This window comes from Budorcas taxicolor, chromosome 22 (assembly GCF_023091745.1).
Source record: "Budorcas taxicolor isolate Tak-1 chromosome 22, Takin1.1, whole genome shotgun sequence".
Lineage (NCBI taxonomy): Eukaryota > Metazoa > Chordata > Mammalia > Artiodactyla > Bovidae > Budorcas > Budorcas taxicolor.
The window spans coordinates 42,464,257-42,567,011 of record NC_068931.1 but is presented as its reverse complement, the minus strand read 5'-3'; the positions used below and the strand labels follow the sequence as shown (position 1 = coordinate 42,567,011).

General features: G+C 46.6%; 2 protein-coding genes across 3 annotated transcripts; both read right to left on the bottom strand.

The window, feature by feature from the left end:
• Positions 1 to 10,189: 10,189 nt before the first annotated feature.
• TXNDC2 (thioredoxin domain containing 2) lies at positions 10,190 to 12,085 on the bottom strand. Its single transcript, XM_052660593.1, has one exon. The coding sequence runs from the start codon at positions 12,083 to 12,085 to the stop codon at positions 10,190 to 10,192; it is 1,896 nt and encodes a 631-aa protein (XP_052516553.1).
• Positions 12,086 to 15,516: 3,431 nt separating this feature from the next.
• On the bottom strand, positions 15,517 to 96,548 carry RAB31 (RAB31, member RAS oncogene family). 2 transcript variants are annotated; one of them, XM_052660277.1, is made up of 7 exons: positions 96,414 to 96,548; positions 66,081 to 66,160; positions 61,322 to 61,403; positions 46,944 to 47,015; positions 45,928 to 46,034; positions 26,027 to 26,136; positions 15,517 to 19,041 (listed from the first exon to the last, which is right to left on the bottom strand). In XM_052660277.1, the coding sequence occupies exons 1-7, from the start codon at positions 96,450 to 96,452 to the stop codon at positions 18,944 to 18,946; spliced, it is 588 nt and encodes a 195-aa protein (XP_052516237.1). In that variant the 5' UTR covers positions 96,453 to 96,548; the 3' UTR covers positions 15,517 to 18,943. The 2 variants fall into 2 exon arrangements, with proteins under 2 accessions (XP_052516237.1, XP_052516238.1); XM_052660278.1 differs by lacking the exon at positions 46,944 to 47,015.
• Positions 96,549 to 102,755: the final 6,207 nt, after the last annotated feature.

Here is a 102,755-nt window from a genome sequence, read left to right as displayed (position 1 = left end):
CATACATATACAGAGAAATCAACCAAACTTGAATAAAATTAAATTTTTTAAACAATTAAAATCTTCTTGTCAAAAAAATATTCATAGATCATCTTTCATGTGGGACCTGTGATATTGACCATCCTCTTGGTTCAGAAAACTAGCAGAGGAGCTAAATAAAAAGAGAAATATAATAAAACATACAGTTGTATTTTGCATGCAATGGTTTGTGGGTTATGAAAAAATACTCAACATGTCCATTCTACCTGACCCTATGATGAACGAAAATAATTAAAAGATGTGTATGAATAATATTCTTATAACTGGACAGAGTACAAACTTCTTAGACCATTAAAGAAAGCATCATGCTAGAAATGCTTATTTCAGGTGCAATAACACATATGCAGAGTACATCATGAGAAACGCTGGGCTGGAAGAAGCACAAGCTGGAATCAAGATTGCCGGGAGAAATATCAATAACCTCAGATATGCAGATGACACCACCCTTATGGCAGAAAGTGAAGAGGAACTAAAAAGCCTCTTGACGAAAGTGAAAGAGGAGAGTGAAAAAGTTGGCTTAAAGCTCAACATTCAGAAAACTTAGATCATGGCATCTGGTCCCATCACTTCATGGGAAATAGATGGGGAAACAGTGGAAACAGTGTCAGGCTGTATTTTGGGGGGCTCCAAAATCACTGCAGATGGTGACTGCAGCCATGAAATTAAGGGATGCTTATTCCTTGGAAGAAAAGTTATGACCAACCTAGATAACATTTTGAAAAGCAGAGATTTTACTTTGCCAACAAAGGTCCGTCTAGTCAAGGCTATGGTTTTTCCAGTGGTCATGTATAGACTGTGAAAAAAGCTGAGCGCCAAAGAATTGATGCTTTTGAACTGTGGTGTTGGAGAAGACTCCTGAGAGTCCTTTGGACTGCAAGGAGATCCAACCAGTCCATTCTGAAGGAGATCAGCCCTGGGTGTTCCTTGGAAGGAATGATGCTAAAGCTGAAACTCCAGTACTTTGGCCACCTGATGCAAAGAGCTGACTCATTGGGAAAGACTCTGATGCTGGGAGGAATTGGGGGCAGGAGGAGAAGGGGACGACAGAGGATGAGATGGCTGGATGGCATCACCGACTTGATGGACATGAGTTTGAGTGAACTCCGGGAGTTGGTGATGGACAGGGAGGCCTGGCGTGCTGCGATTCATGGGATCGCAAAGAGTGGGACACGACTGAGCGACCGAACTGGACTGAACTGAACACATTGATCCTCAGTGTATCCTAACACCAACCTCTCATTGCTGTTTTATGTTTATGCACCTATTGCAAAACAGTGAAATTATTTTATTCATTAGTATATTAGTTACCTGGAGAAGGAAATGGCAACCCACTCCAGTACTCTTGCCTAGAGAATTCCGTGGACAGAGGAGCCTGGTGGGCTGCTGTCCATGGGGTCGCACAGAGTTGGACATGACTGAAGTGACTTAGCATGCATGCATGCACTAGAGAAGGAAATGGCAACCCACTCCAGTATTCTTGCCGGAGAATCCCAGGGACAGAGGAGCCTGGTGGGCTGCCGTCTATGGGGTCACACAGAGTGGACACAACTGAAGCAACTTTGCAGCAGCATATTAGTTTCCTGTGGCCTCTGTAACAAATAACCACTAAGTATTGCTTAAAACAACAGATACTTATTCTCCCAGAGCTCTGGAGGCCAGAAGTCCAAAGACAAGGTGTGAACAGGGCTGCAACCCCTCTGGAGATACTAGAGAAGAATCTGTTCTTTAATCCTTTCCCTTTCTAGGGGTTGCTGGCAGTCCTTAGCTGGTCCCCATATTCACATGGCCTTCTCCTGTGCACGTGTGCGTGTCTCTGTGTGAATGTGTGTGTTGAGTCACCTTCTACCTCTCTTGGATAACTCCACTCTGAAGACCTCTAAGATTCACCCAGATAATTATGGATTATCTTCTCATTTCAAGACCCTTAATTTAATCACAATCTGCAAAGACCCTTTTTCCAAATAAGGTAACATTTACAGGTTCCTGGGGTTAGGATCTAATATCTTTTGGAGCCACCATTTAGTCCATTACTGTGCGTACTAACAAATTTCACATCAACTTCAGAATTTGATTAAAATCATCTCTGACAAATAACCCAACATAGAGAAATGTAATAACAGGAAAAGGTATAATTACTATTCATTGAAAACATAAAAGACATTTAATCAACCGATTGTTTTATATGATGTGAAAACTATTTCCCTGTCTCTAATTCTCTTATAAAAATAACTGAGGCATTGTGAAAAGTAACATTTACCTAAGTTATGTGTAAATTCACCAGTGATTACCAAACAAATCTAGGTGTCTCTCTCTTTTTTAAATAATAGGGTTGAGAATTATCAGAAGTTGAAGTACACAGAATACCCAAGGCCGCCTCAGACCCAGCTCAGTTCCTTCCCCCACACATTAGCAAACTTTGTATCGTCTTTCATTAGGCATGGCAAACCCCATTACAGTATTAAACGTATTGTATTTCAGAAGGAGTTTTTGGCCACCCAGGCTATTGCCTAGTTTAGAGTCAGATTGGTAAATACACTCTAGTTACAGCCATCCAGTTTCCCACATTTTCATAAGCAATACAAGTCTAGATTTCTGGTGTAGCCCAATGATTTATTTAAGAAATCATGAGTGTGTTGCAGGGCTTCCTCGGTGGCTCAGCTGTAAAGAATCCGCCTGCAACGCAGGAGACACAGGTTCAGTCTCTGGGTGGAGAAGATCCCTCGGAGGAGGAAGTGGCAGCCTTGCCTGGGAAATCCCATGGACAGAGGGGCCACGGAGTAGCAAAGAGTCAGACAAGACTGAGCGCCTACACAACAAAGGTATTAAAAGAGCAGCATCAGATTTTGTCTGTCCTGACTATGGCCTTGAAGCCAGAATGACCCAGCTCTGCACTGTACCTCTGCCCCACTTGTCGCTGCTTGACCACCGCCTCTGTTTCTCATCCTTTCCCTTGTCATCTCCCCTGAGCTCATCTTATTCCCATGTCCAGTAACCAGGTTCCATATTATACCCACAGATCACCCCTGTGGCTTTGGCACCTTCTGCAGACCCCTCCCAAGTTCCTGGGTCTCATCTTCACTGCTTCATTTTCTTCTTGTTGACATCCTCTGCTGCCAGAAATGAGAGGAACCTTACTCACCCTTGACCTGCATGCAGGAAGTCTCCATGCCCCTGCTGGTCAGCTCAACTTTTCCCTCCTACAGAGCAGACGTTTGGATGTATTACACTTGAAGTGGTGCAAAGACCTGTAATCTCCATCTGGGAGATAAACAAGGGTTATCAGGATCTCACATTTAACCAAGTCAGTGAGGCGTAGGAAAGTCCTAAGAATTACAGATCAATTTATTAATTTTAATTGGAAACAGAGGAGTTTTCAGTGTCCTATGAACCTCTAAACAGCTTTCCCAGAGGAGAACCTATGATTTCAAAGAATTCATTGTATTCAAAACAGTTTCTTGACTGGCTCTGAATAGAGCTCGTTTCTGACATATGCACCCATCTTTCTGCCTTCAACCCAAATATCAACAATAAACATGTGTAGTGACTGAACCATATATAATAAATCTTGACCCTTTTTTGTAAAGCCTGTAAGGAAAGAATTAGTACCATGGGTGAGGCTTAAAGAGGAGAAATGCTGGCAGCTGTTATCCAGTGTGCAGAACTCCTGATTTTATTTTAGCATCTTTACATCTAAATGCATATATGAAAGTAACAATCCAAAATGAAGTGAGGTTATTGTTCAGATTTGTAAATGCTTTTTAAAAAAAAAATCTCAGATTCAAAAACAAAGTTTATTTGAAAGTAATCACCTTTATCATAGGAGTGATTTTGAGCTCAGAGGGAGAGATGAAATTATTTAAGGAGATGAACATAGGAAGGAGAGCCCCCAAAAGCCACTGATGTAGAATTGGATCACTAAGAGGCTTCTCCGATTCCAGTTACTTGGCTGTCCGTGAGAGCGTAACAACACACCACGGCCTGGCCCTCCTTAACTGGCATGATTTAAAGGAAATCTCCTTAAAACCTTCTCTGGGAGGTGACTGGCTTCATCTGCCATTTCTAAGAATCGTTAGCTGGCTGGTGACTTCCTCCAAGCCATCTTAATGTCCGTGAAAGATATTGATCTGTGAGTCATCAGAGCCGCATTTAGCTTTGCCTTTCAAGCTGCCCTCCTGTCCACCCTCCTCAAACCCCACCAATAAGTGGTCTCTGGAGGCCAGAGGCCCCCGGATGTTTAGTGAAGACAATCAAGACCACGGACACACTCAATGCCAGAGCGACCCTGCTCCTCTCCCATCTTCCCAGGCCACATCTCACTCTTGCTTGAAATCACCATCTTAACCTAAAAGAAGCCGACTCGACGTTCGAGCTTAAAAGCACCGAAATTCCTACCGATAGGCAACAGAAAAATCACATTTTCTCCCGGTTTTAACAATTCACCTTCTTTCGTTTCAATCACTGCCTCTCCTTATCAACCTTAACCTCATTTTCACCACTTACTATGTTTTCATATATTCAAATCAATCATTTTTTTCTGCTCTAGAATCTGAAAATCTTGATATTCCTGGACCGTGAAGCTTTACCTGGCTCCTTGCTACACTGGTCCTTATATTCATCATTGCCGTGGCTGACTCTTTTTCACCATAGTTATAAAGGAGCTCCTGATTAAAGTGCCACTATTATTTTGAATTTGCAGCCACCTTCTTCTCCTTGTACTTTTTATTTTGTTTTTTAGTCAACTTCTATCTCCATGGAAAGTACCATTTCATAATTACTTTGCAAGATCTTAAAAACCTGCCCCAAATCACAATGGGATTCTCTAAGCAACAATCTACCAACATCTTTTACGTATTTACTGAGTATAATTTATTTGAAACATTTGAACATTTCTGCCTCAAAGAGACAGACATGTTAAGCATCCGAGGAACAGGATGAATCCTCTATGAATTCAACCTCTGTGTGGATCCCCACCATGAAATTAAATTGTTCACACTTGGAGAAAAATGCATTGCTAAAGCATCACTTTCAAAAGCAGACCCCCAAATTCTCTCACCCTGTTCGTATCCTTTGCATCTTTCTGAGTGCCTAGCTCATAAGCATTTCCTACTCTCTTTGGATTTGTGTTCCGTGTGCTGTCTTTCATGAAACTCGAGTGTTCTAATTTGTCTTTTGAATAAAGCATAGAGTTTATTTATTTTTAAGGCCTATAGTTACAGGGGAAATCCGATTGGATGTACAACTGAATCTAATTTCTCAAGAACAGATGCCTGGACATCTGGGTGTTTAGCAGCTCTGCATGTGGTTTTATGACCCGTGGTTTGAGAAATGCTGGTTTAACCTGGTCCTGACCACCCTGAGTTCACTCCCTTCCCTCCTGCAGGGGGAGCAGAAGGGGATCTGACACCGCCTCCCCCTGGCCAGCCTGCTTGAGGGTAAGAGGTCAGCGCAGGCCTTCCGCCCTGCGGTATGGGAGCTTGGTGATGGGCCCTCCCAACCCCCGATGCTTCTCTCAAGGTGGGGGAATCGTCTGGAGCAATGGACACTGACTGGCCTCACTGCACCTGTGGCCTCAGCATCCTGGTCTTTCGATCTGTGCTTCAAGGCCTGCATTCCAGGGGGACCACAGACCGCTTGGCACCATGCCCTCCCAGGCCTTTGGAGAAGCCCCCGCTGGCACTGCTGGGCTGACTCCATGGGGCCCTGAGGCAGAGTTTCTTAGGACACCCCCTTCCCTGATTGGCAGTGTCCAGATGTGAGCTCCTACATCTCCCTGGAAATGACCTTTTTTTTTTTTCTGAGACGCAGCCCAGAGGCCAGACCCTGAGCCTCAGCTGGAGCTGCTAAGGGTTAGATTATGTCCTCCCCCAAATCCACATATTGAATTCCCAGCCCCCGTACCTCATAAAATGACTGTGTTTGGAGATAAGCTCTTCAAAGACTTGATTAAACTAAAATGAAGCTGTTAGGGTAGGCCCTAGTCCAATCTGACTGGTGTCATAAGAGGAGGAGGTTTGGGCACACTGATGCCAGGCCTGTGCATGAAGACAAAACAGTGACAAGGAACCATCTCAGACTTCCGGCCCCCAAGGCTGTGAGAGAGACGTGTCTGTTTAATCCCACAGTGTGTAGAATTGTGTCCCGGCAGATGGGTGCACAGGCTCAGGTTCACAAAGGGTCTGCACCCTTGTTATCCTGCTGTGTCTCAAGGCTTTGCAGCATCTTAACTCTTGGCAGCTGGTGAGTGGCTGTTTTCCTGCATCCCAGTGAACTCTGCTATCAAAGTCTTGGTGACTTCTGCTTGTATTTTCCTATCAGTAAAAAATGTCCGTGTTTATCACCCATTTGTTCTTACTCTAATATAAACTGTGTCTTTGGCTTACTTTTCTGTTGGGGTGCTCCATTTTTCTTACTGATTTGCTAGAGTACTGTTTAGAATAAAAACATTGAATTTTATGTCATATATTTGGCAAATATTTTTTCAGTTTTTGTTTCTTATTGTGTTTCTAATTTGGCATGAGAATGTTTAAATGTTTTACATGTTCAGAAGTCTTTAATTGCACTTGTATTTGAAAAATTCTTTTCCTGTACATGAATCAGATGGGTGGAAGATTTAACTAAATCTTCTTCAATTTTCAAATGATTTCATGTTTTATTTTTTGATTTTCAATCCAATTTTTATTTATTTGGTATCTGGCATGGGAATAAGGATGCCAACTGATTTTTTTCCCAAAGATCTACATTTTGCTATACAATTAAAAATATAATAATCTAGTCATCGTCCTTTGAACTGAAATATTTTCTTTTTCCTATATTACTATTTATACACCAAATTCTGATTTTTGGTTATTATTATGATTCATTGCTGTCTTTTCTTCCTTCCTCAATACTACTATTGGTATCGCCACACTTGTACACAATGACTATACTAATTATATGTATATTCAGTTCAGTTTAGCCGCTCAGTCGTGTCCAACTCTTTGCGACCCCATGAACTGCAGCACACCCAGGCCTCCCTGTCCATCACCAACTCCCGGAGTTCACTCAAACTCACATCCATCGAGTCGGTGATGCCATCCAGCCATCTCATCCTCTGTCGTCCCCTTCTCCTCCTGCCCCAATCCCTCCCAGCATCAGAGTCTTTTCCAATGAGTCAACTTTTCGCATGAGGTGGCCAAAGTACTGGAGTTTCAGCATTAGCATCAGTCCTTCCAAAGAACACCCAGGACATATTAGTATTATATTAGTATAATTATCGGAGAAGGCAATGGCAACCCACTCCAGTACTCTTGCCTGGAAAATCCCACGGATGGAGGAGCCTGGTAGGCTGCAGTCCATGGGGTTTCTAAGAGTCGGACACAACTGAGTGACTTCACTTTCACTTTTCACTTTCATGCATTGGAGAAGGCAATGGCACCCCACTTCAGTACTCTTTCCTGGAGAATCCCAGGGAGTGGGGAGCCTGGTGGGCTGCCATCTATAGGGTTGCACAGAGTCAGACACGACTGAAGCGACTTAGCAGCAGCAGCAGCAGCACTATAATTATACTATATACTAATTATGGGGCAAATTTCTCTGCATTACTTCTCGTTTTAGACTTTTTCCTGTCTGTTCCTATCTATGATTTTTAAGTATGTTTTTCAAGTTCTCCCAATGACTCATTGAAATGTTGCTTGGGAATTATAGTCTACTAATTAAGTGGAAAGAATCAATATCTTGTCTCACTTCATTTAGACCTACTTGTTGACTATGTCTTCAAACTTCTAGATTTAGTCTTAATCATTCTGACCATTCTAGTTAGGACTGTTGCCAGGTATTTTATTTTTTCATCACTATGTTCCCATGAAGATTCCCAATCATTTATCACTGAATCAAAAGGACACTATTGACTTCTGGATATTCTCTGAATACCACCATTTTGTCAAGTTCTCTTATCAACTCAAACAGATTTTCCATTGATTCTTACAAAGACTCTAGTTAAATTTATCATCATTCACAGCCAAGACGATTATCTGGAATCATGCTCCTAATTAGAAGTGTGTCTTATTTCTCCTTCATGCTAAATAAAGATTAGAGGTGACAACAGCTGCTTGGCTCATTTTTTATAGTACATGATTCTTAGTTAGCAAAACAGAGTGTCCATATTTGAGTCTTCTGAGTAGAGAACATGACTCTGTCCTGGCCACTGTCTGATTATTGTCTGGTCAAGAGAATGGTGCTGAGGTAGGTGGTTTGAGGAGCATGGACCAATTCTCTTATGGTGTAGATTTCCTCCGTGGATCAAACTAGACCCTCAAGAGCCACCCATTTGCTCCCAGTGTCTCAGGCCCCCAGAATTGTCTTCCCAGAGCTGTGTACCCTTCCCTTAACTACATGTATACACATGAAATATATGTATATGTGTGTGTGTGTATGTATGTATGTATGTATGTGCTCAGCTGTATCTGACTCTTTGTGACCCCATGGACTATAGCCTATCAGGTTTCTCTGTCCATGAGATTTCCCAGGCAAGAATATTAGAGTGGGTTGCCATTTCCTCTTCTAGGGGATCTCCCTGACTCAGGAACAGTACCTGCATCTCCTGTGTCTCCTACATTGGCCAGTGGATTCTTTCCCACCGAGCCACCTGGGAAGCCCATACGAGTACTTACATATGCATATACGTACATACACACATAGTCTGAGACGCCTGAGAGCAGGTGTTGGAAACCCAGTCACCAGAACGACAAAGCAGGAACTTGTTACTACGGTGCTGATGTCATAATGGCAGCAAGGGTCACACTAACTGAAATTTGAATCATAAAGCTCTTGGTAGCAGCAAACCACAAGTTTCACGTTGTCTCAGATTGTGTGAGCATGGGTCAGTAGAAAGAGGTCCGAACTTAAAATCTGGAACCATGGCCTCCATCTCAGCTCTGACACCAATGAACCCTTTAGAGGTTTACAGAGCCTGTGAAATTCCCTGATGTCGCCGTAGCACTTCCTGAACATGAAGGAGGTTAGATACGTGACTCTTTCAAATTCTTTACTTCCAAAAATATCTTATCAGAAATCCCAAAGGTTCATGAACATCAGAAAAGAAATTCCCACTTATCATTAAATCATGTCCCTCTACAGAAGAATATTTTTGGTGTCAGTTCTAGGAAGTCTTGTAGGTCTTCATAGAATCATTTAACTTCAGCTTCTTCAGCATTAGAGACTGGGGCATAGACTTGTTACTGTGATGTTGAATGGTTTGCCTTGGAAATGAACCAAAATCACTGTCACTTTTGAGACTGCAATCAAGAACTGCATTTTGGACTCTTGTTGACTATAAGGGCTGCTCCATTCTTTCTCAGGGATTCTTGCCTACAGTAGTAGATATAGTGGTCATCTGAATTAAATTATCCCATTCCTGTCCATTTTAGTTCACTGATTCCTAAAATGTTGATGTTCACTCTTGCCATCTCCTGTTTGACTCATTTGAAAGACCCTGATGCTGGGAAAGATCGAGGGCAGGAGAAGAAGGGGGCGACAGAGGACGAGATGGTTGGATGGCATCACTAACTCAATGGACATGAGTTTGAGCAAACTCTGGAAGATAGTGAAGGAAGGGAAAGCTGGCATGCTGCAGTTCACAGGGTGGCAAAGAGTTGGACACAACTTAGCTATTGAACAACAACAACAAAAGAATTATCTAAATTTCCAATGTTGCCACTAGGACTAAATGAGTGAGTGAAAGAAAAGTTTTCAAGAGTGAGTGAAAAATAAAAAATCAAGATTAAAAAAATAGGGGATAGGGACTTCCTTGATGGTCCACCAGTTAAGACTTTGGGTTTCCAATCCAAGGGGTACAGGTTTAATCCTTAGTTGGGGAACTAAGATCCCACATGCCATGTAGTGCGGCCAAAAAAAAAAAAGGTGGGGCGAGGTAGGACAGCCGGACTTCCCATCTAAATCAGAGGAAATGATATTATAATTTCACACCCGTTCCATCAACAAGAACATGGGCACAACAGGCATTAGGGCTTTTCAGAAAGGGTAGAGTTAATGTTCCTGATTTACAAGTGTGTGCCACTTGCACACACTTTCGTCACCCCTCATCTTTTTTCATATATAAGAAAATCAGAAGCTATGAATAGTCGACTATTTCTAACACTTTTGGAACACGTGATCACTTTAATTCTGTAATGAGTGTCTCAAGTTTTTCGTGCAGGGCACCAGAAAACTGGCCCACCTTTTCTTCTTTTCTATAAAACTGAAAGGTTGGAACGCAATCGACCTTGCACTCTCTCACCAGTTCCTCACACTTGTCGGCATCCACTTCCAGGAACACCACATCCTCGTGCTTCAGGGACAGGGCCTGGAAGAAGGACTTGATGGTCTTGCAGGGCTGGCACCACGTGGCCGAGAAGTCCACGGCCACCAGCTGCTCCCCAGCCTCCTTTAGCGCCACCTTGAAGTCGTCTTTGCTCAGGATCACCTTCACCAGGTTGTCATCCAGGAGCTCTGTGTCTTCCTCTGACTGCAGGCTATTACCTTCTGGGGGCCAGACTGTGTCCTCTAAGGACCTGGTGGTCTCACCCTCCTTGAGTAGAATGGCTTTAGTTGAGGACTTGGGGGTCTCACCCTCCTTGGGCAGAATGGTTTCGGCTGAGGACTTGGGGGTCTCACCCTCCTTGGGCAGAATGGTTTCGGCTGAGGACTTGGGGATCTCACCCTCCTTGGGCAGAATGGTTTCGGCTGAGGACTTGGGGGTCTCACCCTCCTTGGGCAGAATGGTTTCGGCTGAGGACTTGGGGGTCTCACCCTCCTTGGGCAGAATGGTTTCGGCTGAGGACTTGGGGGTCTCACCTTCCTTGAGTAGAACAGTTTTGGTTGAGGACTTGGGAGCCTGACCTTCCTTGGGCAGAATGGTTTCGGCTGAGGACTTGGGGATCTCACCCGCCTTGGGCAGAACAGTTTCCGCTGAGGACTTGGGAGTCTCACCCTCCTTGGGCAGGATGGTTTTGGCTGAGGACTTTGGGGTGTCACCCTGCTTGGACAGAATGGCTTTGGTTGTGAACTTGTGGGTTTTGCTCTTCTTGGGCAAACTGAATTTTGCTGGAAAATTGGGGGCATTGCCCTGCTTGGGTGAGATGCTTTTTTCTGAAGAAGTGGGGATGTCCACCTGCTTGTGCAGGGTAGTTTTGAGTGGGAACTTGGGGGAGTCAGCCTGCTGTGATGGAATGATTTTGCCTGGGAAACTGGGGGAGTCGGTCTGCTTGGGTGGGGGGATTTGGTTTGGGGAGTTAGGGGAGTCAGCCTGTTTGAGTGAGATGATCTTGGCTGGGAACTTGGGGGAGTCAGCCTGCCGTGATGGATTGATCTTGGCTGGGAAATTGGGGGAGTTAGCCGGCCATGATAGAATGAATTTGGCTGGGGAGTTGAAAATGTCACCCTCTTTTGTTGAGATGGCTTTTTCTGAGAATTTGGAGGCATTCTGATTGGGCAGAATGGTTTGGATTGGGGAGATGGGGGCATCAGCCTCCTCGGGCAAAATGATTTTGGCTGAGGGCTTGGGGGTGTCGCCCTGCTTGGGTGAGGTGGTTTTTTCTGAAGAATTGCGGTTGTTGGCCTGCTTGTGCAGGGTGGTTTTACTGGGGGGATTAAGAATGTCACCCTCTTTTGGTGGGATGTTTTTTTCTGGGAAATTGGGAATGTCACTCTGCTTTGGTGAAATGGTTTGGGTTGAGGAATTGAGGGTGGCACCCTGCTTGGGCAAGATGTTCTTCTGGGGGGAATCGAGAATTTCCCTCTCTTTTGATAGGATGGTTTTTTGTGGGAAACTGGGAGTGTCAGCCTGCTCGGACGGGATGGCTTTTGCTGAGGAATTGAGAAAGTCCCCCTGCTTAGGCAGGACAACTTGGGCTGAAGAGCTGGGGGTGTCACCGCTCTGCTCAGGTGGGAGTGTGTGCACGGCCTGCAGGGCTTCGGATGCCCCCACATGTGTACGTTGAACATTGCTGACCTCATGGACAAAGGCCTCCAGGGGGTGTGCTGGGACCTGGAGAGTCACATGGCTGGGCATAACCTGTAATAATGGACTTTCTGAAGAAAAAGATAAAAATAAAACTATCAGAGAAGAAACAAAAGCATTCTGATCATCTACTCCAAGGAAGATGGGCAGGTGTCCTTCTTAAAGCGCGGAAAGTAGTCTTCTAACTGATACATTCATTTGCATACTCATATTCCACACAAGACCAAGCAGCCTCTGATTACACGTAATCTTCACCTAGGCTTTTTTCCCTTTAACTACAAACTTCTCTGCTTAGCTTGACACTGCAGCTGACCCTCTAAGCACACAGGTCCCCAAAGCAGCCCCCTTCCCTCCTCCTGACCTTTATCCTCACCTTCATTTGTTTCTCCTTGGTTGTCTGACCTCATTTCTGGTTCCTCCAGGACCCCAGCTTCATCACTTTCCATTTCCAGTTCCTGGTCTCTACCCACCCCTACTTCACAGGTGCCTCATGGCACCAGCAAGGCCATCCTCTTCTACCTTCTCCAACCAAACATCATATGTCAAGTAACAACCTGTACTGGGGTGGAGCCTACAGCCGGCCTGCCCTCTCTGTTTTCACAAGTGTCCCATTTGAGAGTTTCATGACACTCTGGGTTTGGGGGCTGCTCTATGTGTGGGGCCATGCCCAGTCCCTGAAATGAATTCACAGGCATTATTTCCTACAACAAACCACTGAGGTAAGTCCCATTGTGATCTCCACCTTACAAGTGAGAAAACTCAGCCTTGGAGAAGTTATGGGACCAACTCAAGGTCACAGAGCTCATCTGTGGGGCAAGTTCTGAGCCCACACTCCTGATACTGGGCTGGGCGGCCTGCCAGGGAGATGACTTGAAACCACCTTTCCTACCCCCTTCCTCCAGGTCCTCCCCAGCCACAGCCTTCTCTTTATGACTTGGCCACCACAACCATCTACTAAGGTTTCCTCTGTGATCTCCTGGAACTGTGGTGCTGGAGAAGACTCTTGAGAGTCCCTGGGACCGCAAGGAGATCAAAATAGTCAATCTAAAAGGAAAACAACTCTGAATAGTCACTGGAAGGACAGATGCTGAAGCTGAAGCTCCAATACTTTGGCCACCTGATGCAAAGAGCCAACTCATTGGAAAAGACCCTGATGCTTGGAAAGACTGAATGCAGAAGGAGAAGGCAGCAACAGAGGATAAGATGTTTGGATGGCATCACTCATTCAATGGACATGACTTTGAGTAAACTCCAGGAGATAGTGAAGGACAGGGAAGCCTGGTGTGCTGCAGTTGGGGTCGAAAAGATTTGGACACAACTGAATGACTAAACAACAAGGTTTCCTCTCAACTGCATCACCCTCTTCTGCAGAGTCCTACCTGCTGGTCAGATGTCTGGTTTGGGTGCTGGGAAGGGAGATTACGACGTGGAGGAGTTCCCTAACTGAGAAGAGGCAGTAGTGAGAACATGGTCCCCCATCCATGTGACAGAGAATCCTGGCCTCCCCTCTCCAGGCAGAAGCCCCAGCAAGGACCCAGGTTGGATGTGTTCAGAGGAGAGCTGGAAGCGAAGGAGCATCTGCCTCCCACACGCCCTGGAAGGCTAGGAAATGGCACAGCCATGTGGGCTCCATGTGCCCATGGCAGCAGGGGTCATAGGCAGATTGCTGGGCCAGGGAGGTCCTCACATCCCAAGTGGGGCTGTGTTCTTCTAACCAGGAGAAGCTCAAGAACAAAGAAGCCACAGTGCAGGGGGATTTGCAGTGAGAGGCAAGGACCAGGGGCACAGGCTTGACCAGTGGGTGACAGCATGGGCCCCAGCCCCAGACAGCCTCCTCCATCCTTAACAGTTCCCAGTTCCAGGACCAGGCCAGACCAACCGCCTCACCTGGGAACTGGCAAGAGGCAGGGGGCTCAGGAACAGCAAGTCCGTACAGCCCTGTGTACCCACAACCAGCCAGAGTTCGCACAGCCCTGTGTACCTACATATTATGGAGAAAGGGCAGGAATTGAAGACAGAGCTGTCACCAGAGTAAAACCATGTTCCTTAGGCTGAAATCCCCCAGGAGCATGGTGTCTATAATTAATCAATATATTAATATGTAATTAATCATTAATAATACCACACTGCATATTTGAACATTGCTAAGAGAGTAGATCTTAAAAGTTCTCATCACAAGAAAGAGAAATTTTAACTATGTGTGGTGACGGATGTTAATTAGACTTACATGGTGATCATTTCACAAGATACACAAACAGAATCATTACGTTGTATATTTGAAACTAATATGTGTTAATTATATCTCCATTAAAGAAATTTTTTTAAAATCTTAATTGAAAATTAAATCTTTAATTGAAAATTTAAAAATCCATTAAAAAAAAATCTTAATTGAAAAAGGAAAAAAATAACAGAAGCTGACATTTGGCTCCTCCTCTCCTCCTAGTCTGGGCTTCCCTGGTGGCTCAGTGGTAAAGAATCCGCCTGCCAATGCAGGAGATGTGGGTTCGATCCCTGGTCCAGGAACATCCCCAGGAGAAGAAATGACAGCCCACTCCATATTCTTGCCCTAGGAAGTCCCATGGACAGAGGAGCCTAGTGGGCTACATCCAAGGAGTTACAAAAGAGTCAGACACAATTTAATGACTAAACAACAGCTCTTCCTAGTGTATGGTTTTACACGACTTACTAACTTCCTGGGCCTCAATTTCCTCATTTGTAGAATGGATGCAATCGTGGTATCCGCCTGATAAAGGGGTTGTGCAAACAGAAGGTCATGTGATATAAAACACCTGGTGCAGCAGCTGGGGCAAAGCAGGTCACTATACTCGAGCGTCTTGTTTATGAGCATCGGCTCTGTGCCAGGACTGAAAGAGGTGTTCTCTGTCGAGTGAAACCCGTGCAGCCCACTCAGCAGACCCCTAGGGTGGTGGGATTTGTGTACACACGGCCCCGCTGGTTGCCCCCAGAGCCCCCACGGACAGTTCCTCAGGAATATGGTGGCTATCATACCTTGCGGGACACGTTGGGGGCAGGGGTTTTGGGAACTCAGAATCTTGCTTGGCTTTTCTGACAGCAATCTGGTGCATCGATCACAGAGCCTACAGCAGAGCCAAGGATCAACTGATGAGCCAACAGCAGGATTTCTGCAACAGGACGTGCAGACATTGCCCCTCTCCTTGGTGGGATGAATAACTACAAAGAACATCACATCCGCTCAACTCTGATTTTACAGCCAGAGGAGTCTGTATCAAACTTCAGAAAAAGTCCCTTCTGAGGCTTTTGAGATTCCAGAATTGTGGGTAAGGGTGCACTTGAATTACACTCTGCATCTTATATACGAGGAAACTGAAGCTTAGAGACATTGGCCTTCCAACCCCTCCTCCCATTGCCAGCAACTGACTTAAAAAATTGCGATTATTCAACCCAACGTTATAGTAAGAAAAAGACAAACTTCATAAAACTTAAAATATTTATTAGTATGAATCAGTGTGCGTTAAACCAAAAATAACAGATACAATTGGACAACGTGGAAGGCAGTGCTTTACTACAGAATACAAGGTGGACAGGTAGGTCCTAAGGTCTGCAGCGGCGTCTTCTATACGTGAGAACTGGGTCCAGCCCAGACAGAGGCCCCTTATGAAAACACGAGGGAGGGGGCAGTGTACACAGTTAAGTGTTGACACCGGATCTCTGGGTCTGGTTTTAGTAACGAAGGTTAAACCAGAACCTAACGGGGTTGAATGTGGCTCAGAGCCCTTTCTTTCACTCACTATTCAAGTTGTGATGAGCGTCACAGAGTAGAGAGACGCAGGGCCCTGAGGGGAGCCTCTTGGGCCATCACAGGTCACGTTCCTCAACCTCAGGGGACACATCTCGGTCACCTGAGCCCCCCGGGTCCTCCACGGGGTCCAGCCCTTTGCTTGGCTAAAGGCTGGCTTCAGCTCTCCGGGATTCTCTGGTCTGCAAGAAAGTCCCCTATACACCGGCCCCCACCATAAAGACAGCAGCTCAATTACGAGTGCGCAGTGTTGGCACAATTCCACTGCTACCTGGGGGAATTCTCATGGGGAGACAATCCCCCTGAGAGCCCATGCCCGTTTTCCACGATTGAGCCAGGAGCCACACTCAGCCAGGGGAATGGATCACATGTCGCTGTAACAAATCTGAAGTTGTATTTACACACGTGTGCATGCGTACCACACGGGAGAGAAAGGAAAACAGAAGAGCACATTCGGGGAAACTGGGCAAAGGACGCTGCTGGACAACTTGGAACAACACTAACGTCCAGGCCTTTACATCACATCACACGGTTATGGTTCCGAGATTAGAACAGTCAGAAAGTAATCTCAAGGCAAAATAAAGGGAGATAAGCAAGGCTCCTGTGGACAAGGCTCGAGCCTCCATCTTCAGAAAAGACCCCACGTTCCTGCGAATGTCTTTGTGCCCGAGGGCCGTCTTCTCTTTCCACAACTGCTCCAAGAGTGACTACAGGCATGTGGCCAGCCAATGCCTTGAAAAGTTAAGGCTGCACAGAAAAGCAAACGAGTGGCTCCCAACCACGTGGGCTTCTGAAACTAAGCCACAGGCTCACAGGTGGGTAACCTGCCTTGCGTGGTTAAGACCAGCTCTTTTATGCAAGATGGGAGCACTGAACAGCCAGCCCAAAGTTGCAAACTCCTCCAGGCCATGCACCTCCTTAGCTAGGCAATCGTATCTAGAGACAAGCTCTGGTCCTTGGGGACTGCCAGATGATGAAAGATTCCAAAATAAGCCTGCATGCCACCTGGAACGAGGTCACTTGAATGTGCAACCCACATTTTTTTTAAACTTTGTTAAGAGGCAAGATAATGGCTCAGCCTGCAAGCAGAATCACGGAGCCCATAATGTTGACAAGATGCACAAAATCCTTAAAACCCTGCAAAGTATACCAAGGTGTCCAAGTTCCAATTTGCCAACAGTTTTAGGGGAACCTGTCTGGAGCTTAATCTCTTGAACCAAAAATAAGTGTTTTCAGCTCCATGTCCTAAGATTGTCATATGATTCTCGCAAGCTGAGAAAAGTGGTAAGAGCATCAAATTGACAACATATTCTCAAGCTGAAAAAAACCGAAGTCTGAGATTTCAAACTGTTTTCTTCATTGCAGCCCATGTGAAGAATTGTGAATGAGGCCCTGATCTCGTAAGGACTCTCACTTTTTTTGACAGCAAACTCAGTATCCCCAACCATCAAGGGCTGGTGGGACCAGCATGGAAGGCTCAAGAATGGCTCACACTAAGTTACAGGGAGTTCAAGGTCTTTCATCGGCTCATGATCTCTTTCTTGATTTTTACACTGTAGGTCTTCAGTGAATGTTTGTTGAGCCTTGAAGGTACCAACTGGCCTTGTTACCACACTACCTGGTCAGCCACATCTCACCCCACAAAAGGCACCAATGTGGATCTCCTCCATCCTGAGCCTTCCTAGGAAAACAACCGCTTCTCAATCCCAGGTTTTTATGAAAATTAAAAAACAGGATGTGCACTTTCAATAGGGACAGTTTTCTTCCCTTCCCTTCCACTGGATTCAGACATCTTTAATTCACTGGGATTCCCAGGTGGCTCAGTGGTAAAGGATCTGCCTGCCAATGCAGGAGACATAAGAGACGCTGGTTTGATCCCTGGGTTGGGAAGATCCCCTGGAGGAGGAAATGGCAACCCAGTCCAGTATTCTTGCCTGAAGAATCCCAAGGACGGAGAAGCCTGGCAGGCTACCGTTCACGGGGTCATAAAGAGTCAGATACGACTAAGCATAAAACAATTCATTGAGCTGACAGGGAGTCTGAAAAGGGAAGGTTCATCGGAGCCCGTTCCAGCTAACAGGCATTCTTGGGGTAGACTTCTGTTCAATCCTAATACCCACCCCACCAAAGCTTGGTCTTTTCTTAAAGACCCTCTGATTTCGTAGTTTTGGGTGGGGCAGGGAGGAGGGGCAGGCAGGGGGGCAGGCATCTAGAATCTTACTGTGCCAGTACTTCCGGCTGGCTTTCCTATAATCAATTATTCATTGATATTGTTTAATATGAGAAGTTTGCCCTACAATTTAGATTCAAACATCATCTGGGTAATTTGCTTCCGGGATATGGCACTATGTCACACTCTCTTAGTAAAATCACACTGTGTGAGAAACTTCCCTAAGAGAGTGGGGATTTATTACCCTGCAGGTCATGCAAACCAGGTGGTCTCTGGAATAATATTTATATCCTGCATTTGTCACTGCTTACACGGTAATGACTCCAAATGATTTCCAACACCAGGCCTCCAACTCCCAGCACAACGTGAAATACTGTAGTCGGCGGGTTCAGTTGGTTTATATGACCAAGGCTTAGAAAAATGTTCATGGAATTAAAGTCAGAGATGTAGACAACAGTTCCTGATACATCTTCCTCCACTTTCATAACAAGCTCGAGTTCTACCGTAGATGGTCCAGTTACACCTCACTGAAAGGAAAGTTAAGGGAACCTTTCACCAAAGGTTGGTGGAGTAACTAAGGCAATAGCGCTGAAGAAGTTCCTGACATTTGATTAGAAACACAGGAAATCAGAGTGGAACACCACTTTAGAATCTCACACACATAAGCCAGTAAGACTTTTGTACAAATTTAAGAATATTTTAAGGCTTTTAACAAAAAAACTCAACTATACTTAATACCTAAAATCCATTCCCTCTGAGTGAATTTCACACACCAAAGGCCCTTCTGTGGCAGGGTGACAGGTTTTCCCAGAGTTTCCCAGAATCCTTTTCCAGGGACATTTCCTGCCCTGTTCTCTGCGGGGCTCTGAGCCAGGGGCCAGACTACCGAGGCGGGAGGCCCCGAGGAAGCACCTAGGGAGGGAGCTCCGGCCTCTTCAAGTACAGGGGACCCTGCCCCGGGTCAGCAGCACCGCCGGCCGGCCTGCGAGGTTGGCTTCACCAGTTTGATGGATCCACTGTTTCCGTTTTCATGGGGGTCTAGGGGTGGAATCTGGCGACCTGCAAGGAAGGGAGGCCAAGGGTGAGTTCTTGTTCCCAGCTGACCCCGTGTGCAGATGGGGGCCTGCTCCCGCTCCCCGACGTCATGTGTACAACCTGCAGGCTGCAACCAGGTAGAGGGGCTACCTCTCCCAGTGTCCCCCCACCATGCCACCCTCCCGGCCTGGGCTGTGTGACATCAAACATAGAAAGTAAAGGAAAGGTAAAACCAGCTTTCTGCATCCGCCTTCTCCACACAGGCTTCAGCACACTGCTCGCTCCCAGCCTTCCCCCATCCGCCCACTGGAACGACTGCCTCTCAGTTTCAACAGCAACAGTGAGGCCTCTGCTTCTTAAAATAGACCTGGCTGGGGAACTGCGATGGTCCCAGCAACACTGCGTTTTAACACTGGGTTTCCATCCCTCATCCTGCCAACGCACTCAGCATTAACGGGAAAGCCTTTAGAGACATTCTTCTCAGGAAACAGTATCTTAATGCCATAAACAAGCAGAGCAAAATGTTAGCCGCTCAGTCATGTCTGACTGCTTGTGACCCCATAGACTGTAGCCCACCAGGCTCCTCTGTCCATGGGATTCTCCAGGCAAGAATACTGGAGTGGGTTGCCATTCCATTCTCCAGGGTAACTTCCTGACCTAGGGATCAAACCTGAGTCTCCTGCATTGGCAGGCGGATTCTTTACTGCTGAGCCACCAGGGAAGTACTGCAATACTCTTATGATTTCTTAAATCATAAAACTGTGGTGCTGGAGAAGATTCTTGAAAGTCCCTTGGACAACAAGGAGACCAAACCAGTCAACCCTAAAGGAAATCAACCTTGAACATTCATTGGAAGGACTGATGCTGAAGCTCCAATACTTTGGTCACTTGAGCTGACTCATTGAAAAAGACCCTGATGCTTGAAAAGATTGAAGGCAGGAGGAGAAGGGGGTAGCAGTGGATGAGATGGTTGGATGGCATTACCAATTCAATGGACATGAGTCTGAGGAAACTCCAGAAGATAGTGAAGGAAGGGAAGCCTGGTGTGCTGCAGTCTACGGGGTTGGAAAGAGTCAGACTTGACTTAGCAACTGAACAACAACAATGAGGCAAGCCCCTTAAAGAGAGCGGGAAGCCACCAGCACTGTGGAAACACACCGAGAACTCAGATCCTGTGGTCTGAGTTACCTGGAACTTACTGAAAGCTTAAACATACTTACACAAAAGAAGAGTTCCAGAGAATGCCATAGCATTCGGTACCAAGGTGATCACCTTGGAACACTGTTGAATCAGTATTAATTACATGGGCACAGAATAGGGCAAACACACACACACACATCTGAAAAGGCTCTGGGCATCCGAGCATGTCTGTGCTGTTACTAAATGTCCTCTGAGAACAGTCTCCAAACAGGTCCTCTGGAGGATAAATCCCACAGCTGGGTGTTTATTTTAATAAAGTTTGGATTGTGCAAGATTCTGCTCAGGAAAAGTTAAAAGATTTTTTTTTTTTTTTTGAGTTCTGTCTTCCTGAAAGTTGACAGCCCAGAGAAAAAGCAGGTTTTGTAAATGATTCCTCAAGAACTCAAAGTTATGGGAGAAAACCAATTCCAAGCCTGTAAACTATAAATTGTGGTGGCTCTGGACTGGGCCTGTGATGCTTTTACACACAACAAAAATAAAATAGCACACTCAGCGGCAGCTGTCCTGGGGACCGGCCGCTTCCTGCACAGGCCTGGCATCTTCTTCCTGCCAAGCTGCTGTCTGAGTACTTCCCTCTCTCACCCCGGCCCCAGGATCTACCAGGCTCCGCTTTGGTTGGATGGGTGGTAGAGGCGCTGGGACCTGCCTGTCACTTCCATTTCTCAATTCTGATTTTCTGAATTATCCAGAGAAGTAGACTGACTATGCTTACCTGCTTCCCTGGTGGCTCAGATGGTAAAGAATCTGCCTGCAAGAAAGAATCAGCAGACCCGGGTTCAATCCCTGAGTCAGGAAGATCCCCTGGAGAAGGGAATGGTAACCCACTCCAGTATATTCTTTCTTGGAGAATCCCATGGACAGAGGAGCCTGGTGGGCTGCAGTCCATGGGGTCACAAAGAGTCGGACACAGTTGAGTGACTAACACACTAACAAACTGACTGTGTCTAGTAGGACTCAGCAGCATTTGCTCTTAATCACAATCTCCCAGTCTCTCTATTTGGGGCAGAGGGGTCCTCTCTGACCCACTGCAGAGCTCACGATCAGGTGGCCCTGCCCCAGGAATACAGAATGGGGCTGGTGCCACGCTTGTGACACCTGAGGTCATCCTCTGAACTCTGCTTTTGCTGCCATCAAGAAGACAACATTGGGACTGCGAGATAACCTGGAACATGACCGTCTAGACCTAGGAAGGCACTAATGCTCTGTGCAGGATGACCATAGCATAGGATTCAGGAAGTGGATTCAGCCAGGATGCTGGCAGGAAATCCTGGTCAGGGATAATGAGAGTGCCATGGAGAGAAGTAGAAAATAGGGAGGGAAGGAGGACTGCAGGAAGATACCTGGCAGATGTGACAACTGATCGGAGGCGGGAGGATGAGAGAGGGAGGAGGAAAACTGAAGTTCAAGGCCAGGAGCCATGGGAATGGTGGTGCCCCAGCAAAGAAGGAAGTAAGGGGCGAGATCACCATTGACCTTGAATCCAAAACACCAAAGATCTTCAACATGGAGGGGCTTACGTTCCTTTAAAATCATCAGGCTTCCTTGCTATTCAAAGGCACCATTTCCCTTTTTAAAAAAATTAGTAGACTATATTTGCGGGAGGGCCAGTTTTAGGTTTACAAAAAAATCAGGCATGAAGTTCAGAGAGTTTTCATCCACTCCTCCCCCTCATCCCCAATGTCCTCTAACACCTGTAATGTGTGAGGACCATTTATTACAACCGATGAGCCACTGCTGATCATTAAGTGAAGAAATAAGAAAACAACTCAGGGGACTCCCCTGGTGGTCCAGTGGTTAAGAATCCGCCAGCAAACACAGGGGGACACAGGTCCGAGCCCTGGTCCAGGAAGAGCCCACAAGCTGCAGACCAACTAATCCCACAGGCTGAGACTACTGAAGCCCACGTGCTGCAACTGCGGAAGCCGGTGCTCCACAGCAAGAGGAACCAGCGCCATGGGACGCCAGAGCGCCGAAACGAAAAGCAGCTCCCCAACGCTGGAGCTCGAGAAAAGCCCACACTAAGCAACAAAGACCCTGCACAGCCAAAACAGATAAATCCTTCAAAAAAACAGCAAATCAATACAAAATGGGCCAAAGTTGATCAGACAGTTCACCAGAGGAGACACAAGGATTGTGAATAAGCACACGAACAGGCACTCAACACTGTCGGTCATCAGGAGATGGATGTCAAAACCACAAGGAGAGACCATCACAGTCCCATCCGAATGGTTGAAATTTAACAACTGATCGTCCCACCTGCTGGCAAGGAGCTGGAGCTACTGGAGCTCTGCGGGATTAGGGGTGGGAATGAAAAATGCTAAAACCACTTGGGGACACAGGCTGGGGCACCCTTAGAATATGGACTATTGCCTATGAGAGGAGCCAGCCACACTCCTTCTAGGTGTTTATCCACACAGAAACTTGTGCGTGAAATCTCATCACAGCCTTGCCTGTAATCACTAAAACCTGAAAACCACCCAAATGTGTAGGTGAATGGATTAACAAATTTTTACTCATGCTACGGAATGCCATGGGAGACTCTTAGGTGTACCTTGGACAGCAAGGAGATCAAACCAGTCAATCCTCAAGGAAATCAGTCCTGAATATTCATTGGAAGGACTGATGCTGAAGCTGAAGCTCCAGTACTTTGGCCACCTGATGTGAAGAGTTGACTCTTTGGAAAAGACCTTGATGCTGGTAAAGACTGAGGGCAGGAAAAGGGGGCCACAGAGGATGAGGTAATTGGATGGCATCACCAACTCAATGGACATGAGTCTGAGCAAACTCCTGGAGATAGGGGAGGGCAGAGGAGTCTGGTGCGCTGCAATTCATGGGGTCACAAGGAGTCAGACACAAATTAGCAACTGAACACAAACCTGGATCAGGACAAATAACCTAATTGCTCGAATAAAGAAACTGCATGGAGGGAACCTACTGTGAAGGAGAGGCTTAAAAGGCACACCAGGTAATTTTATCACTACACATGGAGCTTATTTGCATCCTGACCCAAACATACTGTTAAATGCAAACAAATCATTTCTGATAATTATAAGCTGCTGAAAATTTGAACATCACATGTTCAATGTCATTTATAATGATAATAGCATTATGACGATGAATGCCACCATGTAATTGCTTTGTAAAAAAAAAAGTTACATACTGAAAATATTTACAGATGAAATGATGTTCTGGATTGCCTTCAAAATAATACAGGTGTGGGGGGAGGGGCAGGCTGGGGGAAGTGTGGGGTAGGGATGAAGGCAGCTTGGTTATGAGTATGGTCTGCCCTATATATCTGCAGGTTCTGTATCCTTGGATCCAACTTACCTCAGACTGAAAATATTCAAAAAAAAAAAAAATTCCAGAAAGTTCCAAAAAGCAAAACTTGAGTTTGCCACACTGGCAACTATTTGAATAGCATTTACACTGTATTTACAACTGCATAGCATTGTTATGGTCTTAGGTATTATTTGCAATCTAGAGATGATTTAAAGTATATGGGAGGATGTGCGTAGCTTATACACACAAATACAATGCCCTTTAATACAAGGGATTGAGCATCTTCGGATTTGGTGTCAGTGGTCCCGGAAGCAATCCTCCAAGGGCACCAAGTGATGACCATACCTGATGTTCATTACATTCTTCAGTTTACTGGTGTATATGTTTACATTTTTCCATAACAAAGTCTTTTTTTTAAGTCCCCTGCAATCTCACCACCATGAAACCACTGTTAACATTTTAAGATGTGTGTTCCCTTTGACTCTTTGCCCAAAAGAATATATTTACAATTACATAGTCTACATGCTTAGTCTCAGTCATATCTGACTCTTTTCGACCCCATGGACTGCAGCCCTCCGGGGTCCTCTGTCCATGAGGATTCTCCAGGCAAGAATACTAGAATTGGTTACCATGCCCTCCTCCAGGGGATCTTCCCAACTCAGGGATTGAACCCAAGTCTCCCTCATTGCAGGAGGATTATTTACAGTCTGAGCCACCAGGGAATGTAGTCTATGGTTCACATTTTATAAAATCAGGATATTATACAAAGTGTTCTGTAATTTCTGTTTCACACACAACAATTTATCTTTTTATGTCAGTAAAGACAGATTTACATCCTTGTTTTTAATCACTAGTTTATACTGGTGTTCCAGGATTATTAAAAAATCATTTCCCAAGTTTTGGGCAGTTGAGTCATTTCCTGTTTTTCACCAGAAGCTGCCATCTGCAATAAGAAGCGGGCAGACTGGAGGCTCAGATCATGGGTTCTGGAGTCCTGCTCCCAGGACTGACCCCCTGTGACCGAGAGTAAGTTGCAAACCTCTCCACACCTCAATGTCTTCATGTAAAGCAGGGACGATAACCGAGACGACTTCATAAGATTAAACAGGGCATTAATGAGCTAGTAAACATTGAAGCAATTATTTATTTCAGACGTAATTACCCAGTATAAGAAAAACGCCTGAAAAATCCCATGGACAGAGGAGCCTGGAGGGCTACAGTCCAAAGGGTCACAAAGAGTCAGACACGACTGAGCGACTAAGTACCTCATAAGCAAAACATTTGTTTTTCCTAAATGAAGTAGACCACCAGGCTCTCAGGAATTCCTTATGCAAAGTCCCCATCACTTTGAGCCATAAAGACCTCATATAAAAAAAGAAAAAAAAAAAGAAAGGGACTTTCCTAGCAGCCCAGTGGTTAAGACTCTGTGGGGGGACTGTGGTGGGGGTGGGGGAGGGGCAGTTTCAATTCCTAGTTGAGAAGCTAAAATCCCACATGCCACATGGAAGGGAAAAGAAAAAAGACTTCATATGCATGAAGAGATTTATACTGGCTGAGCCGTGCAAAGGAATATCTTTCGAATTAAGAGACTAATGCTTGGATTTAGGCTTGTTTCCTTCTGTGAAGTCTTTACGTCATTTTTTATTGAAAACATGACTTTGCATAAACCTTGGGAGGTCTCCTAGCTCTTGAAGAAAACCCAGGGTGAATTTCAGGTACACAGAGCTGCACTGATGCTGGGAGACAGCTCTGGAAAATACGGGGAGCTGCACAGGAACAGGGTGACAAATACACATGACTGTATATAACGTAGATAAACAACAAGGACCTACTGTATAGCCCAGGGAACTCTACTCAATATCTTGTAATAGCCTATAAGGGAAAACAATCTAAAAATGAATACATACATATATATAATACACATATAGACACACACACACATGTATAACTGAATGACTCTGCTGTACACCTGAAACTAACATGACATTGTAAATCAACTATACTCTAATTTTAAAAAAAGATCAGAAATGAGGAAAATCTTTTCACGTCGACTCTTGACCCACAGGTCTCATAGGAGGGAGACACTGTTTCTTGTTGATGATCACCAGACACAAAAAATGACTACAAGCTTCTCTTGTCTCCTTTGCCCAGAGTCATTCAGCTTCATGGGTGACTTTGGTTTTCCATATCTTTCTCACTCTTTTTTTTTCCTCCCCTCAACATACAAACATAAAACGCTATAGAATATGTAATTCTGTAAGTAAAATAAGTTTTATTTTGCAACGGAGTTACTTCATTCTGAGTCGTGAAACAGACTGGACAGGTGAAAGCACAGACTCTTGGAGACAGAACAGCGAGGGGTCGTGTGGGTCTGCAGGAACCTGGGCAAGGCTGCAGAGTTTAGTGTCTGTGGCACCAGATAAATTAACTCAGAAGAAACACTCTGCTCCAGAGCTCCGTGGCTTTTATCCTCTGAGCCCCAGAAGCATAAAGATGAAAACTACGCTGAAAACACAAACCAGATACTTACTGATTCCTTGAAAGAGCTCTTCGATATTAATTGCGTTCTTTGCACTTGTCTCAACCACGACAGCACCAATGGACTCCGCATACTCCTTGGCATCCTTCAAGGGCACTTCCCTGGAAAAGAGGGCAGACCAGCAGAGGTGAATGCCCGTCTGTACAGAATAAATAACCCTGCAGAGCAAAGAAACAGCTCACGTGCAAATAGCTCCCTCGTGGGCCTGCAGAATAACAACTCGGTCACCCAGTAAGTATTAGAAATGTGGGTGAAGCTTTTTCAAGCTTGAAACCCAGTCTCTGGCATCCATGGAGACAGGACATGTGTGTATAAGCTACTGTCCCTGGTCCCACCAAAGGAGAGAATTCCAGAACAGTAGGAAAGGCATTACAAGTGAGGCCAGCTTTCCGAGTTAGTTAGGATTGGTTCCAAATTTTTTTCCCATAATAATGACTCAATGTTTTTTAAAAATTGCACATGTGCACACACTCGCATATGTGCTTTTCTAACACTTTTTGTATATTGCCTTTCACAAATCAGAGAAAATACATGACGTGATCTGGAAGACTGGCAATGAACACATTTACAGTTCCAACGGTGAATTTGAACTTTGTCCTTTAAAAGGCTGTTACTGCAAAGGTTTAGGACATGAACTCAGTCCAGATGAATAATCTAAAAAAACATTTATTGATGTACTTTCTCAGGTGAAGATACTGCAGCAGACTGAAAGATTAAAAAAGACACAGTTCCTACTCTCCAGAAGTTTATTCATTGATTCAACCAATATTTAGAGAGAACAGTTGTATGCCAGCCCTTTCTTGTAGGCAGTCCCTGCCTTATGGAACACACACCTGAGAGCAAAGAAACACACACCTAGGGACACACTAAGCCACACTATTATAATGTCTGCAACACGGAGATAACAAGTAAGTGCTCAGGAGTAGAGGGTAGAGAGCCGAGCGTTTGATCCACGGAACCCAGGCAGGTGCCATAGAGGCGGCCACTGAAGTGTGGCCACCAGGGGCAGTGAGAACATGGACCAGAGCCTGACAAAGGCCCCCCCAGGTGGGGCACGCCCTCACCCCTCACGTGGTGTGGGACCCACTGCCACGTGGACACCTGAGCCAAGTCAGCTGGACTCTAAACTTGCCTTATCATTCTTATCAAGGACACCCCAGGCAAAATGACCCTTTTGAATCTACCCTCTTCCTCATTTCTGACAGACAAGCCCCCAGGCCTCTCAGTTATTTTAAAAAAATGAATAAATAAAAGTCTTCAGTCTTTCTGGTGGCGATGAGTTTTACAGATGAAATATCCCAGAAGAGGGCTTTTTTCCTAGGTTCAGTTTGGCAAGTTACTGTACTTTTTTTTTCCTTTTTCTTCCTGGAGGTCTTTATCAAATCAAAGCTCAAAGGATGGGGCTCCTCCCTGCCCTAAGATGGAGCAGAGAAGATTGTGTGTGCTCACAGGTGTTGGGGGGGGAGCTCCTCTGGCCACCGTGGAAACTGCGGAGAACCCTCCCCTCAAGGGAGGGAAGGTCAGTTCAGGCTTCAGTGTGTCCTTCTCCGGGGACCAAGAGGAATAGAATACCATCTGCCAGGATTACGGTAAGAACAAAGTCACTCATGACAAAATCCAAATCACCCACCCTGAGAAAGACAGGAAGCCTTCGAGAAGTGCTGATGCTGTCACAGCTGACAACGCTGGGCCCTGCAAAGTGGAGAGAGGACAAGCGTGTCCACCGATTTCCCCCAGGTTTAGAAACAGGTCTCGTTAAACAGATGACCTGCCAAGGTGACACGGTACTCGGGCGGAGGCAGGGCCAGCCCAGCAGGTTCTGCTTACACTGCTCCCATCCAACCACCCAATAGGAACCCACATTCCTGAGGCTGTTTCTTCGGTCTTTACAGACAAAGAAATATCCCCAGAGAGCAGCATGGTGCAGGCAGGCTGGGGGCAGGAGCCAAGTGTAGCTTGTTCTAAAGAATAGGTTCCTGCCCTAGGAGCCTGGGGGGCCAGGGGTGTCCCTCTCCCTTGTCAGTGAACTGAGATTAGCATCAGAAATGAGCTGGACTGCAGGACACCCAATGGGTGTGCGAGAACTGTTTTGGGGACAAACAGTGCAGCTACAATCTGAAAGGAGACCCTGGGAAGGGAAGCGTGTGCTGCCCCGGGCCTCCAGCAGATATGTGACCAACCGGTGGCCTTGGGAAGCAGTCAGAGGTCATGCACAACCCGGGGAGGGGGCTGGAGGGCACCTCGGAGACAGGCCTTCTGTGATCACCCTCACAGAAGACCATGGCATCCATAACTTTCCTTCAGTTCTTTCAACAAATATTTACCGAGTGTCTGCCACAGGCTGGGTGCTTTGTTAGGTTTTCAATAGGTAAATTGAAGCAAGTCCACCCAAGCCAAGGCTTAAGCACACAGCAGGTCGACTTTGATGGGAAAGAGTACTTTTAGACTTTCAACATGAAGTTACATCCAGGAAGGCAGGACTTCCAGAAATGCTGTGCCTCAACCAGGTTCCCGTGGGTGCCTCTGACTGGTCCTCCAGCTCTTGCAGTCATCACCCTCAGGCCCACCGAGGGGATCAACACACAAATCCACCAAATGTTCCTGTGAACAGAATTCCTCCATGTTGTCTAACCTGTAAAACCCAGCACCTCAGCAGGAGTTAGAGGCTTCCTGCCTTAGACCTCCCTGTTCATGTCCAGGCAACAGCCATTCTGGGTGTTTGTGGAGCTCAAGTCTGTCTCTGGGCCCCTGCTCTCATCCACCCCTCCGCATCCCCCTGACGACTGTCCACACGAGGCCTCCTAGAGAGTGCAGCACAGCACCCCCTCCTTGAGAGCCCAGAGCCCTGGTGAGACTTGTCACCTGAATGGGCTGTGGATTCTTGCGATCAGGACCATGGTTTGTTTGGGGGAGGCTTCCCTGGTGGCTCAGATAAGAAATCGCCCTGCAATGCAGGAGACCCAGGTTCGATCCCAGGGTCAGGAAGATTCCATGGAGAAGGGAATGGCAACACACTCCAGTATCCTTGCCTGGAGAATCCCATGGCCAGAGGAGCCTGGCAGGCTACAGTCCATGGAGTCACAAAGAATCAGACATGACTGAGTGACAGAGAACACACACAGGAATCCTAACAGGGCCAGGCACCTATGAGGCAATCAGTCAGCACCTGCTGAATGGCAGGGTGACCGTCACCGCGAGTGGCCTTCAGCAGAGAGGAGAACTCAGGTAGAGGGTCCAAGCAGACTTCAGGGGAAGTATGGGGAGTGTGGACAGGGAGGGGGCGAAGATTCACCCAGCCAGGAGGGGGACTTAGGGCTGAAAAACACACGCATCTCCCCCAGCCCCAAGCTCCAACAGTCCTCAGAGGTCACATTGAAGGGAGGTCCATGCACCCCCATCCAGGCAGAGGCCATGGGTTCTGGGAGGCTCCCCACGGGGGAGGAGGGCGGGGACCCACATTCCTGTGGCTGCAGACTTCTCCACAGGCCAGGCTGCCCAACGAGGGTCCTTGTTTTGTTATTGGCGGGTGTAACCCGGCAACGCAGCAGCTGACTCATTCCAGTCTCAGGCTATTTAATTCCCCGAGAGCCTCCTTCACAGATGGCAGGGGGAGAGGGAGGAAGGGACCCCAAGAAGGCACTCCAGGGATCCCTCCCGTGAGGAGGGGAGTCCAGTCCACAGGCCGAGGCAGACCAGCACTCCGCCCTCGGGTGCCGTTCCTGACAGCAGGGAGCGGTGACCTCCATGGGCCTCCTGTGCAGAAGTGCAATGCTCTGGCCTTGAACTCTCGTTCACAATGTGTGAACAGCAATCACGTCAGAAAGGCAGCCCAGCCTGCCGCTCGCAGGAGTAAGATTTTCTCCTTCAGTGGCCAGCCTCTTCATGTCTCCCTCACTCAGGTCTCAGCCCCCTTTGCTGCCAGATGGCATCAACACTTTTCCATTTTAAATATAAGTTGATATCATAAAGCGCTCAAAACAGTACCTGGCACATAGATAAGATAGACCAAAGTTTCCAGAATAAATCTTTACAGAGATGGTACCACTTTCTTAGCAAATGTCCCAAAGATTGAGGAAATGAATCAAGTGGAGGAAACAGGCAAAGAGAAGGCTCAAAATACCTCCGAGCCCGAGGAGGTTTATCTGACTCATGCCCCTTGTTTAATCACCCAGAAAGGCTCCCAGGCAAGGCGTCACTACTCCACAGAAGAACAGGGAACCCAGGCTACAGCATTAAATACACTTGTTGGTGTTGTTCAGTCACTCGGTCGTGTCCAACTCTTTTCGAACCTGTGGACTGCAGCATGCCAGGCCTCGCTGTCCATCACTAACTCCTGGAGCCTGTTCAAACTTATGTCCATTGAATCGGTGAAGCCATCCAATCATCTTATCCTCTTTTGTCCCCTTCTCCTGCTGCCCTCAATCTTTCCCAGCATCAGGGTCTTTTCCAGTGAGTCAGTTTTTCCCATCAGGTGGCCAAAATACTGGATACACTAACTTTCATAAATCACTCCAAGAGTAAAATTACATCATAAAGTTCTTTCTCCATGAGGAAAATCTGACATTAATTCAGAGTAACTTTTATTCAGAGATGGAACACAATGTTTTATAAGCCACAGATACTTCTTGTTCTATGAAATTCTCGTGCTTGTTCTCTGCACACTTTGGTTTGGATTGTTTGGATTTTTCTTATTTGTAAGTGCTCTTTGCATATTAAGGAACCTAGCCTTTTGTAATATATTTTTCTGCGTTTCTTTCAACTTACCATTTGTATTTAGATGTTGTCTATAGTATTTTTGCCATACAGAAGTTTTTATATAATCAGACTTACTGGTCATTTTCTTCTATGTCTTCTGAGTTTTGTATCATTATTAAATAGTTCATTCCAAGGTTATTTTTAAAGATTCAACTGCTTTCTCTAACTTTTATGGTTTTGTTACTTTGCACTTAAATCCTTGATCCATTTTGAATTTATTTTCTCTCATTTTTTCCTAATTATCCCCAAACCACGTACTTAACTTACCCCCTTTTTGCACTTATTTAAATATCACCTTTGCTGCTGCTGCTGCTGCTAAGTCGCTTCAGTCATGTCCGACTCTGTGCGACCCCATAGACGGCAGCCCACCAGGCTCCCCCGGCCCTGGTATTCTCCAGGCAAGAACACTGGAGGGGGTTGCCATTTCCTTCTCCAGTGCATGAAAGTGAAAAGTGAAAGTCAGGTTCTTTATCATATACTAAATATCCCTACATATTTCACCCTATGTCTTAGATTCTGTGGTCTGCTCATTGATTTTTCTGTCCGTGACATGCTATACTGTTTTATTACTCAATCATTAAACTATATTTTAATATATGCTGAGATCAGTCCTTCCAATACTATTTTTGCCTGTTTATCTTTCTAGGTGAATTTTAGGATCATTTTGTAAAACCCTTTCTAAAAACGTTACTTTAAATTATTTGAGGCAATTTACCTGGAATCTCAGTGAATTCATGATTTAATTTAGAACAAACTGACATATCTACAATAGTACTTAGTTTTCCTATCCAAGGAAAAAGCAGCTTTTTTATCCTACCTAGAATTGTAACATTTATCTATATAGGTCTAGCTCAATTCTTACTAAATTTATTTCTAGGAATTAACAATATTTCAAATTTTAAAAATGATACACACAGGAAAAAAGTCTATTACTCAGATTTACACTGCTATTTAAAGAGGGTTTTCACTTCAACTTGATTTCCTAATTGATTATTTATTGTATATAAGTGAAGGATAGTTCTTCAGTAGATAATCTTAGTTTTCCTAATCCTGCTTGCAATGAAAGAAATGTACATGAAAATGAGGATCAAATTATTCACACATCAGACTGGTCAAGATGAAATGATTACTATCTGCAGTGTTAGTGTGTGGAGAGAGAGGAAGGCTCAAACTCCGCAGGCAGGGTCACATGTGATTCCAAAGAGTTCGTGGGTAACTGCAGAACAACCCAACCACATCTTCTAAGACGTTTTCAGGTATCTTAGAGAAGTGCACAAAAGTCTCCATTCTCCCAGAAGAGTAAACACGTATGTCAAAAAACAAAACACTTTGATGCTAAAAACAAAGAAGTGAAGTGACAGACATCCAAGGTTCCTGCTCTTCTCCTGTCTCATGACAATAGTCACGAAGCTTCTCTAGATGTCTTCAGAGGATGCCACCGGGCATCCTGAAGGGCATCAGGGTGTGTTCTACAGACCTTCGATCCCATGATAATTTGGGGCTTATTAGAAATGAAGACCCCTGTGTCCAGACCTACTGAACACATGTTTAGAGGGCTCATCTCAGAAATGGGCATTGTAGCAACTTCTGAATATCTTCTTACACTTTTGATAGCTTGAGAACAACTCTCGTAGAAGGTAGACTATAAGATACTGAGTTTGATATTTTTGCAATCTATGGGATTCATAATCCCACACTATGAAGTCCAGAGTTTGCATATCTATATTAAGATGATGACTGTATACCCAGGACATAATAAAGTATACATTTATCAGACACCATTTTACAAGTGATAGAAGAATAATGGCCTCTTGAGCTATTATAAAGAGCTAGTGGTTCTGGTGTGTTCTAGTGTGGACATTATATTTATAAAATACCATTCCAGCCCTGAGCAAGCATTTGATATTCTGCCAACCACCTGGGATAAGACAGCTACCATTTCACTGAAAAATATCTGCCCTGTAAGTTTACTCTCTCCTTCAACCATAGCCCCCTTCCAAGGTCAAGCTTATACCACCGACTCAGCTGGCCATGAGGACACAACACGGCACCATGAGTGGGAGAGGCCGTTGACTGTCTGCTGGCATTACTTTTTGCCAAAACCTCCCACATGTTTAAGGCATTCTAGCCAAAAGCAATGGAAATCGCAACATCCCATCAAGACCCAGCAGAGGCAGGTTGCAGGCTGTTTGCAAAGGCTGTCCTGTGCACTGAAGTGGTCTCCGTCTCTCCAGCTCCCTGGAGCAACCACTGAAATGAATAATCAAGGCTTACTATGCTCCTGCAAGCTCGTACTTTATCTAAATATCCAAGATATTTGTGTCACACCCAGAAAGGCAACCATTTTAGCAATAGGTGAAGCCGCAAAATCTCTGTTCAACATGGCAGTACTTTTAGATTCTCAGATTGGCTTATCTGTAAGGTGGAACTAAAACTTAAATGAACTTAAAAAAAAAAAAGAATTACTACCTTTGCAATAAATATCTGATTGGACAATAACTCTTTTTAATGATTCTAAGCACTTACAGTTAAAGCACTTGGCATGTGTACCCTGGGAAGGATTTCTGCTCCCAGGGGGCCAAGCCTGCTTGTTACTATGTGTCTGTAAATGCTATCCACCGGGCCACATTCCTGGTGTCAAGTTCAAACAAGCAGTGTCAGGTTCCTGCCACAGATTTAGATGGCCTGTTTTCTCATGGAAATGACACAATTTGAATTGAATGAGGACTGAGCAGAAAACACAGGGTCTCAAGGGGGAGGCCTGGCCGTTTCCTCCGCCTCCTAGCCTCCTATCCTCCTAACACACCTTCTCCAGACAGAAACATAGGCTAGTCCCAAGGGGCCAGAGAAACCACTGGAAAAGATCATTAGCTTGAAATTCTCTATCAAATCGGTTACCGTTTATTTTCTCTCGGTAATTCAGAAATCACTGCTTCTCCTGGACCCTATTCTTACTTCTTAAGAGATGAACAAAACATGAACATTGGCTCTGGGACAGATGCTGTTGTTGTTCAGCCGCTAAGTCATGTCCAACTCTTCACGACCCCATGGACTGTACACACCAGGCTTCCCTGTCCTTTACTATCTCCCAGAGTTTGCTCAGACTCATGTCCATTAAGTTGATGATGCCATCCAACCATCTCATCCTGTCACCCCCTTCTCCTCCTGCCCTCAATCTTCCAGCATCAGGGTCTTTTTCAATGAGTTTGTTCTTCCCATCAAGTGGCCAGGGTATTGGAGCTTCAGTTTCAGCATCAGTCCTTCTAATCAACATTGAGGGTGGATTTCCTTTAGGATTAACTGGTTTGATCTCCTTGCAATCCAAGGGACTGGATTAACTGGTTTGATCTCCTTGCAATCCAAGGGACTCCAACATCCAGTTCTCCAACATCAAGTTCAAAAGCATCAATTCTTCGGTGCTCAGCCTTCTTCATGGTACAACTCGCACATCCGTACACGACTGCTGAAAAAACCATAGCTTTGACTAGACAGACCTTAGTTGGCAAAGTGATGTCTGGGACAGATACCAGGGTTTGAAGCTGGGTCCCACACCTTCTCAGCCACAGGACCCAGGTAAGTTCCTCAATCTGCGTCTCTGTTTCCTTATTGGTCAGTTGGGAGAATGACGGTAACTGTCACAGGCAGGGCTGTGAAGATTAAGATAAACTACTCATAACAGTCTCTGGCACACAGTAAGCATTCAGCTCAGGTTGACAGTGATGACTCAGGCCACTATCTAAGTGTACAGTACTTAAGTAAATATCGTGCCATTTGAAAGTAACCACTGACACAGCTATAATTCTTCACAGAAGTTACATTTTCAACTCTGAAAGGTCTGGGCAATATGTAAAGTGAAAGACGAAAGACTAGTATATTCTAAGAAAATCTCCAGGAACAAAAGCTTATCTCTCTGCTTACTTGTGTGTTAGTTGCTGACTTTTAAAAAATCTCTCCCTCACCCCCTAAAGAAGGTTAGAAAGAGTACTGTGGTTTTGGATTAGAGTCAGAGGCATCAGTATAAACTTATGTTTATCTTAATATAGATACAAATGAATGATTATAGAAATAATTATAGATACATGTGAGTGTATATTCACATTAGCATCCATACACATATTTCCTGGCTCTGTTTACCTAGACTCAACAACATTCCAGTAGCATTGAGCACAGTCATCCCAGATCTTGGTTTTTAAATACCCTTTTCCAGTAGAAGCGACAAGAGCTGCTTGGAGAAATGGCTGAGTCTAGAGCTGTATCCTAAAACAAACAAGATGAGTCTGGAACATCTCCTTGTGCCAAAAAGTAAGGAAGTGCTAAAGAACCAAAATTACGGGAATTTGTTAAAGGAACACAGAAGCAACAGAAAGGGCTCCCAGTGGCCAAAGCTGGAGCAATTTGAGCAATAAGTGAAAGTGAAAGTGAAGTCCCTCAGTCGTGTCTGACTCTTTGGGACCTGTGGACTGTAGCCCACCAAGCTCCTCTATCCATGGGATTCTCCAGGCAAGAATACTCGAGTGAGTTGCCACTTCCTTCTCCAGGGGATCTTCCCGACCCAGGGATCGAACCCAGGTCTCCCACATTGCAGGCAGACACTTTAACCTCTGCACCACCAGGGAAGCCTGAGCAACAAGTTAAGTAACACAATAGTGCACTATAACTTAAACTTATAAATATCTGTGAGTCCATACTGATACAGATAAATAACTAAATACAAAAATCAGGGAGGGAAGACGAATTTCACCTGCAGAAGAATTACAAATAACTTATATTGGGACTCCTCCCTCAAGGAAGTGGGGCACAATCAGCGCCCCTCAAGTGTGGGCTGTGCCCAGGGACCGCCTTCCAAAGAGCGGGGGAGGGTAACTTCACAGCCACCATCTCGGCCAGGAGGTCAAGGTCCACCTCACCAGGGATGTTATCATGTTGATAACACAAACCCTTGCTTAACTGGTAATAAAGTCACGAAAAGAGCACTTTACTTCTGTGGTCTTCTTCCCCTAAACACACGCCCACCCCCAGTCCAATCACAAGAAACACAGCAGACAGGCCCCCAAAGGAGAGACAGTCTCCAAACTACCTGACCAGCACTAAGAACTGTCAAGGTCATCAAAAACAAAGGAAGTCTGGGAACCTGTCCCAGCCCGAAGATCCTACAGAGCCCTGGCAACTGGATGTTATACAGTGTTCTGGATGGGATCCCAGAATAAAAAAGGGATATGAGGGGGAAGGAGTGAAATCTCAGTAATGTACGGACTTTAGTTAATAATAAAGTATCAATACAATCAATAAAGTTAATAAAAGTATCAGAAATGAAGAATCAATAACTAAGGAATATAGGTGTGAAAAGAAGAGAAGCGAAAAGGAAAGATATAAGCATCTGAATGCAGAGTTCCAAAGAACAGCAAGGAGAGATAAGAAAGCCTTCCTCAGTGATCAGTGCAAAGAAATAGAGGAAAACAATAGAATGGGAAAGACGAGAGATCTCTTCAAGAAAAGCAGAAATACCAAGGGAAGATTTCACGCTAAGATGGGCTCAATAAAGGACAGAAACGGTATGGACCTAACAGAAACAGAAGATACTAAGAAGAGGTGGCAAGAATACAAGGAAGAACTGTACAAAAAAGACACGACCCAGATAATCACGATGGCGTGATCACTCACCTAGAGCCAGACATCCTGGAATGTGAAGTCAAGTGGGCCTTAGAAAGCATCACTATGAACAAAGCAAGTAGAGGCGATGGAATTCCAGTTGAGCTGTTTCAAATCCTGAAAGATGATGCTGTGAAAGTGCTGCACTCAATATGCCAGCAAATTTGGAAAACTCAGCAGTGGCCACAGGACTGGAAAAGGTCAGTTTTCATTCCAATCCCAAAGAAAGGCAATGCCAAAGAATGCTCAAACTACTGCACAATTGCACTCATCTCACACGCTAGTAAAGTAATGCTCAAAATTCTCCAAGCCAGGCTTCAGCAATATGTGAACCGTGAACTTCCTGATGTTCAAGCTGGATTTAGAAAAGGCAGAGGAACCAGAGATCAAATGGCCAACATCTGCTGGATCATCAAAAAAGCAAGAGAGTTCCAGAAAAAGACCTATTTCTGCTTTATTGACTATGTCAAAGCCTTTGACTGCATGGATCACACTAAAGTGTGGAAAATTCTTCAAGAGATGGGAATACCAGGCCACCTGACCTGCCTCTTGAGAAACCTGTATGCAGGTCGGGAAGCAACACTTAGAACTGGACATGGAACAATAGACTGGTTCCAAATGGGAAAAGGAGTACGTCAAGGCTGTATATTGTCACCCTGCTTATTTACCTTATACGCAGAGTACATCATGAGAAATGCTGGGCTGGAGGAAGCACAAGGTGGAATCAAGATTGCCAGGAGAAATATCAATAACCTCAGATATGCAGATGACACCACCTTTATGGCAGAAAGTGAAGAAGTACTAAAGAGCGTCTTGATGAAAGTGAAAGAGGAGAGTAAAAAAGTTGGTTTAAAGCTCAACATTCAGAAAACAAAGATCATGGCATCCAGTCCCATCACTTCATGGGAAATAGATGCGGAAACAGTGGAAACAGTAAAAAATAAACAGACTTTATTTCTTGGGGCTCCAAAATCACTGCAGATGGTGACTGCAGCCATGAAATTAAAAGACCCTTGCTCCTTGGAAGAAAAGTTATGACCAATCTAGACAGCATATTAAAAAGCAGAGACATTACTTTGCCAACAAAGGTCCATCTAGTCAAGCCTACGGTTTTTCTGATAGTCATGTATGGATGTGAGAGTTGGACTATAAAGAAAGCTGAGCGCCGAAGAATTGATGCTTTTGAACTGTGGTGCTGGAGAAGACTCTTGAGAGTCCCTTGGACTGCAAGGAGATCCAACCAGTCCATCCTAAAGGAGATCAGTCCTGGGTGTTCATTGGAAGGACTGATGTTGAAGCTGAAACTCCAATACTTTGGCCACTTGATGCAAAGAACTGACTCATTTGAAAAGACTCTGATGCTGGGAAAGATTGAAGGCAGGAGGAGAAGGGGATGACAGAGGATGAGATGGTTGGATGGCATTACCAACTCAATGGACATGAGTTTGGGTAAACTCCGGGAGTTGGTGATGGACAGGGAGGCCTGGTGTGCTGTGGTCCATGGGGTCACAGAATCGGACACGACTGAGCGACTGAACTGAACTGACAGGTTGCTCAATTGGGACAAATATACCACAGTAATCATTGTAAGATGTTAAAAGTAGGGGAAACGGGGCTTTCCTGGTGGCACAGTGGATAAGAATCCACCTGCCAATGCAGGGGACACTGGTTTGAGCCCTGGTCTGGGAAGATCCCACATGCTGTGGGGCAACTAAGCCCCTGTGCCACAACCACTGAGCCTGTGATCTGCAACAAAAGAAGCCACTGCTTTTAGAAGCCCTTGCACCACACCTAGAGAGTAACCCCTGCTCTCTACAACAAGAGAAAGTCCGCACGCAGCAAGGAAGATCCAGTGCAGTCATAAATAAACAAAGATTTTTTTTACCTAGGGAAAACTAGATGTGGGGTATATGAGAACTGCATGCTAACTCTGCAACTTTTCTATAAATATAAGACTATTCTAAAATAAAGTTTATTTAGGCTTCCCTGGTGACTCAGATGGTAAAGAATCTGCCTGCAACGGGCAGACCAGAGTTTGATCCTTGGATCAGGAAGATCCCCTGAAGACAAGTTAATCGCAACCCACTCCAGTATTCTTGCCTGGAGAATTCCATGGACAGGGGAGTCTGGAGGGATACAGTCCAGGGAGTGGCAAATAGTTAGACACAACTGAACACACACACTACTAAGTTTAAAATTAGCTATAAAAATAAACACTCCCCAATACACACATGGAGATTTGGGCCCCAACTCTCTCCTAATCTCCAGCAGACCAGAACACACAAACCCACAGTCACACCATACACTCTCATGAAACCTTCTCTGTGGCCACCAAGTATCGGTTACAGAGATTCCAGGCCATATCAGAGGTCCAAGACCGTTTATCAAGACTCACGATAAGGCTGTGATAATTAAATCAGAGGAGTATAGGTGTGACGATGACTAAGCAGGCTGGTGAAACAGAACCGAGAGCTCTAGAAACAGACCTGTGCACCAGGGCACGTGACATAGGACTGAGCTGGAGAGATTGCAGAGGGGAGAGAACGGACTTTACAACCAGCAGTGCTGAGACACATGGATGTCTACATAGGAGAACCTAGGCAGCGTATACAAAATCGAGGCCAAGTGACTTAAGGACATACAGGAAAACAAAACTGCAAAGCTTTTCAAAGCTAATCAACACAGGGAATATCTTCTTGATCTTAGGGGTGTGGAAAGATTTCTTAAATGACTCATCCTCCCTCCACCCTCCATGCCAAAAAAGATACAAAGGAAAAAAATTGATTAATTCTCTTGGTAGGAACTATAGACTTCTGATGTAAAAATATAAAGACAGTGAAAATATAAGACATAAATTTGAAGAAGATATTTCAGCATATACTATCAAAGATAGATAACAGATAGATAGATAGATAAATGTTGTTCAGCCACTCACTCATGTCCGACTCTTTGTGACCCCATGGACTGTAGCCCCCCAGGCTCCTCTGTCCATGGGATTCTCCAGACAAGAAAACTGAAGTGGGTTGCCATTCCATTCTCCAGGGGATCTTCCCAACCCATGAATGGAACACTTGTCTTCTGATTGGTGGGTGGATTCTTCTGAGCCACCACATGCTATGAAAAGTAAGATTAAGGCAAACATCCCAACAGAAATGAATGGCAAAGACTTGAACAGGCTCCATCCACACAAGGAGAAATCTCAATGGCCAATGGCTGGTAACTGGGGAAAAGCAAACTGAAATTCTTATCAGCTCTCTCTCCTCACCCTGGCGTCTTACAGCACGAAGAGCAGAAAGCACTGGGTGTCTCCTGCACAGCCTGTATCCCCTTTGGAGAACCTTGGTGTCACCTCGGTAAAACTGAGCTCATGACTCAGCAATTAGGCTCTCACACACTTGAGCCTAGAGGAATGCTTACACTCGGCACTAAGAGATGCACAAGAATATTCAAGAAGCACTGTTCATAGTAACAACAAGGCAGAAATCACGCAAATACCCACCACTGCAGGATGGGGAGATAAGCTGTGTTACACTCAGTTCAAACAGAACCGTGTGCTGGAAACAGGCAAAGTACAGTTAACTTTCGTCAGGAATCTCCCAGGGTGAGAGACAAGACATCATCTAAGACACATAGGTTATTTCATTTGTGCAAAGTTCAAAAGCAGGCAAGCCTGAGCCTATTGTTTAGAAAGGCAAACATGGGTGGCAAAGTACAAAGGAAAAAAGCGATGGCTATCGCAGAAGTCAACAGCAGAGACTTGTGTGGGGAGGGAAGGGGCTGTGATTGGAGAGGGAGGCGCACTCGTAGGTTCAGAGCTGTTCATTTTGTTCTTTAAAATTCACATGATTCTTTAAGATACACGTAAATGTTTTACAGACTCTTCATTAAGTCGCCGCTGTTGTTCACTCTCTAAGTCGTGTTGGACTCTGCAACCCCAGGGACTGCAGCACGCCAGGCTTCCATGTCCTTCACTATCTCTTGGAGTTTGTTCAAACTCATGTCCATTGAGTCTGTGATGCCATCCAATGTCTCCTCCTCTGCCGCCCCCTCCTCCTGTCTCTTCATTAAGAGTACTTTATAACTGAAATGGAAAGCAATCCCAGATCATTGTCTGGGGAGGACAAGCATCAGTTCCTTCCTCCTGCTTGGATGAGGGATGCAGGCTCGGTCCCGACACAGCACAGAAAATCATGCATGTCAGGGCTCAGAGCACACACTGTAACAGGGCAGACTCTACACCTCCTTATTTCACGTAAGGAAAATGCTGGGTGCATTGATTTCATTCACTCATTTCAGTTCAGTTCAGTCACTCAGTCGTGTCCGACTCCTTGCGACCCCATGAATCGCAGCAAGCCAGGCCTCCCTGTCCATCACCAACTCCCGGAGTTCACCCAAACCCATGTCCATCGAGTTGGTGATGCCATCCAACCATCTCATCCTCTGTCATCCCCTTCTCCTGCCCTCAATTTTTCCCAGCAGCAGGGTCTTTTCAAATGAGTCAGCTCTTCGCATCAGGTGGCCAAAGTATTGGAGTTTCAGCTTCAACATCAGTCCTTCCAATGAACACCCAGGACTGATCTCCTTTAGGATGGACTGGTTGGATCTCCTTGCAGTCCAAGGGACTCTCAAGAGTCTTTTCCAACACCACAGTTCAAAAGCATCAATTCTTTGGCACTCAGCTTTCTTTATAGTCCAACTCTTACATCCATACATGACCACTGGAAAAACCATAGCCTTGACTAGACAGACCTTTACTTGTTTGTTTATATTGCGCCTCAAGGCTTGCAGGAGCTTAGTTCCTCAACCAGGGATTGAACCCGGGGCAGTGAAAATTCAGTCTTCACTAATGGACTGCCAGGGAATTCCCTGGGTGGGTTTTAAAACTTGCAGCATATTTCCACATCTTGTACAGTAGTGGTCTTTGACATTCACTGGCTTTTATGCTTTTCAATATTTGAAATAAATTGGATTTTTATCACCCAACATCTAAAGTTCTATCATTTGGTCTGTATAAATTTAAAGAAACACTCAGACCATTTTTGGCCCACTGTGAAGACTAGAATAAGCTTTAAAGTCACATGTAAGAAGTGAAAGCAATTTGTGTATTCTTAGTCAAAAATACATATTTCCAAATATATTTCTCATCTGTTAAAGCCCTTGACTTTCTCCCCAAACTTGAAACCACTGGTGCCTGGTGACTTCTGATGGGGCTGGTGTGTGTTTTGGGCAGCTGCACAATGGGGCCGAGCCTGCACCATCCAGGCGTCAGCCCAGGCCCTCGGTCTGGCTGTTACACAGGAGACTGCAGCAACCTTAGTGGCCCCCATGCCTGCCCTGAGGCTGCCAGGTAAGCTCCCCGGCTTTAGTTATTGGTGACATCGCGAAGCTCTACATTGAGAAGAAGCTGAGGCCACAGAGGCTCAGGAGAAGACAGAGTCATGATTGATGGACGATGGAGCCCTGGGTATGAGAGACACAAGCAAGCGGCAGGACCCCAGGGGATTGCCACCCCGGCCACGCACATCAACCCAAACACTCCACACACTTGTAAGCTGTTTACAGACTGTCCACGTACCACCCACCATCTTCTCCCCATTCCCAAGCGCAGACCTGTCAAAGGCCCTCCCACATGCACGCCTCTGTCCACTGTCTTCCCTTCCTGGAATCGCCTCCTAGCCGGCTCCTCCTGAACAGCCCAGTGTGTGACACGTGGTATCCACAAGCCTTCCCCATTACCTCCGTGACTGTGGGCTTCCCTGTTCCCGAATCCCTTTGTCCTCCTTGCACCCGAACGTGGAACTTTATTAATACAGTTTTTATTGCTCACTAGGCACCTTCTTGCTCTCCACCCTGTGGTCCCCTTGGCTCCCCAAACAAAGGAAAGAGCTCTAAGGAGACACTTTCTTCTCTTTCCTTGTACTTCCCATAGTGCCTCCAGTGGGCTGAGTCGAGTCAGGGAGTTAATCCCATTTCAATTCCAGGGCACTTTCAAACTATGCCAGGCATAGCTCGGCACAAGGATTAAGAGGCTTACACAACCAACCAAAGTCTGTTAGATGAGCCTGCTTCCCCCTACACACACACACACACACACACACACACACACACACACACACACACACCCCAAATCTATACATGCTCCTTCTCCAACCCCCAGTGAAAACCAGACTGTAGTCTCTGGCAATTACAGAAGAAGCCAAGTACTTTGGATTAAAGTAAAAGAAGGTCAAGCTCTAAATAAGGTCTCGAGTGTAGATACTTGGCTAATGCCCCAGAAAAGTCGTACCAGCAGGCGGAATCTGGAGCAGCTGGACTGGTTGACCAAGAACTCGACTCTACTGCCATGGACGGGAATCAACAGCAGGTGCCCGCTAGGTTCACAGGCCTATCACTTTCCAGACTATTTCTGTCTAGAGGGAGAAAGTTTATCCTTTGGGCAAGGACCAGTCCACCAGGCTTCCCCCTCCAGGTTTTCCTAAATGGGAGTATTTATATAGCTCTCCTGTCATTCTTCTGTACAGCATGTGTGTGTGTGTGGTGGGGCGGTGGAGGGGGGGAGCAGAGGGAGTGGTTAAATTCATTCTTTGGCTCAGTGTGTTTACAAAGCTTTAGTTCATCGTATACAACATATATAATATGCATGCATGTATGTGCACATATACATATCCACACACACACCAGTGCCTAAGATTTACTTAATTTTTTTCAATCTAAATCCAGTTTTTGTGAACTGAAATTTTTACTGGAGTAGCTGTGGATTCACACAGAGTTACAAGAAATAATACCAAGAGTCCTTGTACAAGTTGCCCTGTTTTCCCAAATGGCACCCTTTTGCAAAACTATAAGATCACCCAGAATCCTGATACCCACACTCCATCTCATATTCCCCTGGTTTTACTGGTGCTCCTCTGTGTGAGTTAAGTTCTACACAATTTTATTACCGTGTGGGTTTGTGTGTCCCCCCTGTATAGAGAGGTGACATTTCTAGCATCACAAGGATGTCCATGCTGCCCTTCCTCCCCCGGCCCCCCATGCATCATCCTGACCATAACCACTAATCCCTCTCTGTTTCAAAAATGGCTTCACTCCCCAAACATTATACAAGCAGAATCATACACCATGAAACCCTTGGCACTGGCTTTACTCACTCAGCTGTATTTCCCTGCAGGTTCGTGCAGGTGGCTTGCATCTGTTCTGTCTCTTTACATTGCTGAGTGGTATTCCACAGTGTGACACGCCTGCTGTGTCCACTGAAGGACAGCCGGACTGATTCTGCCACTGACAAGGCTTCTGTGAACACTCATGCGCTGGTTTTCTGTGAAGCCACATTTTCATTTCTCTGGGATAAATGCCCCAAGAGTGTGATTGCTAAACACACAATAATTTCACGCTTGGTTTTAAAAGAAACTGCCCAACTGTCTTCTAGAGTTTTATATTCATGTAAATCATGTACCGATCACATCCTCTTCCTTGGCCACAAATGTCATGATGTGGGGCAATCCTTCTACGGCAATTTAGAAACAGATAGAGCATCGGGCCAGGATCTTTCTAGAGACCAAAAATGGAACAAACCAAATACCAGAGCTAAAGGCACCTCTAATTTTTCACCATGTGGATACCAGTGAAAACTGAAAGTGTTAGTCACTTAGTCATGCCCAACTGTCTGTGAGCCCATGGACTATAAACCACCAGGCTCCTCTGTCCATGGAATTCTCCAGACAAGAATACTGGAACAGATTGCCCCGTCCTCCTCCAGGGGATCTTCCCGACCCAGGGATCGAATCCGAGCCTCCTGCATTGCAGGTGGATTCTTTACTGTCTGAGCCATGAGTATCTTGCAACAAATTCCACTCTTTCGTGAAACTAATTTCAACTGGGTTTCAATTCCCTGTAATAAAGAGACCTAATTCCATTCACGTTTAAATCATTTTCTGCTTAAACTGTCACCCATCAGTGTTCCCACGATCTTCAAGGCTTAGTTCACTCAAAGGCATACCTTTACCACAATCCGTGGTGTCAGCTGACAGCAGAGGCCTTCTCTCAGCAGAGCCCACCTCCATCTGCCCACCCCATCTCCTTCCAACAACAGAAGTGAAAGCTATTCGGCTGGGAATTCTAGATGATCAGGTTGTCTCAGGGTTACAGTAAAGAAGGCAGAGATCTAAACTAAGTCTAGAGAGTTTAAAGATTTGTACCCTGAAAAATAAACAGTTAAGTGGTGGTTATGGGTGTGATTACAAACCAGCCTGATGCAATGTGATATAAAGCTTTTGAAATCCCAAAGAAACAGAGCAACCTGGCAGAGACTACCTTCAGGGTTTCCACAAGGTCTGTTCTCATTATTCATCACGCTTTGGTTTCATCATGTTTGGATTAGCAAAACCTGAAGCGTGGGTCGTGGTCTTTACGAAAATTAAGTACTCGCATTGCTGAGAATTAAATTAACCAGGGGAGGGAGACAATGCAAATTCACCGTTTCCTTTTTTATTTCAGTTTTATTTAGTAAAAATTGTTTGCTTATCAGGCTAGATAAAGCCACCATCACAGCTCTCATCTACGTAGTCTGGGTTCCTACAAACCTTCCTCCAGCAGAAGAAGTTCAATATCCAAATAACGTTAATTTTAAACTACAGCCTTGACTTAACGTGAGTAAGATGAAGCTACAGGACTGAAACAATGTTGTTCATGATTTTTCAGAAAAGAAAAAACATATGTGTATATACACACATACACAAACACACACACACGCTTTAGGGTCCTATTTTCTTATCTGCTCTTTACTCACAATGACTGCCTAGAAACAGCCAAGGCAGACACTCAACTCTCTCTGGGGGAAGCCCAAGTGTTCACACATGAGGCACCAAATTCAGATCTTGGAACAAAACAGTGAGCTCATACTGACCCAGCCACATCCTTTAAAGTCTAGAAAGAAAACGAACAGGACGTTATGGAAAACGTGAAGAATTCTAACATTCCTTCTCTTATGAAAATGTTACTAAAACAGTAATGGTGGTAACAATGACAAAAACAACCGAAAAGTTAACAATAAACAACAAGGGAATTCCCTGGTGGTCCATAGGTTAGGACCCTGAGCTTCCACTGCTAGGTCCAGGTTCCATCCCTGGTTGGGGAACTAAGATCCTGCAAGCCTCTTGGTGAGGCCAAGTAAAATAAATTTATTTATTTATTTAAAAAAATAATGAAACCATTTAGACCAAAGACATGTAGAGTCAGGAGTGTAACTGTGCTCTGTACAGGAGACTTGATGGTAATATTCATGAGTGAGTGCTCCCTCATATTTGCATTTCCAAATTATTTCCCCTCAATTCTACTCTGTTTGAATAAATAACATCTTAACAACCACAAGTGGATGACATGGGTTAAATGATGACAGAACAGACTTAACCACATGGGTATGACAGCGTTTCAAGCACAGACATTCAAGGGGAGGACATGAGCCCCACATACATCTTTTAAATTCCTCTCACCTGATGTCTGAGAGATCACACTTGTTCCCAGCGATGGCCATCACGATGTTTTCTGGACCATGTTCTTTCAGCTCTTTCACCCATTTCTTCAAGGTATGAAATGAATCCTAAACCAAAAGTGTAGTCAACCTTGGGAAAGACCCATCAACGTAATATCTCAACCACATAGAAATACAAACCCAATATAACCCATTGAAGAAAAATATTTTCAGGGGGCACACACACACAGATGAACATACTACCCCAATCTTGGCACAAAATTTAGTATTCGCTAAGTTTTACTCACATAGGCTGTAAAAGGCTCCTTTTCTAAAACATAAACTTGATGTAGTTAAGATAATCATATTGGTAATTTCCTTCTACAAATAACATTAATTTTAAGTTACAGCCCTGCCTTAACATGAATAAGATGAAGCTACAGGACTGAAACAATGTTGTTCATGATTTATCAGAAATGAAAAAACAGATATATATATATTTTTTTTTTCGCAAAAGAGTTGGACATGACTTAGTGACTAAACAACAACAATAACCAAAGATGCAAAACTGAAAAATACTTTTCCTTTTCTTAAAAAAATTGAACATTCTGGAGAACAGTATCAGCAGGCATGACCTTACCCCTATGAACACACAATCAATTTTAAAAATGAATGATGACTGTTGTTTAATTTAGCAAATAGATTTGAAAGGCTTTGCTACATGTTGCTGTTGTTTAGTCGCTCAGTTGTGTCTGACTCTTTGTGACCCTATGGACTGTGGCCCACCAGACTCTTCTGTCCATGGGATTCTCCAGGTAAGAATACCTGTGTGGGTTCCCAACTCTTTCTCCACTTGCTACATATAGACAAGATAAACTCAGCATTTAGTGTTCATTCCCAGCAACCACTGTTGCACCGTGCTATGCAACCTCATCCCAGGCTCCAGGCAGGACTCAGGCAGTGAAGTCCCTGCTTTGGTCTTTCTAGAACAGAGAGAGGCCATAGATGGCACCAAAGTTCTAAAGGGGGTGTTCCTACCTGCTTGGTAATGTCGTACACTATGACAGCTGCCGCAGATCCACGATAGTACATGGGGGCCAGTGAGTGAAACTGATGAGGAACAAGGCACAGTTTTAGGCCAAGGTGAGCATATTTTATACCATCCCACATTACCATAAAATTATCCTCCTACATCAGCCCCATAGGATCCCTGGATTCCTCCCCTAGGACTTCCCCAGGACTCAGATAATACATTTTCCTCCACCACAGCTCATACCCTTGTGATTTACAGACCATGAAACTCACTCTTGGGCCTGGCCAAAAGTAAACGTTATTATCAGTGTGGCTATCCTAGGAATTTTCTTTTCTTTACTGCTCTTTGTTTATCTTATATGATGGACCAGGACAATCTCATTAGGATGATACAACAATAAGATGTCTACTAAGGACACAGATCACACAGTCTGGGGCCAGCCTCTAGAGAGGAACACCTCAGCTGGGGCACCTCGGCCTCTGCCCTCGGGGTGGGCAATTCCTGCAAATTCTCAACAAACGGTGAAAGAGATGTGCTTCCCTCCAAATGTGAACAGAGCAATCAGCGCTGGTCAGAACCACTGACCCCCAAGAACCACTTTTCCCCAGGTAGGATGGATACTTATCGTGGGGACACACACAGATTTTATGTCTATTTTGAAGAATATACCTTTAAACATATTTGAACATATCTGAAGAATACATCACAGAGGGGTTTTGAAAGACAATGAGAAAAAGATAACAGCTCAATTGAAAAATGAACAAAGGATATAGATAGATAGATAGATGAATCACAGAGGAAGAGTTATAAAGTGCCAATAACTATTTTTAAACATGTTCAATGATAATAAAAGAAATGAAAACAAAAGCAATGATGGACTATTAATTGATTAAGTATTAAAAAGTCATCATAACTGGAGTTGGTGTGGCTTTTGGGAGGGAGGCAATCACTCATCCACAGGAATGTATTTAAAGATGTGACCACCGAGAGACTTCCCTGGTGCAGTGGCTAAGACTTCACCGTCCCAATTCAGGGGGCCTGGATTCGAGCCCTGGTCAGGGAACTACATCCCGCATGCCACAACCAGGGACCCAGCACACCACAATGAAAATCCTGTAACCTATAACTAAGACCCAGTGCAGCCAAGTAAATGAATAAATAAATAAATATTTAAAGGAGAAAAAAATAAAAAGAACTGCTTACAGAAAGTCAGACAGAGAAAGACAAGCATCTTATGATATCACTTATATGTGGAATCTAGAAAAACAACCTAAATGAACTTCTTTACAAAACATAAACTGACTCACTGACATAGAAAACAAACTTACGGTTACCAAAGAGGAAAGCTAGGAGGAATGAATTAGGAGTTTTGGATTAACATACACACACCGTGCACGCAGGCTAAGTTGCTTCAGTCATGTCTGACTCTGTGACCCTATGGACTGTAGCTTGCCAGGGTCCTCCTGTCTATGTGATTCTCCAGGCAAGAATACTGGAGTGGGTCACCATGTCCTCCTCCAGGGGTTTTTCCCAACTCAGAGATCAAACCCGCATCTCTTGTGTCTCCTGCGTTGGCAGATGGATTCTTTACCACTAGCGCCACCTGGGAAGCCCCATATACACACTACTATATATAAAACAGTAGATTCAGAGGGATATGTGCTTGCTAAGTCGCTTCAGTCACGTCCGACTCTTTGCGACCTTGTGGATCACAGTCTGCCAGGTTCCTCTGTCCATGGGATTTTCCAGCAAGAATACTGGAGTGGGCTGCCATCTCCTACTCCAAGGGATCTTCCCAACCCAGGGATCAAACCCATGTCTCTTATATGGATTTATATATATGTATCAAAGTCACTTTGCTGTACACCTGAAAGTAACATAGCACTGTAAATCTCCAATAGGAAATACAAATCAAAATTAAAATAATAATAAAAGCGGCCATATTTACTAGAGAGTCAAGGTGGGAGGGAGCAGGGAGGGGAGGAAGGACAGACACTTTCCCGTCAAACAATAAAACCATCATTTGTTTACTTCCTGTGCAATGCTTTTCACTGAACCAACACTGGCCAAGTTGAAATGATCCTATCTGGAAACTGGATGTATGTCCCCCCGCCCCGAGGTTCCCCTCTACTGCAGGATGCTAGCACGGCCTCACCAGAGTGTACAAGGAAGCAGGCCCCCATCCCAGCCTCTGGGCCTTGGGCGAGTCTCCACTCCATGAGAAGCTTCCCGGCACCCGTGTGGTTTTCAGAAGGGTGCACGTGTTACATGGAGCTCAGGATGGACACAGGAGTTCCCAGCAGGAGGGCCCTGGCCACTGGCCCTGACTCACTGAGGACAGAGCTTTCCATCAGCACTGACTACCCCGCTCTGGACTGTCCTTGTCAGCCCTCAAACATCTATTTTTAGTCCATTTTTTGGCAACCCACTCCAGATGCAGAAACCAAAATCAGAATTCCTGCCATAAAGGAGGAAAAAGCCATGTGTTTGCTAGACATTCCTGCTTTGCTAATGGAAAGGAATAAAGTGTCCCTGCAGCCCAATTACATAAAATGCCCATTTTTCCAAAACAGCCTCCATCTAATAAAAGTCCACTTAAACACTTGAAGTAAGAGAGGCAGTACCAAACATACATCTCGAAAATCGAGACACTCGCGAACTCAGACACAAACGGTGGATCTTCTAAAATAGTTCTCAGCAGTAACGCCATGAAGTGAATCTGGAACAGTCACTGGTCTATAGGTCTCATGAATTATTGATCAGAGCTTTCTATATAATGCATTACTTGCTCTTTCCTTCCTCCAAATGGAATCATTTTGAAATAAACCCGGGGGTGAAGCCACTTCAACTTTATTGCCGGGGACTTCGGGGTTTTAATGAGCTAAAGTTCGAGTCTCAGTTCTAAAACCCAATAACGCATTGACCAAAGGATGTTTGTGGAGGACAGAAAGATAAATCACGTCTCACCTACAATGTGTATACTTCCCCCACACATATAAAACAAAAGCACCACAAACAGCCTCAGTATTCAGCATGACATCATTCCATTTCCATGAGGTCGGAATTAAGACTGATGAAACACTTGAGTAAAAGATTCTTCTAGAAACAAAGTGCACAATCACAGGAGGTTGACAAAACTTATCAAAACAACTCACCTTGAAAGGTTATTTGAAAATCAGCACAATAGAGGCCAATTTGAAATCCCTTCCTCCCTAACTATATCTAGAATGCCACATTAAAGAGTTCAGATAACTTTCAGGTGACATTTAATCGTTTAGAGGAAGTACAGGGCACTGCGAACAGACAATGTGTTTGCTCAAAAGAAATGACTGTTTATGTCCGTGTGTGTGTGTGACTGTGTTGTAATTGCCGGATGTCTACAGGGTGAGGGCAAGGAATTGCCCTCCTCTGAGCGTCTTAGACCCTCAGCTTTCACAGGTGCAAAGTGCCACCCACTTCCAGCAAGCGACCAGCAGAGGGATACATGGGCATGGCCTTTCTGGAAAGCATCTGGACAATGTATTTACAAAGGCTTACCTACAAGTCCACTGGCAGAGGAATGGATTAAGAAAATGTGGTATATATGTGGGCTTCCCAAGCGGCACTAGTGGTAAAGAATCCACCAGCCAGTGCAGGAGACTAAGGGATGAAGGTTCAATCCCTGGGGTACACAATGAAATATTACTCAGCTATTAAAAAAAGAACAAAATAATATCAGTTGCAGCAACATGGATGGACCCAGAGATTATCATACTGAGCAAAGTCAGACACAGAAAGACAAATACCATATGATATCACTTATATGTGGCATCTAATTCTTTAAAAAGATACAAATGAACTTACTTACAAGACAGACTTATAGATATCGATAACAAACTTACAGTTACCAAAGAGTAAATGTGAGGGAGAGGGATAAATCAGAAGCTTGGGATAAACACACGCACATTACTATAGATAAAATAGATAACCAACAAGGACCTACTGTATAACACAGGGAAGAGTATTCAGTATTCTGTGATGAGTAAGCTACATGAGGAAAGAATCTAAAAACGAATGAATATATGTATAACTAAATCATGTTGCGATACATCTAACACTAACACTACATTGTAAATCAACGACTCCAGTAAAATTAAAATTAAAAAAAAGTCTTGAAACATTTGTACACTTTGACTCAATAGTTTCACTTCTGAAGGGGATGATCAGAGGTGGCCTCAAAGAAACCATAAATGGTTGGTTTAATAGCTGGAATACTGGGCAGCAATTAAACTCAAGTTTCCGAAAAATATTAAATGGCATAGAAAGCAAGATGGCTCAGTATTTCCCAAGGGCAGTGTCCTGCAGAACATTATGCCCTCGAAGTGCTTTTTGGAGAGAAAGCTTTCTTGGCCAAGTAAGTTTCAGGAATCACTACATACTAAAACTTTCGAACCATGTGTTGGAGAAGATTCTTGAGAGTCCCTTGGACAGCAAGGAGATCAAATCAGTCAATCCTAAAGGAAACCAACCATGAATATTCATTGGAAGGACCGAAGCTTCAATTCTTTGGCCACCTGATGTGAAGAGCTGATTCATTGGAAAAGACCCTGATGCTGGGAAAGACTGAGGGCAGGAGGAGAAGGGGACAACAGAGGATGAGATGGTTGGATGGTATCACCGACTCAATGGATGTGAGTCTGAGCAAACTCTGGGAGACAGTGAAGGACAGGGAAGCCTGGCGTGCTGCAGTCCATGGGGCTGCAAAGAGTCGGACACAGCTTAGCAACTGAACAACAACATATTATAATGCTTCCCTGGAGTTCACAAAGTATTATTGGTACAAGAAAGGCTCTGAAATTTTCTATAATAAAGAAACTTATTTATTTATTTTGCTTTCACTCAGGATTCTTTATTTTCTACCTTTTTTCAAGTAATATTTCTTAACATCTAGGGACCTAGTGAGTGTCTTGAGAACCCACTTTAGCGGCATAGGGTGAAGAGATCTCGACTCAAGACAGGGTGCTGACCTGCATCTGGCTCAGTACCAGTCTGGGTTGGGGTGGGCAGGAGTGGGTGGTGACAGCTAAGGTTTTTCCAGCTCTGTGAGGACACTCATGGTCAAGGTCAGACAGACTCTGGATGGAACTCTGGCCCTGCTCTTGCCTCACGTGCAACACAAAGCTCCCTTCATCCCATTCCACAGCATCCTGTGTGTGCACGCACACACCGTCAGCACACAGTGGAAAGTACCATTCCAGGAAACCCAGTCCTTTAGACCACCCAGTCAACTTCAGGCAAAATTCCTTACACGCAGGTCTGTGGCATCATAAATTCCATAGCAGCAATGTTCTGCATGTCAAGAAGGAGCAGTGATGGAAAATACATGAAGTTTCCTAAAAAGGACCAACCCCAGCTGGGCTCTGCCTCCCGGGTGCAAGTTACCCCAGCCGAGGGCACTGGCATCAGGCCCACGAGCTGCAGAGCTTGGTTGTCTGAGGATCTCGGAGAACGCTGGTCCCTTGTGTGATGCTTTCGCATAGTCCCGGGGCCAGTGCTGGTCTGTCCTGGGCGTGGGGGTGGGGCAGCACACAAGCAGAAATCCTCAGCCTCCCCCAGGACGCCAGGGCAGTGGGCAGTCTAGGGCAGAAGCCAGAACATGTCCTGAGGTCCCTCAGGATTCAAACAAAGGGGGAAGAGGGGGAAGAGCATTCCTGACATTCCCGACATTCCCAGCTGGCAGAAGCTGAATGGAAAAACCATCACTGAATGCACCTTCTGTGCCATTCAGAAGAAGGTTTCTGAGTTTTACACAGACCCTCTCTCTCCACAGAAAGCAGAGGCCTATTTAATATGCCTACTCAGATGTCCTAAAAACCCAATAATAAATACATAAAGTTGAATAGAAAAACCTATCAAAATGGCTATTCTGAATAATGCCATTACAGGCAAACCCATCACTTGTTTTCACGTTTCCTGAAAGAACTCTTTTAAAATGTTAACTGTATACATTATGTTTGCAATGAAAGGGGATTTTTTTTCCCCTTTACTTTCTTTTTTCTTTTAAAGTTCCAATGCCAAAGGATTTGCTCAGCATTCAGGAATCACATCCACAGAGCTCACCCCTCCTCCATTCACACCTTTTCTCAGCTACCGACTCCACCCAGAACCTTCCGTAACCCCCCTGTTTGGGCAGCAGCAGGAACTCAACAAACTTTCAGCAATGAAAGAGCCAATAACCCTGTGTGGATGGGCAGGCTAGATGGTGGTGGTGGTTGTGGGGGGCGGGTGTGTGTCCCATTGTACAGATGAGAAAACCAAGGCTCAGGATGATCAAGCAAACTGCCCACAGACACACAGCTCTTAAAAGTCCGTAAATGTAGGTCTTCTGACCCCAAATTCCACTCTTTTTCCACTATCAGTTTCGTCTCTGAAATGAAGCATCACTTTCAGAGGTGTAATGAAGATGCGGGCTGGCACTAACTTTACTCATTCATTCAACACCCATCTACTGGACATCTGGTACATGACAGGGCCGTTCTAAGTGATGGCGACAGAGGGTCAGCAGGTAGAACAATAGTGCTCCAAGCTATCCACAGCTTCATCCTTACAGCACAGGGTGGCCAGAGGTGGGCAGCTGGTCCTGGGAAGGGAGGTTACGCCGAGCTACCAGCTGGGGGCAGTGGCATCATGCAGGGTCTTCCATATGCGTCCTCTCAGATGGAAGAGGGAGGCGGGGGAGTCAGAGAAGCTGGAAGATGCTCTGCTTTGAAGATGGATGAATGGGCCACAAGGCGAAGACTGTGGACTGACTCTTCTCAGAGCCTCCAAAAACGAACCCGCAGGCCCACGCTCCAGACCTGGGAGGCTGTGCACCCAGGCTGTTAGAAGGCACTACATGTGCGTTACAACAGCCACAGGAAACAGAGACAGTGAAGACGCTGACAAATCCCTGTCCTTCAGAAGCACTCACTCTCCTCAGAGTGGACGGAGGAGGTGGCTCCTTCAGAGGGGCCGCTCTGAAGATAAAGTTCCCGCTCAGAGGCCACACCTTTGTCCCCATAACAGGACCTGCAGGGGCTTCTCCAAGCTACACGAAGTCTGTGTGTCTAACTTCCTTGTCAGGAGCTACATGTATTGCTTGTATTTTAACCAGACATATGAAATCAGCTGCGTAAAAGGAAAAGAGGGAAAGCAGGGGAGGAGAGAAGGCCGACCAGGTAAAGGGCATCTCAGGTTCTTTTTCTTTTCCTTGAATAGACGAACTTTAATATGTTCTAAATCTACTTTCCGTTTGCCTGGTGTCCAATGAAGCATTTCACTGATGCCTTCTCAGTGTATACAATTAAAATTAGAATTAGAAAATTTAATGACTGTTGATATTTTATCTAATTATTCTTCCATGTTTGCCACCTCACCATCTCAGGTTCTTAACAAGCACAACCCCAGCCGGGCCCCAAAGTCCTGCCTCCCGCCCCACCACCTGGGTTCTCTGCCCCAGGTCCCCTGAGAGTCACAGGAGGAGACTGGCCTTTAGCCAAGAGGTGCAGACCCTGCCTCACAATGAGAAGGCTCTTATGGCATCAGGTGGATGCCTGCTAAGTCGCTTCAGTCGTGTCTGACTCTTTTCGACCCCATGGACTGTAGCCTACCAGGCTCCTCTGTGCATGGGATTCTCCAGGCAAGAATAGTAGAGTGGGTTGCCATGCCCTCCTCCAGGGGATCTTCGTGACCCATGGATTGAACCCGCATCTCTTAAGTCTCCTGCATTGGCAGGTGGGTTCTTTACCACTAGCGCCACCTGGGAAGACCTTATGGCATCACATCCCAGGCTAAAGACACAGAAAAAGCCCTAGGAACCAAGAGTCTTCATCCAGAGGAGCCGCATTGGTCCCCAGGAGGGGGAGATGCTCTCTGGGGAGCAGAGGGTCTGTCCTGGTGGGGAGGATGCCAGAGGAAGGGGCTGGGTCCCTTCAGGCCAGCTCAGGGTTGAGACCCCCCCAGCCCACCACTGCTCCTGAGTCCCCATTCCCCGTCCCCTCCCCCTTCCCAGCATTCCCATCCCACCCACCGAGGACAGAGACTTTGCAGTGTTTCCTGAAGGACTTACTGGATTTATTTTTTCAGTACACGGACGTGCCTTTCCTCTTTGTCTCCTGTCGGCAACATTCTGACACCCAGCAGGACAATTCTGCACGTAAAATCTTATTTTCCTAAATGACGCCAACACCCCCACACAGAACAAACCCTGGGAGCCAGGTCGGTGAGCATCTGCCCCAGCCCAAACACCACTGTCACACTCTTTTCCTCGGTTTCTGTCGCCGGGTCTCTGCCCTTCTGGGTGACTTTTCACTGAAAAGTGACTCTTGAGGCTCCCAAGCCCCATCGACAGCCGCTGCTCTCATTTAAGAGCACATCTGCAGGCCTCTGAGCCATCAGCTTCACACACAACCTTCACCCACTTTTCTTTTCTAAGAGCCTTCTTGGGGGCGGGGCGATGGAGGGAGGGCATGGTTCCCTAATTCAGACCTCAGTCCACACTGTGGAAGCACTGTTCTCTAAGAAGGGGCGTTGCATGGACCCTACCTCCTCCCACTGAAGGCAGACCCCCCCACCATGGAAGTCTGTGAGGAGGTGCCGAGGGTGAAGCCCCCCTCCCTCCAGCAGCGCTGTGTAGGCTCGGTGCTGGGAGCTGGGAGCTGGCCTCTCTCTCCAGGGGCTGTAGGGCGAGCCGGGGAGAAAACAAAGATCAGCTCTTTCAGAGCCTGTAAGAGGCCTCTTTCTTCAAGGACCCATGAAGGTCAAACTTTCCTCTGACTTTAGCCACAGCCTATGAATAGTGAACCACTTTCCTGACCACGAACTCCAGGGCCCTAAGAAAGAAGGAAAGGAAGCAGAAGTTTCTTTTGATGTTTGTAAAGAGCCTGAACTTGACCTTGAACTTGTTGTCTTCAATTCTCTTTTCCTTCCCAAGGACCCATTCTGACCCAATATTGAGGCCACGGCTTTCTCAGCTGCACCCTAACATCTATGATCCCATTATCTAAGCTTCCAAGTTATGGGAGATGGGAGGAGCTGAGCCCAAGGAGGGAAATGAGGGGGCTTGCCAGGTGGCTCAGCAGTAAAGAACCCACATCTCAGCAATGCAGGAGACTCAGGTTCTGTCTCCAGGTGGGGAAGATCCCTGAGAGAAGAGAAGGGCTACCACTCCAGTATTCTTGCCTGGAGAATCCCATGGACAGAGTAGCCTGGCGGGCTATAGTCCATGGGGTCACAAAGAGTAGGACACGACTTAGCAACTAAACGACAAGCCAACTAGGAAAGACAGACAACTACAACGATGACTCTAACCAAATGAAACAAAACAATAAGATGATGTTCATTTTTTTTCCAGGTTAGATTCTTAAAATAATGCTGCTCTGATGGATCACACCAGGAAAAGGAAGTCTGACATTTTTCCAGGATGCTGACATTTTTAATGGAGTTATTCTATGGATGGTGACTGTGTTTTAAAGCAGGCACAGAAAGATTTGGAAGTATACATCTAGAAAGGTAAAGCTTCGTCTCACATTGTGATATTCAGTAGCAGTGAGGATACATTGGTCCCCAGCTGAAATGGAAGAACAAAGGAGGAAATCAGAGGAAACTCGGAAGAAAGGAACGAGTTGGCACCCTGGCACAGAAGTCTCATCCCCCTCACAAATCCTGACAATAGGAGCTGGGACGACAGAGCTCGGCAGATAATTTCCCTTCTCTCCCCAGGGCTCTCTCTGAGCTCCAGTCCCTGAGAGCATCCCTCTAGAGGCTCTGCTGATCTACCGCTGCCCCTCCTCACCCGTCATCAGGAAGCAGAAACCAACAGGACAACCCCTGCGAACAGGACAGGAGGGACAACCCAGAAGCCACCTCTGAGCTCCGACAGGGCACTCTTCTCTCGCAACAACGCCCCTGCGGAGCAGCATAGTCAATGCACAAATCTCAAAAACGGTAAGCTTTTAACAGACTGGATTCAACAATCAACTGGAAATGGTTACATTTTTTAACTTTTTTTTTTTTTTTTTTACAGAGGCACTACTTGATGGATTACCATTTGGCACTGAAAGAATTGGAAGGTGCCCATCATATAGGGCTGAACTAAAAGCAAAAGACAACATGTCAAGAATGAATGCACTCTATCCACAGACAAAACTCTAGGTGGAAAAGATACATGCACCCTTTTGTTCACAGCATCACTATTCACAACAGCCAAGACATGGTAACAACCTAAGTGTCCGTCAACAGAGGAACAGATAAAGAAAATGCGGTACTTACATACTGTGGGATATTACTCAGCCATAAAAAAAGAATGAAACAATGCCACTTGCAGCTATGTGGATGAACCTAGAGATTATTACACTAAGTGAAGTAAGTCAGACAGAGAAAGACAAATATCATATGATATCACTTATATGTGAAATCTAAAACATGACACAAATAAGCTTATCTATGAAACAGACTCACAGACACAGAGCACAGACTTGTAGTTACCAAGAGGGACAGAGGGCTGACGATGGATGATGGACTGGGAGTCTGGGATTAGCAGATGCAAGCTATTTCACACAGGATGGATAAACAAGGTCCTACTGTACAGCACAGGGAACTACATTCAATATCCTATGATAAACCATAATGGAAAAGAATACGGAAAGAATATCTATGTGTGTGTATAACTGAGCCACTTTGCTACACAGCAGAAATTAGCACAACATTGTAAATCAACTACACTTCAATAAAATTTACAACAAACAAAAAAGAATGAACGCACTCTTCTACAGGAACAGGAGACCAGGATCAGTGCTCACAGGGAAAATTCATCCTTGGAGGGTACGAATCTGCGCCACATCTAGTGTAGACTCAGCACCACAGTAAGTAGGACATTGACAGGAGTGCTGTGTGTGCCAGGCAGACTCAGACATGGTCCAGTTTTGAGGAGTCATCATATGCAACGCACCGCGTGGAGCAGTTAAATCTGTCTTGATACGGTCAACTCATAAATCCGAAGAGACTGGGTTCAGCATTGTGAAAACTAGGGAGAACAGCAGTAGATTTCTACAACGATAAGGAGGGAAAATAAAATGCACTGGACTCCAACGATTAATGAGAGAACCAACCGCAATCCGCACCAGCAACAGCAGGGAATTTATTTTTAGCTCAAACATGAGGCAACGTCATTACAAGCACGATTAAGTCCAGCACGAAGCTGCCAAAACGACTGAAAAACTGCCATCACTGGAGCGAGAGCAGGCTGCATGGAGGGACGAGACAAGGTCAGCCTGGGGGTAACACGCCAAGCTGTCGAGGGCCAGAGGGATCCATGACCACGAGGTCAGGGGGACTCTGTCCACTCACACTCCACAAACCTGGATTCACCTGAAATGACCACCCAAACCCAAGCCCCCTTCCCTGGAGTATAAGAAGAAGCCCTAATATGAGGCTTATGCTTTTCAAATTATAGACACAGTGATATAGTCACAGGTATCTACAACCTGAGAGATAAATTTTAGAAAAGCAATTAGAATAATTAAAAATATAGGCCTATGAAAGAAATGTTACGGTGCTTTTGCTTTGAGATGCTAAGTGGGCCAGACTCCAAACTCTGATAGTCATGTTAGAGCCAAATTTCACCAAGAGTAATTGATCTCAGGACTATTAGACTAGGTAAGTCAATGTCAAGAACCCTGCTTCAATCACACAGAAATCTCCCTCTAGGGACACTTCAACACAAGTGAAAACAGCAGGTTATAAAGAATCAGGATCCCATTGATAAGAAATTATCACACACACACATATAGTGAGCTATCTGGAGAATGGCCACCTAATGTCAACAGTAGAAATAATATCTGGGCTGTGGGATTTTGGATCATTTTAATTGTGTGGTTTTCTGTGCTTTTTTTCCATCAATACATAACTATCAATCCCAGGACCCAGACTGCTCGATTCAAATTTCTGCTTTATACCTTCTTAGCTGTGTGGTCTTGACCAGGTTACTCACCCTCTCTGAGCCGGGGTGACCTCCCCTGTGGATGGCGATAAAGACAGTCCCAGCTGAGTGCCGTGAGTGGGCTACACATATTAGTGCACAGTAAGCACTGAGCACAAAACCGGGGCACAGCCTGGAGGACATGCAGCGGCAGGAGAAGCTGCAACGCTGCCTCTCCTAGAGGACGTGCCGCGGCAGGAGGCGCCGCAACGCTGCCTCTCCTAGAGGACGTGCCGCGGCAGGAGGCGCCGCAACGCTGCCTCTCCGTGTAAAACGGACTGATGACACTCAGGAAGAGCCGCTGCAGTGGCTTCCCTGGTGGCTCAGTGGTAAAGAATCTGCCTGCCAATGCAGGAGACACAGCTACGATCCCTGGTCCGGGAAGATCCCACATGCCGCAGAGCAACTAAGCCTGTGGGCCACAACTACTGAGTCTGTGCTCCAGAGCCTAGGAGCCGCGACAAGAGAAGCCACTGCAATAAGATGCCAGCGCGCCACAACCAGAGAGTAGCCCCTGCTCACGGCAACTAGAGAAAAGCCCATGAGCGCAGCAAGGAACACCCAGCACAGCCAAATAGAAATAAATAAAATTATTTTTTAAATTAATTTAGAATTATTTTTTTTAAAGCAGCTGCATAAGCAACTATTTCATGAGCAAAAGTAAAATGGGGAAGAAGAAAATCTCTTTGCTTAAGGAACAAACCCCCAACTCCGAAAACAGAAATCTAGCTTATCGCTACAGAGAACACACAGGGACATAGAGAAGAGACCCCTATACTGTCACTTCCCTTGGACTCCGGCCCCCTAATTTTGGAAGTGGGTATGGCCCACGGTCAGAGAGAAAGAGGGGCCCCAGGTAGCAGCTTCCTGTGTGCTAATCTGAGTTCTTGATTCCACAGTGAAGGAGCAGACGTCCTAACGAGGGTAGCATTTGAGGCCAGAAGATTCGTCCTCATTAAAGGAAAGGAAACCTCTGAGACAGCTTCATCTACAAACACCGCAATGTTCATTTTAAGAGGGGATTTATAGAAAATGCAATTCGTATAAACACACACTTGCTGTGTGAGGAGCTGATAATGAAAACGATGGATTATCCGGAGTCCTGGATTCTCCTGTGAGAGGGAGACGGTTGACAGAATTGATGAGCAAACTGAGGGGCATATTAGAGGCTGGTGAAGGCTGTGGGCTTCCCTGGTAGCGCAGTGGTTAAAGAACTCGCTTCCCAATGCAGGAGACATGGGTTCAGTCCCTGGGTTGGGAACAGCCTCTGGAGAAGGAAATGGCAACCCACTTCAGGATGCTCGTCTGGGAAATCCCATGGACAGAGGAGACTGACAGGCTACAGTCTGTGGGGTCGCAAAGTTGTGTCCATGGGGACACACCTGAGCACCTGAACACACATAGCAAGGGCTGTGGAGAAAAAGGGAGCAAGTTGGGGTGGGGAGCGAGGAAGGGCCGACATTCTAAGTGGGCAGAGACGGTGACGTGAGCTAGGAACAGACCAGGGCAAGTTCAACCTGTCTTACTCTGAGATAACCGGCTCCGGGGCCAGTTTTGATTGGTTAAGAGAAGGTACTGGTGAGCCCTGTGTTCACCCATCCAGGCCACTCCTCTCAACTCTGATAAGATATGCCCTAGTTATTACATTCCCTGCTGAGACAGTCTGTGGGTATCTATTGTTTCACCTTTTAAAATTTAGAGATGGAGCTTCTGGAGTTATCTTCTCCATAAACATTTTCAGGAAATAAAAAGAATTAGGAATAAGAGATGGGAGGAGATAGTGAAGGACAGGGAAGCCTGGAATGCTGCAGTGCAGGGGGGAGCTGGACACAACTTAGGCTCTGAACAACAACAGAAATAAGAGAGCCCTCATCCATTGTTCCTGGTAACCCAGTACCCATTGCCCCGTTTCCCAGGATGGGAACCCAGACTTCAGGGAACAAAGCCTGTCCAGCTCCCAGGCCACGGGGCTCGGGTGGAACTGAGTGCAGCCACCTCCTGGGGCAAGTGCACTCCCTGGCCACACCAGCAGGGGCGCCATATCCCCTGAGCACACAGCTCAGACCAGGTAGACAAGGAGCCCCCTGCCTGGGAAGAGCAGCTCTATTTTTGAGGTTGCTGATGGCCAGGGAGTCGGCCTAAAAAGAAGTCAATTTCAAGGTCAGCAGGCAAAGAAAATGGAATAGAGTTGTGCAACTTTGACAGCACGTTGGCAGGGATGGGATTCAGCCCCTTCCAGTTCCTCACGCCTAAAGCGCACATTTCCTTTCGTGCCTAACTCATTTGAAGCTGGATTTCTATCACTAGTCACCAAGTCTTGCCAGATACAAAGAAACCAGTGCTGTTTGGCATCGTTTCCCCAGGAAGCCAACAGCAGCGTGTCCTTACCCGTTCCTGACCAGCAGTGTCCCAGATGAGGAACTTGTGAAGTTCATTTCCACAAGGCACAGTTTTGGTCATAAAAGACGCCCTGAAAAAGAGAAGTGACATTGACACATTACCGATCACCCCTGCGACCTTCACGAAGACTCCTGTTTCCATCAGGTGATGGCGGGGCCTTGGCAGGACCCCATAGGCTCTCCTCTAGGGGCCATGGAGAGGAAAGGGGACCTGTCACCCCAAAGAAGAAATCCTGCCTCTTCTGTTAGTCCAACAGAGGACTTGGGCCGGGGGGAGGCACAAAGTGTATTCAGAACACTGTGTTTCAAAACACTTATCTTCAACAGTCCTAAGACATTAGATGCCTGCAATCAGGAAAAAAAAACTTAGATTTAAAAAATGTATGATCACCACAATTAAGAGTGAAAACAGCAGCTGTATGCGGGCGCATGAGAGTGTGGGCCTTGCAGAGGTGTAAACAGTGGTGCATACTCCCTGCTCTATGACCCCAGCACTGGCAGCAACCATTAGAATACTGTGTCTCACCCTCATCCTGCTTGTGCAAGTGCAGGGATAAAGATGGGCAGATGAACAAATTCTTGTTTTATCCAATTAAAAGGGAGGATTTGAAACTCTCAGTAGATAATGAAACACTTGATACTTTCTTTTTTGCATAGTTCCTCTTAAGCTTTTTCTCAGTGCTCAGAAAAGGTGTAAAAGTCTAACACAAGGAATGTTGGGTAGCCTTGGTTTTTTTTTTCCCCTGTGTGATAAAGTTTCCCATTCATTAAACAACAGCAAGCCTCTGACTGTGGGAGAAGCAGGCACGAGCAGCCTCCTGACGTGGTGTGGTCAGTACATGCTTCACCTGTTCACCTGTGCAGAGTTTCTGCCCAAAAAATGTTTAGTGTGAACTTAATTGTGAGGATGCGATCCAGTAAATCTGGAATAGGCAACATTCTAACAGATGACGGGCCCAAATGCTTGGAGTAAGTCAATGTCCTGAAAAGTGAACAAAACCAAAGACGGGGGTGGGGGTGTTTTAGAATCTAGATTAAAAGAGAGGAAAGAGACAAACCCACCAAATTCACTGTATGGACCTTGACTGGACCCTGGATTAGTGGGAAAAGCACTCCAAAGACGTTTTGAGGACAACTGGCAAAATGAAAATTTAGACTATATGTCAGATATGATCACTGAACCAAATTCACTTTCTAGGGACAATAAAAGTGTCCTCCTCTTGCTCTTCTCAGGATGCACACTGGAGTCTGCAGGGGTAAAGCATCAGGATGTCTTCCCTCACTTTCACGGGCTCCAAGGGCCCTCACAGTCTAGCGAGAGTCCAGCCCTGCCACCACTCAGTGCTCAGCCTGGTAAGATTTCCTCAATTTCTACTCTTCCCTGAGACTAAGGGCAGACCACAGAAGTTCCAGGGAGGAAGATATTCTTCCCTGCAGGTCCCATCACTGTCCCCACAATGTACTCAACACCAAGGTGAATAGTCAGAGAGCTCTAATTATTAACACACAATTGCACTAGATGGAAATTCTAAGGATTTTTCTAAGTGATATAACCTAATATGATCAAAATTGCATCTGCCACATGACATTTCATTTAAGTTCTTAAACTGTATGTCCCAGCTTACTCATCAGAGCAAATATACTCCAAAAATCAAAATCACTTGATGACTTTTCTCATTATAAAAGCAATATTAGTACTTCACTAAAAAAATGTGTTAAAAATGAATATAAAGGAGGAGCATAAAGTCAGTTGTAATTTCACTACCCAGCCATATTCGCTGCTAATAAGTTGGTATTGTCTTCCAAATGGTGTTGACACAACTTTTATCCCCCAAGTCGATGGTACACAGATTTCGTATCTCCTGCACTTGATATATCGTGGATATCTTTCTATTTCTGTGGCTATAGATTAGCATCATTACCTGGTGACTGCGTATTACACACTATGTCATGGTCCCCTTATTTTTCACTATTATGACAATGGTTAAATGAATATACTTGAACCTGAATCTTTGTGTCCTTGTACAACTATTCTTTGGATTTCTCAGAAGCATATATTCTCCACATTGCTATGCTCACCAAATGGTAGCTTGTACCTACCTGTACACCCACTGAAACGTATGTGATGACTTTTTCCCCAAACGAGAGCCTTTCGAATCTGCTCCAGGATGACACACAGGAAACGGTATTTCCTTTCTGGGCTTTTGTCGTGGTTGTCCTAAGTCTGAACATCATTTTAGTATTTACTCTTCAGTTGTTTTCCTTTTGTGAATCTTTAGTTCATGACCTTGGCCTACTTTTTAGCGGGGATGGTCATCCTGCTTCTTGTGTCCTTTTTTACTATTTTATACCAACTTTTTGTAACAGTGTATTTTTAAAAAATTTTTTTTCCAATTAAATCTTTGCCCTTTAACTTGGCTTATGGAACATTTTCCAAAAATGCTTTTTAAAATTGTATGTAGACGGCTATATCAACATTTTGTCTTGATGCTTATTTTTGTTTTGACTTACATTGATGTAAGTCAGATTTTCTCAGGTGGCTCACTGGTAAAGTAGAAAAGAATCTGCCTGCCAATGTAGGAGATGCAAGTTCAAGCCTGGGTCAGGAAGATCTCCTGGAGCAAAGAATTGGCAACCCACTCCAGGATTCTTGCCTGGGAAATCCCAAGGACAGAGGAGCCTGACAGGCTACAGTCCATGGGGTCACAGAAAATCAGACACGACCTAGCGACTAAACAACAAGTCACTTACCAACTAAACAAGTCACTTAGCAACTAAACAACAAAGCAGATTTTCATTCATTCTTCAATATATTATAGGCAATGGGATAAATAATACAGCAACTCTGCTCACAAAAAGTTCTCAGGTTTAGAAAACTAAGTTCATGCCTTTAAAGTCTTAGACTTTTATGAGGTAGGGGAAAAAAATATACCCAGACTACGCTTTTCATTTTACAGATATGATGGAGGTAAGCCTGAGACCTGAGATGACCTTGACCCTGGTCAAGAAAGAATCTGATGGCACAGTCAGGAGAGAAGACAGGGCCCCATGGCCACCCTGGAGGATGAGGGTCACAGCCCCTCAGTTTGCTCATCTGTGAAATAGGCCCCAAATCCACCCTACGTGATCTATGGGCTGCTTCAGGGTCAAATGAGGAAACGACAGCTGTGAAGTCCCCGTCGGTACACAGTGAGCAGGCAAGGAACAGCTCTAGAGAAAGTAGCAATGCATATCATACCATATGTATGTATGTATTCACCTATATGTGGGGCTTCCTGGTGGCTCAACTGGTAAAGAATCTGCCTGCTAATGCAGGAGATGCTAGAGATGCGGGTTTGATCCCTGAGTCGGGAAGATCCCCTGGAGGAGGGCATGGCAACACACTCCAGGCTTCTTGCCTGGAGAATCCCATGGACAGAGGAGCCTGGCGGGCTACAGTCCATGAGGTCGCAAAGAGTTGGACATGGCTAAGAATGTGCACACACACACATACCTATATGTGCAGACACCTCTCTCTGTTCCTGATTTCCTGCCACTAGGAGAAAGACAATTACTGTTTGAAATGAAGACTGACAACCGTTGCTCTTTTGTTGTTTTTTTTTTCAGCCTCCTTGCTAGCTTTCAAGTTCAGACTCTCAGGCGTCTTCGCTTCCCGAGCGATGGGGGTGAGCAATGCTGGACTGGCTTCATTACCTGCGGGAAGCAGAATCTGGCAGAGAAGAAACACGATGTCCTTGTAAAGGTCAAACTAGAAAGAGAGGTGCACACGTCTGATCACGATGCCGACAGTCTGCTTGAATAGCAGTCAGGGTTTCTCATGAGTCACCGGGTGGCAAGGATGAACTTTCGGTGCAGAAACGATGCCCTTTCACAGCCTGAGGTCCTTCTCAAGGCAGTGATCACCGTGGGAGGCGGGTGGACTCCCAGTGGACTTGATGGCTGCGAGTCAGAAGCTTGCCGTGTGCCCTGCCGTGAATCTTCTCCACTCAAGGCTGATGGAGGCCGTTGCCCTGTCCTCATCCATTCTACCCGGTTCCCCAAATTAATACACCCGTTGTTTCCCTGCTAAGGAAAACCAAACCTTGCTCTCTGCAGAGAGCATGCTGACTTCATGGAGAAAAAGACACTGGGCTAAGTACTAAGATGGTGAAAAATTAAACACCTGCAAAGCAGCACGGCAGAAGCACATCTGGTGAAAGCATCCTAGCAAAGAGAAAGCGAAGAGAAAGCGAACAGGAAGTGCTCTCGCGTCCCAAGGCTGAGGTCTGGGCAGGGCAGGGGGTAGGAGGGCAATCCTCCCCTCCTCTCCCAAGGATCAGAACAGAGATGCCGACCCTGGATTCAGCCAGGAAAGGAAAATCAATCTGCCCACGATCCGTGCAGACGGCTCTGCTGTGAGTGGACGCGTTCCCAGGTTTCCTGGCAGGCAGGTTCAAGCAGGACCTTCAGGGATTCGTTCCAGATCTCGACTTCCATCTGGAAATAAAGTCGGCATGATCTGCAGAATAACGCACTCGGAGATCAAGGAAACAACCCGAGGCGGCAGTGAGGGTGGCTAGTGCAAGGTGGAGGGGACTGCAGGGACAGGAAGACCGGACACATCGCCCAAGGCCCTGAGTTGTGTCCAAGTCTTCACAGTTGGGAATGAGTCTCCCTGGCTGGGATGAACACCCCTGAAGGCTCAGACACTGTGACCTCTCTGGACACTTAGGAAGAAAGGTGAATCAGAAGAACAGATGAGAACTTACCCAATGGTTGGGCTGATGTTGTGGTCAAAGTGATCCTGGACGAATCGACACACGATGCTGGACTTCCCCACACCAGTGTCCTGGAAGAGGAAGAGAACAGAGCCATGAAGACCATGGGGGCGGATTCTGACCCAGTATAAACAGAACCCAGCACAGGGGAGCTTACTTCTGGCTGGGGGGAAGCGGGATATTTTCTTCTATTTCATACCAGAAATTTTGACAATGAAGTCGTATTGCCTTCATAAAAGAAGTATGCTAAAAGTAAGTTTCAGAAACATGTGCCATCTATACACAATAATTAACCTAGAACTGGCATGTTCCAATACATTTACTTCCAGAAATTTGGAAATTTGGGGAGGGATGTAAGAAGTACAGCAACAAAATCACTTTGTTTTGGTAGAAACTGATTTTATTCAAACTTTAGCACTCTAAGAAGGCATAACCTATTTTTATAGGTATCATCCTGTAAGAACGATAAATTCTAATTATTGCATGTTTATCATTTTCTCTCTAGAATCTGATGGCTGCATAAGAACCTCCAGTTTTGCTCAATTGTACAGCTCTTTCTCTGTTAAATAATTCTATAAAGCTGTTAGGAAGGTGGTCCACTCACAGACTGGAAAGACACATGCATTTTTCTCTGTGTGTGCATGCTAAGTTGCTCAGTCGTGTCTGACTCTTTGCGACCTGACTGTAGCCGGCCAGGTTCATCTGTCCACGGGATTCTCCAGGCAAGAATACTGGAGTGGTTGCTATTTCTTCCTCCAAGGGATCATCCAGACTCAGGAAGCGAACCCGCGTCTCTTAGTCTCCTGCATTGGCAGGCAGGTTCTTCACCACTAGTGCCACCTGGGAAGTCCCAAATGCATTTTTCTCCAGTCCTTTCCAAATCCCATCAAATGGTTTAAGGAATTTAAAAAAAAAAAAAAATTCACAAGGTCATAGAGATGGGAGAAGAGACAACCATCAGACAAGTGAGGACAGAGAGGAACAGCTGGGGGAGGGAAGGTGGGGTCACTGTGAAAGAGGGAGCCGGAGCCTAAGGGCCTGCAGCGGGGAGAGCAAGTCAGTCCCGCCCACGTTCCCCGCAGGTACCAAGAGCTGGAGGCAGTGCTGGAATCAGAATATCGGAATCAGAGGCAAGACTGCAGAGAATCACACCTAGGCACCCCAGCCACGGGATCAGAGGAGGGATGTTCCAGGAGGATGCTGGAGGCTGACTCCAGAAAACCTGTGTCACACACAGGCTGGCCCACGACCCTGCACACAGCTCGGGTTGGGGCGGGGGGAGCTACGCACCCCACCCTGCCCCACCCTGTGCGAGCCCAGATGGAAGGGGTCAGAGGTTTTGTGTCTTTGTGTCTCCCCGCTTGCAGACCCAGCTATGAGTCCCCCAACTAGAGGCCACGTGTGCCCCCACCCACCAGCCCCTGTGCAAACAGAGCTTTGGGGAGGCATTTTATTTTTTTAAACATTCTCTTTTTATTTATTTTTTTCTTTTGGCCAAGCCACGCAGCATGCCGGGGTTTTAGTTCCCTGACCAGGGATCAAACCCATGCCCCCTGCACTGGAAGCGTGAACCCCTAACCACTGGACCAGCAGGGAAGTCCCTGGGGATGCATTTTAATCTTTAAAAAAGAAATACTCATCTAAGAAATACAAGATTTATACCCACAGAAAAGTAGAGGATGCATTTTTAGAAGATCATTCAGAAAGTAAGACGGACCCTCAGAAACTAAAAACATGATGACAAAAATGGAAATTTCAAAGGAAGAGTTAGCAAGGTGAAGTCCAGAGATTGCCCAGAAAGCAGGACAAGGAGAACAAAGCTCCTGCTCCCGCTGCCCTTTGAGAGTGGCCGCACGGCGAGGAGATCCAGGGCGCGTATCTGCTCTGGGAGGACTGCGGAGACTCGAGACAGAGAAGCGAGAGGGGAAAGAGACACACCTAGCCCAAGAAGGAAAAGACAGTGATGAGCTTCTCTTCAAAGCTTCACGTTAAAAGCCCGCAGATCAAGGAGAAAATGCTGAAACTCAGAGAAAGGTGTTTTTCTCCAGACACTGAAACATGAAATCAGATTTGAAACACCATCAGCATCTGAATCATGGGAGTGCCCTCTCACTCCCGCATTCAGGGGACAATCCTAGCAAACCCGGGGCGGGAGGGCCTTGGGCTTGGGATCCTCATCAGAAGGTCACTGTCCAGAAGGTGTCACCTCCCAGAGCATGTGGCCTGCACTGGCTCTGAGCCCCCAGAAAAAGCCGCACCAGACGCTGCATCTTTGCAGCCCTGGGTCGATGTGCAGAGTTCAAAGAGGTGATGACAGAAAGGACACCAGCTCCTCAGACTCCAGATCGATGCGACTGCTATTTCCAGCTGCATCCCCAGGAAGGACTCCAGCTAACGCTTCTCAGTGTCCCCAGACCACAGCCCCGTCCTTCCCATCTCAGCTGAGCTTAAAGTCCCTGTGAAAGAGCAGACCCCTACCACCCTGCAGTCCTCACAGCCCCAGCGACTCTGGACAGGAAGAACTGGGCTCCACCAAGGCCTCCCCCGTACCCAGCTGGGACAATGGCCCCTTGATAGCCTCCCCCCCAGCAGCAGAGCCCTTGTCCTCTAAGGGAGCAGCTGGCATCCAGGGCTCTGGTCCGAGGGGGCATTCTCATGGGCAGGACTCTGCTCCAGGGGACACGTTTCAGAGTCCATTTACTTGCTCTGCCCAAGGGTTTCAGCTGCCAAGAGCTGACTCATTAGAAAAGACCCTGATGCTGGGAAAGATCGACGGCAGGAGGAGAAGGGGACATCACCAACTCAACGGACATGAGTTCGAGCAAACTCCGGGAGATGGTGAAGGACAGGGAAGCCTGGAGTGCTGCAGTCCATTGAATCCCAAAGAGTTGGACACAACTGAGTGACTGAACGACAACAAAATCATCTTGTGGGGTCAGAGGCTTTGTGACAACTTGGGGATGGCCTGCTCCCAGGCCTGCCATCCCCCCGCCGGCCACCAGGGGAAGGCCCTGCCCACGGATGGCAGACGATGGCAGAGCAGGATGCAGGGCAGTCGTCATGAATCACTGAGCTGGGTGACTTCCTTTTCCTGCAGGACCTCCTTCAGACAGTCACACACACACATACACACAGAGGCAGGAGGAAAACGCCCTGGATCATGCCTGTCCCACAGGAAATTGCAAAGCTCTGAAGCAGCAACTCCTGGGTGGATAAAGGCATCAGAGGAACAAGAGGAGGGCCGGGAGGCACAGGCTGCTCACCCCTTCTCCTCAGCCCCGTGACTTCCGGGGGACTCGACGCCCTTGGAAGGAAGCTGGCTCCACTTCCTGAAATGACAGGACGTTGTTACAGCCCATCCAGCCCCGAGTCTGCAGGAAAGGAGGCTGCGTGGCTTCCCCAAGGTCACACAGCAGGCTGGAGGGTCAGAGCACAGTTTTCCGAGTCCCATGAAAACCCTACAGGCTCTCACCAGGTAAATCAACTCCCTGACAGATGTAAATGTCTTCTTAAAAGAAGTCCACTTCTTGGACCCATGAGGAGGGCCTTTACTACTGCTTTCCAGGTTCACCACCCATAAGAGAGTCATTCGTCCTAAAGATACATCTGCTAGGTCTTGCCCGAATGGGAGGGGGACGTACTGTCAGCTACCAAGGAGGCATCAGCATAAAACCAATTCTTTTCTTTTTTTAATTGAACGTAGTTGATTTAAAATGTCGTTCATCACTAGTCTCAGGTGTACAGCACAGTCACTCAGTCACACACACACATACATCTGTATCTATATCTGTTCTTGGTCAGAGTCTTTTCCCTAATAGGTTGTGCTGCGTTGTGTGCTAATCTGCTTAGTTGTGTCTGGCTCTGTGAGACCCCATGGACTGTAGCCAGCCAGGCTCCTCTGTCCGTGGGATTCTCCAGGCAAGAATACTGGAGTGGGTTGCCATGCCCTCCTCCAGGGGATCTTCCCAACCCGGGGATCGAATCAGGGTCTCTGACTTTTCCTGCATTGGCAGGCAGGTTCTTTATGACTAGCGCCACCTGGGAAGCCCCTGGGTCACTTACACATCAGACCTAAACTTTCAAAGAAATCAGACAGGGTGTCAGAGCCAGGGGGACCAAAACTGCACAGGCCACCCCAAGAAGTCAACAGGACGGCTGATGGCTGGGCTCCAAACTTTTAAAACTCAGGCATGCATCTTTCTGCTGACATAATGCTCTAAATAAATCATGATTCTTTCCCAAGCTTGGGCCTGCACTATAGCTCTCTACAATGAAGACCCCAACATCCATTTATAGTATTATTTCCATAGGAAACTTCATTCTACTTTCAAACTTGGGATTTCAGCCAGTACCAACCAGACTCAGGCCTACAGTCCAAGCAGAACACCCCAGGAGTGAAGAGATCTTTGGGGAACATTTGATGTTCAGTTGCTAAGTCATGTCCGACTCTTTGCGATCCCATGGACTGCAGCACGCCAGGCTTCCCTGTCCTTCACCATCTCCCAGAGTTTGCTCAAATTCATGTCCATTGAGCTGGTGGTGTTATTCAACCATCTCACCCTCTGTTGCCCACCCTGGGGGACTCCTGCATTTGGACTCCAGGCATATTGCCAATAATCCCAACCCTTCTTCGGAGCAGAAGTGGACTAAACATTCACAGCGATGATGACAAAAGCCGAGCTCATGAAAGCTCCCGGCACCCAGCCAGGCATTTTCTAGGGAGAAATGTCCACTATCATCTCCTGAAGCTTTGTTTCTGCTGTCATCTCTCTTCTCTCCTTCTGTGACTCCAGCTGTGCTTGTATTATACTTCTTCACTGTACCATGTACGTCTTTATCTTCTTTTCTTTATTTTCCATCTTTTATTTGTCTGAGTTCCGGTTTGGAATTATTCTGACCTATCTTCTAGTTCTTTTTAAAGATGTATTGAACATGATGATAAACCCATTTATTGAATTTCTGATATCAGTTATTGCATTTTTTCACCATAATATTTTCACAGTAGTTTTCGATGGCATGCCAAAGTCTGAAATCATGACTTTTATTTCCTTGAACATAATAAACATGCATATATTTTTTTAATATTTATTTTATTTATGTATTTGGTTGTGCTGGGACTCAGTTGCAGCAAACTGGATTTTCGTGGCATCATCCAGGATCTTGTAGTTTAAAGTACATTATCTAGATTCTAGTTCGGTTTCTATTGTTTGCGGAAAAGTTTTCAGTCGAATTGCCCTGTCTCCTCCTATCACTGGTCAAGTTTGAGTCCTGGAAGCATCACCCAAGGACAGGGAATTAGAGTAGCTTGTCCAGGGATATTTGTCTCCAAGCACAAGACACCCCCCAGGTGTTGAAACACCATCTCTGACTCTGGGATGGTGTTTAAAAAGAACAGGTGGCCTCGATTCTGGGATGTCATCCACCCCCAAAAAAACTGTTCCTAGTAAGAAAATATTTATGCTGTTTTTAAATGCCATCCCATCCTACTGCCGTTACATTTACCTGCCTCTCGTTCCAGCACTGGCGGATCTAGTGGATTAAAGAGTCTAGCATTCCATCAATCATCAAGTGCTCTGGCCCCAGAGCAGGTGGTGGCCTCTCCATCCTGCAGGTGGCAAAGGCATGTTCTAGGAGTTCTAGGGAAACTGAAGTCAAGTATTCGGCATGGGAAAAGGTGATCACCAGGGGCTCCATCTCTCTACCAGCCCGGCCTCCCTCTGCCTCACTCCTCCGACAAGTTAAAGAAGGAAAAGAACAAGGAAGATGCTTCTTAAAAGGGGAAGAACGGCGAGTCCCATCACCCTCCACTTCCAACATAGCAGCCCCGCTGCTTCTCGGCTTTTTCAGAGAGCCCTTTGTCCCGATGCAGAGACTGTACAGCCAAGCAGACATTTCCGTTTGTCTGCGTCTTACAAAGTGTGACCTTAACTGTTTAAAAATTTTTCTAATCTTGTGTTTTACTTAATCTCACTTCCTGCCGGAGGAACCACTGCCTCTTCTGTCACCTTTCTTTCTGCTCAAGCAGCGCATGTGTGCGGTGGCGACTGGGCAAGCCAGGTTCTCCGGACAAGCCAGGTTCTCCAGACAAATGGCAGAGACACGAGCCCCCTGTTCCCAGCGGGGAACCCACCGGCCTGTACAGGCTCCCTGTACCGACGCGGGATTTTATTGTTCTATAATGTTCTTACAAAACACCCAATATTCATTCCTTCCAAGTTCCAGGTCTAGCAAATAAGGACACAGAATGATCATAACTGCAGCTTTTAATGTGGGTCCCAGTGACTCCTGACACCTGGTATTTGGTCCCCTGTGTGTAGGCTAGGGAGTTTCCCAGGGAGCACAGCAGTAAAGACCCTACCTGCCATTACAGGAGTCGTAAGAGACGCCGGTTTGATCCCTGGGTCAGGAAGATTCCCTGGAGGAGGGCATGGCAACCCACTTCAGTATTCTTGCCTGGAGAATCCCATGGACAGAGGAGCCTGGTGGGTTACAGTCCATGAGGTTGCAAAGAGTCAGACACAACTGAACCGACTTAGCACAGACATGTGGTCTAGACCTAACAACTTGCTCTTAAACAGTAGAAAAACGGTGAAAGTGACAGATGTCAGCCCCCATGTTAGGTTTTAGAACACTGAGACTTGGTCCCCCTTTCTCACCAGGTTGCCCGGCACCAGCCTGGGGCTCCTAGAAACAGAAGCATTGGAGCCACAGCTCTCGGTGACCATCCAAGGCGCTCTGCTATCCTTAGGATCAGCTGGTACCGCCACACCATGAATTTGTCCTTCAAGTGGGAAGCGCAGCCGTGGACCCCAAGGGCTCTCGGACTCGGGTAAGGAGGCATGGCCCTCCTCCCCTCCAGCCCCTGGAGCCTGGGCTTTGTCCTGAGGGCAGTGGAACCAAGAAGACCCAGCACGGGGGGGGGGGCGGGGCGGAGGGGCACTTTAAGAGGACTGGAAGGAAACCAAACCAGGAAACAGAGGTGTTTAGGAGACTGCACACATCTGCATTTTTACTGAGCATCTATATGCCAGGTGTTTTCACAGATGATGGTGGCCAGTCTGTCATGTCAGAGCTAAGACTCTACACAGAGCCTCAGCAAGCGCTCATACTCAGCGCTGCAGGGCAGGCAGATGGAATCCTTCCTATATCTCGACCCTGACAAGCCTGACAGCTGCTGTCCTCAGACCACTCGCTGGCCTGAGTTAACACTCAACACTTTGCGGACCCCAAGCCGAGCTCCTACGTGATGCAGAAAGTTAGCTGCTGTGATCCTTAGTCACAACACTAGACTGCAGCACTGACACGTGCTCCCTCGTTGGCCAGAAGCTAACAGTCCACATACCTGCGAGGTACCAATGAGCCGAGACGCCAGCCTCTGCTCACAACTCGCCTACCTTCCCGACTGCCACTGTTCCCCATAAACAGTGATAGTCTTTGACCCATGACAGGTGAGGAATCATCCTATACGTCTGAGGGTCAACTGGACTCCGCCCAGACTTGATGGCCATGCCAGATACAGGAGGGGAGGTCACAAAAGGGAGGAGATGTATTTGCAGGGGCTAGGCATCAGAAGGTGGGGTCTGAGCCTGCAGAGTGCCGTTCCCATAACCATCACGCCGGCTTGACTTTCTCACGGCTCTGTCCCTCGGTCATCCAGCACGTCTGTGAGCGTTTCAGAGACTTTACAAAACACACAGGAAAGGCAGCAGTGAATTTCCAACTGGGAGGGAGATTATTTAATACTGCCCCCTCACTTTCCATCTGTGTTCTTTGGGAATAAATGCTAAACCAGCACACTCAGTTTAAGAAATCTGACCAGGAAATACAAGGCTGCCTGCATCACAGCTACCAGGAGAATCCCCACCTCTTCACGCTGATAGAAAGGGATCAACGTATTTGAACTTTATGTACCAATAACGTGAAGTCGTCCTTGTGGATAAATCAAGATTTGTGGCCATACAACTCTTTAAGAAGTTTATTTTGGGGTCAAGAAAGAAAATACGTAGTTTATGCTTCCCAAGATAGGAACTATGTCCCTTGTACGAATCACTGAATATTTCCAGAAGAGAATATTCCCAGAGACGCTGGGGGTCAACACCTTCCGTGCACTGTGAACACCCTATAAAGGATGAGTCTCAGGCTGCTCTGACTGCACATCCCTGAATTCAGTAAACAAAGTGTGGATCCTCTGATAGGTGTGTATCTATTTACAAACTGCACACATGCACAACTGTATTAAGATATTAGACAGCCTGTAGGACATAACCAGGAGTAGAAACTTTTAAAAGAATGATCTACTAGGATCCTCTCAATACTATGTCACCAGATACAGAAATCCCTGGATGCCAAGGCTGGCGTAAACTGCAACTGCCCCAGCTCCCAGATTTCACATCTTTGTTCAACCAAATAGCCTCGTCGGTGTCACAGACAGATTTACAATCAGTACAGTCCAGCACTGGGGGGAAGGACTCGATCTCAGTGTGCACTCCCACCTCCTTGACACACAGAAACTGGAAAACACAGGGACGAAGCCCCCAGAGGCTAGAACCACACCGTGTGGATGGGAGGCTGGAGGCAGCCACCTTTCAACTCCGTGGGCTGGGAAGCTGTGCGGAGAGAAGTTAAGCCAAGTGGCCCAAAGACGGTTCTGATACCTTCCGGAGGCCCAGCGACATTCCTGCTCTGGGTTCTGTGGGACACTCTGTATCGTTCTTCTTTTTTAACTGGGTCTCAGGGCACGTGGAACGCCCCCGACGGCCACAGGAACCAGCAGGAGGCTACGGGTAAAAAAGATCCTCCCTGACAATGCAGGAGACCCAAGAAACTCAGGTTCAATCCTTTCTTGGGAAGATCTCCTGGAGAAGGGAATGGCAATCCACTCCAGTATTCTTGCCTGGGAAATCCCATGGACAGAGGAGTCTGGTGGGCTATAGTCCATGGGGTCACAGAGACGGATGTGACTGAAGTGACTTAGCACAGGGCACACTGGAACGTCCCCTGCCGGCCATGGGAAGGACAGCCAAAGGCTGCCCTTCCAAAGCTGGACCCCCAGGAGGAAGCATCTGTAAGGATTTTACTGCTGACCCCGGTCACTTCCCACCACCTCCAGGCCCACTCCTCCCGCCCCTGGACTAGGCCATCACATCATCACACCTACTGTTTTTGGCAGGCAGTGACAACCAAATCATAACGTCATGTGCTGCTCTCTCATCAAACAGGAGGCTAGAAAATGTCACCTGATGTCTGGGCCTGGCCAACAGTAGTCTGGCTGCCTCCAGTCTGAGCACCCCCTTGGCCACTCACGAACCTCGGGCGTATTTCATCTGCATCTCAGGTCACAGTCATGGCTTAAAGGCATTGCTACACGTGCACTCAGAATCCAAGTGACAGGACAAGAATGTCTATTTCTACATTCTCGCTTTACAAAAACACAACTGATTGACTTTATTAAAAAATAAAGCAAGGAAGAAAAAGCAATAATCCGGGAAAGACGATGACTTGTTCCAGGGGTGAGCTCACCATTCAGGTTTCAACCTGGACCCTTCTGTCCACTCAGGCTCTGCTTCTGGGGACCCATCCACACTGCCCCCGCCTCCCCCACCAGACTCTCTCTCAAGCAGGCAGGAAGATTGCAGTTTGATTGAGGCAACCAGGTCAGAAGTTGCTAGATAATTATTTGGTCAGATGAACCAAAGGAAGTGTGTTTCTTCACTCGGTGGTTTGGACAGCTTGAGGGGTCAGGATGGAACTAAAGACCTTCTCTGACATGAGAGCACAAACTTCTGTTCCACCGTGACCTAACCACATGACCCAAGCAGCTCAGTTCAAACTTTGCTTTCCTACCCACGAATCTGGTGCCTTACCCAATCTAGCACAAAAGAGACTTGCCCAAGGTCTGACGTGTATAGACACACACGGGTAAATCTGTGACACGATCCTGTTTGTGTGCCTGCCTCTATCCCAGAAAAGGATTAGAATATTTAACTGAGCTTCCCAAGTGCCGTCGCACATCAAGCCTATGTTTTCACAAGACGGAATCCTTCTCTGCTAAATGGATCTAAACGGCAAACTGTATCTGGCGACCAGGAACACGGAGTCAGCCAGGACAAGTAGACAGTGGCAGCATTCTGCCGTTCTGCTGACTGAAGGAAAACATTTTGGAACTTGAGTTTTCTATGACGTTTGATCTGGACTCTAGATCCAAACCAGCTCGATGTTCATGCTTCCTCAAAACAGTAGCCACAGGGCTGGCCAGCATCACTGCACTGTCCGTTTCCCTGCATGCTCAGTTGCTCAGTCATGGCCAACTCTTTGTGACCCCATGGACTGTAGCTCGCCAGGCTCCTCTGTCCATGGGATTCTCCAGGCAAGAATACTGGAGTGAGTTTCCATGCCCTCCTCCAGGGGAGGTTCCCGACCCAGGGATCAAACCACATCTCCTGAGTCTTCTGCACTGGCAGGCAGATTCATGACCACGGCGCCACCTGGGAAGTCCCAGGTGCCTATTAGCTTCTCTAAAAAAGGTGAAACACCAGTGCCCAGTGTACATCTATTCGCTGCAACATCCCACATCTGATAATGCCATGAAGTCACCAAGTACCAGCATCCTACCCCCTGACTCCATGGGCTGGGTTACCAGCTACTGTTCAATCTGGAGCTCAGCATGGGAGACAATGACCCAGTGCCAAGAAAAGGAAGAAATAAACAGCAAGGGCCCTGGCACCTGGAGTGGGGGCTTCCTCAGCCCCGCTGTATACCCTGGAGTCCACTCACTAAATGGCAGGGCAGACACGGACACCCAGAAAATCTCAGAGTGGTTCTCAACCAGACGGCATCCCAGGGGGACACCCAGGACTTGCCCCCCCTACAGGAGAGGAGTCTCTGATATTTCTTCCTGTGTGCGAAAGAAATTGTGCATGCTCTCTTTTCTGGGCTAAAAGATCCAAATCTGAAAGCTATTCGGGAATAACTTTGTAAACCTTAATCACAATTTTCTAAGTTGTTCCCTGTCTCTTTTAACTGGAGGAAAACATGAAGAGAACTCCAAGGAAACAGACCCCAAGAGATCACAACCCAGAATGTGAGACACGTGGAGCGTACATCCTAGGAGATGCTAGGTGACAAAGGAAGAATGGAAAATAACAGTCAGGAGGTGGCCTGCAGAGAAACCGGAACTCATGATAGCCCCCAGCCCACCCACAAATTAACTGTGCAGGGGAGCAGAATTTGGAGGTGGTCAGAGTGTGTGTTTGGGGCCTGACACACAAGAGTTAATTTTCTTACTAGTTCTCTGTGCTTCTGTTCCTTCCTCTGATACAGGAGCAGTAGCAGGGCCCGCCAAGTAGGACTGTGGTAAAGATTAAATAAGATAATACATCCACAGCACTGAGAACAGTGCCGGCTACCTGTCATCGTGGTGATTATGCAGCCATTCAAAAGAATGAAGTCTACCTGCAGGAGCTGCTATGTATGAAAAGCGTTCACAGATCTATAGATTGAAAAAATCCGTTTACAGATCTGTAATGACTTCTTTACTTTAAAAAAATATCTGGGTGTGTGAGCACAAGCCTGAAACACATCCTTGAAAAAAAAAATCACACAGATACATTAACAGTAGCCATCCAAGACTGGAAGCAAATTCCAAGAGATAGAGAAGGACAGGGAAGCCTGGTGAGCTGTAGTCCATGAGGTCGCAGAGAGTCAGACAAGACTGAGCGAATGAACAGCAAAGATTGGGAAGGCTGTACCTTTTGTAGCCTTTGAACTTTGTAATTCTACACAAAGGATTCCTTGGATCTATTTTTAAGTAGGGACAGATGTGATCTTAAGTAGAAGAATCAGCATGCACATTCTGTTTCCTTCTTTAAGCTTCTCTGTATAAACGTAACTTTTTCCACTAACATGTTCTCCCCACACTCCTTTGTATTATCCAAATTTTAAACGGCCATCACCCAAGTTACAGATTCTGGCCTCTATGAGATGTGCTTCATTGTGATTGCGCTAATCAGAGTTAGCAAAACAAAGGCGGAATTACAGGAACCTTGCTGGAAGCCAGCTCCATCGCTGACGTCCTATGTGTCATGTGTCTCTGATGGCAAAATGTTACCATTGGGACCTAAACCCTCTGCCTCCTAACGACTCACGTTTAAACCATACCACATGTGGAAGTAGTCTACACTTGTAGTTTTTGTTGCGGTGCAGTTTTCATAACACAAAATGAATCATTTTAAAGTGAACAATTCAGGGGCTTCCCTGGTGGCTCAGTGGTAAAGAATCCACCTGCCAACATGGGAGACATGGGTTCCATTCTTGATTTGGGAAGATCCCACCAACAGTGGAGCAACTAAGCCATGCACCACAACTACTGAGCCTGTGGTCTAGAGCCCAGAAACTGCAACTACTGAAGCCCACGCCTAAAGTCCGTGCTCCTCAACACCCCCTCGCACAGCCCAGGGAAGCTAGCAAAGCACTAGGGGAGCTGCTTTGGGAGCCCACACGTGGGACCCCGGCTGGGGAGGGGCAGCGATGGGAAAGAACATGGCTTCCCAAACAGCGGGTTCTCCCACTAAAGCCTCATCAATTCCAACCTCAGGACTTCAGTCCCCGTGATCCATCACTTAGTGATGTTCCGCCAAATCTGGAGCTGCCATGTCCCAGGGTGCCACTGGCCATCTCACATTTCCAGCACAAGATTCCCCAGCAGGAATCACACCTGCCCAAAAGCAACACCTGCCAGGGGTCTTCCCAGGACCAGCAGTTCACCTGACAGGGTCTGGGCTCGAGAGCCAGGGACCCAGGCTACAGGCCAGGTGGAGAATATCCACTCTGCCTTGGGAACGGTAGCTCACGGGGCATGCCTCATGCCCCAGACACCTGCTCTATTGTCCCTTCTTTCTAGCCCTGGTGCGATGGGGCCAGAAGATGTGTCTGGATGGTATGAGTTGCCTCTGGGTGAATGTTAGCTCATCACAGAATTTTAAAATTTGCATTTGGAGAAGTAAAAACACTTACAGTAATGTGGTGTAATCCTGGTGCAATAAGGCAAACTAAGGTAACTTTTGAGCAAATCGACTTGTTTTTCCAGAAGCATCGGGGAAGTAGATGACCTTTACCAGTCCTCCTGGAGGGGAAGAACTTCCTTCTATTGAGAAGTTATCACATGACAGGCAGGGGCCCCCACGGTCTCATGCTACCTGTGCTGTGTAACTTTTACTCGCTGGGACAGACACTGTTACCAACATTATACAAGCGAGGGATCTAAGTCTAGGAGGCTCCACAAACCAGCTTAACGCTTGGTTCCCTCTCCTTAGAATCCAGAGTCTGAGAAATGGCTCATGTCAAAGATCTGTTTAAGTAATAAACCCGCTGTCTTCAAATTTCATATGCCGGCAGTGACCTTGTTAGGACATGGAAAGGGCATATGGGAGAGGATCACTGCTGCTGTTCATCCATTAGAAAGAGAGCCCTGAGGTTTAGCAGGTCACCCCTGCTGTCGAGGTGGTCAGGAGACTAGGTTCCAGCAAATGGGATAGAAGCAGAGGCAATAAATTGACCCCCAAATCCATCAGAGAAGTCCTGAATCAGCTACCAGAGCTGACCAAGAAGAAAGAGATGATTTCTCTCCTAAGTCCCTGGACTTTGGGATCTCAGCCTGTATCCTCATCAACACAGTGCATCTAGAAAATCTAAAAACCCACACATCCCTCTAAACAAGCTGAGAATTATCCTTAGAGCTTGTTGGGCCTCATCATCTGCTTATTCCTCATTCATTTATAAGGTAGATTCATTCTGGCCCTGTGTCTGAAATCTTACAATTTCCAAATCTAAATTGATAAGCTTTACTTATATATCTATATACAAGGATGACAGTACACCACTTCTTTAAACCCATATTTTTTTCTAGACTACGCCCTTCTTTGGAAAATGCCACTTACCCACATTAAGCTATTGGGCAGATGCTCTGTCTCCCCAGACTCAGTTTCCCACCACCCGGGGCTGGTAGGACATCATCTGACCTGGGTTGCGCTCTCTGCCCCACAAGGGAGCTCTGGCCCTTCTTCAGCAGTTGCATCCACTTCCACGCATAAAGCCCAGCAGGGGTGCCACGGCACCGAGCATCCTTTACACGCTGGCTGCCTGCCAAGACCAAGTCATTGGCAATCCTGTCTTGTTGGTTACCATTAGGGCAGACAAAACTCTTTTTAAGACCATTCAGTAACAGGGGCCCTTGAAAGAAGCAGAAGGGGGTGGGGTATCTGCTGGAATCCCCTGACCCTGACTTAGATGCGTTAAGCTATATATTTCAGCTGCAGCACACATAATCAACCAACCATCGTTCCCTGAGATTATATGACAGCTACGGGTCAATTTACCCTAGCCTGCCATTTTCTGCCTTCTCAACGACCTATTACCAATCTGAGATTGATCTGCTGTGGCACCTGCTGTCGTCCATGACCAGAATAATAAACAAGCTATTCGCGTTGGCTACTCCATTTTTGATCAAGAGCTGCAGTCGAGGACGACAGACACCTGCCCATTAGGAACAGCGCTGCTGTAATTAACAGCAGTATTTACCTGCTCCCCCCGGGATACCAACCAGGAGAAAGAAAACAGACTATCACCAAGAGAGACCAACATCGCCCTTGCCCTCCTGAATTATGGCAGCTATACTCCGCCTCCCACTCAGCCTCGACTGCAATCGAAATAAGTACGCTTTCAGATTTAAATAACCTATAATGTAAATCCATATTATCCATGTATTTTCACTATATTATGTGTATCAGGAAGCTGTGTGTGTGATCACCTGCTACAGAGACAGGACTGAGGCTGACTTTCAGCTGGGACAGATGGAATTGCCAACCCTGCCACAAAAAGACGCCTACAGAATCAGACTGGCATATGGAACTGTGCTTTTTATGGCATTTGATTGGAATTTTTATGTGCTTGACCTTGTCACAGGAGCAAAATCCATCATCTATGGAAATCATAAAACTGACTGTGTCACCTTGGCATACCATTCAAAACCAATTAACTGATCTTCTGCTAGACACATAAATCCATTGATCCATTTTTACAACTGGCATATAAAACATTCGTAAGTGCAAATAGGTGACACATTTTAATAGACACTTGAAAGAGTAAAGTGAAGACCACACAGATTTAAAAACAAAAATAATGACCTCTGGTTCTTCTCATCCAATATTTCAAAGCACTACCTTTTAGTCTTAGGGGAAAGCTTGGAAATTCACATAAAACAGTACTCTGCTTTTAATATACATTTGTGTATTCTAACACAGATTATACAACATTTCAAACAAATTTATCACCACTGGAGTCTGAAGGCATTTTAGAAACTGAAAGCGTGACCCACTGGAGACTTCTTTTGCCTTCGGTAAGCCTAATTAATTGTTAACATTTGCCGAATTGCCTTTGGGCACGCAATATCATGTTAACACAGTCAGTTGAATGCCACTATTTTCTTATTCTGAGTTGTCAAGAAATTTATAAATGAACAAATTTCAGCTCTGACTATGAATGAACTAGCAGGAACTCCCTCTCTGTCACAGGAAGGGCTCCGCTGCCTCCAGCATCACAGGGCCCCACCTATGGGGAGGCCCCAGGCCGGCTCGGTCCCCCTGCGGACCTGACAGGGACAACAATGGGGAGCCAGCTTCCACAGCTTCAGCTCTGGGTTCAAGATCCAAAGTCCAGACTCAAAGTTAAACATCTTAATGGCAAAGAAGATGCTATTTACTCTCTACATCGAGATGGCAAAGAGTGAGGAAAAGTGCCCCTTTTCAAAAGAAGAAACAGATTTTGTGAGAGTAAGATCACACACAAGACGCCCAGCACATGCTGCTGATGTGAGACCACCGTTCCATCACCTGGCACCATGAGGCGTGAGCTCTGTTAAGACCTCAGAACCAGAAAAGCATCACTGCAGGACGTGGTGAGCCACATGGGTTACTCATGGGATTCTCAGGAAACTGGAGAGCCGTGGTCACAGCCGAAATCACGCTTCAACCCCAGGCCAACCACGAGTCTGCGGGCACAGCTCCCCACTGTCGCCTGGCTCCCAGGCCAGGTCTGGGGCACAGACCTCAGGCTGTTCAAACTAGGTCACTAGCCGCGCTGCCCAAGAGGTACTCAGCCTCCTTGAGTCTATTCAGAGCCAGGATCTGCTTCCCTCCGAAATTAAGACTCTAAGGAATTTCCTAAAATAACACACAAACACCGACCACATTCGTTCCGGCTAATTCTGTGGCTTCTACAACTCAGACTGGGAGCCACACCCAACTCCAGATGAAACTCAGTTTAGTTCTCAGGTAGAAGCAGCTCTTTCCTCGGACACTTCGCAGGGGCTCTGAGAATCCTGCCCCCCTACGTGTGACCTGGAAACTAACACAAGGAAGTCTTCCATCCCGTGATATATGAGGATTATGGGCAACAGAAGTGTTAACATTCCAGTCAAAAGGAGTTCTGTCCATCAGAGGGCAATGAGACCATTTCACACCCATGAGATTTCACCAGTCATGTGCATGGATTCACGTATGAGGGCAAATGGGAGGGAAGATGAGTCTAACGACAGAGGAGGGGACGGCAGCAGAGAGGCTGGGACACAGCACCCAGGACATGTGGATCCGCCCCCAGAGCAGGAGCAGAGGTTGCCAGATGGGAGGCAGGTGGCAGCCCATGGTCCCAGGAACTGGGACCATACCTCTCTTCGGCGACTCCTGGAAGGGATGGGAGCCCAGGAGAATGGGATGACACTTTGGGTTCAGGTTGGGACTCCTGGCAGAGAGGAGGAATCAGACTTCTAGAAAGAAGAAGAACCTGTACCTCTGGATTCACACTTGACACTGAAGAGTGTCCTTCTGAAAGGAGCCTCTGCCCCTCCTGGGCGGCAACAAGCAGGGCTGGACCCACTGTGATGCAGGGTCATTGCTTCACTGACCGGAGAGTATGCCCTACAGTCCATCACCACAGGTATCAGAAAGCTTCAGCCGGTCACAAGAAGGACTCCAGCCCTGCTCTATTCGTGGGAGATGAAGGATCCAGGATCCAGGATCATCTTAAGCGGACTGTGTTACACATTAAGCTCAATGTGTCCCTAACTTTCCCACTGACACAGCACTTTTTGGACTAACTCCAGCAGAAGTAATCCCACTCATACTGAAGGGGGAAAAAAAAAGAAACACAGCATGGAAAATACCCCAGTGCTGTAGATGGTGGAAACTGTTAACTCATCATTTCGCCTACGTATTTTTCTAAAACTGGTCCAAACACAGACGCCATCGCACTTCAGAGATGGGTACCACCCAGCTAAGGCTCAGCTCACAACATCACTCTTTCCCTTTAGCTCCTCTCAGATTTTTCACTCATTAAAGCATCTTCCACTAACCACTGAATGAGTTCCATATATGCAATGTTCCAGCTTATCATTCTCAGTAAGATGAACATTGGCACAGATGAACAAAACTCACAATACACTCAGCACCTAGTAAAGCTTGTGCTTATTAATATTAATATTTGTTCCATGAGCAAACCAATCAACTAGATAGTACTTGCAGCCCTGGATGTCCAAGACCCGTGCACCATTCAGTACCCCAAAGCAGGTTCCTTCACACGATTTCTAAATTTTCCTGAATCTGATAAGATTCAGAAATCAGTGCATGTTTTAGTAGCACAATGCAGAGTCCATAAACAGACCCAAATACATATGAGGACTTCATTTATGGTAAAAAATAACATGTCAAACCCGTGAATAATGATGAATTAAGCAATAAACAGCATTAGAACAACTATCTAGACATTTGGAGTAAAGAAATAAAATCTGAATCCCAACCTGACTCTTTGTACCAAAATAAATTTCACATGATAAAAAAATTCCTTAATTAAAAAAATTTAAGACACTATGAATGAACAAAAGAAAAATTAAAATATGTTAAAATTTTACAATATTAGAATATGGAAGCACTTTCTAAGCAAGACATAAACACCAAAACCATAAAGGAAAATATTGACATATTTGACTAAATATAGAGTTTAAAATATTAATATGATTTTTAATTCAGTAAAAAAAAAAGTAAACTAGAGAGCAACAAATTGAAGAAAGGCTTGTGCAATACAAATGACTAAGGGTTTGGTTTCTTAATGTACAAAGCGTTCTCACAAGTCAGAAAGAAAAATAACCCAATAAAAATTAGGTAAATGATGTGAATGTGTAGGTAACAAGAAATATAGCTAGTCAATAAACATAAAAAGATGCTCAGAGTCATCCATAATTAAAGAAATCAAATTAGAACAGGTGGACTGCAAGGAGATCCAACCAGTCCATTCTGAAGGAGATCAGCCCTGGGATTTCTCTGGAAGGAATGATGCTAAAGCTGAAACTCCAGTACTTTGGCCACCTCATGCGAAGAGTTGACTCACTGGACAAGACTTTGATGCTGGGAGGGATTGGGGGCAGGAGGAAAAGGGGACGACAGAGGATGAGATGGCTGGATGGCATCATTGACTCGATGGACATGAGTCTGAGTGAACTCCGGGAGTTGGTGATGGACAGAGAGGCCTGGCGTGCTGCAATTCATGGGCTCGCAAAGAGTCGGACACGACTGCACTGAACTGATCATCTTTTATCTATAATATCAGCAAAGATAAAAAGTTTTGATGATATTCAGTGTTGGTAAAGGTGCAGAAAATCATTCATAAACACTTACTGGGAATATTCTGGTTTTTAATTTTTTTTGGCTATGCCTCAAATGGCAACCCACTCCAGTGTTCTTGCCTGAAGAATCTTAGGGATGGGGAAGCCTGGTGGGCTGCCATCTATGGGGTGGCACAGAGTCGGACACGACTGAAGCGACTTAGCAGCAGCAGCATAGTTTGTGAGATCTTAGTCCCCTGATCATGGATTGAACCTGGGTCCCAGGCAATGGAAGCACAGAATCCTAGCGATTAGGCCTCCAGGGAATTCCCAGGAATATTCTACTCTTAGATCTGGACATTTAATTTGTAAAAATCCATTGTGCACCATAAGACCTGTGAGCTTTTTCACAAGAACTTTACATTTCAGTACAAAAATATAAAGAACATGTTACATCGCCATGAGATATCACCTTACACCTGTTAGAATGGCCATCACCAAAAAGACAAGAGACAACAGGTTGTAGTGAAAATGTGGTAAAAAGGGAACCCTTGTGCTCTGTGGTGGGAATGTAAATTGGTCCAACACTATGGAAAACAATATTGAGGTTCCTCAAAAAATTAAAAATAGATCTAAAATATGCTCTAGTAATTCCATGTCTGGGCTTATACCTGAAGGAAATGAACACAGGATTTCAACGAAATATCTGCACCCCATGTTAACCACAGTATCATTCACAAGAGCCCAGATATGGAAACAATCCAAACGCTCATCAACGAATGAATGGATAAAAGGGATGTAGTACAAACAGATGAAAGAGTATTATTCAGCCTTGAGGAAGGAAAACATCCTCTCATCTGTGACCACATGGATGGACCTTGAGCACATGACGCTATGTGAGATAAGTCAGAGAAAGACTAGTACTGGGTGCTACCACTTAAATGTTAAACCTGAAAAAGTTAAACCTATAAAAAACAGACAGTAAAATGGTGGTAACCAGGGGATGGGGCTTCAGCAGGGGGGCAGGGGTAAGACTGCTATTGTTAAGGGCACAAAGTTGTAACAAGTAGTGAATAAGCCATTGAGATTTAAGGCACAGTATGATGAATATAGACAAAAATTGTACTATAATTATGCAATGTGACAAATATGACTACATCAGCAATCATAATACAACACATAAGCGTATACACACCTAACCTTAAACTCAGTGGTAAAGAATTTGCCTGCTAAGGCAGGAGATGCAGAAGACTCGGGTTCAATCTCTGGGTCAGGAAGATCCCCTGGAAGAGGAAACGGCAACCCACTCCAGTACTCTTGCCTGGAAAATCCCATGGACAGAGGAGCCTGGTGGGCTACAGTCCACGGGGTCGCAAAGAGTTGGACTCAGCAGAGCAACTGAGCTCGCACCTTAAACTTATTCAGTGTTAATGTCAAATTTTTTTTTTTAAATTAAAGAGTATGTTACAATTTGGGTCAAATTCATGAAAAGAATGACAATATCACACAGTAAATCAAAAGCTATTACTTATCACCTATGCCTTGCCAGATCCCATGGCTAAGCAGATTAAATAAAACTTAATTAGAGATCCTCTTGTGCAAAGAACCTACTTAGACTCTCTTAAGCCTCAAGATTATCAGGATGTAAAATGGTTTTTGGAAGAAGAGGTAAGAGAATTTTTCAACATGACACCCCAGGCCGAGTCAGAGGGGTTGTCTGTGCAAACTGCCAGCAGTTTACAAAGCAGGAATCTGGACCCCAGTAGCTATGTGATCTCCCAGGGGAACTGAGCCAGGACGTGACAAAGCTAGAGCAAGCCACATCTGCCGACCCGAGGGTGACCCAGCGTCCACAGTGCTCAGCTGGCAGGAGGCCCATCTAGCTGTGAAGACAGTTGAATTGCAGCCCTAGAAACTCCTAATGCCTACAGCTCCACCATCCAGCAGGTTGATCACAGTTTGCGAACCAACACTTTCTGAAACAATTATAGCACTTAACACATATCCCCTGAGGGAGTGAAGAAAAAAAAAGGCCTGGAATCCAGGGCTTCCTGAACACGAGCTGGAAAAAGAGCAACGGACAAAGCTGAGCCCAAGGTCCCTCTGCACACACAGCCCTGTGATGTCTGGGATGCCTGGGACCTACCAAAGCTCATCTCACACCACAAAACGCAGGCAGGGGCTGCCACACAGGGCTGACCCAAGGCTGAAGGCAACAGCTCTGCATGCAGGTGTTTGCCCCTGCGAGGCGCTGAGGGAACCCAGGGCGGGCCGGCGTCACTGTCGCAAGCACGGTGTGTCCTGCATGTGTCCCGGCCTCCCTGCAGACACCACTTCACGTCTTCACAGCTCATTCAGGCCAGTCATCTCACCTCCCCAACCCTGACCAGAACCCTGACACTGAGGGTATCTGCCTTTTCTTTCAGGGAGGATACTCACTCCATAGGCTCGCCCAGAGTCGGACCCAACTGAATAACTAACACTTTCACTTTCTTATCCAGGGAAGTACTTCAAACCTGGTTCAATTTGATGCATTATTTTATTTCTTTATTTTTGTGACCCCATTCTACTGTGCCACATGCCAGTCTGAACAAGTAATTTGCGACTGAGAAAGTCTTCAGCCCAGCAAAGAGGCTGCATCCGCTGGTTCCAGGGTCATGTGGAGCTGGTTGTAATCCTCGAAAGCTCACTTATTATTATTATTATTATCAGCTGGGAGTCTTTGTGCTGTTACCTGGCCCCGAGCTTCAGTTTCCTTTAATGCATGATATGGGTGAAACGCTCATGCAGTCCAACAGACTGAAAAAGAGATGGAGTCTAATCCTCCCTTTGCTTCTGGGCTGGCCGTCTGACCCGATCAGTGAAATGTGACAGAAATGACATTCTGTGACCTATGAGCAAGGAGCCTGTTAGCATCCACCCAAAGCTCATGGAACAGAAACCAAGCAGGACCTTGTGGGGCCCACGTGGGCACAAAAGCCTTTCTTTGTCCCCCGTTTCTTGTTTGTAGGAAAAAGGCTTCGGCCTCCTAGACCTTCCTCGAGTTCCAAAGGGCAGACTCAAGCAGTTTCTAATTGTGGAAGGGAGGAGATGCAGAAACAAAAGGAAAGCACACAGGAAATGGCAGTGCAGCTTGGGCAGGGTCCTGGTTCCCCCTCCAGGGATGCACAGGAAATATCTCTGAGCTCTTCTGCAGGAACTAAGGCCTCCATCCATGTTGTTGTTGTTGTTCAGTTGCTCAGTTGTGTCCGACTCTTTGTGACCCCATGGACCACACCACGCCAGGCTTCAATGTCCTTCACCATCTCCCGGAGCTTCCTCAAACTCACGTCCACTGAGTCGGTGATGTTATCCAACCATCTCATCCTCTGTCGCCCCCTTCTCCTCTTGCCTTCTGTCTTTCCCAGCATCAGGATCTTTTCCAATGAGTTGGCTCTTCGCATCAAGTGGCCAAAGTATTGCCAGATGTTCAAATTACCGCTCATTTCACATGCTAGCAAGGTCATGCTCAAAATCCTCTCACCCAGGTGGAGGATGCTAACTTCAGACTGAGCACAAGATTCCTGGAACACAACCTGCTTCCTGCCCTTACCCAAATTTTCCTATAAAACTCTTCCCCCAAACCATTGAGGAGTTCAGACGTTTTTGAGCATGAGCTGTTTGTTCTCCTTGCTCAGTTCTGCAATACCCCTTTCTCTGCTGCAAACTCTGACATTTCAGTTTGTTTGGACTCACTGTGTGTCATGCATGAAAACCTGAGTTTACAACTCCTTCTCTGGAGATGGCAAGCCACCGTAGAGGCAGTCTGACAGCCCTGAGACTCCACACTGTGAAGAAGCCCACGTGACGGCATGGAGAAGCCACGTGAAGACAGATGTCTGGTCACCCAGCGGGGGCAGCCAGCCCATCCCAAGCGACTGCAACTTCGGCCCCAGCCCCGGCCACCATCTGAGCAAGGACTGCCCATCTGAGCCCAGTCAGCTCCCAGAGCAGTCGGTGAGGAGGAACAACAAATTGTTGTTTTAAGCACTAAGTTTGGGGCGGTCTGTCACAAAGCAACAGAAAGCCAAAACACTCAGCACGGTGTCTGGCATGTGAGTTACCCTCGGTACATGTCAGCTGTCCTGATTACAGAAATACTCATAAACTAGAGTAATTTCAAGACCTCCTTCTTCATCCAAGGCACTCTGAAGTGCTTTCCTTTTTCTTTTTTTCCTTTTTTTAAATTTTTAAATTTATTTTGAATTGGAGGACAATTGCTTTACCATGTTGTGTTCGTTTCTGCCATACAACAACATGAATCAGCCACAGGTTTACATGTGTTCCCCTCCCTCTTGAACCTCCCTCCTACCTCCCATCCCATCCCACCCCGCCAAGTTGTCCCAGAGCACCAGGCTGAGCTCCCTGTGTTATACAGCAACTTCCCACTAGCTAGCTAGTTTACACAGGGTAATGTGTTTATTTCAACGCAACTCTCTCAAAGCACTTTCCTGCCTGAGAAAGAACAGAGTAAATTTTGGCTTCAATTCCAGGCCTGTGTTCAATCTTCCTCAAATGTTACTGATGTCGCTGTTGTTGTGATCAGGGCTGAGGGCAACTGCAAATTATTATGGTGCTTGTAAGTTTATAATTACTGTTTTTCTTCTACCCATGGATAATTTTAATAACGAAGAAGTCAAGGACATACAGAGAAGACACCAGCAGAGCATCTGTAAATACACTGCTCACAAGCAAGACTAAGGGTGTGCATGTGGTTAGTTGTGACACAATAATTATCATTAACAAATTGGAAGCACAGGGCTGACAGGGGTAAAATGCACAAACATGCAATTCACATCAAGAGCAGCAACATGTTCAAATCATAAATTATAACTTTAGCAAGAGTTTCAAAAATATTTCTATTCTTATTGAAAAAAGATTCTACTAGTTATCTTACTAAGATTAACCTAACCTGAGATGGAGATCTAGAAATAACACACTCCATCTTTTTAAAGCGATGTCTTTTTTTAAAAAAAAATATTTTCTGGGCTGTGCTTCTGAGGCCCTTTTAAGGCCCTACAAGCTCCACTCCCTTACCTGGCAATTGGGTGTCATGTGACATGACGTCATGTGACATCCCAGGGGTCGCTTGGTGCTGTTACTTCACCTCCCCCTTCCAGTTCTACCAGCCCAAGGACCCTGCTGGGCTGGAAACCCAGGGACAGGGCCTCCCTCAGCACCCCAGCTCTGTGGCAAGTCCTCATACCTGCCTACATGCACACACCTGTAAGGGTCTCTGTTCATCCCCACAGCACTCTTCCATTAGTGAAATCCCCATTTACTTTATATAGATCCCTTTTAAAAAACTAAAACAAGAAGCCTCATGAAATGCCTGCGTTACTCCCCACAGGGTGAGCTGGCTGGGTTTCTGGTCTGTAATGGCAGCGGAAGAAAAGGTCACTCGCTGGGATTCAGCACACCCCCCTGCTCAGAGGGTTGGAAAGCAGAGTCAGAAACATTTTCCTCTAAGAGCCCAGCCCTGGTGTCTCTTTAAAGGACAGACTGAGATTAACCCATGAGAAGTGGACAGAATAAGGAAACACAACGGAAGACTGTGGGGCTGAAAAGCACAGAGAAAACCAGGGGGCAGGACAGAGGGCTGGATGCTGATCATAAAATGAAGGCGTCATCTGAACATAAAAGACAGGGAGAGAAGAACCACCAGGAGGTGGCCGTGAGATGCAGGAGGTCAGGTGGGATGCTGTCTTCACAGCTGCGGGATTTCCATTGCACCCGAGGCAACAAGACCGGGGCAAGGCAGTACAGTTCCATGTCCTATAAAGAGACGAGGTTGAAGGCATCATCCTGGTGAGGACACCATCTCTGCCATCTCACCCCTAATCCCTCCCCAACCTCATCATTAGATTCAAAATTCAATGAAGACGAACTCAGACAATGAACAAAAAAAAAGTAGCTTTTCAGAAGGTTGTTATGAAAAAGTTTAGAAAGTATCTTAGCTCCTAAAATGAAAGGGATCTGTGAAGTATTTAGCTTTGATGCTGAGATGTTCTTCAAAAACACACAAAGAACGACTTCTTAATTAAGCTTGCTATAAATGTAAATGCCCTGGCCAGTTGTTTGATAAGAAAGGGAGGGAGGAGAACAAGAAAGGCTTTGCTCTCTTCTCTTGCCAGCAGAGAGCAAATGTTATGTGACAGTGTGTGTGTGTGCGCGCGCACACGCGTAAGCCTAGGTCTTCATCCTCTTACTCCCTCACTCATACTTCTTTCCTCTTATCTTCTCCTCCCCCTCCATCCCTTCTTTCTCCTCCCCTTCCAGGGCTGGCTGGTGAAGAGGCACTTTTCAGGACCGGGCATCTCATCTGCATGTCCTCATTAGACTAGCGACTCCATGAGAGCAGAAAGGAAGTTATTCTGGAAAACTCAGGTGTCTGTTTCTTCTAGAAGAACACAGACCATTGATACAAAGGGATCCAGCTCCCTAGATCTTGCTCAAAGGAAAGAAAGCAGGAGGGATGTGACCTCCCCTGGATTCTACCAGCCCGAGTCATCCGGATGCCTCCATGAAGACTGAAAGTGGCCCAGGCTGCATTCTGGGTTAGATCTGGAGTAAGCAGAAGGCGCAGTGGTGACCTCCAGAGAACTGCGAGAAGGCTGGGCCTCAGGAGCAAGGAAACTGATCAGAAAAGACTCCTGGAGGTTCTGCGGGGAGAAGCTCTCCAGGGGACCCTGATGTTAAATCCCACTTTTCTGTATTTCTGCCAACAAACTCCTGAGGACACCCGCGACTCTCAGCAGCTTTAGCACTCAAGTGAGGAAAATAAATCATCTGGTCTGTTAGGAGGTGGTCAGTGCTCATGGAAAAAGACCGGGCCTGGAGCCCTGAGGAGAACTGGGCAGGTGGGCGGGTGAGCTCAGCATCTCACTCACCCCTAGTACCCACTGGAGTGGGTAGCTGTTCCTTTCTCCAGGGGATCTTCCCAACCCAGGGACCAAACCCAGGTCTCCAGCACTGCAGACGGATTCTTAACCAGCGCTCTGAGCCACCAGGGAAGCCCGAGGGAAGGAAAGCCTATTCCAATCTCAAACACATGTGACAAATTATATAAACTCAGACAAAAGGAAGTGGAGTAAGTTAGACATTAGTCTAACCCGACGGACACAAGTGAACTTGAAGACCTTTTCTAACGCCTGAGCTCAAATCTCCTCACGTCCTAGTACCTTAACGTGTAGGTTTCCCTGGTGGCTCAGATGGTAAAGAGTCTGCCTATAATGCAGGAGACTCGGGTTTGATCCCTGGTCTGGAAGATCCCCTGAAGAAGGGAATGGCAACCCACTCCAGTATTCTTGCCTAGAGAATTCCATGGACAGAGGAGCCTCATGGGCTACAGTCCATGGGGGTTGCAAAGAGTCAGACACGACTGAACAGCTTAGCACCAGCACCACCAACAGAACCTCAGATTTAGACAATGCTGATGGCGGCTCCTCCCCATGCTATGCATGCGCTCCTTCCGAGAGGACCCCACACGTTCACATCACCTTACAGAACACTGTCAGTAATGGGTGCTCACCCTCACCCAGACCAGCCAGGCCAGGGTCCACAGCTCAGGCTGATCTGCTTCTTGTGAGAGGCATCATGGGTTCTGGTGCCCCCAGGGACCCCTCAGCCCTCTCTGGTAAAGTCCTCACCGCCCAGATGTCACAGCGAATCCCAGGGACTTGCCTGCTCTTCGAACAGAGGCCAGAGGAGAGGGCTCACCAGGCCCCTGACGGCTGCAGAGGAAGTGGCAGAAATCTCTAAACTGTCGTCAAGACAACTGAAGTCCAGATATAAATCTCTTTGGGATTCCATTCGGAAGCAGTTTTTAAGCGTGCACACCCAGAGGAAATAATAAAAGAAAAGAAACGCCTCTCCCCCTCCCCTGGCCCTACTCCTCCTTCCCCTCCTCTTTCTCTCTCTCTCTCCCCTCCTGCTTTTTGCCACGTGGTGATGTGTGTTAAAAACGCAAACTGGGACGCTTTCCACTTTTGGGGTTGGAACAGCTGCTGCCTCAATATTGTTTTTGTTAGTTTTTTTTAAAACATACTTTGCTGTTTTTAATGGAGTTGTTTTTTAGCTACGTGTTTCATAATACTAACTGAGATTCACAAAGCGGGAAGACTGGCACTTTAATTGGCAAGAGTGAGATTCATGGGTCCTAAGAGTCCAACCTGGACAGTCTGCTGCCCAGCTCGATCCCAAGACAGCTTATCCCAGGGAAGGGCACTCATGAAGGCATGGGAGAAATATGCCCAAGTCCTCCCATGGAAACAACAAGAGCCAAGAATTTCTAACAGGTAGCCTAAATAAACCCCACGCTCTCGGTCCTTCGTTTTCCCAAGAGCACAAAGCATTCGGGGAATGCTCCACAGATGGCTGTGGTTCCATGTGGGAGCACGCACCAAGAGAAGTGAGATCAGGGTTCTGAACCCCAGGGCCTAACAGCAGGGTTCTGAAAGGCACAGGTGCATGCCACCTGGCACACCACGCTGCCACCTGCTGCAAGTGACCCTCGGGACAGGAATCTTCACCCACGTGGGGACCTTTAGCTCAGAGGAGGGTACGCCTGCACCACCCAAGCTGACCACAACCACAGCCTTAAGTGGGAAACAGGTCGCCCAGTGATCGCTGAGTGCCAGAGACAATCACGGGGCACTAAAGGACCTGTCCCTCTGCCTCTTGGGTGAGCCAGCAAGGCAGCAGCTTAATGGTCCCACTCCCATCACCTGCTCAATTGGACTGACAGACAGTGATGCTGGCAGTGGGCGTGGCTGCAAGGGCTTGAGATTTCAGGAAGGTGTGGCAGTGGCTGAAAATAGGAAGCTGAGTGTTGACTACATGCAAGACTTCATCCACAAAAGACAGGCCTCCCATACAAAGAAGAGAGGAACCAGGGCTCCTGTTAAAATTCTGAGAGGACCGTGAGCTTGGCACTGAATTTCTTTTCCAGGGGCGGATCCACAGGATTCTCTCCCCTGTGGATCTGCCAAGAGAGCAAACCAGCAGTTAGATTGGCTTTGGCCACACCCAGTGCGATCTCAGGGCTTCCCTAGGGGCTCAGCAATAAAAGAATCTGTCTGCAATTCAGGAGACATGGGTTCAATCCCTGGGTAGGGAAGACCCCCTGAAGGAGGAAATGGCAGCACACTCCAGTATTCTTGCCTGTGAAATCCATGGACAGAGAAGCCTGGCGGGCTACAGTCCATGGGGTCACAAAAGAGCCAGACAGGACTTAGTGACTAAACCACCATCACCACCAGTGCCATCTCACCCAGAGCATCTCCCTGCTTGAGAAGCAGCTGAGAATCTAGCTGCCACGCACACAGGATGTACCAGCCAAACCGGGGGACTTCAGAAACATTACTCAGTGTGATAATAAGAGCAATGGCCCTTTCCAAGATTTCAAATAAATGGCTTCTGATCTGAACAAGAATAAAACCTAGAGCCTCTCAAAAAAAGAAGTCCACAGATACAGTATGATGGGATTGAAACTTCAAAGTCTTCATCTGCTCAGATTTATCTTCCTGAACTGTGGGGCTGTTCTTTTCTTTCAAACCCAGCCTCCTACCTCTGGGCCTCTGCAAAGGACCAGCACACAAGGAGAGGCATTGTCTCCTGGAAGCCACTGAACAAGTGCATTCCATCCTTAGAGACAAGGCAAACAGAAGTGCAGGGGCTTCCCCCAGCTTTCTCATCTCCCAGGCTTGCTAATAATCATCCTGGAGTCACAGGGTAGCAAGAAATGGCACTGTGTATCTTAGGAGATTGTCTGCTCTAGTCCTCTGCCTTAAACGGGAAAATGTTATCACGTCCATTTCACAGACACTGTGATCAAGATACTTTTCCAGAACTGCACAGCCAGTGAGCAGGACAGCATAAGAACCCAGGCTTGCTGCTTCGGATCAGGGCTTTCCCTACCTGATTGTAGGAGGAAACAGACTTAGCTATAAGCAAAAAAATTGAACATAATTCATGTGCTGGGACAAGCATATAATTTCTGACTTTATTTATTCACAAGGCCAACCCTGACACACACAATACACGTCAAAGTTGCCTCTTGGTTCCTGGGGACCCGATCTTCTGAGTCTTTGAAGCGCTTCCTGGAGGCTGAAATGACTCCTCAGGAGGAAAACACGAGATTCCTGGAATTTGTGTCTGGCTTATGTTAGAGAGTCCGGCAGTAGGTGACACCTACCCCTCAACTCTGACAAAGGTCAATTGAGGGAGGCCGGGACAGCATCCACCAGATCCAGGCTGTGACCCAACACCAGGGCAGGCACAGAGGAGGGAGGGCCTCTGCCTGACGCCCCTGGATGAATCAGGAGACCAAGGCCAACCAGACAACCTAGTGTAAATGGGACTTTAGCAAAGGACAGTGAGGCCAGACCTCCCCACATTCCAGGAGGGCCTCCAGGGAGTCCAGACAGCCCCTTGTTGTTGCTGTTCAGTCCCTCAGTCGTGTCCCACTCTTTGTGACCCCATGGACTGCAGTACGCCAGGCTTCCCTGTGTTCACCATCTCTTGGAATTTGCTCAAACTCATACCGAGTCAGTGATGCCATCCAACCATCTCATCCTCTGTTACCCCCTTCTCCTCCTGCCCTCAATCTTTCCCAGCCTCAGGGTCCGGGGCAATCCGGCCCTAACCTAGAACCATTGCTTCTTTATCTGCTTCTGCACACCCCTCTTGACAGACCAGTTAGCACTGCTTTGATATAAACAGAGCCGGTCCAACCTTTGCTGCTTTTTTCGGAAACTGTTTTCTTGGGAGACCAGAACTGCCAAGGGCTGAACACTAGGCGTCTGTGCCAAAAGCTGCTAAAACCAGGGCTGAAAACCAGCTCTTCCCAAAGAAGCAATTCCGGAATGTGGTGTGGGTACCCAGGAGCCAGCGATCCAAAACGCCAGCTGAATTCCCTGAGCACTCCCCGGGGGCAGGTCAGCACCACTGGGGAGTTTGTGTCTGCCTTTGTTTCCGGCTTCTTCCACATTTCTTTGGGCTCAGAAGGACCCACTTCGGGAGGGGAAGTGGGGACAGGGGAGGACTCTGTCGTCCTGCCCTGATCCGAAGCACGAAAAGTTTTCTACGGTGCGTTCTCCCTCTACGTTCCAGCCAGGTCGTCCCCTCGCGCATTTTTTCACCCGGGGTTGAGTTTTGTTTTCTTTTTTAAAAAAGTAAATAAACTAATTGCCCCCAGGAGGCAAAAGGATTCCGCGCCTTGGCTGAGTAACTTAAAGTTTCCGCCGGAAGGAAATTATTAAAGGCGAAGGAGAAAGCCCACGGAGGCGGGGTCCTGGCATGGTGTCACCGCGGAGGGGTCCCCGGCCCGACGCGGCCCGAGTGGACGAGGGCTCCGGGAACGCGGGCGCGGCGAGGGGACGAGCCAGGAAGCACCCGAGAGGCTCGGACCGGACCCGGCGGGGCCGGGACAGGGAGCGGGCCGGCGAGGGGGGTGCGCGCAGGGGACACGGGGGCGCACGGACGTCGTGTGTGTGGGGGTGCTGGTTGGGGGGCAGGGCGGGGGAAGTTGAAGAAAAGGGGGCGCGGGGAAGCGGGGACGAGGAGGGCGCAGGGAGGAGGGTGACTAAGAGGGCGCTGGGGGGAGGGGGGGCGTGCGGCCCCAGGGGCGCAGGACTCACCCCGAGAAGACACACTTTGAGCTCTCGGATGGCCATCATGAGCTCGGGGCCGGGCCAGGCAGGGGCTCCGCATCCTCTGGGGCCGCCACGCTCCGCGCCCCGCCAGCCGGCTCCTGCGGTCCCCGCCTCCCCTCGCGCCGCCCGCGGGCGGATCCACGGCTGCTGCTATTTCTGGGCCTCTGGCCGCGCCGAGGGTCACGTGGCCGCCGCCGGCTCCTCCCGGGGGTGCGGGGAACCTCGCCGGCAGGCTCCCAGGACCGCCCCTGTCGGCGTGAGCCCCCGGCCCCCGCCCGCGTGCCGCTGGCGTCCTGGCACCCGGCCTCCTCCTTCCGGCCAGCCCGGCCTCGGACCCGGCTCCCCAGAGAGCTTACCCCACCCCCGGCCCCCGGCTCGCAGCCCACGGGGTGGAGGGAGGACCGGTGCGGCCCGCGGAGGCGGGGGCCCACGACTGGACACTGCATCCCCCTCGGTAAAGGGGATGTTGTCCACCCGGGATCTGCGGGGAGCACTTTGAAGCCTAAACGCACTGGACACAGGCAGTCGGACGGAAGGAGGGTCTGATCATGCAGCCCGCCTCTCCCGCAGTTCCTCGTGCGGTGGGGAGGTGGCTTCAGTGTACCCCCAGGTCGCTTACCAGTCTCAGCCCCATGTTCGCTTTTCCATATGTCATCGGAAGTGATTCTAGAAGCAAAGGCCTATTCCTACCCCCAAATCAGGCTGGTCCCCGTCTGAAAAGGGAAGCGCATTGTAGGCAGGAAGCTGCTGTGCAGGGTACAGACAATGCTGCAGCTTGGGGTCAGACCTCCGGCCTCAGACCCCCGGCTAGAAACAGGCGGCTTGGCGGACCTTTTGCATCCTTCCAAGGTGGGATTGGGGTTGTGCGGGCTTGTCTCCACAGTGGTGCACACACCTCATCCACTACAGAAATGTCAGCCTTTTGGACATAGGTACTTGAGTTAGGTGTGGCATTTCAGATTGGAAACAACTTTCTTTAAACTGTATCCCCTAACCAAACTCTCAGGCCTCTGTCCTGACGTTGCAGTTCTCCAGTGAACCACCGCCCCACCTTAATTATCTGGGTTTTGCTCCTAGTGCTGCCACGTTGAAGCTGCCCACCAGCCAGGTGACCCCATACTGTGGGAACGTCCAATCACGACCTCCAGAGAGAAATTCTAAAAGGCCAGAGTCAAAATAGTGCCCTTCTCTCAAAGAAAAGCGCTGACAGTTGGCAGTGAATCCCCCAGGGCAGTAGCTTCCCCTGGCTTGGGCAGGCTTGGAGGATTACCCACTCACATAAATCAGGACTAAATTGTTCAAAAAGTAGCCATGGATGAAATACAGGTCTTATTCAGCGAGGAGATTATTGTATCGATACCTGTCCTTGGTTTAGTATCTAAGGCAAGGACAGGATGAAAAGAGGCCTGCCCAGAGTCTCCCAGCACTGGGCACTGGGCCTCCTGTCTTCAGATCCTCTGAGCAGAGGACAAGCGCCACACAGCCGCAGAGCGGCTGTGGTCATGCAGCTCTGGCAAGGCCACCTCACATCCCCGGCAGAACAACTTGAATCTCCACGTCCTAGTGCTTCCCTTTGGCCTTGCGTCTCACTTCCCCAAAGTCAACCACACCAGTTCTCACTTCCTGAAAGTTAGCCAAACCAGGGTGGGAGGCTTTTCCATTAACACTGCTATAGGTCCCTAAGGGCAGGACCACCCCAGACAAGTGGCCTGGCAGAATTTCTCATCCGATGCCCGGTTCTTCTTTCATTCCTCCCATTCCTCTCGCTTCTGCACTGGCCTAGGTGTCTGCCATGCTTATGTGGTTTCTGGGTTCCCCCCTAGTAGTCGCTCATCTGGGCTTTCCCCCTGAGAATCACCCACCTGTTTTATTCTCCCCACACTCACCCCGTTAAAATCTCCTCACTCATGTCTCATTCTGACCAGGCGAGCACTTCACAAAGTGCCAACACTTTGTGGACCACCATCATGGATTTATACCCTCTCCCGGGCCAAGTCATCCTTGGGGGCTTAAGAACTGGCCTCGAGCAAACCCTGGTCCCAGGAGCCACCCCAAAGTGATGCACCAGGCTCTCCCGGACAGGAGAGACAGTGGCTGCTCCCAGACGCATTTGGGGAGTGTCTGTCCAGGGCAGGTCTCCACTTGTTAAAGGTATAATGTTCCCTAGGAATGTGTTTATCATACTCTAGGATAACTGTCAGAAGGGCCCAGCCTGACTTCTCTGGAATTCTCTGCAAATGCAAAGAGGTTCTGACGTAACTTAAGCAGAGATAAAAATCCAAAGGTATGTAACTGAGGGCTTATCAAATTTTTAAAAGATGGAATAGGCAAAAGTTTCCCGTGAAATCTTTGTAAACCAAAAGGTCGTTGGGCTAATTTGAATTTATGCTTTTCTGCTGCTGTGAAGTCCTCGGTGGCACCTACAAGCTGCAATTAAACTCTTAAGTACATCTTGTGATAACGCTGCGCCAAAACCAGCCTCTTCTCTGCCTGCTGGTAGAACCCATCAATCTCCAAAAATGTGCTCAGCTGCTACCTTCCAGGGAGGTCTCTGCCTGGGCTTGCACGTGCTCTACTCACGGCTCTCTAGCATTGACTCAGCAGCTCACTTGCCTTCCTGTCCCCTGTGAGGGTCCTGCCCAGTATCCTTGGAGCCAGTAGAACTGAAGCCAGATTCAGTTCAGAAGCAAAGAAAAGGTTAACTCTTCAATCAAAACATGGAGAGATGGGAGGTCATGCTCCAGAACACCCGCTCTGCCTACAGCAGGGCTGGGCTGCTTTGGGGGGAGGGGGAGGGGTTCTCTCGGGCATCCAGGCACAGCTGCTGCCCTCGCTCCAGATGGCAGTGCCGGGTGCAGCATCTTTGCACACGGCCCGCCATGGCAACTCAGAGTTGGGGGCGGAGCTTCTCCACAGGTTCCTGAGCTGAGGCGGCGTCACCACCATTGTGCACCAGGAACCCTGTTCTGAGTTGTCCAGCTCTAGGCTTCTGCACACAGTGCCCTGGGAGCCAGGGGACTAGACTCAGTCTAGAAACAAGGTTAGGCTTTATTTCATCACTCAGATTCTATTTTTATTTCCCGATTATTGTTAATGGACTTTGCTGGTAACAAACATAATTAGCCACTAAATCCCTTTTACAACTGGGCAGGGTCTAAACTTATAATGGAATTATCTATCTGTATGAGAGGTACCTACAGATGAAGCTGGAGTCACCTCTGTGTCACCAGGGTGTGAAAATGACTAGATTGGGGCGGGGGAAATGGGACTATGCCACAGAAAAGAAAGGTGATTGGAAATTAATCTTTTCACCTCAGTCTATGTAAGACTTTTCCCTGCAGGGTCTCTGGCCTCTCATGTAATTCAAATGAGACTCCTCTGTTTGGTGGGTCTGGAGATCTGGGAGACCCCAGGACTGGTGTGTCCACATAACAGGAAGGCTGACCTTAATACTCACCCTGGACCTCACCTCAGAAGGTTCTGGGTGGGGATTTCTTCTAAAAGAAATGAGTAATTCACCAACAAATATTATTTAGTAAAAGTTTACAAAGAGACAGGAAAAACTGCCCCATTCTTTTTTTTTAATCTAGTTAATAACAGTCATAAAACTGACTGTGTTGCTTGATCCAGCAAACCCTCTTTCAGACAATAACATAGAAAAACACACAGAAAAGTGAGCAAATAGAAGCCTGACTGTGTACAAACAGACATGCACACAAAGAAACAGATACATTTGAAAAACAAAAAGTCATCTCTGCTGAGATGGAAGAGGACAGCTGCACACATCATGATATTAAAGGGGTGAAACAACTGAAATCTCTTCACATTTGGGAATGATTAAGCAAATGGATATCTTTACTCAGTTATCTTTAACAGTGTGCAGTGGTATATATCACTTAGGTAATACATAAAATGTATACGTGAGGTAGATTTAGAAAGACATTTGCAGTAAATAAGTTTCCATGAGTATAAGATGATGCAAGAATCGGCTCTGCATGTTAAACAGCTAAGTCACACCAGTTTGTTGCAACTCACACTAAGGAATGTGACTTCTGGATTGTGCAGTACTGCTACTGCATACCTGTCAGCATAGTCAAAATCCGGGACAGTGACAATACCAAATGCTGAAGAGGATGTGGAGCAACTAGAATGCCATTGCATCGCTGAATGCAAAATGGTACAGCCACTTTGGAAGGCAGTTTGACAGCTTCTTATAAAGTTAAACATACTCTTAGCATTCAATCCATTATCGTGCTCGTTGGTATTTACTCAAAGGAGTTGAAAACATATTCACACAAAAAAATTTGTACACAGCTATTTACAGCAGCTTTGTTCATAACTGCCAAAACTTGTAAGCAACCAAGATGTCCTTCAGTAGGCAAATGGATAAATAAACTGTGGTCCATCCAGGCAATGGAATAGTATTCAAAACTAAAATGGGATGAGCTATCAAACCATCAAAGACATGGAGCTAATTTCAGTGCATATTACTAAGTGAAAAAAGCCAATCTGAAAAGGCTATGTATTTGGGTGATTATGACATTCTGGAAAAGGTAAAGCTATGGAGACAGTAAAAGATCACTGCGGGCAGGGGGGAAGGGATGAACAGGCAGAGCACAGAGGAGTTCTAGGACAGTGAAAATACTCTGCATGAGAGTATAATAATAGATACATGTCATACATTTATCCAAACCCATAGAATGAACAGCACAAAGAGTAAAATATAAATGACAGACTTTGAATGATTATCATGTGTCAATGTAGGCTATCAGTTGTAACAAGGTACCCTCTGCTGAGGGGTCTCTAAGGGGGAAGCTGCACATGTGTCGGTGTAGAGGGCATATAGGACATCTCTGTAATGTCCTCTCAACTTTGCTATGTACCAAAAACTGCTCTTTAAAAAAAGTCTTTTAAAAAAATGAACAGCCATGATCAGGCAATTCACAAGTTGGAAATGAATATATGAAGAAAGTATTCAACTTTGGAAGTGAGGAAAAATACAGATTAAAGCATCAAGAAATCATCTTCCACTTATCAAACTAGCAAATCATAAAACCTAAAACTCCATGCTGCAGTGAGTGGGGCAGAAGGAGCAGTGCCCATTCACACTGGCTGGACTCCACTGTTTGACCTTTGGAGTCACACATTCTTTCTTCATGTGTGTGTGCGTGTCTTTACATGGTTTTCCTTTATATATATTTATATATCTTCACCAGGCTTCCTTGGTAGCTCAGCGGTAAAGAACCCGCCTGCCGTGCAGAAGGTACAGGAGATGCAGGTTCAGTCCCTGGGTGGGGAAGATCCCCTGGAGGAGGGCATGGTAACCCACTCCAGTATTCTTGCCTGGAGAATCCCGAGGACAGAGGAGCCTGGCAGGCTACAGTCCACAGGGTTGCCAAGAGTCAGACATGACTGAGTGACTTGGCACATACACATGTATGTATCCTCACAGTCATCCTGTCACAGGGGTGTCACACATTGTTTCTCTGAAGCAATGTTTATTTTCTCTATTGCTCTCCATAAGCAAATTTATACTCTCATCAAGCTTATTTTTGGATTCTGGTGGAGGAGAAGGATAAAAAATCTGAACGCTGTCTGCTAAAAATATGACATTTTTATATAGAGGGATAGAAGGGATGGAAATGGGACCTGAAAGATTAGGTCAGGGTCACTGGTGAGATTCTCCCCTTTGAACATGGAAGTCTGGAAGGGAGAATGACCCTTACTGAGTGTCGACTGCCAGCTAGGTACCAGGTGCAACCCTGCCCAGCATCTCACTTCCTCCTGCCTAGAAGAAGGTGCTATTGTCCTTGCAACGGAGGCAGATGGCCTCTGTGAAGCTGTGCCCATGCGGCCAGCCTGGGATTCCAGCCCAGACAGGCTATTCAGTGAGCACTTTAGCTACTGCAGGCTTCCCTGGTGGCTCAGACAGTAAGGAATTTGCCTGTGATACAGGAGACCCAGGTTCAGTCTTTGGCTTGGGAAGATCCCTGAAGAAGGAAATGGCAACCCACTCCAGTATTCTTGCCTGGAGAATTCCATGGAGAGGAGCCTGGTGGGCTACAGTCCATGGGGTTGCAAAGAGTCGGATGCAACTTAGTGACTTAACTACCACACCTTGCATTTAGGTGTACTTGGTTTTTAGTTTGAGGCATTGGCAGGGTTGTGTGGGTAAACATGATGAGCGGAGCAGGAAGGAAAATACCCCGGCTGACATAGAGAATCAAGAATTAGCTGCAGGGATTTCCCTGGCTGTCTGTTGGTTAAGACTCCACCTTAGGTGGGCACTGCAGGTGGGCACAGTTCGATCCCTGGTCGGGGAACTAG

Excerpts from the sequence above, each read along its gene's own strand:
- TXNDC2 (XM_052660593.1), bottom strand. The coding sequence starts at position 12,085 with ATGCCCAGCCATGTGACTCTCCAGGTCCCAGCACACCCCCTGGAGGCC.
- RAB31 (XM_052660277.1), bottom strand. The coding sequence starts at position 96,452 with ATGATGGCCATCCGAGAGCTCAAAGTGTGTCTTCTCGGG. Across the intron at positions 66,161-96,413 it reads TCAAAGTGTGTCTTCTCGGG|GACACTGGTGTGGGGAAGTC; the intron begins GTGAGTCCTGCG and ends TTCCTCTTCCAG. Across the intron at positions 46,035-46,943 it reads TGTACGACATTACCAAGCAG|GATTCATTTCATACCTTGAA; the intron begins GTAGGAACACCC and ends CTTTTGGTTTAG.